Here is a 144,179-nt window from a genome sequence, read left to right as displayed (position 1 = left end):
TCAGTGTCCAAGTGGATACCCCAGTAATGGGAACAGAGACTGTCTCTGACAAGAATTCAGTGGCAAGCTCTTTGACCACCCCCTCCATTGGGGAGCAGCCTTGCCAGGTCACAGAGGAGGACAATGCAGCCAGTCCTGATGAGACCTGATAAGCTAAGATCAGATGGAAGGGGTGGAGAACCTACCCTATCAGTGGACTTGGAGAGAGGCATAGGGAAAAGATGAAGGAGGGAGGATGGGAATGGGAGGAAATGAGGAAGGGGGTACAGCTGGGATACAAAGTGAATAAATTGTAATTAATATAAAAAATAAAAATTTAATTAAAAATTATTTTAGGTCCAGTATGGTAGTGAATATCTTTAATCCCAGGACTGAGGGGAGCAGTCCGTAGTCATGGAAAAGAAATTTATGCCCCATTGCCTTGCTGCAAGCAGTTAACTCATACTTTTTGCTGTTTAACAAGTCCACAAATGTTATCTATTGTAGCCACTCATACAGGAATGTTATGTAGCTGCTAAAAAGATGTAGCTTTATATGCACTGACTTATCAGATGATGTATTGATTTGTTTTCTGCTGTTGTGATAAACACTATAACCAAAAGGACTTGAGAATGAAAGGGTTTACTTCACCTTACAACTTCTTATGAAGGAGAGTGGGGACAGGAACTCAAAGAAGGAACCTGGAGGCAGGAACTGAAACAGAAGCCATGGAGAAAAGCTGCTTTCTAGCTTGTTCATCAGAGCTTCCTCATCCTGCTTTCTTATATAGGGCCCTCTTCCCAGGGGTGCACTGCCCACAGTGGGTTGAACTCTGCCACATCTATCAATCATTAATCAAGAAATCTTAGTGAAGGTTTGTTCCTTCAAGGTAACTCTAGCTTGTGTCAGGCTGACAAAAAAACTACTACAGATGCCAGACAGACAGACATATATACATATGTGTGTATATGTATATATATACATGTATGTATATGTATATATGTATGTATATATATTTAGTCAAAGAAAACAACTATTAGAATGGTATGCTTGTTAAAAGTCCAATTTTGTAAACACATTTACAAATCTATGTGTGAATATATGCAGAAAGGAAGCCTAGACAAGTCTACAGCTAACTGTTCATTGGCACTTTTGGGGAGTAAAATTCTTTTTTGTTACACCCTCCCCCATTTTTAACAAAACGTTTGTTATTCTCAGGAGGAAAAAAAAAACATGCAGTATTAAGATGGACATGTGTAGGAAACAATGGGGAGTCTTCCTGCAGCTACAGACTCCCTGCCTCAGTCCAAGGTGAGATGGCCTGAGCACCTTCCTTCTCACAATGTGGCTTTTCTACTAGACAACATGATAATAAGAGAGGAGGCACACACTATGTATGTGTTCCTAAAATCATTTCCTGCACTAGAGCCAAAGCCAAGTTTCTACTTCAGATATACCCGACTTAAAAAAAGTCAGAGAAACTCCAACTGCCAAACTGGAAGAGACCTGTGAGATCATCTAAGCAACCCCTTAATAGGTAGGTGGGAACAAGGAAATGTGTTCCTAAGAAAAGACTTATCAAGCATTTTTTGAGAAATAAAATTTATCTCCCACTCAAAAGCCTAAAGATACATCCCCATGGGTGACAATTTAATTCTAAGAGCCAACACACTCAATAAAAATGTAATTTTTCTACACTACTAGTGAGAATGTAAGTTGGTAAGCCATTTTGGAGAAGGAATTGACAATGTCTCTTAAAGATGCTGCTGCTCATATTTTGTAAGAGGGTAATTCCACTACAGATAATCTTCCTGACAGAAGCATTCACCCAAACTCAACTATCCAAGAATGAACACAGAAGCCCTAATGGTCATAGCTGCAAGCTGGAGATGGTCTAAACACCCACTAGTAACAGAATAGATAGATAAATAGTTCTTATGCTCATAAACACATTATTAAAACTGAGTCAATTAGAGGCACATATTACAATATCGGTGTATTTCACAAGTATATTATCGACTATATAAACAAGTTTCAGAATAATACATACATCACTGAATACCATTGATATAAAACTTACAAACTTTTAAAATACATGAGGCATCTGATTATGTTCCTTAAATACACACACACACACACACACACACACACACACACACACACACATACATATATGGTAAGGATTAAAGTATGAAAAAATGAAAAAAAATAAACACAAATAATCAGGTCATTGTGGAATTTTAATTATGGAAAAATAGACTCTATTGGTAATGTCTTTTTTTAACCTGGACATCATATTATGTCCAGATTATGTCCATAACAATGTATATACTGTGTTCATTATGCTATTTTGAATGTACAAATATTTCATAACACAGTGCTTTTTAAAATGCAACAAATCCCATGCTAAATAGAAAGCTGATCACTGTCGAATATAACAAGACACTAAATGCAGTTTAGTAAATACAGATGTTGCATTCAAAACTTAGAAAGTTGTTCCTTAAATCTTCTTCATTTTCCCAGGACTAGTTCCACAGGAGGAAACTGCTAGAGACCTAGCAGTTGGGTGTAGTCAGCCAGGGGTCAGGAGACAATCTTTTAGCTATACGAAAGAGAACAATTTTATTAATTTCTTGGGTTTGCATATTTAAAAATTAAATAGTGGAGCAGATTGTCTTATAGATTTTTGTTTTCAGATGACTGCTTCCTTCAAGTTTTTTGTTTGTCCTGTTGATTAATTTGCTAGTTAGCAGCAACTGCTAAACCCATCCCTGTAAAATGCTCAAGTATTTCCCGTGTCAAAAAAATTTCAGATTTATTCACAGTAGTACTCATCAGAGCCTTTAATGTCCTTTATGTATACTGTTACTCTCTAAGAAGAAAATTCAGTGAAAAAGCATTTCCAAAACATTGTTCCCCCCCTCGACACACACACACTTTAAATCAGAATCTATTAACATTCTCCTAAAACTGTTGTCCTAGAAAGACTTCCTTACTATTTTAGCTGTCAGTGTTTGGAATCCTTTGGAAGGACTGGTGAGATGGCTCAGTGGGTAAAGGCACCTGCTGCCAAGCCTGAGGACCCAAGTTTGATCCCTGGAACCCACATGGTAGAAGGAGTAGAAGTGACTTTTGCAAGTTGTCCTCTGACCTCCATGTGAGAGTTATGTCACATGCTCCTCTCTCACACATGCACATGAAACAAATTAAAATGTAAGAAAAGGATAAAAAATACTAGACTCCTTTGCAAGGGAAGACTGTAGTTATATATTGTAACATCCACTGAGTAGGTTTCTCTCAGTGAATACCTTATCAGTATAGAAACCTATCTTCTCACCTTCAGGAATGAGATCTAACCTTTACCTCACAGGCATTGTGGCATATTGAACCAGAAGCTTATGAGCATATGGGATGGGAAAGCTGTGTCCTAAATGTGTTCTTTACATCTAAATGTTGGGCCTACCCTAAGTGTGCTGCTTCAGGCCAAGCTCCCCTCCTTTAAGTGACAGCAGAGCTGAAAGCTATTCCTGGTGGGAGCTCAGAGCCACACAGCTAGGGCCTAACCCAGAAGTTGCAAGTTTCTTTCTTCATGCCTTCACACCATACCAAGAGTTGGCAGGAGTAAGCTCTTGGAGGCAGAAAGACCTGATCATCCAGGGAAGGAGCAGCTCCATCCTCTTTCAGGAATAAGCCATTAACTTCAACTTCCAACACTGATATTTCTTAGAACCATCTCCCTACTCAAATCTCAGAAGAATCTGCTCAGGTTTGTGGCTTCCTCTAGACTTTCTTAGAAGCTGACATACTTGGGGGTCTTTCATTTATAAACAAAGATTACTTTGGAAAAGTCTATACATGAAGATTTTTAATGTCCTTGTTCTTTTGAACAATTGAAAGGAAAGCAGAAAAATATGTTATTTTCCTTACAGTATGTACCATGTTCTCAATAGAAGCTAACACTAGATCTCTTTACTTAAGATCTCTTTTCCCCATCCCAGCCATCTCACCTGCTTGGGACCCATGAGCTCTGTCCTATATCTATTAAAAGAAGGATACACCATATTGACTCATATAGTCCCAGGCCCCTATATCAGGCTTGGCACTTGGCCAGAGGCTGGGAGACAGAGAGTGTGTGAGGAAATGGGGTGTTGGAACCTAGAGAAGTAAGCTCTATTTCAAATCAGTCCAAACTACGCTCTGGAGAGGTAAAAGGTGCCTGTGAGGTTCAGGAGGGAGAGAGGGAATCAGAAAAGAGAACAGACAATGGAGAAACTGCACCAGGGAAAATGAGGGGGTTCAGGAAGTCAGTGCTGAGATGTCATGAGCCCTTCACCCAGGGCTCTGAGGCCTGAGCCCAGTTTACTTCAGGGAAGAACTCCTATGTCCTGTCACCTGGCCAGAATACTCATTAGCTCAGAAAATTGGAGGTCCAGTGTTGCTTCTCTTTTCTTTTCAGCAAATGCTGACCACACACACCCCTTCCCTCTCACCAGTAAATCTACTCTTGAACATAAATCTAAAATAAATAAATAAACAGCCCATTCTTATCAAAGAAACAATCACAATTGCTCCAATTGTCTTGAGTTACTATTCTTGGGTATCTTTTTTCTCCTTTATGAATCCAATCAGTGGCTATTTCATTAGAAGCATTTTTAATGCAAGTGTTCCCCCCAAAGGCACATGCAGGCAGATAAGAACAGACATACAGACACCCCCTTAGACAGTATCCTTGAGGCTTCCCTTATTTCAGCCAGCTGAACGAGGGCAGGGTTTGGAAATAATTTCTCCGTGGCCTACCTTCTGATTCCGTCAGGTCTGCGAAGCAAGCGGTAGCTGGGAGGCCCTGGCTAGGCCGCCTCTGTGAATCAGCAAAGAAGTCCCTCAGACAGGGATGCCGACAGCTGCTGTGTGCACACTCTCCCTCTGTCTCTCCCACCTCCCTATCCTCCTTCTCCTTCTCCTCCTCCTCCTCCTCCCCTCTCCGAGCAGCTCTGTGTTGCTATGCAATCATCGCCAGGACTAACAGCACCATTCCGACCTCAGGCAAAGACACCCTTGACCGGACAAATGCAGAAAGAGAAAGGACAGTGTTATAAAACTACCAGAGCTGTGGCGGCTCGCGGAGATTTCAGTTCATTAGAAGCAGAAGAGCAAAACGGAAGAGCCTGAAAAGCAGAGGGAGAGAGGGGGAGCAGGAGGAGAGGCTTCCACTGGAAGGAGGAGACAAAAGAGCCCTGGAGATCAATAGGAGCTGCTGAGCTGAGTGAACTGTCTGGCCCCCAACTTCCACATATCCCGCCCAGAGCCAAAACCAACTTTGGAGCCAGCAGCTGGCAGGGGCCCCTCAGTAGCCAGTCCAGGATTAAATTTTTGTGCCAGGAGCTGAAACACTATGCTCTAACAATTGTCATTGGTATTCAAGGTACAGTCTTGGGCACAGCTCAGTATGCCAGTGACCTCTGAGCTCCTGTAGTCACTCCCTCCTAGACCTTCAGTGTGTGAAACTCAACAAGTAAAAGAAAGAAAAGGGACTTTGAATGATTTGAGAAAATAAAGCTCCTTTCTGGCTCACTTCACTGACTACCCCACTCGCTGTCACAGATGTTGTCCACACCAGCTCTTAATCTTTTAACTTTTAAAGTTCCAAACATCCCCTAACAGATCTGGATGCAGAATATTATGCTCCTTTACTGAGAGCTCAGCACACACCAGGTCACTTAACACACACTGAGGGAATGAACAATGAATGGATGGCTGGGTAAAGGGAGTCAGAAAACCCTCACCACTCTCCTCCTACCCAAAAGAGACCAAGGCTTGAAGCCCTAGAAGCTCCAGGTCTTGGCAAAGAGACTCCTTTTTCCCTCCCTCTGCTTCTGAGAACTGGGTATGTCCGCCGAGGATCGAAACTGCATATGCTCTGATGGTACTGGAACATAAAACAGAAAATACTTCTGGATTTGGGAAGTTAGTATGTCTAAAGGACTGAGAATTATTGCAATGAGTACTATTATATTTTAGAGTTGCTCTTCCTTTAATTTGTAATTTGTTAAATGACAGAAAAGTTTTTTGTTTGTTTGCTTGTTTGAGACAGGATATTATGTATCCCAGGCTGACCTCAAATTTGGTATACAGCTAAGGGTGACCTTGAGTTCTTTTTTTTTTTTTTTCTTTTTAGTTACATTTTGTTAACTCTGTGTCCCAGCTGTATCCCGCTCCCTCATTCCCTCCCCAACCCCACACTCCCTCCCTGGTCTCCTCCCTGCCCCTTTCCAAGTCCACTGATAGGGGAGGACCTCCTCCCCTTTCATCTGACCCTGTTTTATCAGGTATCTTCAGGGCTGGCTGCAAAGTCCTCCTCTGTGGCCTAACAGACTGCTCCTCCCCTGGGGGGTTGTCAAACAGCCTGCCCTTGAGATCCTGTTAGAAATAGTCCCGTGTTCCCCTTACTTTGGAAAACTACTTGGTTACTGAGCTACCACGGGCCACATCCAAGCAGAAGTTCTAGGTTATATCCATAGATGGTCCTTGGTGTACCTTGAGTTCTTAATCCTTTGCCCTTTACCTCCTGGTGCTGACATGATATGCATGCAGCACTGTGCTGGTTTATGTTGTGCTAGGGGACAAATCCAGGGCCCTGTGTTTTCTAGACAAACATATCACCAATTAAACTCTTATCTCAAGCCCCAAGAAAAAGGTTTTTAAAAGAATTTTAATTGAAAAGTAGCAATTGCTCATATTCAGTGAGTTGTATACTTATGTTATAGAGCCATTCCAGCTAGCAAATATAGCACCACCTCACCAACTTACCATCTTTTCTTGGTGAAAATGCTATTGCCTTTTAGCAGTTTGGAAAGAAGCACATTATTATCTGTGCACATGATGCAATATTGCCATTATTAACGTTTTCAATATGACCAACATTCTAAAGCAGGCAGATCTCTCTGAGTCAAGGCCACCTTGATCTACATGGTGAGTTCCAGAACAGCCTGGGCTACACAGAAAAACCCTGTCGTGAAAAAACAACAAACAAATGAATCCTCCACCAAAAAAATAATAATAATAATAAAAGTTTCTAGCTTCAGCAAATAGCTAGAAATGAGGCCTGATTTCTTCAAAGCAAACAAAGCTTAACAACCTAAATTCAGTCTGGAGACCTTGTTGTATAACAGTTTCCTCTGAGAATGAAACATTCCAGTCTGCAGGAAAGTAAAACAGAAAGGTAAAAAAAAAAAAAAAAAAAAAAAAGCTTCAGGAAGTCCCTGAAACTAGAACCCTCACTACCAGAGTAAGCAGAGAGAAGCTGCAAAGAAGAATCTCAGACAATCCAAGCTGCCAAAAATAACAGACAAACTGAGCTGTGAAGACTCTGAGACCAGACCACTTGCCTGAAAGAAGCAGAAAAGAGCTGAGATGCCTGGAAGAGGTTTAGACCAAGTGAGACACCTGGAAAGGACACCCTCCAGCCTGTTGATCTGCCTGCAGGCCATGCAGTGTGCTCCAAGGTTCCCAGCTTTGTGAACTGTCACCCTTGCTGGGGTGGGCTTTGGTGATGCAGCTGTCTTTGAGTAATTTCTGCTCCCATAAGAGATCCCCTTACCCATACTGCTGTAAGAAACCCCAATAAAACTTTTTGGTTCACCAAGTTAGACTTTGGTGGTATCTGTAATTTGGTCTGTCACGGACTCCTTATCTGGAGTGAATAGATGTGTGTGTCGAATTTCCTTAGGAAAAAAAATTTTCACACAACAGACCCACAGGTGGAAAGGGAAAACTGACCTCCTCAAATTGTCCTCTAACCTCCACACATGTGTTGTACCCTGTGTGTACTCCCTTACACACAAAGCAAACAAATAAATATAACAAAGGAAGAGATTATTTTGTCTCACAGTTTAAGGATGCAGTCCATCATGGCAGAAGATACATGGCAGCAGTGCTGTGAAACGGTTGGTCCTCCTGTATGCATGATCAGGAAACAAAGCAATGAATACTACTCCTCAATTCATTTTCTCCTTTATATTCAGTCCTATATTCCAGTCTATGAAATAGTGCCATCTACATTTAAGATTGATTTTCCCACTTCAGTTAATCCCATTTAGAAAGTCTCTTACAGTCACGTGCAGAGGTTTATCTCTTAGGTGATTCTCAATCCTGTTGACAATAGTACAGTCACAGCTGGTAATTTCTTCAGATCTAATTATTGATTATTATGATTATTGAATATTCATATTGAATATGAGCTAATTGTTTTGAATTGTTTTGTTCGGTTTATACTCACAACAAATAAATTGTATTAATACTTTCATTTTACAGTACAAGTATTATGACACAGTGACATTAAGTAATAACCCAAGCAAGCCCAAGATCATATAACTAACAAATTATGAATATAAGGCTTAACTTAGACCTCATTAGCCAATGCCTATATGATTAACCATGAATCTTATATTGTTTTTATTTCCCTAGCCAAGGCCTAATCCAGATTGGCAAAGGGAGGAATCTTCCAGTGGGAGCTGAAGCTATGGAGCCACAAAGATAAGGCCGTAGAAGGAATGGAAGCCTATGTTAAAATACAAATTAAGAATTTTAACCAAGAAGGGGATGTAATCAGATTTTTTTTTTTTTTTAGTAATATCACTTCTAATGGCTTTTATTCACAAAACATTACTGGGGGCCTCCCTTACACTAAGATCTGTGTTTCTGTGTTGCAACACAGGGCCATACCAAAAAAAAAAAATCTGAAATGACTTTCAGGTTGTTCACAAAAATAAATAAATAAATAGATAACTGAGGTAGATAATGAGGCATAAATACAATAAAGTGAAGGGCATAATAAAGGTTGGAATGAAGAACAGAAGGGCCAGAAATTTGGAGTACAGTTGTAGTATCCATCTGTTGAGGGTATGAAGCAGGGCGGTGGGGATGAGGGTTTAAAGAAATGGGCACTTAGCACCATCACTGAAAAAATATCTTTTCCCTTGATGGGGAGCAGCCTTACCAGGCCACAGTGGAAGACAATGCAGCCAGTACTGATGAGACCTAATAGGCTAGGGTCAAATGGAAGAGGAGGACTTCCCCTATCAAGTCCCTATCAGTGAACTTGAAAAGGGGCATGGGAGGAGATGAGGGAGGCAGGGTGAGATTGGGAAGGAATGAGGGAGGGGCTACATCTGTGATAAATTGTAATTAATAAAATTAATTAAAAAAGAAAAAATATGTCTTGTCCCCACTAATGGATCTTCTTTATGTTTTTTTTTTCCTCTTACCATTTCTTCCTAGTCTGGTTATTTGCTAAGTATCTGAAGGGAACAAATAATAAAGTGTGAGTATAGTTTTTTTTTTCTCCTTTGGGCATGGGAGAGCTAGTATAAGTTGATTTCTACTGCCTTTTGCCATTCCACAGCCTTCTTTGTTGACTCCATGACCAACTTTACCAAAAGTACTACTTCAGATTATTTCTAGTCTTCCTAAACACCCAATGCCAGGCACTTGTGTCAGCAAATAACCTCTTCTCTTTACTGAAAAAGTAATGCCCCTTCTGAAAACTTTTTTTTTTCCTCATAATTTCTTACAATCTTCCTTTCCATCATCTCTAAACAACCCAAAATTTATTTTCCTTCTCTAGGTCAATGCCTTGATCGCACAGCATTCTTTCTGTATGGCCTCTCTCTAAATATCACTCTCCTACTTCTCTCATTCCCTCTACTTCTTCTTGTCTCTGTCTCCATTGCTTTTTTATTATCTTCAACACCTTTCCTGCTTCTACGTCTTTTCTTGTTGCCTGAAAACACAAGAAAGTCAGCAGTTTGTTAACTTCTGTGATCTGAGAAGTAGGAATCATATATGTTCACTAGAGAAAGTCCCCCAGGACATCCCATGCACATCACACAGACAGCCAGGTTAAGACTGTGTCACCAATGAGCTGTAAAATGGAGAGAAGAAGCAGCATCAGAGAAGAGAACTCCCAGGTTAAAGGTAAAGTGAAAAAAGTAGGGTTAAAAGTGGAACAGACAAAAATAATTGTAAATTGTCATTTATTATCTACAAATGTCTCCTGACATATTAGTTTATTCATATATTAGAAATTCCTTCCAAGAAATTGAAAGTACCTGCAGTAAAACATCAAAATGGTTTTAGCAGAGAAACAGACAGAAGGAAATTATCCTGGGGCAGTCAAGATTAATAGGGATCGAAATGGGACAAGGAGTGAGACCCACAGGAGGGAAAGAGTCTCATCAAGTGTGTATGACATCGATGAAGAAAGCAACAAGTTGGGAGATAGGTTGTACTTTTAAGAAGATAAGATCACAAGGCTAGGAAAGCTGGCTTTTGTCACTGGAGTTAAGAAATAATGCAAACCCATAATACACTGAAGTATTATTGTTCCAGTCAATACCCCAAGCACTCTGTTGAAATTTGCTGAACATTTCAAGATGCAGAACTCATTTTATACACTTGACTACCTCCCACCAGCTTCTCTTGTTCTTCAAGCTTCTGCTAAACCAGACCCAGCAGCTGGGGTGTTACATAACCAAATAGTATGTTCTATTTATGTTCTCAAATATATTCCATTTAGACCCAAACCTCTCAATCTGCGCAGTTAAAGTGGTAGAAAGAACACTGAATTAGAGTCCATGGACAAAGGTTCTAACCCCAATTTTATTACAAAATTACTGTTAATCTTTTGTGGCCTTTGATTTTTTTTTTTTGATTCTTCACCAAAATGTAGGTAATAGCTTCCCTGTTTACTTCACTTCATTAGGTGGACAATCCAATAGAACAGTAGCTGTGAATATACAACAGACATATTGACATTGTAAAGTGCTCTTCAAATGTAAGAGGTTATTATTTCCATTGCTTCGAGGTCCTGGTGCTTTCCCTCTCTTTAAAAGGACACAAAGACCTATAGTAGATTGCACTGGCCAAGAAATGTGTCTGGAATGTATTTATCTTCCTGTTTCTATCATGTACCAGATACTATAGTCCTTTAACTAAACGGCCTAACCATTCAGTTTCAGATCATCCTTCCTAGTATCCACCTCCCAGCCCAGACTGTAGACATGCGCACATTCCACAGCAACCCTTCCCATATGAGTTTCCAGGATAAGGTGTGCAACTCAATAAGCTACAGGCTCTCTGGGCTGGAAAAAAAAAACAGCTATTGATTTGTACTTTCATTGTGTTCAGGTTGATGAGGCAAGGCAGGAACACACACTGAGAGAGGAAGGGGATTAATATTTTAGAGGATTACATCTTGTGCCATACACAGCATAGAGCACTTGATATCTGTTACCTCTCATAATGCTTACAACTTTCCAGTGAGGCAAGGATTGTTATCCCCAGTTTTACACAAAAGGCACCTGTGATTCCAAGAGGTTAAGCAGCTTGTTCAAGTTCATAAAGCTAATATGAAATGCAAGCTTGGATTCCATCCTAAATCTACCTAACTCCAAAGTTGATGCTCTTTCCGCTTCTCCCCCATTTGCAGGCAAGCTCACAAAGTTAAAAAACAAGAGTGGGGGCATGTCACAAGGCTTACCACTTCATCACTTCTGGCACACTTAATTGCACACATTGCCATCACATCTGGCAAATACTTTGGCCACCAACTGGTAAAGGACCCTTTCCAGGATGCCTTTAATTCTTAACATTGCCTTGAAATATGAAACAAGCCTGGGTCTAAAAGACAAGAGTTATCTATTTTTTACATCTAGTAGTGAACTCTAGATATAGATACAATATGGTAGTTTCAATGTGAAAAGCTGTCAATAATAAAAAGTTGTCCCACTCATTCCTGCCTTGCCAATAACCAACCAACCAAATTCAGACCTACCACAGTGACCCCATCTTAAATTCGACCTTAGATTCCTGTTATAGGAGTGGGTTGTCAGTACCTACTTTCTTAATATAATTTGAGGAAGGCTGACTCATCAAAATTATTTCCCACTCTGGCCCTGCCACAGTTCCTTACAGTCCCCTATTTGTCACGTATGTCCAGTTAAAGAACCTGTCAAAATGTAAGCACTACCTTAAGTAGTTAGGCTCTACACACATTAGTTTGTCACCTTCCTTGTAGCCACCAGACTTGAGACACATAGCAAATGATTTCAAAAGGGGAGGATCCAATGTCATATACACTGCACAGGTACAGTCAAGCAGGTTCAGGTCAAGATATTTGGAAATCTAAGCAATGAGATAATAGTGCAAAGCCTACACACCCAAGTAGTGTTCAAGCTAAAATAATACTAACTTATAAAACACGCTAAAATAGTTAAACAAAACCTAATTATTTACACAATTAACACTGCAATACTTTCTTATTGCCATACAACTTGATGGTTTTCAGTGTGTTTAGGATTACGCAACCATTATGACACCCAAACTTTTTGTTTCATATCTTTAAATGAAACTGTAAGTCCATTGGACACACAGACCAAATTGTGTGGCTAAAAATATCTTTGTAAAATAATAACTGTCAGTAAGGAGAAAAGAGGTCCAGGTCACAGAAAAAGGAGGTCCATCAGTCTTTCATCTCTCTCCATCCCTCCTTTAGTTCTTCCCTCTTTCCCTCCATCCTTCCCTCAATTCCTCCCTCCTTCCCTTTCTCCTTCTCTCCCTCTCTCCTTCTTTCCCTCCCTCCCTTTTGCTTATTTTGCTCACATTTTTGAGACAAGATCTTACTCTGTAGTCTACAGCAGCCTGAAATGTAGACCAAGCTGACTTAAAACTTTAAGCAATCCCCCTGGATGAGCCTCCAGAGTGTACCTATCTGGCTGAACAGTCTTTCTGTGAGGGGTCATGTGACACATAACACAGGAGAAACTGGATCAAAGCTATAATGAAATATACTTTATACAATGAGTACTAGGTCTAAGTATAAAATAGGATTTTCTTTAAAAACACATTTGGTACATTTTTTAAAAGGATGTGTTGGAAAATTTTTATTTTAAATCAGTACTGTGTTTTTATATACTATACTAAATTCTGCATATCTCACTGAGAAAGAAATACCCCTTTTTCTCTAGTTTGTACAGTTTTTGAATATTTCATCCACAGCTGTCTCCAAAATTTCTAAACCTAGTATCTGTCATTTCTCATTTCCTCCACACCTCTTGGAACTCTGAGCAACTAATAATTCAATTTATGTCTCAATAGAGTATACTATAACAGACATTTTAAACCTATGGAATCATTCATATTGTGATAACTTGTGCCTGGATTTTTTCACTCAGCATAATGTTATAACATTCTTCCATGTTGTACCACGTATCAGCATTTCATTCCTTTAAAGGCTGAATAATATTTCTTTGTATGTGCATACCACATTTTTTCTTTATTTTTATTCTTTGACAGCCTCATATACATATGCAATGAACTTCAAAACTTTTCACTCCCTGTTACTTTGTCTTCCTTTCCTTATCCCATTGAAACTTTCTTCTTCCCCACTTTCCTCCTCTTATTTTCACATCTTTTATTCTGTGTGACCCACGCTGTTTAAATATGGTTGCCTTCCTGAGCATGAGTAGGAGGTTATTTACAGGAGCATGGGCAATTTACCAGTGGCTACACCACTTGAGAAAATGACATGCTTTAACTCTGCCACCATTAACTGCCAATAATTATAATGAGCTTTGCTCCTTCTTTGAGGAATGTTGACTAGCCCAATCTCGTTCATGTAACCACATCTGTAGTACTTTCTTGAGTTCACTGGCCATGTCATGTCCAGCAGACACTGTTTTGTATCAGTCTGCCCCATCCTCTGGTTCTTACATTCTTTCTGTCCCCTCTGCCTTGATGTTCTCCAAGCCTCAGGTGAAAGAAGGGTTTAAATATAAAGATAAGAATAGGAGGTTGCAAGATGACCCAGGAGGTAAAGGCACTTGCTGTCAAGCCTGATGACCTGAGTTTGAGCCTCAGAATCTAAATGGTGGAAGGAAAGAACTGCCTGCCCCAAGTTGTCCTCTGACCTTTACACTTATGTTGTGGCATGCTCCTTGTCCCCCATCTAATAAAAGTATTTTTTTAAGATACGTAATTAGAAGGCAGTTAGCACAACAATTGTAGTAAGTTCTCATCTAGGGCCTATGTTCTTTTCCACTATGAGTTCTTGGCCAGATTTATAGTATCAACCTCAAGTTCACTACTGTGGAACAAGCCTTAAATACAATCAGAAAGTTCTTGGTTAGCCCTGCACTTGTGCTACTATTACATTGGTATATTTTGCCAAGCTGGTTGTTCTTGTAGTTCACAGGGACTCCGACTTTTGGTTACTTTTCTCCCTCTGCATCCTAAATGTACCTTATAGTAATATGAAAACTAGCCATCGGGGAGGGAGCCTCCAGGTCAATACAGCTTGACCTATCCATGTCTTTTAACCAAACTGAACAGTATCTTCAGCAACATGATCTTATCATTCATTTCTGTGGGCAATCAACACCAATAGCAACAGCCTGAGTAAACAACATTTTATTCATCCACTCATCAATTTTAGACATTTGGGTTACTTCCATTTTTTCATTACTATGAATATGCAAACATCCATGTGTAGGTATTTGTGTGGACACAGTTTCACATTTTGTTAACGGGATTTTGCTTAGATTGGCCTTGAACTCACCATGTTCCTGCTTCGATCTCCTGACTGCTGAGAATATAGATTTGGACCACGAAACTCACCTTGTTTTCACTTCTTTCAAGTATATATATAAGAAAATTTGGTTAAAATTTCAAAATGATCAGTTAGCTTAGTATGATGGTATAAACCATTAGCCCCAGCAGAGCAGGCAGATAGATCTCAGTGATTTCAAGGCCAGACTGTTCTATGCAACCAGTTCCAGATCAGACAGAGCTACACAGTGAGACCCTGCCTTAGAAAAAAAGACTGTGGGTGGGTTAGAACCCACTGGGGGAGTTCTCTTTTCTGAGAAGGGGGAGGGAAACACAGAGGAGGGAGTATAAGGTCAGGACTGGGAGGAGAGGAGAGAAATGGCTGCAATCAGGCTGTAAAATGATTAAATAAATAAATAAGAAAAATAAAAATGAATTTTTAAAAGACTGGTTGAGGACTAGAGATGTAGCTCAGTGTTAGAACAATTGTCTATCGTGTTCCATCATCAGCCCTTAAAATAAAAAAATAAACTAAAACAAAATAAAATAAACCTAAGAAAGTGGGGAAGCAAGAAAAGAATTTTTGTGTTATATGGTAACTCTATGTTCAACATGTTGAGAACTACTAGGATATGTAGCAGTGTTTGTACCTTTTTATATTCTCACCAGCAAGTTAGAAGGATTCTAGTTTCCCTGCATTTAATACATGCTGTCTATCTTTTACAGTACAGCTAACCCTTCCTTTTTTAAGATATCAAATAGCAATCCTCTCTCCTTTTTTTAGGGGGTAATCTTTAGTTACAGTGTATAGATGGATTCCTGGACATGTGACTTGTGTGTCCATTACACCATCCAGGACATGGACCAGCTGAGTTGATTGTTTGTAGGGCTGAACAGCACATCAGAAAGGACATAGTTTGTGTAAAACACTGCCAACACTGAACCAATTTTTATTTCATTTTATTATTTTGTGGGCATAGGTGTTTTGCCTAAATATATACTTGTGTGCCATATGTGCACGTGATGCCAGTGGAGACCAGAAAAAGACATTGGATCCTTTGGAATTGAAATTGCAAAAAGTTTGTAGATCCTGGGAATCAAACCTGGGTTATCTATATAAGCCATCTGTACAGCTCCACAAAACCAAAATTCAGAGATGGGATAATACAGTTTCTGACTAATAGGGAAAAAAGAACCGTATTCTAACTACAGCACAAAGGAGAATGTGAAAAGTACTCTAGTAAGGTCATGGCAGAACTGAGGAGTGTTGGGGTAAACCCGGCACAACAGTGCCTTTCAGAACAGTCCCCCAAATGCCATAAAACAGTCCAGATTATCATGATTTCTGCTCAGATCTCCTAGGAAATCAAGATCTTCTGGAAAATAGATAGAAGAGCAAGAAATGAGGCACTTTGAAAAATACTGTACTGGGCTACAAGGTTTATTTGTCATTTTCTCATTTCAATGACTATCCATGCTTTCTACTCACTTTCCAGCCTGGCCTTATTACTTTCAGTCCATTCAATTTGTATAGCTGCACTGAAAAGTGGCTACAAAGTGCCTTGTAATTTTAAAGTACATTATAATTAATAAACATTCAATGCAACCTTTTTAGCAAAAAACAAGCAAATCTTACTTTAGCAGATCATCAATGGCTCTTTTCTAATCTAATTTACCTGAATCATTCCCATTACACCTCTTTGCATCAATATACCCTAACATCCAGAAGTAATGCTGACAATCACAGATGACTTCAGAGAACCTTTGCAATCTTATTTATAATCACTTTGTTTCAGTATTTTGCTTTAAAAATAAAAAGCAGATCAGGGGAGGTTGCTTCTGTGTTAATCAGCTTTACATTACTGTAACAAATTACTTGAGATAGTTAACTTATAAAGAGAAAAAAAGTTATTTGGACTTTGTCTTTTTAATGCTTATATTAGAATATGTTATTCATATATAATAACAGGTTTCATTATGACATTTTCATTTTTGTATAGGATGCATTTCAATCACAGTCACACACCTCTGTTATGGCTTGTTTCCTTTCCATCCTTGCCAATCCCTTTCCTCTTTCCAACTAGCTCCCCTTCTATTTTCATGTCTTTTTTGTATGTCTATGTGACCCAATGAGTATCATTAAAGTTGCTTACAGTAGCATGGGTGAGGGCATGTTCACAGAAACAGTGGAGCCTTACCTGTGGCAACATCACTGAAGAAATATTTTCTCTCCTCCCCATCAGCCACTGCATGCATATAAAGCCTCAGGGAGATGAGGCTTCGTGAGACCCACATTCCATGAGAGGATGATGACAGGCCTAATGTTGTGCAGATCTTGTGCAGGTAATCATAGCTGCTGTGAGTTCAATAATGCAAGTCATGTCAGTGGTCTTCAGTGATCCCACCAGCTTCCTCAGGTTCTTGTATTCTTTCTTCCAGCATGTATCCTGAGCCTTGGCAAGGGAGGAGAAGTTGATAATAGATGTCACAGTTGTGTTTGGGTAAGCAACAGTCAGTTACTCTAAGCACTTAGACCAGTTATAAGTCTTACCACTTCAAAAAGAACCCTCTAGCCAAAACTGAGACCACTACCATTGTATAAGGGAAAATGTAGTTATTTAGAAGGCAACTTGATGGGCACACCACTGGACTTGCAGTTTGGTGGTTTTAGGACACGATCAATTGGCCCTATTTCTTTGGTTTATGGTGAGGTAGCACAGAATGCTGGGAGCATATTGTGGAGTTAACCACTCACTTATGGACAGGAAGTTAAAAAGAGGGATTTCAAGGGCATATCTCCAATGAATACGGGTTTCCTAGTGGGACCTCCAACTCAAGCTTTCCATCATCTCCCAGTACACTACTCTACATGTTTCTAACGTGGGAACTTCTGAGGGAATGTCAAGACCCAAGCTATAAAAGATCCATTCTACAAACAGAAACACTGAGGAACATCCAGATTAATGATTCAATAATTTAAAGGAAATTACAGCTACCAGATTAAATTTCTATGTGTCCTTCCTGTCTTCCTCCTATCCAGGAACAAACTGAAGTTATTAAAGTTATATTTTTAAGCTGGGTGTGGTAGTACACACCTACAATTTAGCACTCAAGCGGCTGAGGGAGGAGAATCACAAATTTGAGGCTGTATAGTGAGAGTCTATCTCAACAAAACAAACATAAAGGCTGGGGGTGGTTAGTAGAGTGCTTGCCTAGAATATGGAAGACCCTCCCTAGGTCTGGCCCTCAGCACTGTAAAAAGAAAAGCAAAGAAAGTATGAATAAATATAAAACTACAGGTTTAAGGTACTTATTTCTCAGTCCTAAGCCTTTCTTCCAAGGCAGAGCACAGCTAAGTCATATTCAAAGGGCTGGAGAAGGTAATTTGATTTTTGAACTCTCTACTTTCCTGAAGGGGGCTCAATTGTTCTTAAAAAAAAATGTCAAGTGAGACCTAATTGGCCTCAACCACTTGTCCAAAGTCTCTTTAAACCAATGGGCCCCAAATGTGTGGCTGATAGAGCCTTGAGGAAGCCTTCGAAAATTAGAAACATTTTATTCAAAGATTTGTTGAGCTCTTGCTAACTTTAGTGCCTCAGTATGATACTAGTGTCGTAGTTCCCAGCATAGACTTTAAAAGTCTACTGCTTACTTATTGACTTTAGTTCTTTCTTGGTAAAATGAGAAGACTAAAGTTATTCAGAGAAGAGTGTAGGTGTAAGGATAAAATGACACCCACATGTGACATACCTGGCACGTGATAAACATTATCTACTAATGTAATTTGGGCTGAACTGGAGCAAATCTGTCATGGATTACTGGGCAATGGACAACAGTTGGTGGAATAAAATTTTAACAGCTCTTTACGGAGCTTCATGGATTCATTCACTACTCAGTGTCCCCTAGGACAGAAGCATGTGCTGAGAAGAGTTGTGGCACAGGCATCATGACTGTTGGCAGTTAAGTAGAAATACTATTTAAATGTCAGAGAATGACTTGCTGAACTACTTAAGTTTCAGAAAAACATCGGCACCACAGAGAACATTATTAAACACCTTCTCTAGGCTAAATGATTTCTGTCAACAGAGCATGGGTCCTAGAATCCCTACTTTCTATCACAGGACAAAGAGGACAATGCATTTTTTTCTTTTTTTGAAATTAAAATATAATGTCATTTTCTTTTTCCCTTTTCTCCCTCCAACCATTCTCACGTGCCCCCCTACCTTGTTTGCTCCTTCTCTTTCTTTGTTATTGTTTTACACACACACACACACACACACACACACACACACACACATAAATAAAACCTGCTCAATCCATTTCATGTTACTTCTATTTATATGATTCCAGGGCTGACTGTTTGGTGTTGATCATCTTTTGGGATCATGACTTTTTTCCTGCTCCAGAACTTCTAAGTTATCTTTGTTTAGAGGCAGGGCTCCACAAGAATTTACCCTTGCATGTTAGCTATCTATTGGTGTTGTCTTTGCTCAGGTTTTATTTAAGCAACCATATTGCTGAGTCTTCATGGATGAAGTAACCCTGTCATTTCTAGGAGACACTGTCTCATACTGACTTTCTGGTCCTCTGCCTTTTACAATCTTTCACCTTCTCTTTTGAGATGTTTGCTGATTGGACTGAAGACTCATTCAATAGGAAAGGAAACATGCCTGGTATTAAAAAAAAAAAAAAACCTACCAAACTTCCTGGGGCTAGCAAGGTCATGGATCTTTAAAAAACCTCTACCAAAACTTTACCAATATACAATACACAATAAAAATGTAACTATTATCTGCATTCTAAAAACATATCTAAAAACATATATGAGATACCCACATATCTCACTCATCATCAAAGAAAATTCTCTTTGTAATACACAAAGACCATTACAGAGAACTATAACTGTTCAAGAAGCAACAAACAATTGATCTTGGGGTAACCAGCCCCAATGGAGACATCTATAATACAGTGCATTTTAAAGACAGTTGTTCATAAATTCAAAGCCCCGAACGTAACACACGAGGTCAATTTTTCCAAGCAACATTTTGTGTAGAATAATAGTGACACCTAGAAAAGTTAAATGAGTGGCAGAGAGAAGAACCAGTTGGTGAGCTTACTGGGAAGACCAGCTTAGGACTGCCTCAAGAATATAGATCCACTTTATTGGGATATAAAGTTCAAAATAAAGATAGGTTGGAAAGTCAGAATTCTGTTTTGGTTCTACTAATGGCAGTCATGCCCCACTTCTGGCTTTTTTCCATATGAGTGTCTCCTCTGTGCACAGGACTGGCAAGTATTGAAAGAGTCACACAAAAAGGCAACAAATGAGCTTCCCGTCTCCCATCTGTAATTAAACTGAAGTGGGAAAAATATTCTGCATTTTGTGCCTGTAAACTTAATTCCAGAGTGGAGAATACAATGGCAACAGCTGCACTAATTGCTTTTATTTTACATACACTGCTTAGAGCTGGGGCCTCTTGAACTCAATTCACAAACTGACATTAAACCATGTGTGGGTACTTCTGTTTATTATATGACTGCAGCCAGAACTGAATAAAATTCTATGTTTATGCTCTCTACTGCACCAGTCCTTCATTGAGCTGGCATTCCAGCCTTTAAATAGTAACCAATGGGTTAGCATCACAGAGCACTACTGCTACAGCTCTGCTGCTCCCTTTAACTCATTTTGTCATTTGGAGAATCTGCTTCTGTTCTCTACTCCCTCCTATGGCTTACTCTTCAGAAACAGGAGGCCAGGGAGCAACCTTTTGTGAGCAATCTAACAGTGCAGGAGCCAAGACAACAGCAGACTTAGCAGAACCTTAAGCACCAGGGAGCTAGCAACCCACTCATCTCTACAGCCTCACTACATTCCTCCAGATTCCTTGGTCAGAGTTCCTAGTACCTCCCACTTAGGGTGAGAAGACTTGTGGTGACTGGGAGGTAGGCAGAGGCAAGCAATGTGCTAACACCCAAACTATTATTCATCACTAGTATGGGATGGGTTAGGTATAGTTCTGACTGAAAACAAAGAAACAGCCTCTTCCAGCCATGTGCATCTCTAGTTACATGTGCATCCGGATTCCGCCAGAAATGAGCCAGGTTTACACCTACGCTGTCTAGTCTTCAATCTGTTTCAAGCTAGCGGGGTCCAAACTTGACAGAAGATCTCTGATTGTTGAAAGCTTGGAGCTACCATTATAACTATTACATTTTAATACCGTCCTTTGCTTTGAAGCAGTTTCTGCCTGATGGCACATGGATAGAGAAATGTATTGTGACCTAAAAGAGAGAGCATCTGTGAGGCTTCTAAAAGGGGTTGATATTTAATTTGTCCCTGGCTGAGAAGGGCATTTCTGGGGAGTAAATAGCAAGCAAGGACACACAGGAGGTATCCAAGGACATTGTTCACAAATTTGAAAGTGGAGTACAGTTGAGGATGCCAGAGCAAGAAATAAAGGGAGGTGTGGCAGATGCTGAAGGGCACTGAATGCCATGTTGAGGTGGTAAAGGTGCTTCTCTAAGTCAAGGAGCCTTCTAAGCAGACGAAGACCAATCCAATGGACATTTACAAAGGCAAATCCAATGAACATTTACAAAGGCAACTCTAAACAGGAATATGAAGGTTTGATTGGCAGAAGTAAGGGAAACATTTAGGAGGTTCTAGCAAGTCTTTAGATAAAAAACCACCACCAACAACAAAATGAAGAGCTGGCCAGTAAGATAGCTTATCAGTTAAATGCACTTATTACCAGCCTGATGACCTGAGTCTGATCCCAGGATCTACATGGTGGATTGAGAGAATCGACTCCAGAAAGTTGTTCTCTGACCTCCACACATGCATCATTGGATATGTGCACCCCTACACACACACACGAGTTATTTTTTTTTTTTAATCGGAAGGGTTGGGATGTAGCTCAGTATGGAAGTATTTGTTTAGCACCCGTGCCGCCCCGAGTTTGATTCCCAGCACTTTTTAAAATACAGCTATGGTAGCACATTCCTCTAATCCCAACATGTGGAAAGTTAAGGCAGGAGAATCAGGAGTTAAAGACCAACCTTGGCTACACAGTGAGTTAAGGGACTAGCTTGGGATACAGAGATATTGTTGGAAGCAGGTAAGAAAGGAAGGAAAGGAGGGAGGGAGGAAAAAGGAAGAGAATAAGAGAAGAAGGAAGGAAGAAGAAAGAGGGAAAAGGAAGGAAGGAAGGAAGGAAGGAAGGAAGGAAGGAAGGAAGGAAGGAAGGAAGGAAGGAAGGAAGGAAGGAAGGAAGGAAGGGGAAGGAGGGAGGGAAGGAAGGAAAGAAGGGAGGGGGGACGGAGGGAACATGGTTGGATCACATCTATGGCCATAGTAGCAAGAACTGAAAGACAGCAGATTTAAACAAGAAAAAACAGTGGTGGGTTGATGAGCAACCGACTCCCTAGAGGAATAAAAAGACTCTAGAGAGTTGCTAATCTCTATGATGTCAAATACTTTTACCCATGGGAGATTCAAGCTACCAATTGGATACTGCTTGAGGTAGAGCTGAGAAGACAAGCTCAGTGAGCTTTCTCAATCCAGTCTGGGCAAGCTGCAGCATAGCACTACAAAATGACAAGTAGATGCAGAGAGAAATAATTTGGAAGAGTGCTTAGATACTAAGTTAGTGGTAAGACAGAACTCAGATGAGAGAACAGATTGGGTGAGGAAGGAATAAAAGATAGGAGGCCTAGACCTCCAAGAAGGAATCATGACCTTGATTTTGGACACACCAATTCAGAAGCGCTAGCTGTGGAATTTAACTTTCAGTGAGGCTATGACTTGTAACAACTAGTAACCTTAATGGAATGCTTATGTTGGACTAAGTGCATTTTGTATATTTAAATCTTGCAGGTTTGCAATCCTATGGGTGGAGCAGGTAACTGACATTAACAGGTTGTTCAACAAATATCTATTAAATTAATGAATGGGTTTAAAGGACATAATATAGATAGCAATTCTGTTGTATTCTTTACTTTATAAAAAAGGGAAATGGGGCAAAACCTGGACAAAGTCACAGGATTGTGGTTCAACCTGAAGCTAGTGTGACTCCAAAACCCCATGCTGTACTATAAATATGTACTGTGCAGACAAAACATGGCAGGGTTCTTCCCTTCTTTAATCATCTAACCCTACTGGATCATATTACCTAGTACAATGCTAGGCTGAAGGCCTACCATCCAAAGTGACTATATGTGAAGCAATGGCCTTTATAAAGCCGTTAGAGCTACATGAAGTTATAGAGGCAGTACCCTAATCTAATGAGATTAATATCTTTGTGAGAAGCAGCAATCAGAGTACTCTATCTCCAATTACAGAAAGAAAATATAACACCCACGAAATCACAGTGAAAGAGCTGTGAGCAAGGCAGGAAAAGAGACCTCACCAGGAACCAGGTGACAGACATCTGGATCTTGGAGGGTCTTCTCAGCCTCCAGAACTCTGATTAATTTTTTATTTGTTGCTTAAACCATTTAGCCTATGTTGTTCTGTGATGGGCCCCAAACATTAATATACATAGTATAGTATCATAAAACATTTGTTGAACGAATGAAAATAAGTCCTAATGTTTATACTGGAATTACTATTTTTTGGAGGTAAGACCTAGTAAGACATAAAGGATAAACAGGAATAAAAGGAGAGAACTCTGTTAGAGGACTTTTCTCCTGTGAGGTTTCCAGCTAGGGGTGAGAGCAATATCACTAGCCACTTTTCCTTTGGATAACATTCTCCTTTTTCCACTATTTATTTACCTATAAAATTACAAGTATGATAAGGGAGTTAGAAAACTATTTACTAATGCAATAAATATGTACTAGCTGATCTGCTACATAGCCAGTAGCTTATTTATTGTGTGTGTGGTGTATACATGTGTGCATGTTTGTGTGTGTACATGCATACGTCTGTAGGCTTGAGGCCTCTTTATCTTCCCACCACCCCCCTTATTTTCTAAAGGATCTCTCAGTGAACCTGGAGCTGCCTGATTTCTACTAGACTGATGAGCCAGAAACCCCCAGGATTCTCCTTGGGTGATGTGAACTTAGGTCCACATGTTTGCACACCAAGCATGTGTCAAAAGGAGCATCTCCCCAGCCCTATCTTTTTAAAAATATCACTACAATCCCGGATTTGTTGTTTATGTTATTTCAATTTTTCAAATAAAGTTGAGAATATATATATTTTCATTTGTGTGAGATAAGGTCTCCTGTATCCCAGACTGGCCTCAAACTAGGTAAACAAGGATAACTTAGAACTCTTTATCTTACCGCCTATACTACCTGGGTGCTAGGATTATATGTATTGCCAACCAAATCCATTATATGGAGTGCTGAGGATTGGTGCCAAACTGTCTACCAACTGAGCTACATCCCTAGCTCCAAGAGGCTATTTATCTTGTAGGTTATATTACAAGATTAAATGTCTACATTTTAAATAATACATGCAAAAATAAAATAAACATCCTCCTTGTACTTTTACCAAACAGTAGCATGCATTCTTTGCTCAGGAGATCATTTCTCTGTCTTCGTATTGGCTTATTTCTATATGAGAATATCAGTCTGACTATTTTTTAATTAATTATACTTTATTTACTTTGTATCCCCCCTGTAGTTCCCTCCCTCTTCCCCTCCCAATTCCTCCCTTCCTTCCCCTTCTCTGCACTTGCTCCTCCCCATGTCCACTGGTAAGGGAGGTCTTCTTTTTCTTCCTTCTGATTCTAGTCTGTTAGGTCTCATCAGGAGTGGCTGCATTGTCTTCCTCTGTGGCCTGGTAAGGCTGCTCCCCCCTCGGGCAGGGGGTGATGAAAGAGCAGGCCTAATCAGTTCATGTCAGAGGCAGTGTCTGTTCCCATTACTATGGAGCCTACTTGGAGACTGAACTTTCATGGGCTACATCTGTGCAGGGGTTCTAGGTTATCTCTATGCATGCTACTTTGTTGGAGTATCAGTCTCAGGGAAGACCCCTGTGCTCAGATTTTTTGGTTCTGTTGCTCTCCTTGTGGGGCTTCTGTCCTCTCCAGATCTTACTATTTCCCATAAGTCTCAGCATCTGCTTTGATAGTCTGAAGGGCAAAGACTTTCAGAGGCCCTCTGTGGCAGGCTCCTAACTTATTCCTTGTTTTCTCCTTCTTCTGATGTCCATCCTCTTTGCCTTTCTGGATGACGACTGAGCATTTTAGCATTTTAGAGTTCTCCCTATTGATTAGTTTCTTTAGGTGTACAGATATTAGTATGTTTATCCTATATGATATGTCTATATGAGTGAGTATATACCATGTGTCTTTCTGCTTCTGGAGTAGCTCACTCAGTATGATCTTTTCCAGTTCCCAACATTTACCTAAAAGTTTAATGATTTCCTTGTTTTTTTATTGCTGAGTACTGTTCCCTTGTGTAGATGTATCATACTTTCTGTATCCATTCCTCAGTTGAGGGGCATCTGGGTTGTTTCCAGCTTCTGGCTATTACAAATAAAGCTGCTACAAACATGGTTGAGCAAATATCCTTATTATGTACTTGAGCCTCTTTTGGATATATGCCTAGAAGTGGTATAGCTGGATCTTGAGGAAGATCCTAGTTGTCTGAGAAAGCGCCAGATTGATTTCCAGAGTGGTTGTACAAGTTTACATTCCCACCAGCAGTTGAGGAGGGTTCCCCTTTCTCCACAACCTCTCCAGCATGTGCTGTCACTTGAGTTTTTGATCTTAGCCATTCTGATGGGTGTAAGATGAAATCTCAGGGTTGTTTTGATTTGCATTTCCCTGATTACTAATGATGTAGAGCATTTAAGTGTTTCTCTGCCATTCGATATTCCTCTATCGAGAATTCTCTGTTTAGTTCTGTTTCCCATTTTTAAAAAAAAACAGACACACTAAACCTGTTAGAAGAAAAAACAGAGAAGAGCCTGGAACTCATTGGCACAGGAGACAACTTCCTGAACAGAACACCAACAGCACAGGCTCTAAGAGCAGCAATAAATAAATGGGACCTCATGAAACTGAAAAGCTTCTGTAAAGCAAAGGACACTGTCGGCAGAACAAAACAACAGCCTACAGATTGGGAAAGGATCATCACCAACCCTATATCTGACAGAGGGCTAATATCCAGAATATATAAAGAACTAAAGAAGTTAAAAAGCAACAAATCATGTTATCCAATTAAAAAATGGAAAACAGTTGGACTATTATATATATATATTTTCATTCTCATCACAGCCCAAGGCATCTAATGTATTGTCTGGAACATAGTATTCATTAACTATGTTTGAAAGAAGGACTATTATTTAGTAACTACTTATTACTCTTTAGTAACTATTATTTAGTAACTCATATAGTACTCAATCAGTCGACATCCATTCTAAATTCATTACATGTATTTAACTCATTTAATTTCTACAATACAATAAGACAGTGATACTTATACATATATTTTATTATACCTTTATTTTCAATGTTTGAGTTTTTGTTTTTTGGCTTTCATACATGGTATATATACAATAATATATGATCACAGCTACTCCTAATTTCCCCTCTCCAACTTTGCACATATGCCCTCCAATACAACTACTCCCAATTTTATATCTCGTTTTAAAGCTCACTAAGTCCAGTTAGTGCTGCCCATATATCTGTATGTGCATAAACGGCCAGTCACTGAATCATGGGAAACCTACCAATGGCCATAGCCTCAATAAAGAATTATTTCCCCCATTCTAGCAACTATTCACTATCCAGAGGTCCTCAGGCTATGGTGGAGCCTAGAGATGATCTACCCCATCTCTGCTGGAATTTTGGCTGTCTTGATCCTGTGTAGGTATCATACAGGTAAAAGGTTCTTCCTAGGGTTAAATCTGTGGATGTTTCACAAGCATCTCAAACTAAGCATGCTTAAAATTGGATTCCTGAAATCCTGCACATCCTTTTCCAGGATGTAGTCAGGTGATCTAGTCTTTCTGATCCTCTCTTACACACACTCTTCTCAACTCCCCAGATCTAGCATTGGTGTCACATGTAGTGTCACAGCCTCATCTGGCCACCCTTGCCTGAAGCACAATGAATCTCTAGGCTTCTGTCAGGACCTCTGATACCTGCCCCTGACCCACGGGTCCTTCCAAACCACATTCAGCCTCTTCACTCAGCCTGTATATCCTTTATCAAGGCCTAGCAATCTGAGTCTGTCTGATCTTCCTCTCCATATGCCTCTAGCCCCCATATCTAACCCCAATCTCCAAACCTGGACCAGGGCACACATACTGTATACTTGTTCAGTCCTGTGCCATCCAGACTTCATTCTACAAAAGCCAAATCCAACTTCTAGGCCCACCCTGATCCACACACCTTCTCTTCTGCCCCAACCTTCCCTGTCCATATTAGGCCCAAAATTAACAAAAGAAGTCCATATGGCCAGATATCATTGCTTGGTGCTGGGATTTTTGTTACATGATCTATGCCTCTTGGGGAAGCATTCTTATCCCAGATAGGAAATATCCGTTTAAACTGTACATGTTTATATATAAAGACTTATTTGTATTATAGGTATTTTAGGTAGTTAATGATTCCTTATTACTTCTTCAGACAGATCATTGTAAAAACAGAAACAATGTGAAAGATCAAGGCAGTGTCTTTTCTCCAAAATCCACCAATCCAGTAGAAATGTTTGCCAATGAAAATTACTTAGATGAACCCCAGGAAACTGAATTTTAAAATAACAACTCTTAACTTCATAAAAAATATTCAAGAAGTTAAAAGGAGGACAAAGAAACAGTTCAATGAAATCAAGGTGAAAGAGCTTATGGAAAAGAAACCCCTGAGTGAAGCCCAAGGAAACCCAACTATAAGGCTGATGGAAATGACCTCATTATTTCTTGTGAAATTATTTATCACAGTACCCTAGCTCTCTGCCTCAGTAGTAGGTATGTGCTCCAAGCAAGTCAGGTTTCTCTTTCCTAAGAAACCTGAATCTCAAGAGCATATGAAGATAGAGTTTGATTAGTTCTTGGTTATCTAATTACACCATCCTAAAGAGTTATCTTCATTTTCCTCCCTCAGAATATACCACTTACCACCCTGTTCCCGGCCTTTCTAAATTCTGGTAGCTCACTCTCATTTCAGGCATGACATATTTCATGTATTTCCAATAAATTTCATTTAGGTCAGGCTCATGTTGAGTCTTTTTAACTGCTTGCAACCAATGGACTCTAACTAATGAAATCAAACTCAGTGATGCTACCATTTTCTTTACCAGTAGCTTAGGTTAAACACTGAACCCATTATGCTTCTATGGATTCAGTCAGAAAGATCAACATGTGTTGAACTCCCTAAATCTTTCTACACTTTCTACCTATTCGTATTGTTGCTGTCTTGACTCAGGCCCTTATCTTGCCCTAATTATAGCAAATACCCCTAAATTGACCTCATTATCTCTAATATAATCCTTTTCAGTATGCACCATGCTGAATCTACACTCCACCATCCCTGAAAACACAATCCGACATTGTGATTCCTCTATGTAATCCCTTTCAGTGGCTCCACCTACCAATTAAGACGGTACTGAATCCTTCAATTTAGCACAAACAGGATTTATGATGAAATCACTACCTGCCATTCACTTCTTTGACATAAATGCAAAATAAAAGTCCAGTATGATGAAACATGACTGTAAAGCTAGTACTCAGGAGACTGAGGTAGGATGAATGGAGTTGAAAGCAGCCCTGGGAAAACTAATGAGTCCCTGTCTCAAGAAAGAGAGCAAAATAAAATAGAAGGCTAACTTTATTTCTCTCAAGTTTATAAGATTAAGAATAGTAGATTACAGGGCTTTACTAATTGTGGGTTGGTGATGAAGCATTTTGAAATACACCCCTAAGTAACAGCCTCATCCTTTTTCCATCCATTCTAAATGTCTTCCTGTCAAGCTTTGCTGAACAACCAAGAGCAGCAGCAGTAATTGGTGTTTTGAGGGGGACCATTGGGGTTCTTCATGATCCATCACTCAGGAAGATTATCATACCTGTCTCTGAGCATTTCATTTTATCATTCATGGCTTTTAGGATTGTCATTATCCAGCCCATGTAGAAGACTTTCATTCAAAATATTTTCTATCTTTTTTCTATTAATTAATTAATTTAATCACTTTACAGCCTGATCTTGGTCCTCTCCCTCCTCTTCTCCCAGTCCCAACCTTACACTCCCTCCCCCATTCTCTTCTCTTCTTCTCCTCAGAGAAGAGGAGGCCCACCATAGGTACCAATCCACCCTGACACATCAAGTCCCTTTGCATTTTCAAGACAGGGTTTCTCAGTGTAAGAGCCCTGCTTCCCTGGAACTCTTTTTGTAGAACATGCTGGCCTCTGCCTCCCAAGTGCTGGGACTAAAGGCATGTACTGCCACACTTGGATCAAAATGGTTTTTGGACATAGATATCAAACCACAAGTTCAATAATATAAAAAATAACCTTCTCTCATACAATACATGGTGACCACAATCACTCCTCCTTCCACTCTTCCCTGTCCCCTGACCCCACCTCCCCAAATGTGCCTCAACCAAAGAATGGATAAACAAAACGTGGTACATTACACAATGCGGTATTACTTGACTGTTAGAAAAAAATGTGACATCATGAAATTTTCAGGCAAATGGATAGAACCAAAACATTTTTTCTTAAAGATATTTTTTATTTTCATTTGTGTAGAGATAGGTGGGATGTGTGTGGGGATGGGTGCCCACAGAAATCAGAAGAGTGTTTCCGTTTCCTAGAGCTGGAGTTATGGTTTGTTGTGAGCAACTTAACATGAATGAAAGAAACCAAACTAGGGTTCTCTCGAAGACCAGCAAGACCTCTTAACTATTGAGTCATTTCTCCAGCCCTCAAACTCTCTCTTAAAAAGTATTTTCACCTAGCTTATATAATAGGTTTCCATATGTCTTCTTACATCTTTAGTTTGGCTTATTCTTTCCTCTTCTCCCCTATCTCCCATCCATTATCCTGGTCAAGCCTTATCACTCCAGTATTCCTCCCAATTACTCTTATTTTACATGAATTCTATGATCTGCTAACCCTTTAGACACCCCTGTTCACCATGGCTTCTTCCTAGCTTAGTGGTTTCTACAGACATTCCAAGTTAAATACAAAAATTAAATTTGAAGCTATGTAAGGCAGAAAATGAGCCATTTTTCTTTGTGGGGCTGTTATCTCACTTAGTATAACTTTTTCCAGTTCCTTTTATTTTCCTTCAGATTCCATAATTTTATTTTTCTTCAGTGCTAAATAGATTCCATTGTGTAAATGTCCTACACTTACACTATATCTTTTGGGTTTTAACTTTGAATTTGCTATGTACCCCAGACATGCCCTGCAGTTGCTATTCTCCTGTCTCAGTCTCACAAGTGCTAAGATTACAGGTGTGCAACACCAAACCAAAACTAAATGTTATATTCTAAGAGTAAAAGCTAGTACTTTACGCCTCATCCCTCATCTCTGCTTTCCACCTTCTACCCTTTGATGTGAAAATTTCCTAGGCTACCTTGCCAACTGCACTTCCTGTTAAGGTCTGTCTATAAGAAGCACTGGCAGGAGATCAGAAGGAAGGAGAAAAATGGTTTGTGCTTGCCTGACAGCATGTTGGTTCCCAGAAAGAGCTACAGTGGCAGAAATAGTTTCCCACCATTGTTGATGCAGAACTCCTTTGGCAAATACATATCTGACTGTGGTAATGTCTGTAACAGAGCAACAGCAAGTACAAGCTAGTCTGCTGTATCCCAGGAATATAAATTCCAAATCTGTATCATGTCTTCTTCCTTTTGCCTCCTTCTTTCTCCCTTCTGTTTTACTGTTCCTTCCAAACTACTGTTCCTTCTGTTCAATTTCCTAATTGAAACACAGAGAGTGGTTTCTCTTTCTTGGTGTCCTAGGTAGTTTTTAGGTCATTTGAGAGGAGAGAACCTCAATTGAGAAAATGCCTCCATAATATATGGCAGTAGTCAAGGCTGTAGGGCATCAATTAGTGACTGATATGCCATCCTAGTGGGTGGTGTTATGACTGGATTGACAGTCATAGGTTTTATAAGAAAGCAGGCTGAACAAGCCATGAGGCATAAGCTAGTGAGCAGCACCCCTCCATGGCCTCTGCATCAGTTTCTACCCCCACCTGGTGTGAATTCCTGCCTTGGTTTCTTTAAAGGTCTGTGATTCCGATTATGTAAGCCAAATGAACCCTTTGCACCCCAAGTTTGCTTTGTGATCATGATGTTTCATCATGGTAGTAATGACCCTAACAAAGACCCTCAGTAACCCTGGCTAGACCCTCACTAACACCATAGAAATTATAGATGAGATTACTAAATCCCCATGGATGATTTTTTAGAAGAAATGATAAAGCGATAGCATCAGAGACCTGAAAATATCAAAACATTGCACTTAAAAAAAAACAAAACAAACAAACAAACAAACAAACAAAAAAACTTGAGGTAGGTGTGGTGGTGTATGCTTTTAATCCCATCATTCCAGAGACAGAGAAAGGAGGATCTCTACATTTCAAGGCCAGTCTGACCTATATAACATGTTTCCAGCCACTCAAGGATGTATAGTGAGACCCTATCTAAAAAAACAAATGAACAAAAAACCAAAACTGCTTAAGGATGGGGATGCAACAGAGTTAAGAGAGTACTTTATAGCATGCTCAAAGTCCTGGGCTTGACTCCCAGCACCTAATAAACTGAGCATGATGGCACACACCTACCAACCTAAGCATGTATCCCTGTATGTTACTGACTTACTTTTCATGTTGTTTGCATTTTTCATACACACATAACCAAACAAGATCTATTCTTTTGTTTATGGCTTCTTTCGTCAAAATTCTATTGTGAAATTGATCCATAGTCATACAAGGAAGTGCAATTCACAATTTTGTCCCTGTGTAATCAATATTCAGTCATATAAACAAATATGGCTAGCCAGTCAAGCTGTATTAATAAAGTAGGTAAGATTAGGTAAAACACTGGTGAACTGGATGGCATACTTAAAATGACCAAAAGAGTAAAAGTGTAGCTATATGCACTGCAAATAGAAAGGCTTGAAGAAGAGAAAAACAGTCACAGCTTCTTTAATTAAAAAAAAAACACAAAAAAAACACAAAAAAAACTACCAGGGACTAAAAAGATTGTTGAATGGTTAAGGGCACTCACTGCTCTTCTAGAGGACCCAGGTTCGATTCCCAGCATCCACATGGCAACTAATGACTGGCTATTAACTCTAGTTCCGAGAGATTGAATGCATTCTACTGGCCTCCATAGGATTCACGAGAGATTCAAGGCAGTCTACTAGCCTCTGTGGGCACCAAGCACACACATGGTACACAGACATCCATGCAGGGAAAATATATACACAAAATAAAAATCAATAAAAATAAAACTAACTACTGTGTAGAAGAGAAATCAAACTTATTCTCTGACCTTTCAAAGGCAAAATTTTGGGCCTATGGATAGATGGCACCAATAAGATACCTCTGCCCTCTTGTCACTATACTATTATCTGTATCATTTCATAAATTTCTTTCAGATGATCTGAACACATGCCCAAGCTACTGGAGCACTACACACATATAAACTAAAATCACCTTCATGGATACTTGCCTGAACCAAAAGTTCCCAAACTCAATAAATAGCAATAGAAATAATTCTTAGAATCCTCTGCAAGCGTGCACATGCACACACATGTGCATGCACATATGCAAGTCAACAAAATAGGCTAAGTACTTAGCAGACACTGGATCACTATATAGGAATCAGAAGAACCATACAATGTTGAGGTCTCTGAATTAGAAAACTTAGGATGCCGGATAAATTTTACACTAATTTGAAAACTAATTTCCTCTGCTAGAGCATGTTGTAAATCTTTCTTTAAAAATGTGATCCTGAGTGTATGAAATTAACAGATAAAGCAGCCAAATTTTCTAAGAGCCTGGGGATGGTTATGCAGATATGAGGAGAGTTTATACACACATGTTGTTGTCTGATCAATTATAAAGTTCAAACAAGCCAAGGAAAGTTTAGACACTTCATAAATCCTAAGGTACATTACACTAGAAGATGAATGGAGGTATGTACAGGGATTCAAAAAACTGCTAGAATAATCACACTCAAATTTCAAACCTGTGACTACTTAAGTGGCTTGATTTGTATTAAGTTAATTTTTTTAAATTTTATGTGTATGGGAGTTTTACCTGCATGTATGCTTATGCACCACATACATGCAGTGCTCATGAAGACCAGAAGAGGGCATCAGAGCCACAATGCTGGGAATTGAACCCAGGTCCTCTGCAAAAGCATCAAGTGTTCTTTTTTTTATGTTTTTTTTTTCTTATCAGTTACATTTTATTAACTCTGTATCCCAGCCGTGTCCCGATCCCTCATTCCCTCCCAGTCCCTCCCTCCCTCATCTCCACCGTGCCCCTTGCCAAGTCCACTGATAGGGGGGACCTCCTCCCCATTCATCCGATCCTGTTTTATCAGGTATCTTCAGGACTGGCTACAAAGCTCTCCTCTGTGGCCTAACAGGACTGCTCCTCCCTTGGGGGGTGGGGAGGCCAAAGAGCCAGTCATTGAGTTCCTGTTAGAAATAGTCCTTGTTCCCCTCACTATGGGAAACCAATTGGTTACTGAGTTACCACAGGCTACATCTGAGCAGAGGTTCTAGGTTACATTCATACATGGTCCTTGGTTGCATGTCAGTCTCAGAAAAGACCTTGTGCCCAGATATGTTTGGTCCTTGTGGAGCTCCTATCCTTTCCTCACCAGACTAACTCCCCTTCTTTCTTATGATTCCCTGTACTCTGCCAAAGGTTTGGTCATGAGTCTTTGCTTTGAAAACACTGCTAGTTAGAGTTTTTCAAATGCGCTCAGTAGACTCTTGTCAATGTTTAATGTGCATCCCATCTGTCTTTCAAAACGAGGATTGATAATCTTACCCCATGTCTGCTCTCTTAATTATCTTTTTTAGGTGTATAGATTTCATTATGTTTATCATATCTTATAGGTGCATCAAGTGTTCTTAACTGCTCAGCCAATCCCTCTAGTCACTAGCAAATTTTTTCTCAATTTATTTGTTTGTTTGTCTATCACAATTTATTCACTTTGTATCCTGGCTATATCCTCCCTTGTCTCCTCCCAGTCCCATCCACCCTCCCTTTTCTCCCGCTATGCCCCTTCCTTACTTCCCTGATAGGGGAGGACCTCCTCCCTTTCTATCTGACCCTATCTTATCAGGTCTCATCAGTGCTGGCTCCATCATCTTCCTCTGTGAACTGGCAAGGTTGCAACACCTAGGGGTAGGTGATCAAAGAGCCTGCCACTGTGTACATGCTAGAGACAGCCCCTGTGCCCCTTACTAGGGAACCTACTTGGAAACTGAGCAGCCTGTGGGCTTCCTCTGAGCAGGGGTCTAGGTCCTCTCCATGCATGGTCCTTGGTTGGAGTATCAGTCTCTGCAGGGACCCCTGGGCCCAGGTTTTTTGGCTCTGCTGGTCTCCTTGTGGAGTTCCCTGTCCCCTCCAGGACTTTGTATCGTCCTCTTCTTCCATAAGGTTCCCTGCACTCTTGGCAGCACAATTTTTAAGAAAAAAGTTCTGAAAATTTTACTGATGAAATTCTTGAGCAGAATTAAAGACAAAAGAAGAGAGAATGGGAAAGAAGGACAAGGTCTGCTAGAGCCATGTTTGCCATGCTCAGGCTGGCCAGAGTGCCTTCAATAACTAATAGGTAGGAAAAGCAATAATGTGCACAAAGGAACCAATGTTCTTAATGATGAACAAAAATATCTTTATAGGTAATAAAATTATAACCCTGGTTTGGCATGATAGCAAATACCCTAGTCCTACTGCAGGCAGATCTCTCTGAGTTGCAGGCCAGGCTGGTCAACATAGCAAGAATCTTTCTCAAAACCCCCAAAAGCAATAACAATCTTAATAGCCTTCCTTTATTCACTACCAATATTTGGCTTTTATGGTTCTCCTAGATTAGAGGTGAGGGAAGAATACAGTGTCTAAAGCATCAGTAACAAAAGTAGTCATTATTTTCTGCTTCAGTAAGAGTGCTGTATATCCTTAGTCATTTGTTGTGGGTTATTAATATTTACTATTGATTTATCTTTTTGTTAAACTGCAGTTATTCCTAAACCAGCTGTATACACAAAATCACCATATGGGGACTAGGATGTATTTAGTTAACCTAGAGCACAATGCTGGGTAATGATTACTCCATCCTAAACCTTTAAACCCGCATAGTTTGTTACCATTTAGCTTTTACATATTATACTTGCTCTTAGTCATATTTTAGGCCAGGTTCATCCCTCCAAGTGGTTTGAAGACCTCTCCTGCCAACCTCTCCTCCTACTCTCTTGTTTCCTTCTCCTCCCCTCTGGACCAGGATGTCCCACCCTATTCACCCCATTGTACAGCACTGGCTGGTTGTTTCATTGACAGCACAGAGAACAAATGGTAGCATGTTTACATCAATTTGAGACAGGTGATGCTTAGAATAAACATCACAATGCAGTGTCTGGATTATAATCAGATAGTAGGTAGAGAAATCAGGATTTGAATGAACAAGGGTAAATTGTATACATTCCAAAAGAATATTATACCAACAGTCGTTAAGAGAAGAATCAGTGAAGAGAGAGAGAGAGAGAATGTATGTGTGTGTGTGTGTGTGTGTGTGTGTGTGTGTGTGTGTGTGTGTGTGACTGTCGGGGGAAAAGGAAAAAGGGCAACCCCAGGTGTCATCCTCAGGAACACCATCCATGTCATTTGAGATAGAGCTTACCAATTGGTTGACCAGCAAGCAAGCTAGGGATCTTCCTGTCCCCTCCTCCCCAGGCCTGAGATTACAACTGTCAATTACCACACCTGGCATTTTTACATAGATCCTCATTCTTTGAGGTAAGTGTTTTTTTTTATCAACTAAGCGATGTCCTTTAGCCTAGGAATCATATTTTCTTTTGTGCACAGCTGGGGCAGGGTGCGGTGGAGGAGGGGATGTTCCTACAGGCTTTAGAGTAAGCAGGAAAATGATCTAGGTGCCCTCTACATTCTTTACCCAAAATTTTCAAACATTTTTCTTTGAAGGAAGCTTTGGTGTGTTTTGCCTGCTTTCCACCAGAGTTTAGCACAGGGCTATAATTCAAAATGTCTGAATTATGTAAAGTGCTTGGTTTTAATTTTCCAGATGAGGAAGTGGTAACTAGATATAACATTAACTTAGTAATGTTTAAGTATTAAATAGAGAAGAAATTCAATTTTCTCTACATTTGTATGATTTCTTATGGCATGGCTCATACTTACAATATGTATTTCCTCTATTACAGGACTAGTTTTTTATGATACTACTAGTCTTTGAAAAGAGGTATTTTTCTGAAGAAAATGCATAGTTTGCAATGTCATGTGATTTTATTCTGAATAAGGTATAATACAAAGTAGAGAATTTTGTCAGCAGATGTGAAAAGGCTAGACTTCATTATGAATGGTTGTGAGAATTATTTAATTTTTCAAAGCTTACCATTTTTTACCTGTGAAATTAGATGATTAGCATAATGGCTGAAGAAATGAAATCAGTCATATAATATCTCAAACTACCAAATGGATATGGCACTATTCTTTAAATTACAGTAAAATTAAAGATTACAAAGATTTAGATTCTGGTTTCAAAAAATACTGCAGTCAAAGCTCATTATAAAAACTTCCATAATGGGAGTGGGCTACAGCTGGGATACAAAGTGAATAAACTGTAATTAATAAAAAATAAATAAATAATTTTTAAAAAAACAAGAAAAAATTCCATAATGATGGTAATAAAATGTATATTTTAATGGGGAAAGGGTACTTTCGAGTTCCATGGAATAAAATACTTTATTACTGGGAAGATGAATATAAATTAGTTTTGGAAGAAAGTAATTCATAGAAATGAGAGATTATCATTACGTCTTTATGCTCTAAGCCGTTTGTAAAAGCTGAAGACAAGAACCAAATGATACTCTTAAACTACAAAGAAAATGAAACATAAACACCATCATACATGAAATACTCTTGCCAAAAAATTCAATTTCCTTTAATTAACTTTGAAAGGGGGGATCAGAACATGCTAAATAATAATAATACCATGAAGACTGAATCAGAAAATCTAGACTGTGGGAAATTCAAGCAAAGAAACAGTCAGTTTCTTCAACAAGTGAAAAAAAATCGAGAAAAGGAAGGCTGTGGATGTTACTCAATTGATGGGTGCTTGCCTCAAATGCAATACTACCTAAACCAGTGTGCTATCGCATGACTATAAGCCCAATATTTGGGAAATAGAGGTAGGATGATCAGAAATTCAAGGTCATATTTAGATACATAACTAAAAAAACAGTGTATATGTGTACAAAAATGTCAAAAGAAAAATAAAACTTCAATGTCAGTTTAGCCTATTTGACTTCTATTCTCCAATCTCCAGTTCTGAGAAAGCCTTCAATTTTTTTACATGCCACATTTGTAAAGGAAAGCATTAGTGTGGCAGATACATGAGGAGGAAGAACAGAGCTGGAGCGCTTTCAAGCATCAATCCCAGACAACTGTCACTGCTGCATATGTCTAGATGGCTCCCTTGAAGATACTACTTAAAAGCCTGGGTGTACCAGACCTGATTCGGGCCTAAATGCAGTGCAAAGTACATCCTCTAGGCGGAGCATTTGTCAAAACCAAATACAGGCAACTGTTGGAGCTTTTTAGCTGAGACAAAGGAAACATTAAGATACACAACAGTCTCATAAAAGACCCCTGTGCCCAGATATATTTGGTCCTTGTGGAACTCCTGTCCTCTCCAGGTCATATTAACCCCCCCCCCCCCTTTTTGATTCCCTGCACTCTGCCGAAGGTTTGGTTATGAGTCTTAATATCTTCTCCAAACAAGGACCATGTATGGATGCAACCTAGAGACTCTGCTCAGATATAGCCCTTGGTAGCTCAGTATCCAAGTGGGCACCCTAATAAGGGGAACAGGGACTGTTTCTGACATGAACTCAATGGAGGGCTCTTTGACCTCCCCACCCCCACCCCCCAGGGAGGAGCAGCCCTGCTAGGCCACAGAGGAGGACTTTGCAGCCAGTCCTGAAGACACCTGATAAACCAGTATCAAATGGAAGGGGAGGAGGTTCTCCCCTATCAGTGAACTTGGAAACGGGCAGGGAGGAGATGAGGGTGGGAGGGTGGGATTGGGAGGGAAAGAGGGAGCAGGATACAATAGGGATACAAGGTTAACAAACTGTAACTAATATTAAAAAAATAAAAATTTAAAAAAAGATACACAACAGACCTTGAAAGGGGGAGAAGGAAAGAAAAAAATTGAAGTGATATATAAGCTTTTTAAAAAGGTCCTGAATTTGGGCATGGTGGTACACACCTTTAATCCCAGCACTTGGGAGAGGCAAAGCAGATATCTGAGTGTTCCAAGTTCTGCATGGTCAGGCTAGCCAGAGCTCAAAAATAACAAAACCAAAAAAGTCTCACATTTTCCAAGGAATCTGGAAGAACATATGCATGCAGATGACTTTTGGTCTACCCAAGAAATACCTGAGAAAGTTCCTCTATTCTTAGCCTGTCTAAGCTTGAGCTTCTACACAAGAAATTTAGGCTAAGGCAGCATTGCCAGTGGCAGGACTAGATGCTGAAAATAACCCCCAAAACTTCTCCAACCACAGTATAGTTATTGGTTCCAGGAATTTAAGAAACATTGTCCAATGATGAGCTGACAACCAAACTAACCTACTAGACCACACATGACAAAAAAATACAATTGTTAAAGAATAGTTGACAAAAGTCACTAATCAAACAACTATCGTCAAAATAAGCAAAAAGAACACACTCTAATAGTGGGGAAGGATATGATCTCTAGAGCTGCTGAATCAGTTATTCAAATTTCTATGCACTGCTGTAGTTCAGTGATAGAGTCCTGCCTACTATGTGCAAGGCCCTGGGTTCCACCCTGGCACTATAAAACAAGACAAAACAAAACAAAATGTGTGATATGCCTATAATCACACCCTCAGGAATATCATGATTTCCAAGGCAGCCTGGGCTACAGAGCAAGTTGCAAACCAGCCTGGGCTACAAAGTAAGACCTTATTTCAAAAACAAAAATTGGAACTACATCGAATTTTGATGAGTGAGGCAAATGAACAAGAACGTATGATCTATACATGGGACAATAAATAAATAAATAAGAACTGTCCTTGGAATTAACTCAGAATCCTCTTCCCCAAGAACTAGTTCTCAAGGTACAAGAAGGTACTATGTAGGCTTCCAAAGGAGGAAAGCAAAGCAACAGTCCTACACAGCTATGATGCCTATGAACCATATCAGCTAACAGCATGGTACAATTACCATAACACATACCTTAGTGGTAAGCAGCTGCTTCTCTGACTGGACTTTAAAACCTCTCAATCAATATTTAAAGCCCACTCTATAAGATGGAACCCATCCCCAGGGACCTAGGGTAAAACCAAGTACTACTGGTCTACTAAAGAAACATACCAATAAAATGAGCCCTAATGACATTCTGTTATACTCATTGACTAGTGTCTTGTTCAACCATTATCAGAGAAGCTTCCTCCTGCAGCAGATAGGAACAAAAATAAAAGACCAACAAGCAGACACTACCAACGGGGAGACATTGGAACACTCATCCCTAAATGAGATCTCTCCATCAAATCCTTCCCCTCATGGTTCAGGGAACCCTGCAGAAGAGGTAGAAAGACTGTAAGAGCCAGAGTGGACAGAGGACACCCATGAAACAAAACCCTTTGAATCAGCAGAATCAATGTATATATGAATTAACAGAGACTCAGGCAGCACAGGTCTAAGCCAGATGGGGTCCCAATGCTAAGAGGTGAGGTGGGCACAACCCCCTATCACTAACCCAGAAGCTATCTCTAATTAATACCAATTCAAAAATGAATAATTAGGTTTCTCCAGCAGTCTCACTGGAACTACAAATCACTCTGAAGGTCAGGCTCCATGCCCAGCAGTAAATGGTTAACACAAAATAAACTCAGTGGCACTTTTGGAAGTTTTTTGTCTCATAATGCTTTGTCAGGGATTTTAATTTTTCCCTTACAAGTTCTCTGTGTATGTACTATGGCTTCCAGTTTTATGGTTTTATGGGATTCTGTGTGTGGGAAGCTATCTCTGCATCTATATGTGTTTCTTTGGCCTTCTGTTCTTTTTCTTTTGATTGGTTGGCTGGTTCTACTCTCTTTTGTTTATATTTTATGTAATTTTACTATTATTTTAGATGCCTGTTGGTTATCCTAATGATAGACAAAAAAGACGTGGATTTGAGTACGTGGGGGAGTGAAGGATATGGGAGAGTTGGGGGAAAGGAAATCATAATCAGAATATATTATATGAAAAAGTTATTTTCAATAAAAAGGCAAATAAAATTAATATAAGACTCTACTTGCAATGAAGCTATTATTTTTCTATTAGAACATGAAAGCAATTAAAAATAAATGAAATGTAGACTTCTCTTTATTAATATAAAACTTTGAAAAAAATAAAAGTCAGTAAACATCAATCTACTTTAACTCTGAAAATATTATTCTGTAAAATAATGGTATCTATAATAATTGCCCACTTAGCATTTTCATTTTTATTCAATACAAGTGAAATATCTAAACTTAAATTCAAGCAGTACTAAAAGTTCTTTAATTTATCATCCTATACTTATAAAATATAATTATTCCAAATTATTTGCACAAATTTTTGGATTTCAGGAATCATAAGCTTAAATGCAAAGAGTAGTGACTTTCCTTGTGCTTACATAAAAATTCATATCCCTGGAGTATTCCTTTTCATCAAACACCCTAACTTAGGCAGAATCTCACTCTCATTTATTTTTCTCTATTTAGCATCACAAATAGCCAGAAAGACATGAGGAAATGCTTGACATCGTTTGTCAATAAATAAACAAAAATCAGCCTGGTGTAGTGGCCCATGCCTGTAATCCCAGCATTTGAGAAGGCAGAAGCAGGTGGATCTCTGCGACTTCAAGCCCAGCCTGGACTACAAAGCGAGTCCATTACAGCCAAGGTTACAGAGAGTAACAATCTCAAAAAAAAAAAAACCCAAAATAATAGTAATAACAATAATTAAATAAATAAATAAAAATCAAGACCACAATGAAATGCCACTTCACGCCCACTAACTTTTCAATTTTTATCTACTATGTAGAAGCTAAGGAGGTACAGAAAGAGGTCTCCAATGTCCCTCAAAGACCAAAATAATCCCCTCGATGTGCTCAGAACTACTCCTCAAGGCCAAATCCACAAAATCCTTGGAGCCTTTGTGGAAGACTTGGCAGAAGTGCTGGAAGAACAATAAAACAGTCCAACTGTGAAAATCTGCCACACATCATTAAAATGCTAAAATACAAGAAGCTTTCTGCTCACTATCAGTCTGAGGAAAAATTTGGGGACAAAGAGGATTCCACTAACATTTTCCCCAGAAAATCAGGGAGAGGACAAGAAGGCAGCCAGAAGACTTTAAACTGATTATCTGCCAAAAACTCAAAGCAACTCAATGTTCGTGGATGACATGGAAAAGAGCTCCCTTTGTAGGCAAGGGGTTGCATGGAGCTCACTGGGTAAGCAGCTGGACAACATGCCAAGCCAGGCTTCTCTCCCCAGTACCACAGAAACTGCACAGTGGTGCACATCTGTAATCCCACGGTGTTGTAGGTCAGGGCAGGAGGACCAGAAGTTTAGGGCCATCCTCAGCTACATAGTGAGTTTGAGACCAATGTGGGATCCTGTCAAAAAAACAAGATACCATAGTTACTATGCAGTATGGCTTCTCTTATATAGAATGGGCTCACAAAATCAATCAGTGTGAGAACAATGGGGTCTTAGGCTCAGCTACTGCCTGGGGTAACTTTGTCATTACTGTGATAAAATACAGTAGGAAAGATCCCAAATGGAGAGCTTGAGTACAATTCTAATTTCTTGCTCTTTCAAAATTCAGACTAACTTCATGTTTGGAAATTAATTCAGCTTTTAGGGCTTAAGATCCATGGCCTGTATCTTAGGTTAAGGGTCAGACGGGACTATGAATTGAATATGAAACATCTGACCCCCTCCAGGTTATGCACTGAACATTTGGTGCTCAGTGGGTACTGCTTTCCTTGAGATAGTGGAAACTTTTGGAGGTGGGGCCAAGTGGAGGGCGCAGGTCACTGTGATCCCACCATTGACAGTTACACCCTGTTGCCTTCTCTTTCTCTGCTTCCCACACACCATGAGGTGAACAGCCCTTGCTTCTGTGTTGCCACCTGAAAGTTCTGCTTCAGCCCGTGCCCAGAATCAGAGGAGCCTGGGACTATGGACTGAAACCTTGCAACCCTGAGTCCAAATCAACCCTTTCAAACTCTTGCTCTATACTCACACCTTTCTTGGAAATGGCTTTTCAGGTTCTCATTCCACTTTGCATTTTGTTTAAAATTACCAAGCTCTGAAAGTTCTTACGTATCTTCTGAATACAAGATTATCGGGTCATTTCCAGTTATTTTCAATTTTGTTTTCATTTCACTGTAGGTTTTTGTTTTGTTTTTAGACAGGGTCTTGCTATTAAGTCCAGGCCTAGGTTAATTTTACTTTCATAATGGTGTTATTAGAAGCATTGAAATGTTTTGTTGTTGTTTTCAAGACAGGGTTTCTCTACATAGCCCTGTGTATCCTGGAACCAGGCTGGCCTCAAACTCAGAGATCTGCCTGCCTCTGCCTCCTGAATTAAAGTTAAATCCAGTTAATCTCCTGGGATTAAAGGCATGCACCACTACACCCATCCTAAAGCATGAAAATTCTTAATTTTTTCATTTTTCTTTTTTAAAAACTTTTTTTTTGTGAATTTCACAGCACACACCCCAGTGCCACTCATCTCCTCATCCCTCCACATCTGCCCTCTATCCTTGCAACCTCCCCCATAAAAACAAAAACTCTCGCCATGGAAACTTCAGTATGTCACAGTGTCACACAGTACAGCCTTTTGCCCAAACAGCTTTACTTGCAAATGTTCATTGCAATGAGCTATTGGTCTGGTTTGAGGCCTCTGGCTTCTGCTACACTATTAATACTGGTTCCTCACTGGGACTCCTTTCAGATATCCAACTGCTCCCTGTGTCAGGGAGATTCTGTAGTTTTGGTTGTTCAAGACCAGCCCCTTCGCATGCTCCAGCAGTTTATACATGGGGTAGTTGTTGGGGTGGACCAGCTCAAAACCCAAGATCTCAGCTTGGGTGGTAGAGTTGATCAGCCAACCAGCTCTCGATGCCTGTGACACCAGATCCAGCTCTCCTGCTTTGCCGAGGAGAAGGGTGGGCCAGCCTGCCACAGGCAGCAAAGAAGGGAAGGAGGGACACATCTCTCCCATACCATGGCCAATGAAGGGTGGAGCCAGCTCTGCAAAGCCCTCAGACATTAATATGGCCTCAGGCAGCAGCTCACACCAGGGATGTCTGCATGGCTTTGGTAGTGACATGGGCCACTGACATCAACACAGACCCCTACTGCTGGAGAGACATGGATCCGGACAGGACCCTCGGTGGCATCACCAACTGGCTGGGACTTCATCATGACTTCAGGTGGCAGTGCAGGATACTCTCACATCAGGCTGATCTTCAACACCCTCGCTTCTCCAGTTCTGCCTCTCTTCATAGTGGACAAACCATTCAGCTTCACAATCTCTCAACCACATCCTTGCTCATCATACTGTTGTTTGCTCGACCATACAGTGGGAGGGGGCACTTAATTTTGACAATCATTTTTCATTTATTCTGTGTGCCTGGTTCTGTAGCCAAGAAATCACTACCGAATAATGTAAGATCATTAAGATTTACTCTGTATTTTGTCTAGGAATCTAATAGTTTAAGTTCTTACATTCAGGTTTATTTGCTGCAAATTCTTTCTCTTTAATTTATTCTTTATATACTGATTTCAGCCCCTTCCCTCTTCCCCTCCCCTTCTTCTTAGAAGAGGGAGCCCCCCTTCTCACCCCCACCCCTGTGCCATGCCACCCCACTTCATGTCGCATCAGGACTAAAACAGTCTTCTTCCACTGAGGACAGACAAGGCTGCCCAGCTACAGAAAAGTGATCCAACAGCAGGCAACTGCGTCCATATCACTGACAGCCCCAGCTCCAGTTGCTAAGGGACCCACATGAAGACAGCTGTCCATTAGTTCCATAAATGTAGAGGGCTTAGGTACGGTCCATGCATAGTTCTTGGTTGGTGTTTCAGTTTCCACACACCCACCTGGGCCCTGGCTAGCTGTCTCTGTTGGTCTTCTTGTGGAGTTCTTATCCCTTCAGGTCCCTCTATCCTTCTCCTGACTCTCCCACAAGATTCCCAGATCTCCCTCTAATATCTATTGGTGGGTCTCAGCATGTTTTGATATGCTGCTGGGTGGGGCTTCTCAGAGGACAGTTAGCTTGGCTCATGACATGTGTGTCTTTCTGGGTCTGGGTTACCTCACTCAGGATAATCTTTCCTAGTTCCATCCATTTGCCTGCAAATTTCATGATTTCCTTGCTTTAAATATCCAAGTAGTATCCCATTGTGTATATGTACATTTTCTTTATCCATTCTTTGATTGAGGGACATCTAAAAAGTTAAAGTGACAGCACACAGTAATGAGGATGTGGAGAAAGGAGTACAGTCCTCCATTGTTGGTGGCAGTGCAAACTTGTACAACCTCAGAAAATTGGGAATAGTTTCTACTTTAAGATCCAGCTATACTGTTCCTGGGCATATACCCAAAAGATGCTCCATCACACTACAGGGACACTTGCTCACTTATGTTCATGGCAGCTTTATTCATAATAGCTGGAAAATGGAAACAAAATTTTTATATGGCATGACATTGAAATCAAACCAGAATCTTTTGCATTTGGATATTCAGTTACTCCAGCATCATTTATTGAAAAGACTGTAACTTAACTGCACTGAGTTTTCTTGGCAACCACTTTTCAAGTAAAATTATCTCAAAGATTTATACTCATTTCTGAATTCTCAGTTCTAATTCATTGTTCTATATATATTCTTTTGTGTGTGCTTATGTGTGTATGCACATGTTCATTCAAATGTCTGCAGAAGTCAGAAACTGGTGTCAGATTCTCTGGAGCTGGAGGTACAGGCAGTTGTGAGACACTTGATTGCAGGTGCTGGGAACTAAACCAAGTCCTCTGCAAAAGCAGCAAGTGCTCTTACTTACTGAGCCATCTCTCTATCCTTAATCTATAATCTGTCCTCACACCACACTGTGATTTCAATAGGCCCCAAACCTTAGCACAACTGACTCCATAATGGAAGTACCATTCAGGTCTTAAAACTCAGCAGATAGACAGCACCACCTGCCAAAACAAAATCAGAGACCTAATCCATGAAAGTCCATAGTTCTGGGAAAATCTCTATATGTATTAACTTTGCTTTTTGGCTTCAGTAGTTCTGCTTCTGGAAAACAGTTCTTGCTAACAGATATCAACTTAGGATATGCTTAAAAGCTCACCCTGAGAAAAGCACAGGGCTACACTGTCATCCCAAATACCCAGTGTAGTTGCCAGCTGACTAATATTACCTTAAACCAGTGTGAGTATTCTTTTCCAGTGGATACCCCACAACATTTGTAGTAAACTTTGAATTCAAGAAATGTGAATCTTCTAATGGTATCTAGTTGTGTTTGTTTAGCATGTCTATTTTTGGGGGGGGACCTTTATTAACTTACAAATATATAGGTTTCATTAGTGCTTCTTTATTTTTTTTTTAAAACAAATTTTTGCTTCTCTCCCTGTCTTTTTCCCTTGGCCCCTTATGTCTTCCTATCTGCTCTGACTTCTTTTTACGCTCATTTTACATGTGACCTCTTAGTCCCCTCCTTCAACTCTTCATGTTCCCCTTAAATGATCTCCTATTTGAATTTTAAAATCAATATGTTGGTTTCTGTAAGTGCCAGCTGGGATTTAAAATAAACAAAAACAAAAAACAAACAAACAAAAAAAAAAAAAACAAGAATTGGATTAAGCTGTAGAAGAGCATGGTAAATACTGCCTCTAGTCAATATACTAGTTAAATATGGAATGTCTCTGCATTATTAGACTGTCTTTACTTTCTAAAAGAACATTTTGACAAGGCATATTAATTGATTTTTCAATATTAAATGACCCTGGCATCCTGGCGTGAATCCCAGTTTGTCTTACAGTATATTACTAGATTTGATTTGCTAGTATTTCCTTGGGCTTCTTGTAGATTTGCATCAAGCTTAGGGCACTACTAGCCATAATTTAAAATATTTTTTTCTTTCCTTTTCTGTCCTCTTTGAAAAATTATTTATTTTTCTGTGGATGGATGTTTGACTGCATGTACAACATGTGCATACTTGGTGACCAAAGAGGACAGAAGAGGGCATTGGTTCTCCTGTAACTGGTGTTACAGATGATTGTGATCCTGTGTGGGTGCTGAGAACTGAACTTGATGTATGTGGTGGCTATCCTTACTTTTCACATAAACTACTTCTGGAATTAACTAAAAACCCAAGCCATTGAACACACCTGGTTGTAGTGAGAGTTTTGATATCTTTAGAAACCCAGTTATCTAAATCTCTTTATGTTTTAATCCCAGGTGTGGGATATGGGGTTGCTTCAAATTGTACACAGCTAACTATGATTTGCCTCGTGCATTAACAAGGGTATGATTTTTGCCAGATGAAGATAGTTTACATTTGGAAATCTGGGGACTCTTGAGAAGGCATACATGCCAGAGTTCAGAGAGGAGCAAGGGTGCTCCAAAGAAAAACACAGCTGCTGCTCTCCCTGCTGCTGGTGGTTCATCCTGTTGCATTTGCTACTGCTGCTTTTCTGGACTGCTAGATAATCTGATGATGAAGACTGGACTTGCCCCCAAGGGACTATGTCCCTGTTCAGCAAGAAGCAGCCTTTAGAGTTCTACGACACCTTTTCCCTCTAACTTTTCTCTCCTACGTAGTGTTGGGAGATTGAAAGGAATTAGGGTGGATAAGGGTTGGAAGGGAGGCAGAGGTATAAGAACCCAATAAAGTATTGTAAAAAAGAAAAAAAATACACCTACACTAATTTGATCATTTGATGTAGGAAGACTCACTTAAATACCAGCTACACCTGGTGGAAGCCTTTATAAAGGACAAGGAAGAAAAATTTTGTTCTTTACCTGCTGCTTGCCCTCACTCACTGAGAAGTTCATTCCTTCACCAGTACTAGAGCCCACTTCTTCAGGATTCTGGTGTATACTAAAGACCAGTTGTGAACTGAAGTAGTGGATTCTTGGACTTTCCATTAGGAGACAGCCACTGTTGGACTAGTCAGGCCATAATCTGTAAGATACTCTAATAAACCCCAAATACTGCCATTCTATCAATTCTATTTCTCTAGAGAACCCTAATACAGTACATCAAATTTTTAGAACTATAATACCTTCTTGATGGATTTTTTTTTCTTTAACGAGTAGCTAGTGTCCTTCACAATCTGATTATTTTAGTTTGATGTCTGTTATGTCAGTCATTAAAACAGCTATACCTGTTTGCATCTGGATCCATTTGCTTGAAATACTTTTTAATATAATTTTTATTTATTACATTTTTCACTTTGTATAAAAAGCTGTAGCCCCACCCTTGTCCCCTCCCAATCCTGCCCTCCCTCTCTCCCTCCATCTCCTCCTGAGCCCCTTCCCCAGTCCACTGATATGGAAGGACCTACTCCCCTTCCATCTGACCATAGCCTATCAGGTCTCAATCAGGACTATCTTTCAAAGTCTTCCTCTGTGGCCTGTTAAGGCTGCTCGCCCCTCAGGGGGAGGTGATCAAAGAGCCAGCCACTGAGTTCATGTCAGAGACAGTCCCTGTTCCCCTTACTAGGAAGCCCATTTAGAGACTGAGCTGCCACGGGCTTTTTCCATTCTTTTACCCTAACGTGATATCTGTACTTGATGGTACAGATCTGTACTTGAGGTATGTACTTGAGGTATGTTTCTTGGATTCACCAAAAGACGAATCCTATTTTCCAATACAGTCTGTCTATGCCATGTTATTAGAGAATTCAAACCATTAATATTGAATTATTAATGAGCAATGCTTATAGTAATTCACTTTATTTTCGTTGTTACAGAGTGAGGAACACCATCCCCCCCATTTTGACCAACTGCTCTGGGATTATTTATTCTTTTGTGTCCTCTTATTCTTCTCTTCAGGGTAAAATATTGCTTCTAGTGCCTTCTGTAGAGCTGGATTGGTGAACAGAAATTGCTTCAATTTGTTTTATTGTAGAATGTTTTCCTTTCTTTGGAGATTAGGATCAATAGTTTTGCTGTGTATAGTAGTCTGTGCTGGTATCTGTGGTCTCTTGGATCTTATAGAACATATATTCAGTCCTTGCTGGCTTTCAGAGTCTCCATTAAAAATCAGGTGTTAGTTATTCTTTTTTGTTTTGTTTTGTTTTTTGAGACAGGGTTTTTCTGTGTAGCATTGGCTGTCTTGGACTCATTTTGTAGACCAGGCTGGCCTCAAACTCACAGATATCTGCTTGCCTCTGCCTCTGCCAGAGTGTTGCAACTATAGGCGTGTGCCACCGTGCCTGGCTAGGTGTTATTTTTAATGTGAATGTATTAAATAGATGTTGTTCAGGAGTCTTGAAACAAAATTTTACAATTAATTTCCAGCAAAAATAATCTTCATTATTTCTTTAAAATCAGAATTACTCCTGAAGGTAAAGCTTAAGTTTATTTAGGCCTGGAAATTTTAAATCTATATACATAAATTCATACATATGCATATACATTAAAACAAAATAGTGGTTTCAATCAGAAGTGTCTTCATTGTCTCCCCTTCCTTCACTCATATAATTACTACCAATGCAGGCCCAGGAAGTCATCAGCTGTTTTAGTAACTTAAAAAAATAAAACAAACGATAAAATATCCCCAAGATTTCAGAGACTGCAGAGTACTCTGCATAAGTATGTCTTGTTCTCTTTTACTAACATAGCAGACAAAAATGCAAAACAAATTTCCCACCAGAAAGCAGATGTATCTCTTCATTCATAAGTCAGTGAAGGCAGAACTGGATGATGAAGAGGTTATTTTTCATTAGTAAGCTAAAAATCTGAATGCTATAACTAAGTTAGTCTACAACAAAGCTATCCTGAGCTGTAGACAGAAGGCCAGCCTGTATACTCCTTAAAGACAGCAGTCAGCTTGTGAAACGTATATGGAAACTCACACTCAGCTATTTGGCCTGTCCAGCAATGAGGAATTTAGTCCAGCATTGCCAGTGTGTTTGTCAACATTCTTCTAAGAACGACGGATAATACTGTTTATGAAAAGTTTTATGCCTTGAAAACCCTCTGAAAATAAATAATCCAAATACCAGTTCCATTTCTTCCCCTGCAGGTACAAAAAAGGGAAAATTACTTATTGAACATGTACACTTGTTCCCTATCTCCTTTCCCCAGAAAAGTTTACAACATCCTAAATGCAAATTGAAAGCAACTGATTAGAAGGACTAGGTTCATGATTAGAGAGCTAAGTCACTAAATTAATCTAAGGGCTACATATTGCTTTAATTATATCAGCAAAGCAGTCATCAGAGCAAAGTACTGTGAAATAGAAAAGCACCACCATTCTCATACTCTGGAAATTTAGTATCTAAAATAGATGACACAAAAGATATTCTGTCACTCACTGTCTATGCTGTGTACCAGGAGGATTTCTAGGATAGTGAAAACACTGTACATGTTGTTCTTACATCAGATTCATTTTAGATACATACACCTGTACTACTACATGAGACAATGAATAATCAGAATAGCAAGAATCAAACTATGAAGAGTTATATCCTAGCAACAATGAGGGTGTATGCCAATAAGTCTGGATGAAAATTATTCAACTGTGTTATGAAGGCCAATATTTCATTTTCACTTTTTGGAAGCAGTCGAACCAAGACTAAAAAAAAGTAAAGGCATATAAAATCTGTTGATTAAGCTGCATGAAATCCCTCTGTGATGAAAGTAAAGTTATTTACCCGAATAGAGCTCAGGTCTACCGTCCTTTCTTCTGGGTTCTCCTTAAAAAAAAAAAAAAGGAAGTGAGGAATCATAGAGATGAACACACCAGGTTAGCATAAGTCATCAGATAATAACCATGGCTCTCCATACTCTGATTCATCTTGCTAGGTTCTATTTCAAGCATCACCCTGGGTTTCCTTTTCAATAAGCACTCACTAACCCCCTGTATTTCCTTCTCCCTAAAAGCACAAATAGGGGAGCAATAAAGGTATAATGGATAACTGAGCACCTAAGTTAAGCTAACCTATGACTTCTTTTTAGCTTGTACTTAATTATTAAAGTAGTGATTGAGGGTAGACATTTACCCAAAAAAAAAAAAAAAAAAAAAAAGAATGTGTCTGAATTTCACCTTCAAGGACAGATATGCATTTTCAGCTTTCCATATTGATCGGTCCTCTCTGGATTTTACTGGAGTCCACTGTAATAAAACATGGCTCATCTCTGATTTTATTTATTTATTTTTAGTTATTTTGGTGGGGGCCTTACCAATCTTGTTTATCAATTCAGAGAATCAGCTTTTTGTCTCACTGAGGCTTTATTTGCTCTTTTAGTCTCTACTTTATTTATTTCTGCCCTATTCTTCATTATTTCTTGCCATTTACTACCTTTCTAGAAACTTGTGGTGCATCATTATTTTATTTAAAATCCGTAGTTTATTTGTTTTTTAAAAGTTGTGAGTTTTTTTATGTATATGGGTATTGTGTTTTGTTTGTTTATTTTTTGCCTGAATGTATATAAGTGCATCACATGCGTGCCTGATGTTCACAAAAGCCAGAAGAGGGCATTGGATCCCCTGGAATGTAACCAGAGTGACAGATGGTGGTGAGCCACCATGTGGCTATTGGGAACAGAAGCTGGGTCTTCTGCAAAGATCAGTAAGTGCTCTTAAGCACTGAATCATCTCTCCAGACCTTAGGATTTTTTTAAGTAAACACAGCTTCCCTGCCCCAGAAATATTTAGCTGTCTCCCAGAAGTTCTGGTAGGTTGTGATATGATTTCATTTGATTATAGGAATTTTAAAATTTCCTCAATACATTAAAAAATGTATTCTTCAGTCTCCAGGTATCTGTGTAGTTTCTCTTACTGTTGGTTTATAGTCTAGTTTCAATATTCTGAAAAGGATTTTTGGTTTTCACTACAGCTGCTTTGAAAACTGCATTTACACATGCAGAAGAATAAAAAATTAGATCCGTACCTCTCACCTACCTTGAAAATAAATCCAAAATGAACCAAAGACCTCACTGTAAGACCTGAAATTCCTCAATTGCTAGAGAAAAAAAAACACTTCAAGATACAAGTATAGGCAAACACTTTCTGGAAAGGAGTCCAACAAAGCAGAAAATAATCCCAAGAATTGACAAGTGGGGTTACATGAACTTAAAGAACATTTGCACAGCAATGGAAACTATGAACATATAATCCGCAGAATCAGAGAAAAACTCTGCCAGCTAAATTTCAGACAGGGAGCTAATATCTAAAGGACTGCAAAAATTAAAACATCGCAAAAACAATTTATCCAATCAATCAATCAATAAGGTAACAAACCGAATAGAACATTCTCAAAAGAAAAAATACAAATGGCTAATAAACATTTTACATTTGACATCCTTAGCCACCAGGAAAATGAAAACTAAAACTACTTTGATATTCTATCTCAGCTAAGTCAGAATGGCTATTAAGAAAACATGAGACTAGAGATTGCTCAACACTATAATTACAGTTGCAGCAAATCAGACATTTTATGGCCCCTGGAGCATCAGACATACCTGCGGTACACATACAAACATGCAGGGAAAACCTCCATATACATAAAATAAAAATAAATCACAATCATATAAAAAGGCGATGACAACAAACACTGGAGAGGATCCCTTATTAACTGCTTGTTGGAGAATAAATGGCTGTAGCCACTATGGTAATCAGTATGTTTATTACTGCATTACTCATTAAAATCAGGAAATAGAAAATACCCTTTATATCCATCCACAGTTTAATGGATTAAAAAAAACGTGGTACAGTCACACAGCTGAATTCATTCACCAATTAAAAAACAATGAAATCAGACAGCGGGGCAAGATGGTGGCGCCGGGAGGACTCTCATTCTAAGGAGCAGCACAGCAGGATTGGCACAGTGACCAGCAATCAGAACTCGAGGCCATAAAACACAAGTGATTGTGTTTCACAGGTGAGAGGATACCCCACGGTGGGGGATTCAATCAGCTTTAACTCACCCGGCTAAACCGCGGAAGAGATCCCAGTTCCGCCAGTTCCACCAGGCGCTTGGTCGCCAGCCCAGAGCTACATGCCAGCGCGATCTGGTCACAGTCCCAGACTGAACTGTGGGCCCAAAACACCATAGACTGGATTTCCCAGTTGAGAGATAACCCCACGGAGCAGGAAACAATTGGGACCGACCTCAGGTTACCCAGACATCCCCTGGAAAAAACTCGGGTTCCGCGGGTGCCCCAAGAGCCAGGCCGGACCCAGAGCAGGGACCCAGGCGCTTGCACGGAGCCCTGCCTGCACGCCTGATTCGCCACCTCAGATAGAACTGTGGACACCAGAAAACCAGGGCACCAGGCACCAGAGACTGCATTTCACTGGCAGGTGCAAACCCACAGGGAGGGAAACGGCTGGTCTGATCTCAGAGCACTCAGCCGACACCCCCACCCCGAAACGGTCTAGAGAAAATTACCCAGTTTAGGGAGCCGCCAAGGCTCCAAACGGCCAGAAAGGCAGAGCCACAAGCGGGCATCTGTGCCTGTGGGTTCTACTCGCCACCCCAAACAGAACAGCGGTCCCCAAAGCAAAGACTGCGTGTCTCTGGCAGGAGAAAACCCCCAGCGGAGGGGGTCAGCAGCTCTAACACTTAGGAAACCCAGCACCAAAACACTTCCTGGACTCACGCAGACTCTAGTGCAGGCAGGAGCGCTGTGCTCTGCCGCCATTATGAGTTCCCCTAGGGAACTGGGACACACAGCTGCATCCTCAGACCTACAAAAGCCAGAGAGCCATTACAGCAGCCCTCAGATACTGTGCCAAGGATCAACCAGTTATCCCTAGCTAGACTATCAAAACTGTGGGAATCCCTGGTCCTTCAAGAGGGCTGCACCCACAGCGTCTGGACCAGAGCAGTGCCTGCAGCCGCCATCCCAGACAGGAACACACAGCTTCTGGTCCAGAGTGAGGCACCCAGGCTCCAGACCAGAGCAGTGCCCCCAGGCGCCAACTCAACCTAGGTGCATATTCTCCAGGTCCAGAGCGGAGCAAGTCCAGAGACTTGCTGAGTGCACCTCTCAATTTGCCGGACAGAACTGTGCGCCACAGGATAACAGACTGAGTTTCTCTGTTGGGAGAAAACCCCACAGCTAGGGAATCAGCAGTTTCTTCAAGAGGACTATACATGGAAATTTAGTGAGCAGCAGCACACTAAATTTATAACAAGAAACCCAGCAGTGGGGCAGCTGTCTTGAGAAATTCTATGGGTAAGAGGAGATCCCCCCCCCCCTGCCTAACATAGACCACAGCTACTACTCAGGGCTATAAACCTGAGGTGAGCAGTGGCAACTCCGGAGAAACACTGGCCATACAGTGACCATACCCAAAAAGCAGAGAAGGATTCCTTCAGGAAAAATCATCTTCCGGCCAAGGGAATACTCCCTACCTCAGGACTCCAGGAAGCACAGAAACTAACAGCCAACACCTAAATCAGCCCAATGAGTAGAGATCAGCGTAAAAGCTCAACCAACAAAAGACAGAGCATTATGGCATCTCCAGAACCCAGCCATCCAGGGGCGAACAGCCCTGGACAATGCAGCATAATAAAAAATCAAGAAGATGACCTTACATCTATGTTGATGAAGAAGATAATAGAGGAAACAAATAAAATACGTAAAGAATTAGAGGAAGATAAAACCAAACAGATCATGGCTATCCGTAAAGAAATGGAGGAAGATAAAGACAAGCAGATTAGGGCCATCCGTGAAGAAATACAGGAAGATGCAGCCAAACAGCTTGTGGCCTTCAGAGAAGAAATAATTAAATCACTTAAAGAAATAAAAGAGACAGAGTTGAAGGAACTAAAAGAAAAAGAGGAAAATACAAGCAGACAGGTGAAGGAAGTAAACAAAACAACTCAAAACCTGAAGATAGAACTAGAAAAATTAAAGAAAACACAAATGGAGGAAATAATGGAGAGGAAGATTTTAGGGAAGAAAACAGGAACTACAGAGGTAAGCATAACCAACAGAATACAAGAAATGGAAGAAAGAATCTCAGGTGTAGAAGATACAATGGAAGAAATCGACGTATCTGTCAAAGAAAATGTTAAATCCAAAAAATTCCTGACACAGACCGTCCAAGAAATCCAAGACAATATCAAAAGACAAAACCTAAGAATAATAGGAATAGAGGAAAAAGAAGACTCCCTTCTCCAAGGCCCAGAAAATATTTTCAACAAAATCATTGAAGAAAATTTCCCTAAGATAAAGGAGAAGCCAATAAGGATACATGAGGCCTACAGAACACCCAACAAATTTGACCAGAAAAGAAAATCCTCCTGCCACATAATAATCAAAACAGTAAGTATACAGAACAAAGAAAAAATACTAAAGGCTGCAAGGGAAAAAGGCCAAGTAACATATAATGGCAAACCCATTAGAATCACACCTGACTTTTCAACAGAAACTATGAAAGCCAGAAGGGCCTGGACAGATATCATGCAGACCCTAAGAAAACACAGATGTCAGCCCAGGATACTATACCCTGCAAAACTCTCAGTCCTCGTAGACGGAGAAAACAAGATATTCAATGACAAAAACAAATTTCAACAATACCTACACACAAATCCAGCATTATAGAAGACACTGGAAGTGAAAATACAACCCAAGAAAATTAGCTTCTGTCAAGAAAACACAGGAAATAATTAACCTTACTACAGTAAAACAAAAAGCAACCAAGCACACAACCTTATGAACACAGCCAACATCAAAATCAAAGGATCTACCAGCCACTGGTCATTAATCTCTCTCAACATCAATGGACTCAACTCTCCAGTAAAAAGACACAGATTAACAGAATGGATATGTAAACAAAACCCAGCAATCTGTTGAATACAAGAAACACACCTAAGGCACAAAGATAGACATTACCTGAGGGTAAAAGGTTGGAAGACCACTTTCCAAGCAAATGGACCCAAGAAACAAGCAGGAGTAGCCATTCTAATATCTGATAACAGAGACTTTCAACCAAAATTAATAAAAAGATGGGGAAGGACACTTCATACTCATCAAGGGAAAATTCCACCAGGAAGACATCATAATCCTGAACATCTATGCCCCAAATACAAGGGCACCCACACTTGTAAGAGAAACATTGATAAAATTTAAACCACATATATATCCCCACACATTAATCGTGGGAGACTTCAACACCCCACTCTCAACAAAGGACAGGTCAACTAAAAAGAAATTAAACAAAGAAACAATATCTCTGACAGAGGTCATGAATCAAATGGACCTCACAGACAATTACAGAACTTTACACACAAACACAAAAGAATTTACCTTCTTCTCAGCACCTCATGGAACCTTCTCCAAAATAGACCATATAGTTGGTCACAAAGCAAGCCTCAACAGATACAAGAAGATTGAAATAATCCCTTGTATCCTGTCTGATCACCATGGAATAAAGCTGGACTTCAACAACAACAGAAATAGCAAAAAGCCTACACAGACATGGAAACTGAACAACTTGTTACTAAATGACAGCTGGGTCAGGGAAGAAATAAAGAAAGAAATTAAAGTCTTCCTAGAACTCAATGAAAATGAAGACACAACAGATGCAAACTTGTGGGAGTGCTAAGAGGAAAGTTCATAGCACTAAGTGCCTTCAAGAAGAAATTCGATACAGCTCATTCAAGCAACTTAATGGCCCACTTAAAAACCCTAGAAAAAGAAGAAGCAGACACACCAAAAAGGAGTAGACGGCTGGAAATAATCAAACTCAGGGCTGAAATCAATCAATTGGAAACAAATAAAACAATTCAAAGAATCAATGAAACCAAGAGCTGGTTCTTTGAGAAAATCAACAAGATAGACAAACCCTTAGCCAAGCTAACTAAAAGGCAGAGAGACACCACCCAAATCAACAAAATCAGAAATGAAAAGGGGGACATAACTACAGATACTGAGGAAATCCAAACAATCATTAGGACTTACTTCAAAAGTCTATACTCAACAAAATTTGAAAATCTAAATGAAATGGACAATTTTCTTGATCGATTTGACTTACCAAAGCTGAATCAGGACCAGGTAAATCAATTAAATAGTCCCATATCCCCCAAGGAAATAGAAGCGGTCATTGAAACTCTCCCATCCAAAAAAAGCCCAGGACCAGATGGTTTCAGTGCAGAATTTTACCAGACCTTCAAAGAAGAGCTAACTCCAATTCTCTTCAAACTATTCCACAAAATAGAAACAGAAGGAACATTACCAAACTCATTCTATGAAGCCACAATCACCTTGGTACCTAAACCTCACAAAGACTCAACAAAGAAAGAGAATTTCAGGCCAATCTCCCTTATGAACATTGATGCAAAAATACTTAACAAAATACTTGCAAACCGAATCCAAGAACACATCAAAGATATTATCCACTATGACCAAGTAGGCTTCATCCCAGGTATGCAGGGGTGGTTCAATATACGGAAATCCATCAATGTGATCCACCATATTAACAAACTGAAAGAAAAAAACCACATGATAATCTCCCTAGATGCTGAAAAAGCATTTGACAAAATCCAACATCCATTCATGTTTAAAGTACTGGAGAGATCAGGGATACAAGGCACATATCTAAGCAGAGTAAAGGCGATATACAGCAAGCCTACAGTCAACATCAAACTGAACAGAGAGAAACTTAAAGCAATCCCATTGAAATCAGGGACAAGACAAGGCTGCCCACTCTCTCCATATCTCTTCAACCTAGTGCTGGAAGTCCTTGCTAGAGCAATAAGACAGTTGAAGGAGATCAAGGGGATACAGATGGGAAAGGAAGAAGTCAAATTATCACTATTTGCAGATGATATGATAGTATACATGAGTGACCCCAAAAACTCTACCAGGGAACTCCTACAGCTGATAAACACCTTCAGCAAAGTGGCTGGATACAAAATTAACTCAAAAAAATCAGTAGCACTCCTGTACACAAAAGACAAAAGGGCTGAGAAAGAAATTAGAGAAACAACACCATTCACAATAGCCACAAATGACATAAAGTACCTTGGTGTAACCCTAACCAAGCAAGTCAAAGACTTGTATGAAAAAAATTTCAAGTCTCTGAAGAAAGAATTAGAGGAAGATATGAGAAGATGGAAAGATCTCCCATGCTCATGGCTTGGCAGGATTAACATAGTAAAAATGGCCGTCTTACCAAAAACAATCTACAGATTTAATGCAATTCCCATCAAATTGCCAACACAATTCTTTACAGACCTGGAAAGAAAAATTCTCAACTTCGTATGGAATAACAAGAAACCGAGAATTGCTAAAACAATCCTCTACAATAAAAGATCTTCTGGAGGTATCTCCATCCCTGATCTCAAGCTGTACTATAGAGCAACAGTTATAAAAACTGCATGGTACTGGCATAGAAACAGAATGGTGGATCAATGGAATCGAACAGAAGACCCAGAAATAAACCCACACACTTACGGACACCTGATTTTTGACAAAGACGTCAAAACCATACAATGGAAAAAAGATAGCATCTTCAACAAATGGTGCTGGTCCAACTGGATGTCTACATGTAGAAAAATGAAAATAGATCCATACTTATCACCCTGCACAAAACTGAAGTCCAAAAGGATCAAAGACCTCAACATAAAACCAGACACATTAAATCAGCTAGAAAAAAAAGTGGGGAATACCCTAGAACTCTTTGGTACAGGAGAAAACTTCCTGAACAGAACACCAACAGCACAGGCTCTAAGAGCAACAATCAATAAATGGGACCTCATGAAATTGAAAAGCTTCTGTAAAGCAAAGGACACCGTCATCAAAACAAAGCGACTGCCTACAGATTGGGAAAGAATCATCACCAACCCTTTATCTGACAGAGGACTCATATCCAATATATATAAAGAACTAAACAAGCTGAAAAGCAATAAACCAAGTAATCCACTTAAAAAATGGGGAACAGAGCTAAAGAGAGAATTCTCTGTAGAGGAATATCGAATGGCAGAGAAGCACTTAAAGAAATGCTCAACCTCATTAGCCATTAGGGAAATGCAAATCAAAACAACCCTGAGATTTCACCTTACACCCATGAGAATGGCCAAGATGAAAAACTCAAGGGACAACACATGCTGGAGAGGTTGTGGAGAAAGGGGAACCCTACTCCACTGCTGGTGGGAATGTAAACTGGTACAACCACTCTGGAAATCAATCTGGCGCTTTCTCAGATAACTAGGAATAGCGCTTCCTCAAGATCCAGCCATACCACTCCTAGGCATATACCCAAAAGAGGCACAAGTACACAAAAAGGACATTTGCTCAACCATGTTTGTAGCAGCTTTATTTGTAATAGCCAGAAGCTGGAAACAACCCAGATGCCCCTCAACTGAAGAATGGATGCAGAAACTGTGGTACATCTATACAGTGGAGTATTACTCAGCAAGGAAAATTAAGGAAATCATGAAATTTGCAGGTAAATGGTGGGACTTGGAAAGGATCATCCTGAGTGAGTTGTCCCAGAAGCAAAAAGACACGCATGGTATATACTCACTCATATAAACATACAACATAGAATAAAACCACTAAAATCTGTACATCTAAACAAACTAAGCAAAAGAGAGGACCCGAACTAAAATGTTCAATCCCCATCCTGAAAGGCAAAGAGGATGGACATCAGAAGAAAAAGAAAATAGGAAACAACCTCGGAACGTGCTACAGAGGGCCTCTGAAAGACAGAAGAAAACAGGAAACAACCTTGAGACCTGCCACATTGGGCCTCTGAAAACTTCTGCAGTATAGACTGTCAAAGCAGATGCTGAGCCTGATGGACAACTGATGGGCAGAGTGAATGGAATTTTATGTAAGAAGTGGGAAATAGTAAGAGCTGGAGGGGATGGGAACTCCACAAGCAGAGCAACAGAACAAGATAATTTGAACACAGAGAACTTCCCAGAGACTCATACTCCAACCAAGGACCATTCGTGGAGATAACCTACAACTCCTGCACAGATGTAGCCCATGGCAGTTCAGTGTCCAAGTGGGTGACATAGTAATGGGAAGAGGGACTGCCTCTGACATAATCTGATTGGCCTGCTCGTTGATCACTTCCCCCTGAGGGGGGAGCAGCCTTACCAGGCCACAGTAAAGGACAATGCAGCCAATTTTGATGAGAACTGATAGACTAAGATCAGAAAGGAGAGGAGAACCTCCGCTATCAGTGGACTTGGGGAATGGCATGCATGCAGAAAGGGGAGGGAGGGTGGGATCGGGAGGGGAGGAGGGAGGGGCTTATGGGGGGGATACAAAATTAATAAAGTGTAATTAATAAAAAATTTAAAAAAATGAAATCATGACACGTACAGGAAAATGGGTGGGAATATAAATTAGCATCTAAAGCAAAATAATTTTGTCTATATTTGTATGCATATGTTCATGTGCATATATGTAAAGACCAGAAGAGAACCTATGGTATGGTTTCTCAGGCAACTTGTTTTTGAGACAGCATCTCTTCAGTGACCTGGGGCTTGTTGGTTAGGGTAGGCTGGCCAGCCATCCAGCCCCAGTGACCCACCTGCCTCTCCAGCACTGGGATTACAAAGGCACACCTAGATTTTTTTATTATTATTATCATCATTTATTAAAATTTATTCAATTTGTATCCCAGCTATGGTCTCCTCCCTCATCTCCCCCCAATCCCACCCTCTTCCCACTATTACTCTCCCCTAGTTCACTGATAGTGGAGATCCTCCTCCACTTCAATTTGACCCTAGCCTATCAGGTCTTATCAGGACTGGTTGCACTGTTCTCCTCTGTGGCCTGATAAGGCTGCACCCCCAAGGGGCCAGTGATGAGAGAACCTGCATTGAGTTCATGCCACACCTTGCTTTTCTTAAATGCAGCTTCTGAGGATCAAACTCAGGTTCTTCTGTTGCCTTGCAAGCACTTTACTGACTGAGCCATCTCCCTAACCCTAAAATCCTAGATTTTAATTTCTGCATGTACATATATGTGTGTAGCATGTATAAAAATAAAAGGGAAGCACAAGGAAATGGGGATGTTACAGTAGGAGGGAAGAAAGGAAGAGAAAGTATAAAATAATAAAAAAAGAATACATGTGACATGAAGTGGATGGGAGATATTGGGGGAGGATACAAGAGAAAAAGCAGGGTAGTTGGAAAGGGGGAAGCAAGATCAACAAAAAAAATAAAAAATGCAATAACAAAGCATAATACTTTGAATGATAAACTAAAAAGTTTTAAAAAGCACTAAAAAGAAATAAAGAATCTGGTGAGGTAAGCAGTATTACAGTAGATGCTATGAAACTCTAAATCTTTACTTGGCTTTAACTATCACTATATTCTCAGACATGATTGCTCTTTAATATTACTAACAGAAAATTCTGCATATTAAACTCTTACAATGCAGTACCTTTGCTATATAATTTTTGCTTTGTTTTTCAAGTGTTAGGGATCAACAGGGCCCTGCACATGCTAGCCAGGCACTCTGCCTCAGAGCTATATCTTCACCTCAACAACACTTTTTCATCATACTTAGCATTTTTATTTTGTAATCCTGAACAAGTTGTATCAAGTATAAGTGTATTTTTGTTATACAACATATTTTTTATTAATTACTTTATTCACTTTGTATCCCCCCATAAACCCTTCCCTCCTCCCCTTCCAGTCTCATCCTTCCTCCCCTTTCTCCATGCATGCCCCTCCCCAAGTCCACTAATAGGTGAGGGCTTCCTCCATTTCCTTCTGATCCTTGTCTATCAGGTATCATCAGGAGTGGCTGCATTGTCTTCCTCTGTGGCCTGGTAAGGCTGCTCCCCCCTTAGGGGGAGGTGATCAAAGAGCAAGCCAATCAGTTCATGTCCAGGACACTCCCTGTTCCCAGTACTATGGAACCCACTTGGACACTGAACTGTCATGGGCTACGCCTGTGCAGGGGTTCTAGGTTATCTCCATCAATGGTCCTTGGTTGGAATATCAGTCTCAGAAAAGACCCCTATGCCCAGTCCTGGGGAGGACAGGAGTTCCACAAAGAGAGCAACATAACCAAAAATACAACATTTTTATAAACATATGCTAGCAAGTATTCGCCAACTGGCAAAAGCATTGTTTGGGAGGGGCAGGGTAACGAAGCATTTCTTAAAGATCTAAATGTTACTGATGACAGCATCCTAGTTATATAAAGGTAAAGGTTGCTGTCCACATCTATGGATAATCAAACCTAGAATCAAAACTATTTGGGGAATATACAGAAAATTTCAGAACTCAAAACTTGAATCTGCTCTGTGTTGAGAGGTATGCTGAGTGCATGTAAGTGGAATGTTATCCTGGCATGCCCTGCTATAATTCCTCATGGCACTCTGTTTCAGCATTGTTCATGTAGCATTTATGCACTGTTAGTGTAACAACACTACACAAAATTTACTCTCTACTGGATACTTAATAAATAATTAAGAAATGGTTTATTAAGGACCATTCATGGAGATAACCTGGACCCCCTGCACAGAGGTAGCCTGTGGCAGCTCAGTCTCCAAATGGGCTCCCTGATAAGGGGAGTAGGAGCTGTCTCTGTCGTGAACTCTGTTGCTGGCTCTCTGATCACCTCCCCCTGAGGGGGAGCAGCCTTAACAGGCCACAGAGGAAGACTTTGAAAGACAGTCCTGATGAGACCTGATAGGCTAGGGTCAGATGGAAGGGGAGGAGGTCATTCCATATCAGTGGACTGGGAAAGGGACATGGGAGATGAGGGAGGGAAGGCGGGATTGGGAGGGAATGAAGGAGGGGCTACAGCTGGGATACAAAGTGAATAAATTGTAATAAATAAAAAATTACATTAAGCTTCCCCTCCCCCCGAGGGAGGAACAGCCTTGCTAGGCCACAGATAAGGACATTGCAACCATCTTGAAGATACCTGATAAGCTAGGGCCAGATGGAAGGAGAGGAGGACACCCCCTCTCAGTGGACTCGGAAGGGGGCAGGGAGGAGATGAGGGAAGGAGGGAGTATTGGGAGGGAAAGAGGGAGAGGGCTACAGCTGGGATACAAGTAAATGTATAAAATTATTTAAAAATAAAAAATATTTTTAAAAATTACATTAAAAAAGAAATGGTTAGTTAAGTAATTACAATAAACATACAACATTTAAGTACACTGTACTGCATAAGCAATTCAGAAATAACTTAAAGACAGCTTCCAACTTAATGATGGTTCAACTTAAGACACTTCAACTTTATCATGGACCCAGTGGGACAAAATATCAACCTATGTCAAGTAGCATCTCTATACAAGAGGAAATGAATAGGTTATACAAAAATAGTACATCACTTGATGAGACTTCAGCATCTATGGACGCTGTCACCTGTAGGAGTTTCCTAGAGCCTAACAATATTAAGGGTCAAACAGATTGTTGGCTCCTGCTTCAGGCAAGTTTGGAATGTGTATGTTTTTCTGTTTCTTATCTTCACCATTTTGTTTTTGGAGGATTAACACAGTGGCTCAAGGAGCTACTACAACTCATCAAGTCTGATGGCAAGCTGCCTGTGCACACTCAAACAGCAAAGAGCAAGTACTTCGTGGTTGATACCTAGCTGCAAATGTTCACAAACCCCATCCTGATTTATGATATTACATGGGAGTGACCAAACGTGATTTGGGAAATGATGAAATACAGAGCATGCTCATCAACTCCATATTTTATTTCTCTAACTTCCAACCTTTCTCCTTGTGTTCCAAGCCCTACTTCAAATTATCTTCCTAACATTTTGGTCTTGAGTATCTATAGTCACCTGAAACTTAAATAGGTTAAGACACAGTTTCAACTTGCCTTCACCCATAAACAAGACAATACCTCCAGTTCTTTCACTAGGATTCCTCTTACCAATAATTTGAATCACGTTAACCCAAACAAAAGTTCTTTCCTTATTCCTACCATCAATCAAACTATCATCAGCAGTCCTGCCTGCACTGAACACATGTTAGAGCAGTCCAGTCCATTTCTATTAGTCTCCATTGGAACCATCTGTACAAAAGTCAGTATCAGGATCTCATCTAGACTCCAGCAATGTCCTGGTTGCTGTTCCCTGTTTCCACTCATCCACTTATAAAAAAAATCCAATCCTCCACAAAGAAATCAGTCATCATTACTAAATATTTGCTCATTGTATTACAACTATGCTGGAAAAATCTTCCCACTGTTTTATTTTATTCTTGAACAGATAGGTGTTAACCATGTCTTTTCAAACTTTGCTAAGCCCTTGTCTCAAAAACAACTAAAAAAGAACTTAAAAAGTCTTTTATGTAGGCTCTATACATATTCAAATATATATCCAAGAGGAACTAACAAGATGGCTTAGTGGGTAACAGTGTTTCCTACTAAGCCTGATGCCCTCCGTTCAATTCCTGGAAGCCATGGGATCAAAGGAGAGGACTAACTACTACATTTTTTACTCTGACTGCCATACAAGTGCCACAAGCTTATAAGAACTGCCCCAAATCAATAAATGGGACCTCATGAAAATGAAAAGCTTCTGTAAAGCAAAGGACACTGTCCTCAGAACAAAACGACAGCCTACAGATTGGGAAAGGATCTTCCCCAACCCTATATCTGACAGAGGGCTAATATCCAGTATATACAAAGAACTAAAGAAGTTAAACAGCAAAAATCAAGTAATCCAATTAAAAAATGGGGTACAGAGCTAAACAGAGAATTCTCTGCAGAGGAATATCGAATAGCAGAGAAACACTTAAAGAAATGTTCAACCTCATTAGCCATCAGGGAAATGCAAATCAAAACAACCCTAAGATTTCACCTTACACCCATCAGAATGGCTAAGATAAAACACTCAAGAGACAACACATGCTGGAGAGGTTGTGGAGAAAGGGGAACCCTCCTCCACTGCTGGTGGGAATGTAAACTTGTACAACCACTCTGGAAATCAATCTGGCACTTTCTCAGGCAACTAGGAATAGTGCTTCCTCAAGATCCAGCTATAACACTCCTAGGCATATATCCAAAAGATTCTCAAGTACACAATAAGGACATTTGCTCAACCATGTTTGCAGCAGCCTTATTTGTATTAGCCAGAAGCTGGAAACAGCCCAGATGCCCCTCAACTGAAGAATGGATGCACAAATTGTGGTATATCTACACAATGGAATATTACTCAGCAATAAAAAAACAAGGAAATCATGAAATTTGCAGGTAAATGGTGGGATCTGGAAAAGATCATCTTGAGTGAGCTGTCCCAGAAGCAGAAAGATGCACACGGTATATACTCACTCATATAGACATATAATATAGGATAAAACCTACTAAAATCTGTACACCTAAAGAAACTAATCAAGAGGGAGGACTCTTGTTAAAATGCTCAATTCCTATCCAGAAAGGCAAAGAGGCTGGACATCAGAAGAAGGAGAAAAGAGGGAACAAGTCAGGAGCCTGACAGAGAGGACCTCCGAAAAGCTCTGCCCTGCAGACTATTAATGCAGATGGTGAGACTTATGGACAACCTTTGAGCAGAGTGCAGGGAATCTTATGAAAGAAGTGGTAAAAAGTAAGATATGGAGAGGATAGGAACTCCACAAGGAGCGCAACAGAACCAAAAAATCTGAGCACAGGGGTCTTTCCTGAGACTGATACTCCAACCAAGGACTATGCATGGAGATAACCTAAGACCCCTGCACAGATGTAGCCCATGGCAGTTCAGTATCCAAGTGGGTTCCATTGTAATAGGAACAGGGACTGTGTCTGACATGAACTGATTGGCCTGCTCTATAATTACCTCCCCCTGAGGGGGAAGCAGCATTACCAGGCCACAGAAGAAGACAATGCAGCCACTCCTGATGAGACCTAATTGACTAGGATCAGAAGGAAGGAAAAGAAGACCTCCCCTATCAGTGGACTTGGGGAGGGGCATGCATGCAGAGGGTAGAGGAAGGGAAGGATTGGGATGGGAGGAGGGAGGGAACCACAGGGGGGATACAAAGGGAATAAAGTGTAATTAATAAAGAAAGAAAAATGTAAAAATAAAAAAGAACTCCCCCAACACAAATAAATAAATAAATAAATAGATAGATAGATAGATAAATAAATGTCATTTTTTTTTTTAAAATTAAAGTACTTCCAGTGCTAAGGCATTTAATACAGAGAATCTCACTGATTTGAAATTTTTACAACTGAATATACCAGTAAGGTAAAATTTTAGAATTAAATCAGAGGTTATAACCAACACCAGAACAGTACAGTATTTAGATAGTTGCCCAGCTTACCATATTACTTTTAAACCGTGTTTGCTGAACTCTATAGGAACAGTATCAAGAAAAAACAAAAATAGCAGCTTCACTTTTTGCCAGATATACTCTGTATGCTGCTAAATTTTCACCTTAGAATGAACCTTCATTAGATATTTTGAAAATCACTTTCTGACTTAAAACAGTATATAAGTTACCAACCTTCTAATATTCACTACTCAGAACATTGAGTAGTCTAAGTGTCTCTCATTCATGCTCTGTCTCTCAAGAAAAAAAAAATCTATTTTACCTCTTATTCAGTACATAATTTTCCAACTAAGAGTTATAGAAGCTGCAATTGTATTGAGAGAATATAGAGAAATAAGCATCCATTCATTGTTGGTGGATATATAAGACTATATAACTTCTACTTAAAAGCAAACTAACAATACCCCCAAATCTCTTAGAAAATGTACCTTTGAAAGCAGCCCCACTTTTAATGACTTTATCCAATAGAATACTTGCATATATGTGAAGCGTTGTATAAAATAGTAGATCTTAATACAATTAAAAGCAAATCATCAAAAGTAAGGAATTGCTTTTATTTATATTAAATTTTACAACGGCAATCACAAAAAGATTAAACCAGCCTTTTATATACTAACGGTAAACAAAAACCATGTTGGATATAGGATATCAAAACACTTTCAAAATAGACTACTAATAATGACCACAAAGTTGTCTTCAGAGAATATCCTGGGCACCAAGATGTTTAACAGCACCTCTGCTCCCAGCCACTAGATGTCAGCATGTCCACTCTCCAACTGGTAAAAACCAAAATTGCCCCCAGACACTGTAAACCTGTTGAGGAGGGGCATTGTCCTTGGTCTTGAAGTATAGCTTTCAAGTAGTGAGAAACAATGACTAACGATAAAAAACAATTTTCAAAATGTTCTTGAACTGTGATGCAAATTAATCAATACATAGTAACTACTACTATCCAAGCAATTACTATATGCCAAGCATACTGAGATTCACATAGATCATGAAATGTACTATTTACAACATAATCAAGTATATATTATCATTCCTATTTAGCAGGTAAGGGTAGCTGGGTATGGCAGTACTTATCTTTAATTCCAGAACTCAGGAGACTGATGTAGAAGGGTTAAGAGTTTGAGACTGGTTTTGAATCCCAAAATCTTAAAACAAAAACAAAAACAAAAACAAAAACCTTGTCCCAGATCAAAGTTATTACGCAAAAGCATATTTGAGCCATGTAATGGTGTCCAATGTTTTTATATGTTAGTCTGTTTTGAGACATTAATTCAGGAACATTTGTTATATGGACACAGTGGTGACACCTGTAATCTCAGTACCTGAGAGGCAGAGACAAGAAAATTCTAAGTTATAAGCCCATTTAGACTACATAGGAAGTATGTCTCAAAAAAAAAGATAAAAACTGATAAAAAATTAACAGAAGAATTTCTATTAAACCTCAATTAGAACAGCAAATGTCTGAGACACTGGATCTATGACCTGCTGCTTCCTGGAGAGTACAGCTAAGTGCTCAAGGCTCCCTTTCTCCACCAAAACCTCAAACTTAGGAGAAAGGCTACATTCCAGCTGCAAACATCCAAGAAAAGCAGAATGTTCATCTTTGTCTCAGCATGTTCACTAGGCAGAGAGTCCAGTGCTGGCTGGGGTATACCAAAGACTAGAAGCTTCTACTTTGCCCCATGCTTAAAACAGTGGCTCAGAGATTTCTATAGGGAAGTAAACAGTAAAAAGAGAGCTATATGTGCACTAGAGTTTTACTCATCCATGAAAAATGAAATTATATCATTTGCAAGAAAATGAATGAAATTAGAGATCATCATGTTAAATATATTATACATTTCCTGTCATATGAAGAATCGATATTTTGAAACTTTCATATAGTCAGTGCGGTAGCCTATAACCCTTGCACCTGGAAGTTGGGAGCATGAGGATAAGGATTTCAAGATCATCATCCTCAGTCAGATAGCAAGTGTGAGGCCGGCCAGAGTTACTTCTCACACTCACCACACACAAAGGAACAAAAGGTCGGAATATTTTTTATAATTTTTATTTTTTATATTAATTACAGGTTATTTACTTTGTATTCCAGCTGTAGCCCCTCCTTTATCCTCTCCCAATCCCACCCTCCCTCCTCCATCTCTTCCCTGACCTTCTCTAAGCCCACTGATAGGGAAGGTCCTCCTCCCCTTCTATCTGACCCTAGTTTATCAGGTCTCATCAGGACTGGCTGCAATGTCCTCCTCTGTGGCCTGGCAAGGCTGCTCCTCCCTCAGATGGGGGTGGGAGGTGGTAGTCAAAGAGCCAGCCACTGAGTTCATGTCAGAGATGGTCCCTGTTCCCCTTATTAGAGAAACCCACTCAGATGCTGAACTGCCATGGGCTATGTCTGAGCAGAGGTTCTAAGTTATATGCATGCATGGTCCTTGGTTGGAGAATCAGTCTCAGAAAAGACTCCTGTGCCCAGATATATTTGGTCCTTGTGGCGCTCCTATCCTCTCCAGTCTTACTAACTCCCCCTTCTTTCATATGATTCCCTGCACTCTGTCCAAGGTTTGGTTATGCGTCTCAGCATCTGCTTTTATACACTGCTAGGTAGACTATTTCAAAGGCCCTCTATGGTAGGCTCTTGTTCTTTTTTTGTTGTTTTCTCCTACTTCCAATGTCCATCCCATTTGTCTTTCTAAGTGAGGATTGATACTACTCAGCAATTAAAAACAAGGAAATCATGAAATTTCCAGGCAAATGGTGGGATCTAGAAAAGATCATCCTGAGTGTGGTATCCCAGAAGCAGAAAGACACACAAGATATATACTCACATATAAGTGGACAGTAGACCTATAAGATAGGACAAACATACTAAATTCTGTAACCTAAAGAAGCTAAACAAGAAGAGGTTCTGGGATAAGATGATCAATCCTCACTTACAAATTACAAATCCTCACTTACAAATGGGATGAATAATTTTTATAAAGAAAATATAGAAATGGAGAATAAGTGTTAAAAGTGCTAACTATCCAGTTATCATGGCAATGTAAGTCAATATCACAATTAATATTAGCTCATGCCCTTTAGTATAGCCAAATATATATATGTATTGATAATAAGCATTGGAAAAGAATATAGAGAAAATGGAATCCTCACATTGTCCTTTGGCTGTTCCTTTTCCTTCCTTCCTTTCCTTTCCTTCCTTCCTTCATTTCTGAGACAATATCATACTATGTGTCCCAGGCTAGTCTCAAATTTACAACTTTCCTCACCTCTAACCTCAGCTTCCCATGTGCACTACAAACCTGTTTTGGTGTTTGCTTTTGTTTGAGGTTTTGATTTTGAGTCATACCAGCTTGGAACTCTTGATCTTCCTGCCTCAGCCATAAACAAAAGCTGTTTATTGACAGTCTCCCCAACTACACACTGTACTCTAAGAGTAACCTCCAGATGGCTCTTGCTCATTACATGTATATTTGAGACATCTAGTCAATGACTATTTCCATAACTCTGTGTTGTTTTCATTGTTAAAATTCTCAATGCTCTAACTGGTTACGAGATTTATGACTCTAAGTTCTTGCAGCATATTTGTAATCCTAACATTGTATTATCGAGCATTTGATACACATACCAATGAATAGTGCCCAAGTCACTAATAAGGTTGAAAATTATAATCTTGCCAATCATCTAGGAAGACACACACCCACCCTGCCACACCCACTTATCTTCAATACAGTAAATCAGCAAGCTTCGAGGAAGAGTTGAAAAACATTGCCTAACTTCCACTTTCAATCTTAAGAGGGATATACAGGAGCTTCTTTCTATGAAGCCTTTCCTTACCTGGTGGCACCACCACACTCAAGTAGAACTAAGTATCTTTCATATACTGCAACTGGCCTCTCTTCACCACACAATATTATAGTAATTTGTTGACAAATCTGTCTGTAACAAGCCCAAGCTCTCTCAGAGAATAGAGATTTCTTTAGCGCCCTTAAAGCCTAGCACCATGACCAAAATTCTGTTAGCACTAAAAAATCTGAATGTGCCCTGTAATTCAAATATAACATTTCCTATTTTCCCAGTCAGTATTACCATAGGACATCTAAAAACACTTTAAATACACTTACCTGTAGCAGAAAAGAAGCTGCATAGCTCAATAGAGAAGGATGGTGGATAAAATTTAAGCTGTTTTTGTACTCTGTTCTTCCTGTGTCTTCTAAGATTTGCAGATCAATGAATAGTCCTTTTGCAAATGGTTTGGATGTCCATAGGCAACAAACCATAGCTGTCAGATAGTAATTAAATTCCCGACAGACCTTGCTGTTGAAATTGAACTCTGATTTTGCCTAATGAGAAAGAAATAAAATAGTCATTAACATCTATTATCCCTTTCCTTATTTTTAACACATCCTATATATCTATACTTAATTATTTATAAAAATGGTGACTTAACACAGAGGTTTATCCTTCATACCTTGTGCAAAAAGTCCTTTTTCTTTGCAGCTATCAAATTACTGTGATACCTAATAACAAAAGCAAACATAAAAACATGTTTAAAATGTCATAGGATGTAATGCTTCTGAATGTAAAATACATTTTTTAAAATGTATATTTGAGGGATGGTTAGTTCCACTGGTATAATACCTGTCATAGAAGCACAAGTACCTGAGTTTGTATCTCTAACACCCACATAAAAACAGGGTCGGTTGCTCATGTCCCTAACCCTAGCACTGTAACCGTGGGGAAGACAACAGAGACACGTAGGTCTCTGGAGCTCACCAGCTAGGCAGAATAGGGAGTTAGTGAGTTCCTGGTTCAGTTAGACCCTGTCTATATGTGCAAAGCAATAGTGGAAGACACCAGACATTTACCTCTGACCTCCACGTGAATATGCATTAAATTGCACACACACAATCATACGTACACACAGAAGTGCATTTTTAACTAAACAATTGCAAATGTGCACAAACACAAATATCTGATTGTCTAGTTAAGGATTTTACACTTTTGTGGTACATTTTCCATAAAGAATTTTTCTTTTTAGTTTTTTGAGACAGGGTTTCTCTGTGTAACTCTGGCTGACCTGGATGGAACTCACTCTGTAGACCAGGTTGGCCTCAAACTCAGATTATCAGCCTGCCTCTGTCTCCCCAAGTGCTGGAATTAAAGGCATGTGCCACCCCTGCCCAGTTGCATAAAGAATTTTTAAAGTTAGGGTTTACAGGTGGAATTCATTATCAGACTACTTGTCTAGCATGCATGAGGCCCTGAGTTAAATCCTGAGTACTACTAAACATAAAAATAAAGAAAGATAAACAAAAAGAGGCTCAAAATTGAGCTGGAGGATGATAGGATGCTGACTATGTAAAGTGCTCACCATGAGATCTGACCACCTGGGCTTGATCTTCAGAACCCACATACAAGTAGAAGGAAAGAACTGACCAAAGAAAGTTGTGCTCTAATCCCCAGATACACACTCACACATACATACACAGAAATGATAATTTTTTAAAAACTGAATCAGACATTTCAGATGTGCTTTTACTGTAAATATAACTCAATAGAAAACAATGAAAGACCTTCTTTTAGTGTTTCATTATTAGAGAAAGTAGTGACTCACTAGTATAGAACACTCTTTATGTAAAACAAGGTACAGAAGGCCAGGGAGATAACTGAACAGGCAAAGACTCCTGACACGGAGCCTTGATCCCTGACCTCATATACTGGGACAGGCTCCTTTGACCTCCACATGTATGTTACACACACACACACACACACATAAATGTAAAAAAAAAGTTAGTTTAAAGATAGAGCAGAACAATGAAATTCAGAAATGTAATTTGTTCTTATCTGAGAACTGCTATCTAATTCATTTCTACATGTTTTAACACTGACAGAGCTGTACAAATTATCACAGAAGGAAGTATACTCAGGGATTAAAAATAAACTCAATCCACAAATAAAAGAGCAAAAGGCATGGGAGGAGATGAGGGAGGGAGGGAGAGATTACTAAGGGATGAAGGAGGGGGCTACAGCTGGGATAAAATGTAATTAATAAAAAATTAATAAGTTAAAAAAGAGCAAAAGGCCTGAAATAAAGCTGAGGAACTCACAAAACTGGCAATAAATAGTTCCTCTTGCCTCCCAGAAAATGATCCTTTTACCAGAGAAACTACATATACTTCAACAGTTATCAACAAATGAGTAATTTTTCTTAAACATGCAGAAATTTTAACAAAGCTGAGTAAAATAGTGCCTTTACATAAAAATAAAATAAAAACAATCCATAACAGACTTTTAATTCCATACGCCCTATCTAGGTTGGGGAGATATAAAAATAGCACAGCTCCATTTTTTGTGTTTGGAGGTACCTCCATAATGAAGCTTGAAATCACTTATAAAGTAAAATATGGTAGACTCAGAAAAAAATATCATGTTTTCTCTCATTTGTGGATCCAATATTTCACAGACAGAAAGCATCATTTATATATACATATTATAACAAAGCAGAAGCAAGACTAGAGAAAGGAAGTGGACTAGCAGAAAGGAGATGAAGGAAAAAGCATGTGGGAGCCTATTTCTATTTCTATTTCTATAAACCATGGCAGAAAATTTATAGGAATTTTAATTTTTAAAACCAAGTGATGAAGAGAGAACTATGATGTAGTAATTCCTAAAGTAATTTAAAGAGAGATACGGGCTTGTACCTGTACATAATGTAACAGAGTTGGTTCAAGATACTGGCATCCAGGCTTAGGAGTGCAGAATGGAAGATCACAGGAGGAAACAACACCACTAATGGAAGGTCATAATTTATATATATGTCACAGACCTTTTGGAAAGAATGTTAATATCAATATATAGATTATTTTCCATAAATCAATGAAGTTTACTCAAAGAATCATCAATCTAAGATAAACAACAGTGTATCATTACATTTGAACCTATCTGACTCCTAATACAAAGGGTAGCTTCAAGTCTGTTCAAAATATAACTCATCAAATATCAACCTTAACTGAGAAAATTATTTCTATAAAACTATTATTAAAATATTTCATTTAGGTTGGCCAGGTGGTACATGCCTTTAATTCCAGCACTCAGGAGGCAGAGGCAAGTCATTCTCTATGAGTTTAAGGCCAGCCAAGGCTACACAGTGAGATCCTGCATTAAGAGCACTGTCTGTTTTTCACCCAGCACCCATATAGTGGCTTATAACCATCTGTAACTCCAGTTCCAGAGGGATCTGATGCCCTCTTCTGTCCTCTATCCCAACAATTTTTTGTATAATGCACAAAACACTAAGTACATGCAAAACACCCATACAAATTAAATAAAAATAAATAAATCTTTAAATTCATCTTAGACCTGGAAAAAATCATGTTACAGTATGGGAGCATTTCTTTTCCCTAAGTCTCCCAAATATTTATTTACCATAATTAGTTAACTAGCAACCTGCAAAACAAAGGAACACAGTCTTCTAAGCAAATATGTAACATAGGCTGGAGATATGCTTCAATTCACAATAGTGTTTTGGATGTGTTGATGCAAGTCTTTAATCCCAACCTCCAGGAGAGAGGATCAGATGATTCTCAATGTGCTGGCTAGTTTTACATCAACATGATATAAACCAGTCATTTGGAAATAGGGAACCTCAATTGATAAAAGGGCCCCACCAGACTGGACTATGGGCAATACTGTAAAGCATGTTCTTTGATGTAAGAGGGCCCAGCTCACTGTGGGTGGTGCCTCATCTTGGCTTGTGGTCCTGGATATTATAAAAAATCAGGCTGAGAAAGTCTTGAGGAGCAAGCCAGTGAATAGTGATCCTCCATGGCCTCTGTTTCAGTTCCTGCCCTAAATTCCATTCATAATGGACTGGGACATGTAAACTAAAATAAACCCTTTGTTCCCTAAGTTGTTTTTGGTCATGGTGTTTTATCAGAGCAATAGAAATGCTAAGACACTTGGCTACACAACAAATTTGTGACCACCCTGGGCTATATGAGCCCTACCTAAAAACAAAACAAAACAAAATCCAACTAGATATTAGTGAATTAAGAAAGATAACTGAGGAAAGGAAGATTATAATGGGTACTTTGTGATGATAATAGTTTTGTCCACGTTAAATATTATAAAACTATAAAATGAGTAGAATTATAAAGGAGCTAGGTACCAGAAAAAATATCAAGCAGTTGAAAGTCAGAAGTATAAATCTGAAGAAGCAATTTAACATTTTCTTTTGTCCTGCCATGGGATGGGGATGAACACAGATGAACAGCAACAACAATAAAATGATGCTAGGAAGACTTCTGCCTAGAACCAGCTTATTTATAAGTCAATATATATTAAAAAGCATTTGAACTAAAACCAACCAGATGTTCAGATGAAACTACACTTGTTCTATTAAAGTCAGTTATTCCGGTGAAAATAAACCATTAATTTCAAAACATGGTTATTTTAACTACAAAGTAAGATTGTAACTTACCTTAATGATTATACATGACATCTACATTATAGGCCAAAAAAGTGACTAGCTATCATAAATTTGTGGTTTGTGTACTACCTTCTCATAGAAGTCCAAAATAAAGTGCAACAACAATGTACTGTTGCTCTCCAAGCGCACTGCAATCATGGACAGCCAGCCAATGTACTCAATCAACTGAGACACAGAGTTCATGGATCCACCCAAAGTTGTCTCTCTACAATAAAAAAAATCATAATAATCAGATTCACACCAGCAAGTGCTCAGTTTCCAAGTTAAAGGTAGGCAATATAAAGTAATAAAAGGACACAGCATTAAAAAACTATCAGTTCTCCAACACACAATTTACTTTCTTTTTAAAATAAAAGCATAGTGATTAACCACAGTATTATTCTTGCTCATCATCTCTCTCCCCACTCCTTTTTTTTTTTTTTTTGAGACAGAGCCTCCGTGGCTGTCCTGGAACTCACTACTACATAAACTAGACTAGCCTAAACTCTAAGATCTGCCTGCCTCTGCCTCCCAAAAGCTGGGATTAAAAGCATGTGCCACTACCACCCAACAGTCTTGTCATCTAAGGAACCATTAAGATCAACTCATAAAATATTCTCAGTAGCCAGATTCTATAAGTAAATCTGAGAAGAAAAGAAAAAAAAATGATTACACTTTAAACAAATTCTGGATGTTACAAAACTTAAAAATGATTACAGTCAATATATTTGCCTCCAGTAATTCATTGTCACTGAATTCTAATACTCCTCAATTATGGAAATCCCTTAGGGAAAATAATGAAAAATCACTGAGAATGGGTACCCGGTAACAATTCAGAGAAAAGTTCATGATAAACTAACATAAAACATTCACAAAAGCTGAAAATAAGTAGAAAAAAATGTCTTTAATCCCACACAGCCCAAATGTCTCAAAACTTTAAACATTCACTAGGAACCTTTTCCTATGCACCAGTAACACAGCAGCACACTAAATGAAACCTGTGTTTTAGGAATCAATATCCAGTTCTGCCTAAATTCCTCAGGAAATATATTCTCACCAGAATTCAAACTAGTCTAAAATTGAATAAGGAGAAAATTGGCAGATTTCAATCTTCTAGTTAAAACATATCCAGGTTTGGAGAGATTCCCCAGCAGTTAAAATTACTTGTTGCTCTTGCAGAGGACCCAGAGTTCAGTTCTCAGCAGCAGCATGGCAGCTCACAACTGTCTATAACTCCAATTCCAAAGGATCCAATGCCCTCTTCTGGTCACCATGTGCCACACAGACATACATGCAAGTAAAATGCCTATAACCATATAACTTCACATCTGGATATATTGTATTCATTCCTAAATCAATAAATATAATCTCTTAAATTACGATATATAAAGTGAGTAGTTCAATCCACCCATGTCTCATATGTGCCTTTCAATCCAGTTAAAAAGATTTACAAAAAGACCTACAACTGTGAACTCATACTTTTACCCTTCTATCTACATAGATCATTGATAACAGTGATGCACTGATGAAAGGGTGATGTACAATAATGCAGAGTGTGTGATAATATACAGTGTCAGAGCTTTGGAGATGATGATTCTCCCATTACTCACTACCATGATGGTTCAATAACAGAAGAAGCAAGAAAAGATTAGAGAATATTTAACAAAGCATACGATAATCTGTTTACTTGGCAAACTGATATAGGTTACTTGAGTTTTGGCAGGACTTCACAAACGTGTCTCATATAACTGCAAACAATGATGACTGTTCCCAGCAACCTTTTCTTTTTTAATGTGGTACTGGATATACAGCCCAGGTTCTAATCCTAATTCTAACTCTAACCCTTCTTGGTGAGTGCTTCTTTACAAATCACTGGCATTCTATATAAAACAATTCATGTTTCAATGACTGCCTCTTATTCTTACCCCCATCCCTTGCATTGTGTTCAATATTCCTAGCTGCCGCCTGCTAAATGATAATAGCACACTCTTTCCAATCATTGCTACACCCAGAAATGTCCCTGGAAAATGATACTGAGATTGATATTCTACCCTTCTCTTCCTTAGGATCTATCACTACAATTTATTCCTTTCTGGTCACTTATGTGGAAAACGGTCATATAATAGAAATATAATATTCAACTAATTTTTCCAAAATGAATTACTAAAAACTTATGAGCTATATTGAATTTATTTGTTTATTAGTTAATTATTGTGTGTGCACTCATGCACAGGTCACAGTGCCTGTGTGGAGGACAGGAGACAACTCTTGGAAGTCTGTTTTCTCCTGCTATCTGGTGGAATCTTAGATTTGAACTCAGGTTGTGAGGCTGACACTGAAGCATCTGCTAAGCCATCTCACTTGCCAGGTAGTATTATTTAATTCTATTTAATTAATCTATTACTATTTAATAAATATTATTTAATTTAATATTATTTGATAGGCAATATTCTAAATATTATGACAAAGTTATCTGGACACATGCCCATTTATGTACTTAAAGGGGTTTAAAAAAGCACTGTTCCTCTTTAGATGTTCCCCATAAATTTATGACACAATTATGAAAAATCTTGGCTAAGACTTTAGCTCAGTGGTAGATCATTTGCTTTGAATGTATGAGGCCTGAGTTCTGCTCTCAGCAACACACACACAAAAGGAGTATTTGTGAAAAGACACTGCAGAAACTGTAAGGTACTTATTTCAGGGTTATCTAATATTCTCTGCAAGTTGGCCAAAAGTTATACAAGCAAACACACTTTTCTAGTAGTATTTCTTTGTAAGAGGGTTCTTCAAACTCCAGCGTGCACTAAAATTGGGGGAATGGTAAAACAAATTACTGTGGTATCTGTAAGGTTTTACTCAGTAGATTAATAGCAGGGCCTAACAGTTTTAGTATCTGAAAAGTTCCCATGTGGTATTGATACTACCATATTCTTTTTGATAACTAGAGCGTCATAAGACTTCTTCATTGCTGAGCATGGTAGTATTCATCTTTAATCTCAGCACTCCGGAGGAAGAAGCAGGAAGACCTCTGTGAGTTTGAGGCCAGCCTGATCCATAAAGCATGTACCAGGCCAGCCAAGGGTACACAGTAAGACACTATCTTAAAAAGGGATGTTTTCACTACCCTCTAATGCTCCATTTCCTTCTAAAAGTGGTCATAACCATATAGAAAAGTGTTAAAATAATGAATTGGAAGAATTTAAAACATTTTCTGCGTTATCCTACCTCTAACTCTACATTCTCCTACTTAAACTGCACTCTAAAGATAAAAAGGAAAACAAATCTGAGCTAAATGTTCGTGAACATTTGGTTCAGTTTGCAATTAACAGTTATTTGTAAGGACCAGGTATGTTGGTACCCATAGCTCAGTTGGTACAATGCTATCCCAGCATAAATAAAACACTAGAATTGATTCCTAGCACCACACGAACTGAATATAGTGGTCTACGCCTACAGTCCTAGCACTTAAAAGGAACTTAAGGGAAGATCTGAAGTTCAAAGCCAGCTTTAACTACACAGTAGGTTTGAGGGCCAACAGGAATACATGTGACCCTGTTTCAAAAAATAAAATAAAATAAATGATACATGTTGGACTGGGGAGATGGCTAAGAGGGTAAAGCATTTGTCATGTAAGCCTGACACATGAATCCATTCCCCAGAACCCATGTGTAGTGGAAGGAGAAAATCAACTCCACAACATTGTCCTCTGACCCTCTCATACAGCATGGCATGCAGGTGTACACACATAAACACACTGACAGACGAATAATAAGTATTAGAAAGTTTTAAACACTGTTCATGTTAGGTATAATAATAGTACCATTTTAACAGCTGAGATGGTGTCTGAGTTTCACTAAACAATTCAAGGAGAAAAGTAAACAGTGAAAGGCAATGTGGGGCTAGCGAGATTCAGCAGTTAAGAGAATGCACTGCTCTTCCAGGGATGCTAAGTTAGGTTCCAGTGGCTGGCTCACAATCGTAAGTAAACTTTACCTCCAAGGGATCCAACACCTTTGGCCTCCAAGGGCACCTGCACTCACATGTACACATCCACTTGCGTACATCTATTTAAAACTATTAAAAATAAAACATCTTAACAGAAAAGCCACTAACTTGAGTTGATAACTGTTGGAAATAGATGATAGATGTGTAAGTGTAGTGGTTAATCTTGATTCTTAACTTGACAGGATCTACAGCACAGAAACCAACCTCTAGACATGTCTGTAGAGATTATCTAAATTAGGTTAAATGAGGTACAAGGAGGCTGAGCCTAAATGTGGGTTGGGGTCCTGAGCACAAGCATTCCTTGTTCTCTGCTTCCTGAATGTGGATAGAATGTGGCCAGCTGCCTCATGCTCCTACAACCATGCTGTCCCCACCATGATGGATCACACTCTCAACTGTGAGCCAAAATCAAGCCTTCCTTCCTTACACTGCGTTTGTCTGGAACTTTGTTGTTGCAACAACAAAAAAGTAATATACTAGAGGTTGGTAATGTTGTACTCTTTGTATTTGTGTGAGTGTATGCATGTGTTTCTATATTTGAAATTTATTTTAGTATCTATTTATATAGATTTAAAATATTTATCCATTCCTTTGGAATTTCCCACAACGTATTTTGATCATTTCACCCAACTCCCCCCTCTTAACTTCTCCTACCTCCCAATGACCCCTCAACTTTATATCCTCTTTCTCTTTAATTTAATAAGCCATCAACTCCAAATTTGTCCTATCCATATATTTCTGAGGGTTATTCACTGGGACATGCTCAACCTACCAGGAGCCATACCCTTAAGGAAACTTGAGTTTATCCCAGAAGCTATAAACTGTCCTTAGCTAATCAAGGATGGAGTCTTTTAGACTGCTAGCATATTGACTGGCTGGCTCTTGTGCAGGACATAATGCAGTCAACCACGGCTACTGTGAATCCATGAATGCAGTGGTCCTGTAACGTACGGAAGATGCTGCTTCATTCCAGCCCATCCAGACCTCTAGCTCTTATAATCTTTCTAACCCTCTTCCATGATAATCCCTCTTAACTCTACTTTTGATTATGTTTACAATTTTCTATAATATAAACTTTCTAAAGTACTAAAGAATAATGTGGCTGACAGAATATAAGAGAATCCAAATAAGCAAAAAAAAATAAAAATAAAAATAAAAAACTCAAAATAGCCTTATTACACATTTCCTTGAAATTCAGTCTTTCACTTTGAGGGTAAAGCATACCCTTAATGGAAATTCAAATTCATTTTTAACTCCAACGCCAAGACAAATGAATACATGTAACCAAAATATACCTCAGGAAAAAAGACTATCATTAAAATTGGCTAAACATATAAAAATGCATTACATAAAGTGAATTAAAAGTAAATAGAAGTCAAAGCTGCACTGTAATTTCAGCTTTCCTTTTTTGCTATATTACCTAGTGCCAAGTGACTCAAAGGGGTTGCTTTCTCATTTACCTAAATAGTAACTTGGAAAATTGACATTTCTTTCAGGATTGTGAGACTGAAATGTGACGAATAACTAAAACATTTCCAGAAAAGTTCTCCTAAGTATTTACATGAAATAATTTAAGCCTCATGCCTTAGTATTAGACTCCATATGCAAACATTTTTATGTTGAACATCTCTGTGGACAGCCACATAATTAACTTACAGAGGACTGTCTGTCATGGATTGCATGTGGTCATCCATAGAAAGCCACAACAGCCAATTCTGCAATAGTTCTTTCAGACTTTGAAGAACAGTACACTGAGAAGAGAAAACAAAACAAAATCATCCAAAGCAAATAATAGACTACTAACAGAGGCTAGAAATACAAGGACCTTAGAACTCAAATTGTTGCTATTCCAAAAAAACATGTTCAGTCTCCAAAGCACAGATGAATGCAAGCAGATTTATGTCACCCTTTTTTTTCAAGCACACAAGACTTCCAGAGTAGCTTAGAAACACATCTTTCTCTAAATCACACTCCTTTATGACACATTACATCATCAAATAAACCTTCACTCTTGGCCATGCATGGTGGTACAAATCTGTAATACCAACACTCAGCAGGCAGAGTTAGGGAGATAAGAAATTCAAACAGAGACTTAGCTATGTATCAAGTTTGATGCCAGCCTGGGCTGCATAAGACTTTTTCTCAGAAACAAAATCATCCTTATTGTCCCCCCAGAGATCATTTGAAGTTGCTACCAATAAGAGTTCTCCACCCTGTTCACTTTGTGACCTCTCAGTAGAAGCTATCTCCTCTTGCTGGTTATAAAGGTTAATCTTCTGGAACTCTAGAAAACAAACACTTTGAATCTCTGTGTTCTCAGACTTTTTACCCTGCCTTCCCAGGGCCTCATTCACAATTCCTTAACTATCTTCCCTGAGCCTCATTTGGGGCCTGAAATTTAAATACTCTTCCCTAATCTTAATTCATTTTCTGTTCCTTTTCCTCCTTATCCCTACCCCAACTCTCAGACATAGGCAGATATATGGACAAATGAATGTGTACATGCACAGTAGATTGAATCATAAACAACTGCTAACTATCAATCACACTGATGTATAAAAATGACAATTGCCTAAGGTTCATAGCTAATAAGCGCCTTAGATTGCTGAGATGAGTGAAAAAATTGAAAAGAACTCAACTGGAAGATTAGGAGAAAATTGCAAAGAATCTTATTTTAAAATATTATCTTTGAAATTTATTAGCGGGGATAGCTGTTATTTTCATTTGAATGACAGTATTCATATAATAGTAAATTACAGGTTAATAGAAATATTAGCAAATTCAAGTTAATGTGATAAGCAATAAAATGACATTCAACAAATTATGAGAAATACTAACCAGAACAACCTATTTTTCCATAAATGTGGCCAACAGTGAATCATTTAAGGAGTAAAATGTTTATAAAAGAAATATTGTATATTGTCAATGGTTTCAGAAAAAAATCAAGCACTCAATAGGAAAGTACCTCAAGGGGTTTTGTTGGCTTTGGTCAATACTGTGCTCCCATAGTTGTGAAAAACAGAGCAGAACATCGTAGCTCATGCCCCTAATCCTAGTGCCTAGAAAGCCGAGTCAAGAAGACAGATATAAGTTCAAGGTTATTCTGACTTGCAGGGAAACCTGAGATACACAGTTAGACCCTATTTCAACCTCAAATCCCCACATACCAAAAACCTTCAAAAAAGAAAGAGTAATTACTATATTTATGAAATATGCTAACATGAGTATTATGTTCAAAAGGCTGGCAATGCATTATAATAAAACCATCTTTACATTCTAAGAGACTGAAACTTTGGCTGGATCTCATAGCCAGGGTTAATAATACACCTTGAGGTTACTTAAGCCCTAAACTGCTAGCCTACTGTGTACCTGGCCTGTTTGTTTAAACTGCCCTTATGAGAACCATGTAACCATCAAATCCCACCCTTGGTTTCCCATGTAATCAGCTTTTGCAGCTAGTGCATAGCTGTAACCTTAAGTTATGTACTTTTCCATGCCCCTGACCCAGAAGAATGTATGTGTATCATTTATTGAAAGCAGCAAATATAAAAGTTGAAAGCAACATTGTAAAATGAGTATCACCATAAATGTTGAACATAACATTTATGGATATTGGTTAATAAACAATAATATTTTTAGTTCTGTTCTGTGGTCTGGGTCAATTGTGCTCACTTGGAAACCGTGGCTTAATCACTTTAAACTCTGTTAAAGTTTCCAGAAAAGTATTACAATCTTGCTTTTGGTTAAATGGCTGTTACTTCTTTCTTTAATGTGATACTTATGCATTGTTGATCTGGACACACAAAAGTAGAAATACAAAACTCTAAGTTTTGTTGAGGATTTCCCAGTTGGTTTGTTTTTACATTCATGTTAATAGGCATTTCACATGTTTTTCATGATCTTGTTTGGTGCTTACTAGCATAAAAAGTTATAGAAAAATGTGTGCCAAAGCTTTCAAACCAAAAACTTCTATACATTTTAACTTTAAATTCCATAATACAGTATAGTTACAAAATGAACTCAGGGGCTAGGTGGGGTGAGCCATATCTGCACTATCAACACTGGGAAAACAAGGGACAGGAAGGCTGCTGGTAGTCCAGTTTTGTCTATTTAACAAATTTCAGACAAGCCTAGGCTTCCAGCCTAGGCTACAATCCCTAGCAAACCCTTGTATCAAGAAGGAAGAAAGGGAGGGAAAGTGGAAGGAAGAAGGAAGGAAGGAAGGAAGGAAGGAAGGAAGGAAGGAAGGAAGGAAGGAAGGAAGGAAGGAAGGAACGAACTACTGCTAGAGGAATGGAAGTACATTTCTGTTCATAAAGTGCTTGCCTAGCATGCATGAAAGCCTGGGTTTGATAAACATCACCACTGAAACTGGGCATGGTGGTGCATGACTGAAATCCCAACACTCAGGTTGTAGGAACAAGAGGATCAGAAGTTCAATGTCATCTACACCTACTCAGAGAGTTTATTGAGTTTGACCCAGACTAGGCTACAAGAGACCCTGTCTCAAAAAAAAAAAAAAAAAAAAAAGCCAGAAAAGAAAAGGAATGAAAAGAAAAAAAAAGGACAGGTAAAATGACCCAGTGGGTAAAGGAGCTTGCTGCCAAACCTGATGACCTTAGTTCAAGCCTCAGGACCCACAATGTGGACAGAACCAATTACAACAAGATATCCTCCCCAAATTCTGTATCATGAAACATGCATTGTGGTGAATACACACACGCACACGCGCACACAGAAATATCGCAAAATTTCACAAAAGAAAATAGATAATCACTGTCAGAATTTGAGTTTGGAATTATATAACACTAGTTAATAGAAATATGTTTTTTCCTAAGTATAAGTAAGATGTGTTTAGTTTGCTTTAGTTTTTTTACCTTGAAATAAATGGTTGATGTAAAGAAGAGAGGCGCTAGATGATCAATAAGAAGTGGCTTCACCTCTAGGAAACAGAAAATAATATTCAATTTTTAATTTATATTACATTGAATTAAATAAGTTCATGTTGTGGTACTTTAAATGAGAATGTCCTGTTGGGTGGTTTTTCCTCCTAGCCTCAAGCTCCTGGAATATGACTCATGAGACCCAAAATAATTTTACAAATACCTAGGCTATATAGGTAGGCTCTTCTCTGAATAGCTCATAACTTAAAATAACCCATTCCTACTAATCTACATTTGCCACATGGCTGGTTACCTCTGCTCAGGTACTACGCATCTGTCCTCATCACATCTTGCAGGGGCAAATACCTCATGTGCCTAGCTCTATTCCAGAATCCTTTTTGCCTGCTGGATGTATCACCTCTTATTTCATGCCTCAACTCTAGGCCATTAGTTTTTGTTTCTTTGTTTGTTTTTGTTTTGTTTATTTTTGGTCAGGTGATGCTTCCATACAGACACAAGAGATTCCTTCTACAATGGCCCCTATAAGCTCAGACGTTTGAATATTTGGTCCCCAATTGATGGCACTATACAAGCAGGTTTAAGAATATTGCACTTGTTGAAGGAAGTATATGACTGAAGGAGGGCTTTAACGTTTCAAAGCCTAGTCCTATTCTTAATACACTCTCTGCTTCATGCTTGTGGTTTAAGATGCAAGCCCTTAGATTCCCAGCCCTATTTTTATGCCTTTGCTCAACTGTCATGATTCTAACCCTCTGGAACCATAAGCCAAAAATAAACACCTAAGTTGCCTTGGTCATGGTATTAAAACAGAACAACAAAATGTAACTAATAATACGTTTTCATAATACATACCAGAGAAGCTACTGAATGGAATCCAGGCCAGAAGCTGAAGGAACTGTGACCGACAAGAGAAGCCATCCCAGAGAGGCAGGCTTTTATACAAGAAAGCTTCACCAGAGTAAAACCCTTCCTAAAACACATGGTGATCATAAAACCTTGTACAGAATCACAGGTAGTCTCTAACAACCGCTTTATTTTGTGCTATAGTTGTTTCAGATGCATGGAATCATCTAGACAGTGCCAATAAATGAGTTCCAGCTTCAAATGCAACTGCGAGATAACCAGAACAAATAATCCAGCTGCCAGGACATATGTCACACTACAAAACATTTGTAGTTATTAAGAACATAAATCAGCCAAGTGCAATGGTGCATGACTTTAATCCCAGCACTCAGGAAGGCAGAGGCAGGTGGATCTCTATGAGTTCAAGGCCAGCCTGGTGAGTCCAGGGCAGTCAAAGCCACACAAAGAAACCCTGTCTGAAAAAGCAAAAAACAAAAACAAAAAGACATAAGTCATGTGCTGGAGCTGTAACTAAGAGTGCTTGCCTAATGCCCAGAACCGCGTAAACTGGGTGTCATCCTACACACCCGTAATGCCAGCATTCAAGGCCTTGGAGGTAGGATGATCTGATAAAGAGTTCATAGCCATTCTCAGCTATGTAACATATTCAACGCCAGTCTAAGCGAATAAGGCCCCATAAAAGAATTAATTAAGTAGTTAATTAATTAAAAAAGAAGACAAGTCATGAGCTGAAGATATGGCTCAGTGGTAGAATAAGTACTTGCCTACAATGCATAAGGTCCTGGGTTTGATTGCCAGCACTTTCCCAGCCTCCCCCCCAAAAGAACACAAGGAGTAACCCTAAAAGACTCATATTCCTGGCTAATTCAATTAACTGAATGCATTAAACCATTTGTTGTCTTAAAATTATAGAACTTTCTATTCTGTTTAAAAATTTAAACTTATTCTTTCTTCAAACATAATAGTACAAAAATAAACATCAATCTAACTTGGTTCTATAAAGTTCAAAGTGAGCAAATATTTTTAAAAGATGTCAAGAATAAGGAAAATTAGTAAATAAAAATAAAAATCAATGAAATCAGGTACTAGGGATGAGAGTATGGCACAGTTGGTAGACTGCTTTCCTATTACACACAAGGCCTTGGTTTCATCCCCAATATTGTAAAAAAAAAAAAAAATCAGGTGTGGTGTTACATGTCTGTGGTACATAAAACCCTAGCTCCAACAAAGAAGGATATCAGGGACTAAAGAAAATATTGTAATGGACATCCAAATAAATCTTAAGAATCATAGAATCTATAGGAAACAAATGGTATCTTACTTGTAGGAAACACTGCGTCCTGATGACAATGTCAAGGAAGTTTATAAATTCTTTTTCTCTTTCATAATTATTTATATTATACCATATACATTCTAGAACAGAAATAGTAAATAAAAGCATATGGTTATGCAATAATGAAATGACAAAAGTACATTTGTCACAGCCAGACATTGTGGTGTGCACCTTCAATCCCAGCACTTGGGAGGAAGAAGCAGATGAATCTCTATGAGTTTGAAGCTAGCCTGATCTTCAAAGTGAGTTCCAAGACAGCCAGGGATACACACAGAGAAACCCTGTCTCAAAAAAAAAAAACCCAAAATACACACACACACACACACACAAACACACACACACACACACACTTGAATCTTACAACTTTTTAAAGATATTCTGTCTTGCAAATTGATTGTCTCACAAAGAAATGATGAATTAAGAAAGTTGTAAGATTCAAATATCCTGGCTAAGTGACAGTGTAAATTATAACAGGGATTTAGAACTGACAGTCAGCAAACATAGTAACACAGGGGAAAGCTTATAGTAAAAATACTGAAAAAGTTCACTCACAGTGAACAGTATTAGCTTCATGTCTCCCAGTAACTATAATTGCACAGATGAAAATAGATAGGGTTAGTTGAATACAAGCTACAAGTGGTGAGAACTTACAAAGTAAAAGTCTAAGTAATTGTATCACATCTCCTGTAGAAAAAAGACTAAGTCAAAGGAACAATAGCCTATAGTGACTAAAACTGACTTCAAAGACTTGACAAGTCAGGAAATGCTTATCCAAGAAATAAGTACTCTTGATAGTCAACAAAATTACTAGAGAAAAACGTCACTGTAATTTAATGAAGTGGTCAGGCTTTACTATGGCTTGCGTGAAACACTGTCCACTGACACTTTAATTCTCTAGTAAGAAAATTTCTAATGACTAATGTTATTAGAGGAAGTACATGTGTACTTGGTACACATGAGCATTTTGTCAAAAGAAAAAATCACTCCTATTATAAAATAAACAGGTGACATTCTGTACTGTAAATTGATTTTCTCTGTGTGTACTAACAATAATCCAATGATTCTTACATTTTCCCTAGAATACAAAGCAGAACTCTGAGATTAAGAACAGCAGTCTGGTAAGTTCTGAATACCTTTTAGCAGTGTTTGCTTAACACCACTCTTTCTTAATTATCTTAAAATGATAACACTACAAATATTCAAGTTCAGGATATATGATTGTCAGAAAAATGATCATAGCCTATGAAACTCCAGCCTAGAATTTTTAATCTAGAATAAGAAATCTATTTACTAACTATCTTCTTCCATTCTTATTTACCCAGGGCTTTACACCACCAATTCTTACCTTCTTGGAATGCTTGACTCAACCAATAATAGAGCCTCAATAAGATTGACTCATCTTTGACACAGTTAATATAATGAAGTAGCAGAGAGTTGTTTAGCACTGAGCTCATCTGAGAAGGCAGCTGTAAAGATGGAACAATCTGTCACCAGTTAGTATATGAAACGTAAGCCACAGCAACAGGTTAAACATTATATAGGTAACATACAACAAAAACAGATGATTTGGGGCCTGGGATGAGATTCAGTATAGATACTTCCCTAGCATACATGAGGCTGAATTCAACCCCAAATTCTAAAAACAAAGAGGCTATGCATATCAAACAGAAAATTCAAATTAGTATCTGTTCCAGCCACGTACCTCTAAGCAATGAATGTTCTGTAAAAGTTGAGGGAAACTTTGAAGCTGTTCTAGTGGAAGTGATCTATCACTGCTAAGATAATCAGAAAGACTCATCTTCTTATTCCCACATTCTTTGTTAGCAGAATTTAGCGCTGGTATAACTGAGTGAGAATTCCATTTCTGAAAAAGAAAGATAATACAAATATTTACCAATGCACTGGAAGACAATAAGAAAGAAAGAAAAAGAAAGAAAGAAAGAAAGAAAGAAAGAAAGAAAGAAAGAAAGAAAGAAAGAAAGAAAGAAAGAAAGAAAGAAAGACAGACACAGGTTGGGTATGTTAGTACACTCTTTTAATCTCAACTCTCGAGAGGCAAAATCCAAGCCTAGTCAACGTAACAAGTTTCAGGTCACCAGGGCTACATTTTTAGTAAGATATACTCTCAAAAATAAATAGATAAAAAAATAAAGAAAGAAAACCAGCTATTAAGAAGTTTCACTTAATGGGAGTCTTAATACAAACCACTTAGTGGTTTGTATAAAATACATTATCAAAGTCTAAATATCTATGATCACCAATACCTGAGTGGTTAGTCTTTTTAAAGCTGCAAGTCCTTTGGTACTTCAGATTACTTACTCTTTTTAGGCAACGGCCCTTAGTCGGACTTAATGTCAGCTTTGTAGGTTCTGGAAAAGCTCCTTGGTTTCTTAGCTTCATAGCAAGCATAGCTGAAGTCCACAGGTTTTTTGAAGTATTAAAATAGATCTATAAATTTAGGTGTAAAGTACGAAAGATTTAAGTACTCATGAGTCAGAGCAACATAATGAGTCCAGAACCATTAACTGAATGCATATTAAGAAATACTTACACCCTTAAAAAATCCACTTAATGCTGCTTTTCTCATAATCAGGAATCAATTATACTACATCAGAGAGATCAACACAAAGAGCCAATCTCTGATACAACTTCTCTCAAAAAAGTGGGGGAAGATTTTAGCACAAATCTTCAAATTAACTTTATGAAAAATGATGCAGTTTGCCATGGTTGTGGTACACAACTGTGATTTCAGCATTTGGGAAGCCAAGGAAGGAAGATGAGTATGAGGTCAGCCCGAATTATCTTACCACAACTCTTTCCAAACAAAACTAAATAAAAAAAAATATATTCAATCTCAGTAGGACTTATCTCTCAGCAATCGCTTACCTTCTTCCTTACAGGCAAAGTTACGGAAATCAAACTAGGAACAAAGAACTTATACAGCGACAACAAAGCCTGGAGATGAGGTTGCATTCCCTGAAATAAAATAAGCATTTTTCATTTTTCAATTCAGTGGCCAAATACAAACTAAGAGCTAATATTAAACACAAGGTAATAATAAACTAAGTCTAAACCTTTAGACTATAATTTTCCAATGTGATAGAACTATAAAAAGAAGCTATAGAAACTATAGAAATTAGTAACTATCCAGGCATGGTGGCAAACATTTTCAATCCCAACAATCAGGAAGCAGAAGTAGAGACAAATAGAAATCTCTGAGTTAATAACCAGCCTGGTCTACGTAGACAGCACCAGGCCAGCCAGTGCTAAATAGAGAGAAACTGTCTTTTATGTCAGCATGACATAAAGGAGAGGCATTTGGGAAGAAAAAAAAAAACTTTATTGAGAAAATGCCTCAAGAGGAATGTCCTGTAGCCCAATCTGAAGGGCATTTTCTTGATTGATATTTAAAGGGCCTAGGCCACTGTGAGTGGAGCCACTCCTGGCTAGGTGGTCCTGTGCTGTATAAGAAAATAGGCTGAGCTAGACATGAGGAACAAGCTAGGAAGCAATGATCCTCCATGGCTTCTGCATCAACTCCTGACTTCCCTGACTACAAGTTGTAAGATGAAATATACTCTTTCTTCCCCATCATGTTTTTAGTCCCAGCAACAGAAACTGTAAGACAATGTCTCAAAAAGAGAAAGGAAAGAAAGAAGAAGCCTATGGCAGCTCAGTATCCAAGTGGGTTCCCTAGTAAGGGGAACTGGGACTGTCTCTGACATGAACTCAATGGCTGGCTCTTTGACCACCCTCTGCCTGATGGGGGAGCAACCTTACCAGGCCACAGAGAACATTGCAGCCAATCCTGATGAGACCTGACAAGCTAGGGTCAGATGGAAGGGGAGGAAGACTTCTCAGTGGACTTGGAAAGGGGCATGGGAGATGAGGTAGGGAAGGTGTGACTGGGAAGGAATGAAGGAGGGGGCTACAGCTGGGATACAATGTGAATAAACTGTAATTAATATAAAAAATAAAAATTTAATTTAAAAAAAGAAAGAAGAAAATGAGTAACCAGAAAATCTGTATCACCAAACTTAAAATGAAATTCTCCAATGGATAATCTTCTTTTCTGAGTGTTTCCTTTTTTACTTCTTCTATGTGTTTTCTCGATTCTTCTGCTTGAATTTTAGTCTTACAACTCCTACTTGATAGCACAGCATGACTTATTCAGAATGGTAACTTACTCAAGCTTCAGTGTTTATTAATCTTTAGAGCTAGAGAGATAGCTTAGCTGCTAAAACCACCTGATGCTCTTGCAAAAGACCCAGGTTCCATTCCCAGCCATTCCCACATGGCAGCTCACAGTGTCTGTAACTCTACTTCTATGAGTCCTGTCACCTTCTTCTGGCCTACTTGGACACTGTACACATGTGATGCACATACATACATGCAGGCAAAATATCTATATGTACAGAATAAATAAAATTTTTAGAATAAAAATAGCAAGGATGTGGTGGCACATGCCTTTAATACTAGCACTCAGGAAGGTGAAGAAGAGGCAGAAAGAGTTCTAGGAGTTTGAGGCCAGCATGCTCCACACAGCAAGTTATATGACAGCCAGGGCTATGTAATGAGACACTGTCTCAAAAATCAATTCTTGATTGATTAATTAATTAATTAATTATGATCATCTTTGATTTAGCTATCAAGGAGGTAGGACCAAGAGTGAAAGTCAGGAAAACAGCAGCGGAGATGTTAATTTAACAAGAATACTTGATTATCCTAAATCCTGGAAAATTCATTAGTAAGGCCAATGAAGCTTGTGATATACACTGTAACCCATTTTTCACGTACTTGCTGTTGACTAACTGTTCCATCTTTATAGCTGCCCTCTCTATTTGGATGCAATAGTCAAACAGCTTGATAGGAAAATAAGTCTTCAAAATATTAACATCAGAACTGAGCAAATACTTGTCAATAAATTACATGCCTGGCAAGCATGAAGACTTGAGTCTTCTATCCCCAGAACCTGAGTATTAAGAAGTCATGTGTGGTGGCCTGCACTTGTAATTCCAGTGTTAGAGGGGCAGAGACAGGTAGATCCTGAGGTTCACTTGCTAGCCAACCTTGTCTACTTGGCAAGATTCAGACTAGTGAGAGGCCCTGTCTCAAAAAAGGTAGATAGGACTGATAAGATAGCTTAGTAGGCAAAGTCAACTGTAGCTAAGCTTGATGATATGAGTTCACTCCCTGGGACTTGAATATTAGGAAAAAGAAAATCAACTTCAGCAAGTTGTCTTCTGACCTTTATAAGCATGCTAATGCAAATGCACACCCATACATCTATACAACACAGAGAGAAAGAGAGAATTGGATTGATTGATTTCACAGTGAGAAAAGTCATTGCTTTTGGATACCTGTGTTTAATACAGCAGGTTACTGAGAAAAAGCATATCACTCAAAATCCAAATAAACAACCAAGTCTTTTTACTACATTAAAATTTTGCTGAATTGAATGATACAAAACAAGACAGCAAATGAGATAATAGAGTCATAATATTCATGGGGATATATTATGAGAAATGCATTGAGTTCATTATTGTCTGAAAAATCATCGATCTGGTTAGTTCTTTATCAGTCTAACACAAGCTAGAGTTAACACAAGGAAGAGAAAACCTCAGTTGAGAAAATGCCTCCAGGGCTAAACAGCACAGATTGCTCTTCCAGAGGACCCAAGTTTGATTTCTAGTACCTACATGACAGATCATATGTAACTCCACTTTGGGAAATCTGACAGCTTTTGGGCATCCACAGGCACCCAATGAGCACCTCACAGGCAGAACACCTATATACATAAACTATTTAAATAAATTTGTTTTTAAAAAAAATATCTGTCAGATTGCCTGTAGGCAAGTCTGCAGGGCATTTTCTTGATTAATGATTAATGGTGAAAAGCCCACTGTACTATGAGCAGTGCCATTGCTGCCTTGTATAAAAAAGCAAGCTGAGCAAGCCATGAAGACAAGCTACTAGGCAAAGTTCCTCTATTGCCTCTGCTTCAGTTCCTGCCCTGACTTCTCCCCCAGTATGGACTATACACTGTAAGCTAATAAACCCTTCCTCTAAAAGTTACTTTTGGTCATGGGGTTTTATCACAGGAATAGAAGGCAAAGTAGGACAATCATAAGATCTAATTAAACAACTTAAATGGTATGGCCTATTAAATAATTAGGTTATATGGTACACACCATTGTATATGTAGTCAATTGTTAACCAAAACATTACATGGAACATGACTGTATCCTTTCACAGCTGCCCATGTAACCAAGGATGACCTCAAACTTGCTATGTAGCTGAAAATAACCTTAAACTTCTGATCCTCCTGCCACCACTTTCCAAATGCTAGGATTACAGGTATATGCCATAATGCCCAATTTTAAGTGGTTCTAGGATCTGAACTTTGTGCCTACTAAGTAAGCACTCTATCTACTAAGTTATACACCTTGCCCAAAACATCTCAAATTTTTAACATTATATATTATCATGTATGTTATGATATACATTAATTGGGTTCAATGTCATGGTTCAGTGCAAGTTTAATATAGTTGCACTGATGCATTGTACTTTTGGACTATTACATTATTCCTACCTCCCTATATTCCCAAAATATATTCTCTCAGTTCTTATTAATATTCCATATTAATACTGACACTTTTTCTTTTTTATTTTTTTATATTAATTACAGGTTATTTACTTTGTATCCCAGCCATAGCTCCCTCCCTAATTCCCTCCCAATCCCACCCTCCCTCCCTCATCTCCTCCCTGCCCCTCTCGAAGTCCACTAATAGGGGAAGACCTCCTCCCCCTCCATCTGACCCTAGCTTATCAAGTCTCTTCAGGACTGGCTGCAATGTTCTCTTCTGTGGCCTAGCAAGGCTGCTTCTCCCTCATAGGGGTGTGTGTGCGGAAGAGCTCACCGTTGAGTTCATGTCAGAAATAGTCCCTGTTCCCCTTACTGGAGAACACATTTGGACACTGAGCTACCATGGGTTATATCTGAGCAGGGGTTCTAGATTATATCCATACATGGTCCTTGACACTTTTTAACACCTACATGTTATATTAAGCTTTGTGTCTGGCTCCTTTTATTTATCATTAATGTCTTCCAGTTCCATCTAATTTATTACAATGGGAAGCCTTCATTCTTTTTTATGGCTGAACATATTCCACTTTACATATTTAAAATATCCTTTTTATTCAGTCATTTATAAACAGGCACCTCAGCTGATTCTATCTTACCTAATGCAAACATTGCCATAATAAGTAAGGGCATCCAAGTAGCACTTTGCTACGTTGACTTCATTTGCTTTCATGCGAACCCAGAACACTACATCGTATGGTAGCCCAATTATGGGTGTGCCTTGGGAGGGTTGGAGGGGGGTAAGATTCTATATGCTCTTCATAATGGCTGAATTAATTTAAATTCTCACTATTGTAAATGAGTCCCTTCTTTTTCAACTAAAAATAGAACTGACTTCAGATCAGCTATTCAACTTCTAAGTATATGTCTGAAGGAAGTTAAGTCACAACCAAAGACACACTTATGCATACATGTTTATTTCTGCACTATTCACAATAGCAAAAATATGGAACCCAGAGGCTAGAAATACCGTGGGGCTAACAGCACTGGTTGCTCTTTCAGAGGACTGGATTTTTATTCCCAGTACCCACATGAAAGTTAACAGCTGCTTGTAACTCCAGTTCTAGGGATCTGCTGCTGTCTTCTGGCCTCTGTGGGTACTGCATGCACCTGACATATACATGCATGCAGGAAAACATCCATACATGTAAAATAAATAAATTTTAACTTTTTAAAAATATGGATAAGCTAGGGTCAGATGAAAGGGAAGGAGGTCCTCCCCTATCAGTGGACTTGGAAAGGGGCAGGGAGAAGACGAAGGAGGGAGGGTGGGATTGAGAGGGAATGAGGGAGTGGGATACAGCTGGGATACAAAGTTAATAAACTGTAAGTAATACTAAAAAAATAAAAAATTTAATTAAAAATTTAAAAAATATATATGGAACCAAGATGTCAGCCAAGGTGAACTGTTAAAGAAAACATGACAAACACACACAATGGAGTTTAATTCACCCATAAATAAGAAAGACTATATACTTTGAAAATGAATGAACTAGAGATTATTATAGATTAAATAAGCCAGACTCAGGCAAATGTCATGTTTTTGCTTCTATGAAGAATCTATATTTAAATATAAATATATAGGTCAGGCACAATGGCATATGCCTGTAATCCCAGCACTAGAGAGGCAGAGGCAAGAAAAGTGACAAAAGTAGACAAGGCCAGCCAGGTCTACATAGCAAGTTTCAAGAGAACTAGAGCTACATGGAGAGACCCAGTCTCCAAAAGATATATACATGTTTGTGTGTGTGTGTGTGTATACATACATATACATACATATTAAATGTCATATATATGTATAACATGAAAGAAAAATGAAGCCTATGAAGGGGACAATGGCAAAAGTTAAGAAGAGTTAATTTGAGGGAGAAGACAAAATATTTCATGTTTTCTCTAATATGTATAATCTAGATAGAACTCTCTATACATGAACATATGTGTATATGTGTATATATGTGACATGAAAACAAAAAGGAGACTACCAGGGGAAAAAAGGATAAAGAAAATAACAGAAGAGTGTGGTGGTACAATGATATATTAAAACTCCTTAATGAAACTCATTATTTTATATAATAACTTAAAAGGTAATTTAAAATTTTTCAAAAGGGCTGATAAAATGGCAGATAAAGGTGTTTCCTGTAAAGCCTGAAAACCTGAGTTTGAACCTCAGGACCTACAAGATAGAAGGAGAGAACTGATTCCTGCTAACTGTCCTCTGACCATGACATGTGAGCTATGGCATGTAGTGGCCACAGGTAGACACCCACACACACACAAAATAAGTAAACAAATAAATAAACAAGTGTGATTGTTTTAAAGATTTTCAAACAAAGGACCGAAACCAGTCCCTTTTAGCCACACTAGCATTTGATTTCCAGGTGGGGAAGGTTGATAATAGCCATTCCAACTTCGATGAGACAGGACCTTGTGGATATGCATTTCCCTATGGCTAATTATACTGAACATTTTTCATATATTTGTTGATTAATTGTAACTAAAATTAAACTGGTTAAAGAGCAAAATGGCCCACTTTAGTCAATGCTGACATTTTTTGATACCTGTAAACTCAATAGTGTTTCAGCTGAACTAGGCCAGGTAATCCTTCTGCCTCTGCTTCCTAAGTGTTGGGATAATGGGTATAGAATGTTTTGCCAGAAAATATATTTTGGGGGTTAAGAAGATAGTTAAAAACAGGGATTGCTTTATAAGCATAAAAGACCTGAGTTCAATCCCAGAACTCACATTAAAAAGCTGAGGATGGGGGCGGGGGCATGTGCTTGAAATCACCATGCTGGGGAGGCAGAGACAAACAGAGGCAAGTGGATCCCTGTGGCTCACTGGCCAACCAGCCTTGCCTATGTGGCGAATTCCAAGCCAATGAGACCCTGTCTCAAAAAATACAGACAGCACTTGAAGAGTGACACATTAGCTTGTCTTCTGCCCTGTACATGCACCTCCAACCTCAACACACACAGTAATATGTACATAGATTGATTTTTTTTTAAAGAACACATACTGCAAACACCTTTAGGACTTATTGTATAACTAACTGAACTTATTTGTAAAATTTAACATACTGTACTAGAGATTGAACCCCAGCCTCATGCATGCTAGCCAAGAACACTAAGAACTGATCTATATTCTCAGCTTTGATTGTGATTTTCCACTTTGTTGACAGAGTTCTCCAGGAAGTAAGTTCCTTCAAGGTGATGACTCACTTGACATTGTGTCTCCTAAGCCTAGCCCCATGCCTATTTCAAAGTGCAACTAGTTACTCTAAAGGCTTCTCTGCACTCACCATTTTGGCCTGAAGATCAAGCAATTTTCTCACACGAAATGGTTTGACTAGAAAACAGAGAAAAAAAGAGCATCTAAGCATTTGCTTCAGCAAAAGAAGAATTCATTTATACTTAAACACCATGCATTTCAATAATTTCTTACAACACCACTATGCAGATGTTCTTAGACAAAAGTACTAAAAAATCAATTTTCAGAAAATGAGTATTGTCATATAACCAATGCTAGTTATCTATATAATAGCTAGTTGTTGATATAATAGTTATATACAACTAATTTAGTTATTTAAATTTATAAAATCAAACAAATGCTGATTTTATAGAGCAAAGGTAATATAACTGGAATGAAAATACTTACCATTCTCTTTTTTGGTCAGTAAATATAACAGATGGCAAATATGGGGGCACTGTTAAAATATTAAAAAAATAAGAAAAATGACAATGTTGTTTTGAACAAAACAACACCATATCCTCTTCAAATGTCAATGATATGCTATGTAAAACACTTTTAGGGCTTCACTGAATAATAATTTCCTGAAGCAGTTCCTTATTACATGATAGACTGAGCACTCCTTATCAAAAATGCTGGATGCTAGAAGTGATTGCAAGACCCGAGATATTTCCATGCACTTAATGAAAAAGCTAAAGAATGACACCTAAGTCTAAACACAGAACTCATTGGTGATTTATATCTACTGTATACAGATAACCTGAAGGTAAATTTATACACTATTTTAGTGAGTCTGTGTCTTGACTATGGCTTGAGGAATGAAGCAAGGAATTTTCTACTTTTTGTCTTTATGAGATACATGCCCTCATACATGTACAAGTGCATGCACCTTTGCATGTACACACTTGGGGACCAGATCTGAATTGTTGAATGCTTTCGAGTTCAGATTTTCAGAATAGGTATGCTTAAACCTGTAGGTAACAGTGTTTTGTGGGTTTTTTTTTTATTAGAAAACAGCTTCAATTGGCAGTAAGATACATGAAGATTTTTGTCTAGCCTTTTATTTAAATTTCTGAATACCTATTTTAATACGTATGACTGCTTGCCTGCATATATGTACGTGCACCACATGCCGACCTGGTGCCCATGGAGGCCAGAGGGGGCATTGGATCCTCTGCAACTGGAGTTCCAGACAGCTGTAAGCCACCATATGGGTGTACAAAACTAAACCCAGGTCCTCTACAAGAGCAACAAATGCTCTTAACTGTTGAGTCATCCCTCCTGCCTAATATTTTTGTTTTAAAATATAAAAAAAGTAGATAACTTTGAATAAAATTTTAACAAAAAATTACCTGGAAAAATGTGGAATTTTTCAGTCATAAATAGGAATGGCATGTTATTTGCCAGAAAAATAGGTGTAACAGGAGATAATCATATTGAGAGAATTAAGCCAGTCTCAGAAAGGCAACTATTATGTTTTATCTAGTCTGTGGCTCATAGATTTTAACGTAGATATATGGTGTGAAAGCAGAAGAAAAACAGTGTGGAGGAACAAAGAGAACTGACTGAGAGGGAGGGTGAGAAAAAGGCGAGGTAGAAAAGTATAGGGAAATATGCTCAATATTGTAACATATACTTATATGAAAATATCCTTATGTAATACAGAACCATGTATAATGAACATATACAATAAAAACTTCAAAAAACAATTTTTAAAAATTAGACATTCCTTTCATATTTACTAAGATACAAAATTAAAACTTTTATCCTTGGGGCTGGAGGTGATAGTTCAGTGGCTATGCTCACTTGTTCTTCCACAGGACCCCAATTTGATTTCCAGCAAACAATTATAAGTGGCTTACAAAATCAGTTCCAGGGGATCTAAATGGTCACTCTGCCTTTCCTGGGCTCCCGTCTATACAAGGTGCAAATATATACACTCAGGTACACACAAATACACATAGATAAACATTTTTAAAACATCATTTTCAGTGATGCCTCATTTTCCACTGGGTAGATAGAATTTCTTATGTGCACAGGGCCATGCACATGTTAAGTAGATTCTCTGTCTCTGAGTTACCATAATTTGAATAACGACTTGCTCTGTGGTCTGGCAAATAGGACCCACTTGATACATTTTTTTTTTTATTAAATAACTGGATGGCTGATTTTCTTCTTCATTTTAAGTATCCATCTGCTGAAGGCACAGTTCATTTGGTAGAGGTTTTGCCTAGCATGCACAAAGCTCAGACTAAATATAGGTATGGTGATCTAGACCTGTAATCCCAGCACTCTAGTGGAATAAATACGAAGATCAGAAGTTTAAGATTTTCCACAGCTACATAGCAAGTAGGAGGAAAGCCTGAGCTACATGAGACCCTGTGTTGGATAGATACGTACTGACAATAGCTAGTTTGCAATTACAGCTGTTGTGACTAAGACTGTATGGCCCTCACATGTAAAACATTTACTTCTAGGTCTTTATGGAAAGTTTGTCAACATTTGTTCTCAATGACTGAAAGCGGGAAAAGTCAATTATAAGCGGGCATAGTGGCTCATGACTTTAATCCTAGCACTTGGGAGACAGAAGCAGACAGATTTTTGTTAGTTCAAGGCCAGCCTGGTCTACATAGTGAGTTCCAGGATACTCAGAGCCTATCTCAGAAATGAAAAGAAAATACGAAATAGAAACAGCAACAGAGCTCGCAAGAAAGCACAGTGGATAAAACTCATGCTGTGCAAACCTGATCCCTGAACCGAACACTGGAAGGAAATAAGAGATTTGCAGAAGTTGTCCCTTGGTCTTCACATGCTTGCAGTGCTAAGCGGATATGTACATTTATACACATACATCATACTTACCATATGCATGTAAACATGTGCATACATGCAATAAATATGCTAAATTTTTAAGGCATAATTTTAAGAAGAAAAAAAATTTAGATTTCACTACAAATCCTCATACCCCTAGGATATGAACCATTAGGAACACTATTCATCACTTTGAATACAAAATGAGTGCCACACAATTGTTGGCCGGAGGCTCCAGCCAGTATTATGGAGAATCTGACATTATCCTTTAATCACATGTAGAAAGGAAAAATCGATATGCATCTCATACATTGTAGTTGACTTGATGGCAAATATTTAACCGCCACATCTGAGTCACTACACAGTCAGAATCCAATCAAATTCTATGCAAATAATACTTTTAAAATCTAAACTCTGGTAGTAATCCCAGCGATTGGAAAGGCAGAGGCAGGTGGATCTCTGTGAGTTTGAGGCCAGCCTGGTCTACAAAACGAGTCCAGGACAGCCAAAGCTGTGAGAAACCCTGTCTCAAAAAACAAAAACCAAAAAAGAAAAAATCCTAAACCCTGCTGCCTGCCATGGTGTCTAACTCACAACTACAGCCCCAGTACTCTGAGAAGGCAGAAAGATAGTAAACTGAAGGCTATCCTAGACTATACAGGACACTCTGTCTCAAACAATCACTCACTCAATCAAACTGTCAAACAAACAAACAAACAAAAAAAAAAAAAACAATCAATGGGGCCATTGAAATGGCTCAGCAGTTAAAAAAACAATTTCTTCACAAGCCTGAGGACCTAAGTTTGATCCCAAGAACCCATAATGGAAGGAGAATTCAAGTCCTGAAAGTTGTTCTGACATTCACATGTCCTCTATGATAGGTACACAGCCACACTCATGCATTATAAACATATTATTTTTCATTTTCTTCCCCCCACCTTCTCTTTCAAGACAGGGTTTCTCTGTGTAGCTTTGGCTGTCCTGGACTCATTTGTAGACCAGGGTGATCTCGAAATCTTGAGATTTGCCTGCCTCTGCCTCCCTGAGTGCAAGGATTACAGGCATGCACCACCACACCTGGCATTTTTTTCATTTTCTAAACCTTAGAGCCTTTTTCCCTATTTGTTGATATAGGTGATTTTTACTTAAATATAGTCACTTAGAAAAAAAAATACTTAAAATTCTTAAGAGTTGGTTCACTGGTTAAGAATATGTGTTCTTCTTGCAGAGGAACTGGGTTCAATTCCTACCATCTGCATAGCAGCTCAAAACTGTCTGTAACGCCAGTACCAGGGGACCTAATAACCCTCTTCTAACCTCCAAGGGCACCAGACACACATACGATACATAGACATATGTGCAGACAAAACACTCATACACATAAAACAGACTGGACTGGCCTAAATCTACCTCCGCCTCCCTGAGTTCTGGGATTACCAGTATGCACCACCATGCCAGGCTAAAGTTCAACATATAATCATATAATCTCTACAATCTGTTCTCAACCCATGTTTCTCAGTCTTACCACTATCACCTAATACTAACTTCAACTAACTCAGACTAGTCTATATGTAAAGTCTCCTAAAACATAATTTACACATCTCACAGCTACGCCTAAAACGTTCCCCTCATGACAAACATTATTTACTATTGACAAATCCCTAAATCACAGAGCATGGTGGAACACCAGTATTAGGCAGACAGAAACAGGCAAATTTCTAAACTCAAGCCCAGCCCTGATCTACATAGCAAATTCCAAGCCAGCCAGAGCTTGATAGTGAGACTTCTTGTCTTTAAAAAAAGAAAAAAAAAAAACCCAAATTCAATTCATCCTTCCAAGGCTCAGCTCAATGCTTACATCTTTTATAATGCTTTTATTAATCACTCTGATTTGCAGTTTCATTTTCAAATAGAGTATACTAATTACTATCTTTGTGTCATTATTTTACTCTTTCACAATTCAACTTTTTAAAAAATGTGCAGGGTTTCCTTCTGCACTGTATTACCACATGTATACAGTGTCTTCAGAGGCCAGAAGAGGGCACCCGATCCCCTGAAACTCTACTTACAGTACATGAAAGGGAACTGAACCCAGGCACTCTGCAAGAGCAGCCACTGCTGTTAGCCAACAAGTCATCTCTATAACCTCATAATTCAACCTAAGCTGTTTCCTTCATATATACGATTTCATTCCCTTGCTACATTTTTACATTACTGGACAACAAATTTTTTAAATCTAGGGACTGGAAAGATAGCTCAGTGTTATGAGCACTTATTGCTCTTACAGAGGACACAAGATCAATTCCCAGTACCAACATGGAAGTTCATAACTGTCTATAACTCTAGTTCTAGGGGATTCGATATAGTCTTCTGAACTCCATGGGCACCAAGCCTTGTAGTACAGGCAGTACACAGACATACATGTGAGCAAAACACTCACAGACATAAAATAAGTAAATCTTTAATGAAAAATAAATTTATGCCTACCTAGCATAAGGCAAGAAACAGGATGGTAACATGAATTTTCCGAAATAAGATCAAGGTATGAATTCTATTCTCAAAGCCAAGAGGAATTCAGTTAGGCCTTACATAGTCTATGAACTACTGATTGTTCTTGAAAATCTTCTAGGTATACAGTAGGCTGATTTCTTGACATTATTAATGTTTTTAATAGAAATAATTATGCTATTTAATTTAAAAAGCTTCATTTGCAACTTGTGAAATACAATATTCTCCTGATTGATTCCGATATAATTTTTGTAGTGTCCAGAGAATTCAGAATAAGTCACCCAAAGGATTTTGATGATGTGGTTTAAAAGACAGCAATCACTGAGCTATATCAACTAATGTTTCTCTATCTGTAACATTATTTCCTTAAAAGATATACAGCAAATACCACAGATTTGTTACTCTGTGAGACAGGGCAGCAAAGATGTCTGCTGTGTAATTCTTTCTACTTCCTGTATTCGTAATGTATCTTAAAATAAAAGGAAACACACATTAAGAGGCATGCCAAAATATACAAATATAGTATTTGACTGAAGCTCAATGCTGGTCAATGTTTACTTACCAGAGCATCATCTTGCAATGAAGCAAAAAAGAAGCCATAAAGCAAATTAATCTGCTTCTTTTGATCAATAAAGTCAAACATCGCAACCAACCAACGATAAAAAAGTACCTGTTGAACGAGAAAATACTGTCCTTAGAGAAACGGAGCTAATTGTTGCAGAAGAGCTTTAATCCATCCATCCTTAGTGCTATTTTAAAAGCTTCTAGCACCAAGTAGGATAATAGATTTTTTTATTTCTTAGTAAAAATTTCTGTTTGAGCAGGGTCCTTTTATCAAGCTATATTGTTCTGAAACCACAGGTTATATACAAAGGCCACTACCATTACTCTGTAAGTGGCTCTTCTTTACTAGCCCTTAAGTGGGTTCTGAAGGACTTATCATCAAAGCATCTAAAAAGATTACCTTGGTATTACCAGAACACTTGCCAACACAGAGCCATGACACCGCCTTAACCACAGAGTCTTCTGCTATATGAGTTTCAGGAATCATGCACTTTAATATCCGTGTGTTTATAGCATTCCCTGGAAAACAGACCAACTCTAAATTAAAGTGGAATTCAGTGTCTCAATTATTCCTTTACTATTATTCACTATGGGTCATAACACTCTAAAGCCTCTAAAACAAACTAAAAAGCAAATTATTTTGTGTTTCTACATGTCCATGAACGTGCAGATATGTGTGCATGTACGTATGAATCTCTGTGGAGGGCAAAGTTTGATGTTAGGTATCTTCCTTAACTGTTCTCCACCTTGCTTTTTAAAAATTATTTTATTGTATTATTTTATATGTATGGGTAATTTTGCCTACATGTACATTTGTGTACCATGTGCATGCAGGGTCCACTGAGGTCAGAAGAGGGCACTGGACTCCCAAGAACTGGAGTTAGAGACAGTTATAAGCTGTCACTGGGTGCTAGGAATCAAACCTGGGTCCTCTGGAAAAGTAACAAGTGGTTGTAATCACTGAGCTATCTCTCTAGCCCCATCCACCTTACATTTTGAGAGAGGGTCTGTCAATGATCCTAGAGTTCAGATTCAGCTAGATTGGCTCGTCAACAAATCCTATGTATCCTCTGGTCTCCACCTCCTCAGTGCTGGGATTACAGGGACATGCCTTTACCCCCACGCTTTCTTTCCTTCTATGTATGGGTATTTTGTTTGTATACATGTATACACATCACATGTGTATCTGAGGCCAGAAAAGTGTGTCAAAACTCTGAGACCAGAGTTACAGAAGTTTATGAGGTGGCATGTAGGTGCTAGGAATCACATCCATGTCCTCTGGAAATGCAGCTAGTATTCTTAATCACTGAGCCATCTGCCTAAGCCCCTTGTTGTTGGCTTTTAAGTAACTTCTGGAAATTTAAACTCAGGTTCTCATTCTTGTATGGCAAGTACTTTGCCAACAGCTCCATCTCCCCAGATCCTAAATCAAATTATTTGACCCATACATATCTATTATAAAAAGTAAGTTAAGGCCATTGCGGCTCATGCCTTTAATCCCAGAACTCAGGAGGAAGTAGGTGGATCTTTGAGTTTGAGGCCAGCATGGTAAACAGAGTGAATTCCAGGGCTATTACACAGAGAAATCCTGTATCAAAAGTAGGAGGCTTAGAGCTGATTATATAGGTATAGGCCTGTAATACTAGCACTCAAGAGCTTGAGGCAAGAGGAGGCCAGCCTAAGACAAGTAACAAGAACTTTTCTCAAAAAAAATAATGAAAAAAGACTTTTCCTTTTAAGATGATTAAAATATGTAGCAATTAGATCATTTTGATGACTGCAGGACTCAGTGAATATGCAAAACATACCATGTGGATTTTTTATTTCATCATGAATTTTAATATAATATGAACTATACCTCTACATCAAAAGACCTTTTTCTTTTGTTTCCTTTTTTTTTTAAGACAGGTTTCTCTGTGTAGTCCTGGTTGTCCTGAACTCACTTTATAGACCAGGCAGACCTCCTCAAATGCTGGGATTACAGGAGTGCACCACTGAACCCAGTTCAAAAAGACTTTTAATCACAAGGAAATGTCAAAGTGTTTTTCACTTTATTTTTATAAAGATACCATAGATCCTTATTAATGGGTTAAACCTACTAACAAGTATCTTCATGAGTTTTTGCATTTAAGAATTTTATTTAAAGGGCCGGGTGTGGTAACTCATACCACTATCCCTAGATCTTCAAAGGCAGAGGCAGGTGGATCTCTAAGTTTGAGGCCAGCCTGGTTAAGAGAACAAGCTCCAGGACAGAGAGAGCTACAGAGAAACCCTGCCCTTTTTTTTTAATATGCATTGCTGCTTTGCCTGCAGTACATCTGTGTGACAGTGTTATATCTTGGAGTTACAAACAGTCGTGAGCTGATAGATCGGTGTTGGGATTTGAACCTGAGTTCTCTAGAACAGTCAGTGTTCTCAACTACTGCTGAGCTATGTCTCCAGGAAGAAAGAAAAGAAGGAAGGAAGGAAGGAAGGAAGGAAGGAAGGAAGGAAGGAAGGGAGAGAGAAAGAGAGAGAAAGAAAGAAAGAAAGAAAGAAAGAAAGAAAGAAAGAAAGAAAGAAAGAAAGAAAGAAAGAAGAAAAAGAAAATAGGGGCTGGAGAGATGGCTCAGCAGTGAGTGAGCCTAGAGTTCAAGACTCAGGGCCCACATGGCACATCATGACCACATATGGTGGTCCAATGGTTATGATGTCTCTGGCCTCTGCAGGCACCAGCACCCATATACACATACCTACAAACAGACACGAACCCATACACATAACTAAAAATAAATCATAATAAAAAAGAATTTAAAGACCTGAAGGGGACAAGAGCTCTACAAGGAGAGCAACAGAACCAAAAAATCTGGGCACAGGAGTCTTTTGTGAGACTGTTACTCTAAACAAGGACCATGCATGGAGATAACCCCTAGAACTCCTGCACAGATGTAGACCATGGCAGATCAGTGTCCAAGAGGGTTCCCCAGTAATTCCCAAGAGGGAATAGGGACTGTCTCTGACATGAACTCATGGGCTGGCTATTTGATCACCTCCCCCTGAGTGGGGAGCAGCCTTACCAGGCCACAGAAGAAGACAATGCAGCCAGTCTTGATGAGACCTGATAAGCCAGAGTCAGATAGGAGAGGAAGACCTCCCCTATCATTGGACTGGGGGAGGGGCATAGGAGAAGGAGGATGGAGGGTAGGATTGGGAGGAGATGGAGAAGGGGCTACAGATGGGATACAAAGTGAATAAACTGCAAGTAATAAAAATAAAATTTAAATTAAAAAAAGAATTTAAAAATAGGTTTATATCATGTAATTTCTCTAAAAGCTAGAAAAGTTGCAGAATGAAACACGTTCCCTTGGGACTAGCTGGAATGATTTTGTGCTAGTCTAATCATTCCATCTTGCTCCCCATCCTACACAGTGCTTTCTATACACCTTTTTATCAAGTTCTATTCATTAAGGGGTCACAAATTAAAGAATTTCTCATCAATTTCTACACCATCATTCTGTAGAGAAGAAACAAAATAATGATGACATTAAAACAAAAACAAACTTAATAAAAAGAAAACCATAATAAAAAGTTTCTTGCGGCTTCAGGGTTCATTTTTTATTATCTGTCATTAATAGCCACTAAACCCTTTAAATTTTAAAACAGCATCACCACTACATCCTTGCCATATAACAAACTCAAAATGGAAAATTCCTACACTTATTTTTCCCAGTAATTTTTCTTAATTTTAATTTTTTATATTAATTACATTTTATTCACTTTGTATCCCACCTATAGCCCTTTCCCTCATCTCCTCCCAATCCCACACTCCCTCCCTCGTCTCCTCCTATGCCCCTCTCCGACTCCACTGATCAGGGAGGTCCTTCTCCCCTTCCACTGACCCCAGCTTATCAGGTCTCATCAGGACTGGCTGCAATGTCCTCTTCTGTGCCCTGGTAAGGCTGCACTCCACTCAAGGGTAGGTGGCCAAAGAGCCCGCCGCTGAGTTCATGCCAGAGATAGTCCCTGTTCCCCTTACTACAGAACCCACTTGGAGACTGAGATGCCATGGGTTACATCTGTGCAGGGGTTCTAGTTATCTCCATGAATGGTCCTTGGTTGGAGTATCAGTCTTACAAAAGACTCCTAAGATGAGGTTTTTGTGGTTCTGTTGCTCTCCTTGTGGACCTCCTGTCCCCTCCAGGTCTTTCTATCTCCTTCTTCTTTCATAAGATTCCCTGCACTCTGCCCAAAGTTTAGTTATGAGTCTCAGCATCTGCTTTGATACACTGCTAGGTAGAGTCTTTCAGAGGCCCTCTGTAGTAGGCTCCTGTCCTGTTGCCTGTTTTCTCCTACATCCATTGTCCATCCCATTTGTCTTTCTGAGTGAGAAACCCTGATTGATCCTCTTACCCAGCGTCCTCCTTCTTGCTTAGCTTCTTTAGGTGTACAGATTTTAGTATGGTTATCCTATATTTTATGTCTAATATCCACTTATAAGTGAGTATATACCACATGTGTCTTTCTGCTTTCCCCAGTAACTTCTAAAATTACTTTACAGTCTAGAGCAGTAGTTCTCAACCTGTAGCAAAATTACAGTTATGAAGTAGCAATTAAATAATTTTATGATTGGGATCAGCACAACATGAGGAACTGTGTTAAAGGGTTGCAGCATTCGGAAGGTTGAAAACCACAGATCTAGAACCTCTATGCATCTCTGATATCATTTCTAGGAAATCTACTCCCTAAATACATATTTCAACTTTCCCAGTTATATGTAATGATCTAATATGGAGAACAACACAGAAGTACCGAAGAGAGAAAAAGGAATTCTGATGGTAACGTTTGACCTTAGCAAATTTCAATTTAACATAAAAATAAAACAGTAACAGCCAGATAGAGTAGAGCACACCTTTAATGCCAGCAGTCAAGAGGCAGACACAAGCAGATTTCTCTGATTCAAGGCCAGTCTGATCTATCCAGCAAGTTTTAGGCCAGCCAGGGCTACATCATGAGACCCTGTCTCAAAAAAATAAATAAATAAATGTGGTCTAGCTGGATCTTAAAGTCACAATAATCCTCTGCCTCACTTCCTTTAGCATGGAGATTTACCTATGTGTACTACCATGTTGACTTAGCTCAGAAATTACTTTTTCTTCAATTATTAGAAACAAATTTTCAGAGCCCGAGACATTTTTAAATGCCTCAGTATCTGGCATACATCAAGAAAAGTTTCTGACCTTTAATTTCTGATACATCAAAAGGCAAAAGAAATTTCAAAATTTAAAAAAAAAATAACCTGCCTATTCTACATATGTTGTTAAAGAAAGACACAGATATAAAATTGATCTCAACAGAAACCAATGAAACACAAATTACTGAAAAGGTATGAGAACCAAAGCATCTGAAACCACCACCATAAGAACAGAAATCCATTGAAGTCTAGCTTAACTTTCTAGAAACATATAGAACTTATCATGTAAAAGAACAGAAATAAAATACTTGAGACTGATATGCTGAATTCAGTTAGTCGTGTGTTACTTTTAAAGTATACATACAACCACACTCCTATTCACTCCTGTAAACAGAATGGAACATTACACATTAATGTGCAAAGACGAGAAAACAGTTTTTAGTTAAAGCATAGGTTTAGTAGCTATACCATTCAAACAGAAAACAGTGGCAATGTAGGCCATAAACACTAGAATGAGAGTTAGATTTGATTCTCCTGGCTCTAGCTTTGACATTAAGTCTCTAACCAGTCTGGGCCTGTTTTAACATCTTTGTTTTAACATCTTCTTCTATATTCATTCGTGTGTGTTTGTGTATTTATGTATGTGTGCCCCTATACAATGTCACATGTGTGGAGGCCAGAGGACAACTAGTGGAAGAGTAGGAATTGGTTCTCTCCTTTCAATATGTGAGTCCCAGGGACTGAACTCAAGTCTTCAGCATGTTGGCCTATACATAGTAAAATGAAGATAAGCTATCCTGAATGCTTGAATATGGGCGAGAGAAAGCTAGGAGTAAAAAGGACATTGTCAGGAACTATTTCTCAGCCTCCCTCCTATCTCACACCCTAATCAGGAAACACAAAAGAAAAGCATCTTGACTGTCCGGGTCTGAGATACTGGAATGAAGATAGTATAAATAGAAACTTGTGAGATAAACATAAAGCAATGAAAGAGACTAAGTGGTCTTTCAAAGTCCCTCTTTGGGAACATTATTTAATTATCTGTTTCTCAAAACTTGCTAAAAATGGTTCCCTGCATCTGGTGACAATAGTCCCACAAACATTTTCTTAAGATGTGGTAACTATGCCAGGCACAGTGGCACACTTCTGTAATCGCAGCACTCAGGAAGGCAGAGGCAGGTAGCTCTCTGTGAGTTCGAGTCCAGTCTAGTCTACAAAGTGAGTCCAGAACAGCTAAACACAAAAACGTTGTCTTAGAAAAACAAAACAAAACAAAAAGATGTGGTAACTAGTCACTTTCAGCAATATACACAGATCCTCTTGGTTCATGAAGTAATCTAAACATAGAAAACCCCCCCTTTATCATTTTACTACATTACTCATGGAGAGAAAAGGGCAACTGATTTCAGTGTATAACTTAATTCAAAAAGGCTTGGGGCTTGGAAGTTAAGAGAAGTTGTTGCTGTAGAAGAGGACATGGGTTTGGTTCTCAGTACCCACATGGTGGCTCATACCCACCAGTGCCAGGATATTACATACACTTTATGACCTCCAAATACACCAGGCTCACACAAGGTTCACATACATACACGTCAGCAAAAACACTTGTATACTTAAAACAAAATAAATCAATCTTAAAAAAAAAAATCCTGGGTATATCAGTGCACATCTGTATTCCCAGTTCTTGGGAGGCAGAAGCAGGAGGATCAAAGCAAATTCAAGACTAGCCTAATCTACTTTCCAAATTCTAAGTCAACTTCAGCTATCTTATTGTGTCTCTCTGTGTGTATGCGCTTCTGTGCTTTTTCTTTGCTTGTTTGATTTGTTCTATTGTGCTCTGTTTATTTGTGCATTTTTTTTCCTAAAGAAAAAAAGAAGGCATAGAGTGGGATGGCTGGGGAGATGGAGATGATCTGGGAGGAGATAAAAAAGGGGAACCATGATCAGAATATATTGTATAAACAACTATTTTCAATAAAAAACAAAAACAAAAACAACACTACAATTTCTTCCAAAAGGGAAAAAAAATAAAAATAAAACCCAAAAACTGAAAGGCAAAACTAGCAGGACACTGATGATAAATGTATCTGCTCAACATACCAAACTTGCCATTGAGTGCCACATTTAATAAAATATCAATTGCTTCTGGAGCTAAGCCATTTTTCCAAGCCATATTTTCCACAGTTTTCATGTGTTTTTCCAAGATTGTATCTTTACTCAGTGAAGCTTTCTTGGGACCTGGAAAAAGAAACAATATTAAACACTGAGACCATGAAAATTCTGTCAGTGCTCATCCTCAACAATTACAACCTTGTTATAGGACTTGTTAAAGGAAGACATTTATGCAATAAATTTTATGCACTATGGCGTAAATGTCTTCCTTTATAAAAACAAACTTGAGAGCCTTTATTAATCAATACTTAGCAACAATAGACTCTTCACTGAAGAAAACTTCCATCATGCCCTGACTGAAAAAGGCCAAATTTAATTAAAACCTCTTTTAATATTAGGACAATTCCCAAATTCAGCAGTACAATGAGTTTCCTAGAAACCTTTATTTGTGTATTTATGTGAGTATGTGTGTGTGTTGTATGTGTGTATGTGCCTATTTCCTGTGCATGTGTGAAGTGTCTGTGGAGGACAATGGTGATGGAATCTTCCTCTATCACCCACCACCTTATTTTTTTTTTTTTCTTTTGAGACACAGCTTCTCACTGAACTTGGAGTTCACCAACTGGGATACACTATTTGGCCAATAAGCTACAGGGAATCTCCTATCTCTGCTGCCCCACTGCTGCCATTAGAAGCCTATATTCCATGCCAAGAGTTTTACATGCATACTGGAAACTTGGACTCAGGGCCTTATGCTTACAAAGCAAGCACTTCATCAACTGGGCCATCTCCCCAAACTACTAGAAGCCTTTAAAAAGTCACAGCACCAGGTTACATCCCACACCAACAAAATCAGATGTCTTAGATCATAAACATTAGCATGTTTTAAAGATTCTCAGGTGATCACAGTGTCTGTCAACCACTATACTGGGAAAATGTCTTATTTTGTCTATAAAATATAGTGTTAGATAGTAAATTCTTTATAAATAACTAGTACATAAAATTTTGTATAAACAAAAACATGTTTCCTTTAAAACTGTCTTAAAGCCTGGGTATGATGGTGCATGCCTTTAATCCCAGTGCTTAGGAGACAGAGGCAGGGGCATCTCTGTGAGTCTGAGGCCAGCCTAGTCTACATAGCAAGTTCCAGACCAGCCAAGGCTATACAGTAAGACCCTGTTTATAAAAAAAGTCTTAAGAAAAAGTCAAGAATTATTTTTGGACAGGTTCCCACCATATACTGCAAGTTAAACTTGAATTTATGTTCCACTTACCTAAGCCTTACACCCAGTGCTGGAATTACAGGTGTGTCTGCCACTACATCCAGCAATTAGAACTGAAACAGTTTTAGAGGGAAATAGGGTTTGGGGGGCTGGGGCTGTAGCTCAGTTACTAGAGTGCTGGGTTCTATCCCCAGCTCCACATAAACCATTTGTAGCAATGTACTCCTGCAATCTCAGCAACCAGGAGTTAGAAGCAGGCAGATTGGGAGCTGAATTCCACCTTCAACTACAAAGCTGAGTTCAAGGCCAGACATGGAGTCTCAATAAAAAAAAGAAAAAAAAAGTAAATGAAAATGAAACAAAGCAAACCCCTGCACTTTCATAAGAAAAACAATCTGCTGTTACCTTTCTGAAAGTATCCTACTGCTATCTGCAGAGCATCTTCAGTTTGATCATCAGCATGTTTAAACTCTTCCATTGAATTTCTTTCCTTCAAGACTCTCTCCGAGTTGCCGGATTTCTCTTTTACTTTCCAGCCTAAGAGACTGGTCTGACAACTATTACTGCCTTGAGAACTTCTATTTCGTAGCCGGGAGTTTCTAGTGGCCATTGCTGCATACATGTTCTAGACAAAAACAAGCACCAAGTTACTATTAATCAGCTAGAGACAATGCCCATATTTGCCTGAATTTCCATATGCAATGGGTATTTAATGGCTAAGAATCCAGGAGACATAACCCATAGGCTACCTTTTTTAGAAAGCCCTTGACCTGAACAGAAACAGATTAATAACTTGTCAACGTTAACAGAATCAGGTAAACTCTGACAGCATATGTTCCCTTTTAAAATGGCTACATCATATAAGCAAAAAAAACCATCCCAACTCATGAATGCAATCTTTTTTCATTCCTATTTTCTCTAAGTCTCCTTGATTTTTCTTTCAATCTTTATACTCCCTTTTTATCAGTACTATGTTAAAACTGCATAGTTTAAAAAGGTAACTAAGTCAAGTGTGGTAGCACATGCCTTTAAACCCAGCACTCTGGGAAGCAGAGGCAGAAGCAGGCTTATCAATGTGAGCTCCAGGCCAGCCTGGTCTACAAAGTCCAGGACAGCCAAGACTATATGGAGAAATCCTGTCTTAAAAGGAAAAAAAAAAAAGCTAACTAGGCCCAAAGTAGTAATATTATCTATTTATTAATTCAGACATTCAATAAATAATTACTGTGTATCATCTTTATGCCAAACACAAGTGTAGTCACCAAAGCTGTAAAAAATAAAATATCATGGTACCTGACTTCATAAACCCTACAATGGGGCACAAGAGTTATAAGGCAATAAATCAATACATGATCAGTGCAGTGCAGTGACAGAAACAGGGTACAGTAGAAATCTAATTTCAAGTAGGTATTTAGAAAAAGCCTCTTGTGGTGGTTTGAATGAGAATGCCCCCCATGACCCCCTATATTTGAATACTTTGTCCCCAGTTGGTGGAACTGTTAGGAAGTGCAGCTGTGTTGGAAGAGGTGTGTAAAGCTTACTGGCCGTAAGCTTTGAGGTTTCAAAACTCCATGCCATTCCCACTTAGCTGTCTGCCTTGTGTTTGTGACATAAGCTTTGCTACTGCTCCAGTGCCATGCCTGCCTGCCCCCCATCTCGGTCAGATTCTACTACTCTCTGAAATAGCAAGCCTCAAATTAAATATTTTCTTTTATAAGTTGCCTTAGTCATGGTGTTTCTTCACAGAGATATAAAAGTAATTATGTCACCTCTCTAAAGTAACCTTTAAGGTGAAATCTGAAGGCCATAAAGGAGTGTGCAATGTGAATGGGGTAGAGGAGTATTTTACGAGGAGGAAAAAACATAAGATCTTTCAAGCAAGAAAAAAAAATTGTGTATTAAAAGAAAGCACATCAAAACCAGTGTGAACACAGTGGAGTGAAAGAGGTGAAGTCAGATAGGTAACCAGAGAGATCATATTCAGTCTTGTAAACAAAGAGCACCATTCTGACTTTTCAGTGTTGTGGGAAACCTCAGGAGAAAGAAGACTTAAGACCATTTTTTTCTACAGTATGGAGAAGACTAGAGTCCATCAGTGTGGACAAAACTTACCAGGCTTTGCCAAAGGAAGAAGATAACTGGCCTGCAGTAGCCCTGAGTTGTGTAAAAGTGTAAAAAGATAGATTCATTTAGAGGCAGCCTGCATGCTTAATTCAGAAGCATATGCACTTGGGTTAACTGTTAAAAAGAAAAACAACAACAAAAAAATTAGACACAGAATTGAGGGAAACCAAAAAAAAATGACTAATAAGGAACCAAAACTGACTTCTAACTAAGGCTTTAGCTTCAAGTGGGAAAATCTAGGGGAACAGTGTAATGACATTCAGTCTCTTCACCCTAGAACAGATGAGACCAGAGCAAGAGAGTAAATTCAAATCAGAGGGAAGAGAGGTCCTGTGACAGAAGCGTTCTACAAAAGAAGGACCAGGGAGCAGATTATGACTCCACTGGGTAAACAGTTCCAGCGCCTCCTGTGGTTCAATTCAGTCCTCCCCTCCCCACCCAAGAGAGAAACTGGCAAACAACTCCCGACTAGGCTAAACCTGGGGCCACAGAGTAAAATGCGATCCCAGCACTCCTTTTCAGAATTAATCTTACCCTCGCGGGTCACGGTATTCCAGAAGATCTCTGAGCCTCCACTCCAGCCTTGGTCGCAAGGTATCTCACCACGAGAACTTCTTCGAACACACAGCCAAACCCAAAAGCCGCCAATGAGATTCAAAGGCGCCGGCCCCGCCCCGCGCATGCGCTTCTCAGGAGACCGCCGCTGCAGTAGCGTTCAACCAAAAACTAATTGGTTTGAGTGCTGCTCTAAGGCGGGAGTTGGCGCGCGCGCTTGCGCGGGCGGAAAGTAACGCGACTCACAGATGCAGAGCGCTGGCCCCACCCACGGAGGCTTGGGGAGTGCCCCGGCCCGCACTTGCTCTGGAAGCTAGTTGGTTGGTTGGTGTTTTCGGTGTCCTGAAAAGGCTTGTATCAGGCATTCTAAGTGAAACAATGCTAAGCGGCTTGATGTTGAGTTTAAAGCAGTGAAGTGTGGTATTCATTTTGCCCACATTGACCCCAAAATGCCCCTGCTTTGAATTTGCAGAAAAATGTGAGACTGAAAACTTAACAATAAAGGCGGCTTTCTCCCTTTGCTGTGACTTAAAAGGATCTGCCGCTTCTCTGTGGAGTTGGATGGTGTAGGGGCCAGAGCAAACCACCAGATCTGCCTGCTTTTACAAATGATAAGTACAAGTCACTTAAATCTACTAAAATCTCGGTCAGATGTTAATCAAACTTTAAGGTAGCCAGCTTTCAACTTATAAAAAAAGAATTCCTAACCTTGAAGAACTAACAGACTTATAAAGTAGCTGACCCAACAAGAATTTAGTCCAAGGTGTAACGTTAGCCCATAATTTACTAGGAATAAAACCCAAAATGATGGCTCAAGCCTGTAATCTCAGCACAAGAGGGACTGAGGGAAAAGGATCACCAAAAGTTCGAGGACCCCTTGGGCTACAGTGTGACTTGTCTTAAAAAATAAAAAAGAAGAAAAAAAAATCTAGAAATAAATGAATTTCGCTGGGCACGGTGGCGCATGCCTTTAATCCCAGAGCTCGGGGAGGCAGAGGTAGGCAGACCTCTGAGTTCAAGGCCAGCCTGGTCTACAAATGGAGTCCAGGACAGCCAAGCTTACAAAAAGAAACCCTGTCTCAAAAGAAAAAAAATGAGAGAGAGAAAAAATGTAATGCCTCTCAGGGAGTTGAGGCCATGATTATGAACTTTATGCAAAATTATAAAGGCAAAATTTGCCATCTCAGATAGGCACAAATAATGGGGATTAGGTTGAAGAATTTGAGATATACTACAGCAAAAATGACTACCATGTCTAACATGGTTTTCAGAGTAGTATGACAAACTCAAGGACTCATGCATAAAAATTGAAACTGCCCATTTTTTTCTGATAGCTGCTCTTTAGTAAAACTGAAATTTTTATTGAGCCATTTTTCATGCTTTTAATGATTTAATAGACTCCAAGAACTGTAAACCAGACAGGACTGAAGGCTTCACCTTTCTTTTCACAGATGAAATAACTTGCTTAACATGACAAATCTGTGGCAGTGCAACTTGTCACTTTGTGGACACACTGTAGTGAAAGACACTGCCTCATATTTATTTAATGAGCCTTTTTTTCTGAAATAATTTTTCATCTTTTCCTTTGAGTCACTCAGTAAACACCTTCCTAAACATGGAGATAGTATTAGGATCCTGACTGTTAGGCTTTCCCTCTTACATGGTAGCATCAAAAAAGCAGGAAAATGACTTGAAAGGATGAGCAAGTTAACTGACTCCTTTGTATACTGAGACTATTATAACTTTCTCTTCTCTTTCTTCATCTAGACTTTTATTTGCTTGCTAGCTTGCTTGCTTGCTTTCTTCTTTGCTTAAATGCCAGAAGCTGGACATGGTGGCACATACATTTAACTGAGCACTCAGAAGGCAGAGGCAGGTGAGTCTCTCTAAGTTACAGACTAACCAGTGCTATATAGTGAGACCTTGTTTTGGAGAGAGAGAGAGAGAAAGCATGTACCTGGGCAAGGTGTAGTGGTACAGCCTGGGTGCCCAATATTTGTGATCTAAAGCAAATGAATGTCTGTGAAGACAGTTTAGGCTACACAGTGAGACCTTGTCTTAAAACAAATAAACACACACACACACACACACACACACACACTCAAAAATTTCACACAGACAGAAAAATCTAAGTCCCTTGATTATAGGAACTTTTCTTTCCAGATTTTCAGTCCACATCCACACCATGTCCTCCAAATTTCAAAAATCTTTATTTTGAAAGAATGAGTGAAAGAAGACAGGTATCAATTACCAAGAACAGTAACACCGAAGAAAATACAGTAAGCACTCTCCCCACACACAACCCCCAACCCCTTTCCCATCCCTGGCACAATATTAAAACCACCAAAGCACAATTAAGAAAGAGAAACAACAGTATGTAACCATGAAAGCAAATTTTCATACTGCTCATTCTAACTAACCCATGTCAAATGTCCTTCCCCCAGGTAAACTCCCCCCACTGGAATGCTGAAGAGGTGCAAAATAGACAATTCTCAGGTATTTTGGACTTTGTTAATATTAGCAAAGGGATTGGTAGGAGTAGAGAACTTTTCCCACAGATCAACACTGGTGATTTCCTCTCTATTCAGTTGCAGGATTCAGAAAAACACCAGGGCTGGAAAGGGGAACTTAACAGGATCAATCCCTGGTCTCTTGGTGGAAACAGTAGGGAAACTGTCAAATCCTGGTTGACTACTGAGAATGGTGAAAGTGAAGCAGCTCTGGGTTTAAAACCAAATTTGAAGGTGTCTAATAAAAGGTTACTAAACTGAATTTCAAACTGCTAGCCAAAGAGCTCAGTAGTTTGGGCTCAGACAAAGGTAAAGAGGAACCCCCTCTGCAAGGCTTGAAGAATCAGACTGTCTATTGGCTGCATATATCCCTTGCTTTAATTAAACTTGATGTTGAGTGTTTAAAACTTAAAAGTTGAGCTAGAGGCTAATTAAATTGAAGAAATTCTTCTCCTAATATTATGAGTTTAAGTTTACAGCTTAACCCAGAGAAGGTTTCCCACCCCACAAAGGAATAGGTTACTTGCTTTCTACCAGAAAAGAATTCTCTTTACGGGAGGATTCTTTTATTCTACCTTTGCAGGAATCGATTTTTAGAGGGAAGGATAGCTGTGCAGGATTAGTTGAAGATCAGAGCCTCCTCTCCACATGCATGTATTCTCATACACATAGGACTTAAACACATTTTTCCACACATACTCTCAGAGTCACATGCTTGCTGGAGTCCATCTCACAAATACACCTCAATAGTAGCCATATACATGTACATGCAGCAAGATGTGAACGTTGTTCCAGAGTGATTAAAGGTGGTGAATGAATGTCAATGTGGGGTGTTAATTTTAGGGTATAGATGTACACAAGCCAATTTAACTTGCAGATTATATTTTTCTCTTTCCACCCAAGATAAATACATCAAATGAAAACCTGCACTGATATCTTCTTGGGTTTAGTTAAGGAGGAACTGCCTAGAAGGTCCACTTTTGCACTTCCAATTTTCTATGACACCTTCACTTTGCCCTGTGGGGCCTTCTCATATAAGGAGAGTTGCTCCTTTGCACTCTCAGGCAAAGCCTTCTTCTCAGAAGACCGATCTTCAGGCTTGCGGGCAATCAACAGGCGGCAAGTGAGCAGGATTCCAAACACCAGCGCATGTGCATAACGTTTGAGAGGATCACCAACCAGCTGGTGGAAGAAAAGCACAGCCAACACCAGCAAGAGCAGGAAGAAGTTGGCCACATCTTTGGGACGCCCAGGTACCAGGGTCATGACAATGCCACAGGCCACTTCGAGAGCACCAATACTTTTCCGCAGGAGAATGGAATTGATGCCCATTTTCTTCAGCAGAGGAAGGGCTCGAACATAGCTCTTGTAAGCACGTTTCTAGAGGGGGAATATCATAAGGAAATCAATGCATTAGCCATAATTTTAAAATTAGAATGCAGAACAAACCTGCAAGGGTTGTTTTCCCTACTATCACCTTTTCACACCAACCAAAGTTATACCATTGTTCACCTTGCCCCCTAAATAAAACATTGTGAATAGGATAAAAACAGACAAAGCACCGGCTTGGTGGCACATGCCTTTAATCCTAGCACTCGGGAGGCCTTGAGGCAAGGCAGATCACTGTGAGTTCGAGGCCAGCCTGACCTACAAAGCAAGTCCAGGACAGCCAAGGCTACACAGAGAACCCTGTCTAGAAAAACAAACAAAAATAAAACAACAACAACAACAAAGGCAATATTTTTGGGATCTCTATGACTCTGTGATTAAAAACCATGAAAAATAGAGGGCTGGAGAGGTGACTCAGTGTTTAAAAGCACTGGCTTGTTAGGCACATTATTTTAATCTCAGCACTTGGGGTGGGAAGAGTGCAAGAGCAGGCTGATTTCTGTGAGTTCAAGAGCAACCTGGTCCATATCCATAAAGCTAGTTCCAGGTCAGTCAAGACTGCATAATTTAGAGACCCTGTCTGAAAGTAACCACAATAACTAAAAGAGCCCTGAGTAAGCTTGCAGGGAACCTGGGTTGGATTCCCAGCACCCACATGGCTCATAACCATTCCTAACTCCAGTTCCAGGGGACCTGTGTCTTCTGGCTTCTGTGGGCACTGTACAGATGAGGTGCATAGACACACATGCAGACAAAACACTCATACATATAAAAAAGTTAGGATGACACATCAAACCACAAAGAAGGCCCTCAGCTCCAAACCTGCTAGCACCTTGACCTTGGATTTAGCCTCCTGAACTATGAAAAATAAACATGTGTTGTTCGCAGACTACCAGCTGTTACATTTTATTACGGCAATCTGAATGGACTAAGACAGGAACCAAAAGTAATAAATCTGGTTTCATAGCACTTTGAAAAGATGTTGCCTTTAAATCACTAAGAAATTAAAAGAAATTAACTGAACCCATAAAACTGCTTCGTGTAATCCATATCCACACTTTCTAGTATCTGTTTTGTCCAAACCCAGGTATAAGGCAAAGTATGAGAAAGCCTCACTAATTTAGACTTCTTTTTTAAATTTATTTATTTATTATGTGTGAAATGTCTTATCTGCATGTTTTCCTACACTCCAGAAGAGAGTACCAGATTACATTATAGATGGTTGGAAGACACCATGTGGTTGCTGGAAATTGAACTCAGGACCTCTGGAAGAGCAGACAATGCTCTTTACCTCTGAGCCATCTCTCCAGCCCTAATTTAGACTTCTTTATTGGAATGTATGGTAGTTTTGTTTTGTTTTGTTTTTTAAGCAGAGTTGGAGTATATATTTGCAGACTCTACCAATTTTTTTTTAAATGGGGGTACAGTTGACAGAGTACTTGCCTAGCATGCATGAGGCCCTGGGTTCAGTCCTCAGACTGCATGAATCATGTAGGCACTTGCCTATAAGCCCAGTACTCTGGTGGTAAAGGCAAGAAAATCAGAAGTTGAAGGTCATCCTTGGCTACATAGAGAGATAGAGGACAGCCTGCTATACATGAAACTCCAGTCTCAAAGGAAAAACAAACTTTGGCTTTATTCCCTGGCTCAGTGTTTATTCTTTCCATATGCTAGACATTGTACTAAGTATTCTGAATGCGAATATTAAAGTTTCAAAAGGCCTTACCTTCTTGAAGCTTGAAGTTGAAAAGGGAAAGGGAGATACTGAAATGTGTAAGTGTGATAAAATGTTGAGTGCTGCATACAATAATGTAATGGCTATATTGGAGGCATATTGTTAGATCTCCTCAGATGGTGACAGTGAGAGTGGAATCTTAAAAGAAAAGCTGGTGTTTACAAGAACAATAAAAGAAGAAGCTGGATGGGGAGGGGGAGTCCTAAAGCATAAAGCAGATAAATATAAATGTATTGCAAACACTACCTCACTTTATCATGGACTGACTGGATAGGAGACATGAAATAAAAAGAAAAACATATGAACTGCATCGTGGAAAACTTTATTGTGCTATGGAGCTTTGGACTTCATCCTATAAGCCAGTGGAAGTAACATAATTTGGCTTCAGGACTGTCTTATTGGAAACAATGAAGACGTATGGAACAGATATACTACTTTCCAACAAGGAGATCGGGAGGAGATACCTCAACTAGCAATATCACACATGCGCACACGCACGCACCAAACAAATAAAAAATAAATAAAAACAATTCTAGGTCTAGAAATACAGCTCAGTTGATAGAGTGCTTTCCTAGTATGTAGGAGGCTGAATGAATTGGCACATACCTGGTAATCCTAGCTTGGGAGGAAGAGGGAGGAGGATGTGAAGGTCAAAGTCATCCTCAACTACATAGTGAGTTTGAGACCAGACTGGGATTGTGAAACCCTCTCTAAAAAACACAAGATAGAAAAAGTGCTGTAGAACCCACAAATAGGAGAAAAATACATGAATTTACCTTTATGTACCTGATTTATTTAACTTAATGATTTCCAGTTGCATCCATTTTCCATCAAATGACATAATCTCATTTTCCTTTATGGCTCAATAGTACTCCATACTATAAGAATTGACTAGTGGGACCCGGTGTGGTGACACACAGCTTTAATCCCAGTACTCTGAAAGCAGAGGCAAGCGGATCTCTGTGAGTTTGAGGCCAGCCTGGTCTACAAAGGGAGTCCAGAAGAGCCAGAGCTCTGTTATACAGACAAACCCTGTCTTTAAAAACTGAGAAAGAGATAAAGAGACTAGTGGGAAGTGGAGAAAAAGCTCGACAGTTAAGAGCATGGAGAGTTATCAAAGGCAACAATTACTAAAGTCAGGTCTCAGTTTCTACAGATGAGGCATCAACTAGCAGCAGACTGAAGAAAAGTTGAATCTATATCTCTATTAGACTTTTTTACTATTCCTTACTATGGCATTTGTGTTTATTGTGTATTGTAAGTAATCTAGATGCGAATATGTACATAAATAATGTAAATATTAGATCATTTTAAGTGAGATTTGATCATTCAAGGATTTGGGTATCCTCTGGAAAAGGGGAATTATATGTCCTGAAGCCATCCCCCTATGAATACTGAGGGACACAGTATAACAGTCAGGCAGAAAGCCAATGTGACCTCTTAGAAGCATCTGGCCCTTGGAGTAGTGTTCATACTTTTTAAGTTTGGGGGGAAATATTGAGACATCTCTCCCATTACTGTGCAAGTGAAGGCACCTATATTTCATGGATTATTTACTATGAGTAGTTCAAGATGATTCTTTATGGACACAGTTAAAAGACCGATAGGTTTATCTTTTTAAATGCATAAGTTTAGAGTCAAATCAGCTTGGCTTCAAATCCCAGCTCTTCCAGCTTTCTAATCTGATATCCATGAAAAAAATATTTGACCTCTCTGATTCTTGTTTTTCAAAAACAGGCTGAGGAATAACTAAGCCAAAGAAAGTAAAGCTACTTACCTTATGTTCAAAGTATAAGAGGATACTGAAAACACTATCCACAATGAGCAAAATATCAAAGTTTAAAATACAGACGGGCTTTGACTTTGCACAACCTGGCCACACTTAACTCTTTCTAGTCCTATGCTTATATTTAAAATTTCCCTACACTCCTGTCCATATCCTACTCCTGAGAATTCAGAAAAATATGTTAGTGATAGTTCTTCCTCTCTCTTTTCACCTTCAGTTAAAGCAGGGGTTTGTTTGTTCGTTCATTTGTTTGTTTTGAGAACTCAGTTCAAGGGTTACAGATGCTGCTGAGAAGCCTCTCACTTAACCTGCATGCATACTACTTGCCTCTTTATGCTGGTGATAGTAGCAAGGGGATATTAGGGAAAGAATTCTAGAGGCAAGAGGCTTCTTTAACATTTATGAGGACCATTTTTTCCTCCATTTCTTTTCCAAACAGTTTCATGTAGCCCAGGGTGGTCTTAATATGTAGTTAAGAATGGTCTTGTACTCCTGATCCTTCTGTCTTCACATATGGAGTGTTGAGAAAACAGGCTTGTGCTTATCTGGCTACAAGATCTCTCTCTCTCTCTGTCTCTCTCTCTTTCTCTCTCCATAGCCCCCCCCCCTGTAACCCAGGCTGGCCTCAGTAAGTAGCTGAGGATGCTTTTGAACGCCTCCTCATGGTTGTACCTTCTTAATGGTAGCATTACTGGAGTGAGTCACGAAGCCCACCATGTTCATTTTCAAAAGGACCATTTCTAATTAATAGCACTATGTTTTTCAAGGAGGAATTCCTAAATCCTAATGTTTGAGCTTCTAAGGAATGCACAAAGGGGACAAATTAAGTTTCTTAAAGATACTACAGACTCTTCAGGTCCCAGAACTTCCAGATAAGCCCTGAGTAACTTCTAGAGATTCCCCACCCCACCCCCCAGCACCAACCACTTAATATTCAGAAACAGATTCTTATCTATAGTATTGTGGAATCTGTCAGCAGCCATCCCCTTGTCCCTGTAACCATACCCAGAAGAAACTTTATTTTCAGCACTGGGAATCAAACCCAGGGCCTCATACCTGCAGCTATGTAAAGGCCCCATCACTGAACTCTTGTTGCTTTCTTTCTTTCCTCTTCTTTCTCAAGAGAAAACTGAATGTGGACAAGATATTTCATCTGATCCTTAGTTCATAGGACTCCATACATACATGACTCCAAATGGAGATTGTATGATTTATTAGAGATGGGATGGATATTGGCCTTGTATTCTTATGGTTGTGGATTAGAAGGCAGACATCAAAAGACTCTTACTATTGCCAGCTCCTTTCTTGATGCTTGGTGCAGGGTACCTCATTTCTAACAACAGAATGGTCGCATGTCTTGAATCTGTTGTAAGTAGATCTCTAAAGGCATTAATGGTATTGTTGAGAAGTATAAAGAGAGCTGACAGGCTCACTTTCCCAAAAATCTCTCACAATTTACTTTTTTGTGTCTGGTTTTATTTTTCCATCCAAATGAAACAGACCCTGAAGTCATAGTTTCCTTGAAGGAGCAAAGAATGTGAAACAGAAGTGTTTAGTCAAATGTTTCAAAATTCTTCAAAGGCAGTCAGTCAGCAGTATCCTTTGACCTGTGTTTGTTTTGTTGTTTGGATAAAATTACAGGTATCATATTGCCTCAGTTTTCACATTTATAAATTAGATGAGTATTTTGGAAATTTAATCAAAGATTCAAAGTACCATAGCTTCAACTGAGAGTAACACACACACACACACACACACACACACACACACACACTTCTTTATGTGAACCACACAATTAGAACTCCTTGCTTTTGTAAGTCACAGTAGTCATTTTAATAATATTGATAAATCAAGTAAGTCCATCCTTGTGGTATGAGAACATATGATTCAGAAAAGAGTCAAAAGCACTTGGAGCTTTTCTTTATTCATCCTTTTTTTCTCTTTTTTTATTTATTCTTCATAATACCCCAGGGCCATGATCTTATATTACTGACATTAAACTTCAATAGCTAGTTCAAAGAAGTCCAATAATATCCATCTTTGATCACAATAATAATCAACCTAAGTCAGCTAACAAGACAAAACAGGAACAGAGGGTAAATGGTTTGATCCTCTTTAGTGCACTTATGTCAATTAGCTAAAAGAGAAAAAACTGGGCTAATACACTTGTATAATAGATTTATTTAAAGTCAAAAAAATAGATAAAACTATCTTACATTGTTAGAAATCAGGACAGAAAAATAACCCTTGGGAGAGCAGTAACTGAAATGGACTTTCTAGAGTGCTTGCTGGTCATCTGCTTCTAATGGACACATACTTACATGGGAATATTCTGAAATTTTCTGAAACTGTACAAATTATGCGTTGTGTGTGTATTATACTCCAATATAATTAGAAGGGGAATTATATGAAAGTGGAAGAGTGCACTGACAAAAATATATTTTGCCTGAAAGTCTCAGCCTAGTTACTATCTTAGACCACATAAAACCTACAGAAGTGTTCCAAAATTTGCTGACTCACATATGATTTTCATGAATTTTTGTAGAAAAAAAGCCACCTGTGAGTCATAGAACATTATTTGAATGCAATAGAAAGCTCATCATATTTAATTGCTAACTATTCATATTAATGATAGGCACCTTTTCAGTGACACCACTTTCCATTGTCACTAATACCTACTAAAAGGGCTCTAACAAACCTGATCCTATTAAGCAAAGGGAATCCTGTCTACATTGCTTCTTAGAACAGGTGAATCTGTTCCCTACTGAATAGTCAAAAGCACTCTGAAAGGAAGTCAGATGTTGGCCACATTGAGAGTCTACAAGATCCCAGTCACAGCTTTGATGTGATGTGTAGAGTTCAGCATGTGTAGGTAACTGGGTGAACTAAGCAAGTCACATCACATCTCAGGGTCTATATTCTCTCTAAGGGACTAGATATACTGCACCACCTCCAAGAAATCTAAGCATCAGTGAATTACCACCCTATTACCTAGTAGGAAAGCAATTAATGGCACTGATTGGAAGCATAAAAGATTGCTTATGGACATTAAATATACTGCACAAATATGTTGGGAATGTCTCACTAAGAGACATTCAAAACAGGAGAGCATTTAACTAACTACAGATAACCAAATTAATAAAATCAACAAATCTTTTCTATGCGGGGATGCAAAGAATCAGGGACTTGCCTCATGATCCCCAGAGTTTAAATCCTCTGGCTTCTTTTTGACAGGGTTTTGGTGTTTTCTTACTAATACATATGTGGTCTCCTGGATAGAACTACGGCTACAAAAAAAAAAAAAAAAAAAAAAAAAAGCTGAATACAAATAGATTGCTAGTTAGCCATCAATATACCCCTAGTCACTGCACAGGAAACTGCTTAGCAGCCTCTGTTAGCATTGTCTCCCAATTCAAGTGAACTAATGAGGCATTCAGTCAAGGGAGTCTCCTATCATGAAGGACTCACTTGGGAAATGGAAGAGTGTATAATAACACTTCCTTAATCTGGGGGAGGTATGAGACAACACATACCAAATGGATTATTCAGAAATACATATGCTAATTCTGTAGGAGAGTCACTGCATTACACAGCAGCAAGTATATTCTTCAATATTATCTGATTGCATAAAGGTCTGCTCACAAGGACACAGGAAAGTACATTTTGTTCTGTGCACTTGATTCTAGTCCCTTAAATGACCATTCAAATTAGTTCAAAAACCACTGCATAAAATAGAATCAATTAGCATGATCACTTCACCCAAAGATTTCCCTGAATATCTACTGTAGCAAGCATTGTACCAGACACTATAAAACTGCTATCTCAGTTAATGTTTACAACCCGTTGAGATAGGAATTCTCTTTTTTTAATTTTTTTATTTTAATTTTTATTAATTTCACTTTATTCACTTTGTATTCCCCCATAAACCCCACCCTCATCCCCTCCCAATCCCACCTTACCTTCCCCTTCTTCACGAATGCCCCTCCCCAATCCACTGATAGGGGAGGTCTTCCTCTCCTTCCTTCTGATCCTAGTCTATCAGATCTCATTAGGAGTGGCTGCATTGTCTTCCTCTGTGGCCTGGAAAGGCTGCTCCCCCATCAGGGTGAGGTGATCAAAGAGCAGGCCAATCAGTTCACGTCAGAGGCAGTCTCTGTTCCCATTACTATGGAACCCACTTGGACACTGAACTGCCATGGGCTACATCTGTGCAGGGGTTCTAGGTTATCTCCATGCATGGTACTTGGTTGGAGTATCAGTCTCAGAAAAGACCCCTGTGCTCAGATTTTTTGGTTCTGTTGCTCTCCTTGTGGAGCTCCTGTCCTCTACAGGTCACTCATAAGTGATATTAGATATGTAATATAGGATAAACATACTAAAATCTGTACAGCTAAAGAAAATAATCAAGAGGGAGGACACTGGCTAAAATGCTCAATCCCCATCCCGAAAGGCAAAGAGGCTGGACATCAGAAGAAGGAGAAAACAGGGAACAAGTTAGAAGCCTGCCACAGAGGGCCTCTGAAAGGCTCTGTCCTGCAGACTATCAAAGCAAATGCTGAGACTTATGGCCAACTGTTGGGCAGAGTGCATGGAATCTTATGAAAGAAGTGAGAAATAGTTAGATCTGGAGGTAGGAAATTCTTATTCCCATGTTACAAATAGGGAAACTGAGATGCCGAGAGTGCCAGAATTCTAATGCTAGCTTGTATGAATCCAAACCCTGCACTCTTCCTGTATTCTCCAATAGAGCCAAGAGAAAAGTTCATGGTCTTTTGTTTGGTTTTTAGCACTTTCTCCAGTTATTCTTCATAGAGAGGAATATTATCTAAGATAACATAGTAGTTCTGTCTGTCTGTCTGTTTATTGAAATGGAGTCTCTCTATGTAGCCCTAGCTGTCCTGGAATTTGCTAAGTAATCCAGGCTGGCTTCAAACACAGAGATTCGTCTGCCTCCGTCTCTGCCTCTTAAATCCTGGGATTAAAGTGTGTACCACATGACTATCATATAATAGCTTTAGGATAGAGATAAAAAATAGACAAAAAATGAAATAATATAAATTTGAAAAGTTGGCTCAGAAATAAACTCCTAAAATATAGATTGGGGATTTAAACTCATACAAAAGAAAAGGAAGATGCCCATCCCATTTGTCTTTCTTTCTAAGTGAGGATTGATTGTCTTTCTTTCTAAGTGAGGAAAGACAACCCCGAGTCTTCTTTCTTGTTTATCTTCTTTAGGTGTATAGATTTTATTATGTTTATCACATCTTGTAGGTCTATATAAGTGAGTATATACCATGTGTGTCTTTCTCCTTCTGGGGTACCTCACTCAGAATGATCCTTTCTAGATCCCACCATTTGCCTGCAAATTTCATGATTTCCTCATTTTTGATTGCTAAGTAGTATTCCATTGTGTAAAAATACCACAATTTCTGTATCCATTCCTCAGTTGATGGACATCTGGGATGTTTCCAGGTTCTGGCTATTGCAAATAAAGCTGCTACAAACATGGTTGAGCAAATGTCTTTGTTGCGTACTTGATGAATATATGCCTAGGAGTGGTATAGCTGGGTTTTCAGGACATAGGAAAAAACAAGTAACAGGACAGGAGCCTACCACAGAAGGCCTCTGAAAGACTCTACCTAGCAGTGTATCAAAGCAGATACTAAGACTCATAACCAAACCTTCGGCAGAATGCAGGGAATCATATGAAAGAAGGGAGAGTTAGTATGACATGGAGAGGATATGAGCTCCACAAGGACCAAATATATCTGGGCACAGGGGTATTCTCTGAGACTGATACTCCAACCAAGGTCCATGTATGGATATAACCGAGAACCTCTGCTCAGATGTAGCCCGTGGTAGCTCAGTAACCAATTGGTTTCCCGTAGTAAGGGGAACAGGGACTATTTCTGACATGAACGCAATGGCAGGCTCTTTGACATCCCCACCCCGCAAGGGAGGAGCAGCCTTGCTAGGCCACAGAGGAGGACTTTGCAGCCAGTCCTGAAGATACCTGATAAAACAGGGTCCTCCCCTATCATTGGACTTGGAAAGGGGCAGGGAAGAGATGAGGGAGGGAGGGTGGGATTGAGAGGGAATGAAGGAGCAGGATACAGCTGGGATACAGAGTTAATAGAATGTAACTAATAATAAAAATAAAAAATAAAATAATAATAAAAAGAAAAGGAAGATGATATGTCAGATATTTTAAAGAGTCAGTTGTAGGTTCTATCAATCAAAAAAATCAGTGACTCCTCATGCACAGGGTTTCCAATCTCTTCTCTAACAATAGCTTTCCTTATGATACTAGACAAATTGTTAAACCTGTGGAAAGGTCTAATAAGATGAATCAACTCCATAGATATGTCCTAAATAAATATTATTACAAGTATACCACCTTCACCACTTTGAAGTCTTATGAGAAATACCTCTACAGTCAATATATGACTAACTCCACTGATGCAGAGAAATCACTTCAAAAATGAGAAATAAAAAAGCCTAGATAATCATTCCATCTGTCCTAAGTTTAGTTCTGAAGAACTCTTGGCCACCTCTCAGAAACAAGAAATGGCTTATGAACCGCATAATCAAGAATAAGACAGAGAAGACTGAAGGATGGTGATGAGGCAATCCTACAAATGACTCATTTGACTCATTCATTCACCCATCCATTCCATGAATATAATATATATACATGTATTCTTATATATTTTTTCCTTTTTGGAATCTACATGTTGCATGTGTGTGTGTGCTTTTAGAGACAGGGTCTTGCTATATACCCCAGGATAACCTGGAACTTCTAAGTCTCCTGCTTTAGCATGCTGAGTGCTGTCTACAATAAATATTGATCACATTTTGTTCAAGAACTGAATACTGCCTCCTTTTCATGTGGGCTCTAGATTAAAGCTGGGACAAGTGTGGACACTATGCAGTGAGCCCTATGTCAGAAAGCCATCACCAGCCACAGGCTGACACTCAGTGCAAGAGGAGACCCTGGGAAAGAGCAGTTTGGAAATTCTCTGTAGGTTCATACCACTGCGAAATCTACCTTCCAGTTAGATAGTATTTCCACCTCTCCAAGAGCCCCATAGTATAGAAACACAGAACTGATCCAACACACACACACATACACACACTTGAGCTCTCTTAGAGTATACCAATTTAAATCTTTTTCTGTATATGCCAGGAGATCTTTAGGCTTGTTTTCTCTTGCTTTCGTTAGACTGCAAGAGACAGCTCCACTCCCTAGGAAGATGCTCACTCTAAACCCATTTGTGGCTAGTACTCCTCACGAGCTCCTGCCAAGCTGGTAGGAAGCTTCCCAGTGGTGACTCCATCTTAGTTGAATTGCCCACATAGCCTAACACTGTACTTAGGGTGCAGCCTGGGATCCTTTTAAAGCAACTGGGCAAGGTTTAGAGTGCAGGAAGCATACTGCAGGAAAGACAGTAGAGAAAGCTATGTTCTAAAGAAAGGGAAAGCTTAAAATACCTGTGGTACACGCGCACAAATGTATAAATAAACATACATATGAAGAGTAAAGCAAGAGCACATTCATGTATTTAAAATCAAACACTAAACTAGTTCAGCCAAGACAAAAGTATAAAAGCATTTCCCTTCCACACCTTCCCTGTACTCCAACCTCTTTAAGCCATTTGGTGGCTTCTCCTACCTCACACTACCTCCTTCCCCAATGCAGGCAGCCTTGGCTACTTTTTTTGACCTGCTTTCAATTCCATCTGGTCTAATATACTGGGAGGAGGGGAGATGAGAAGCATGTTAGGATTTGCTACTGGGGCTAGACCTAAGCTACCCTCCCCCACCCCAGAGTAATCCTGTGGTAAGGAAGACACAGAAAACACAAGCCAGAGCTGTGTGCAAGTATTTTCTGAACCTCTACAATTTCCCAGACTTCATCCATTTGCAGCTCAGGTTGAGGGGCCCTGAAAAGCTCTGCAGTGGGCTCAAGGAGAGCAGTTAATCCCTCTCAGTGTGTGAGGCTATTCCTTCCAGTCTCGGCCTTAAAGGGAAGATCCCCTTGCCTCATTTCTCTCTTTCTTCTGTTCCTCCCCTAAGCTCATTTTCTTCTTGACCTTGAGAGCCCAGTTATGTTCTTGTTCCCATTACTGGCACTCTGGCAAAGGCTTCTTGAAGCAGGTTCCCTACAACCGGGGCGGGGGGGGGGGGGGGGGGGGGGGGGGGGGGGGGGGGGGGAGTGACAGGGGTGGAGGGAGGTGAGAGACTGAAAGTGCTGGAAACATCTAGTACTCCACTACATAAGTCCTCACTGCACTCAACTGGGAAAGGCAGCCCAGCCCCCAGTTTGCAGAGCTGTTTTGGCCAGTCACCTTCGGGCATTTCAACTCTGCAGAGAGGAAACCTGCAGAGGGCCTGGCTCTGGGCAGCCACCAGAGGCATGGTGGGAATTACAGAAGGTTTTTGCCAGAGAGTAGGAACAGACTTGATAGATTTTATAGATTAGTTTACACATAAAATAAAATAAAACAAAACATCCAGCTCTTTCTCCAGGGATAGGCAGAAGCAAAAGATGCTCAGTGACCTTTATTTGGGGCAAGACTGCTTTGTCTCCAAAATCCAGATCATACCCGGGTGCCTAAAGGAATACTGTCAGCTCTGCACATGGGATGATGAAGAATACCTAGCCAGCCCATACAAACTGCAAGCTTTGGAACGCATCTCCCCACCCCACCCCCAGCTCTTCCTCTCTTTCCCCTTTGTTCCTCCCTAAAATAAATAAACTCTGGCTTGCTAAACTCTTAGCTTAGAGGGAAGGACTCAGACTTGCAGACTGGTTGTGGCTGGGACTTTGGGTGTGTGCTGGGAAGATGGAAGGGCTCACCGGAGACAGGTTCTAAGCAGGTCTCAGCCTCCTGCTTGACTTGAAATTGGGGGTCCTCGCTGGGCAGCCCCTCCCCCAACTGGCATGCAAGGGCACCAAAACAGTTGCTCCCGGCATAACCCACAACGAAATTGCTCTCGTCCAGCTATTCCTTCCACGCTGCAAAGTTGTTAGGGAGAAGGGAGGTCCTGGGTTGGGGGAGAGGTTAAGGAAAGGCACCAGAGTGGGGAAAGAAAGGAGGAGAGGCAGTCACAATCCCAAGGAGGTGCGCTCCTCATTGCTTGTTTATATCACTTACCATCTCACTGTAGGCATCCTTGCTGAGCCTGGGGGTCAACTTGATAGTCCCCATGAAAACAAAGAAGAGTCCCAAGGCTACTGAGAGTGCCACGATAGTTACGGTTCGTGGGGATGCCATGGAGTCGCCAAAGCAGGTCCCAACTAACCCTTTTGCTTTGCGCAGCTTGACTGTCAAGGCGCAGGCAGTTAACACTGGGAGAGCTAGAGGCACGCTGCGGAGGCAGCAGGCAGAGAGAATGACAAAGGGAGGGGAGGGAGCTGGGGAGAAAAATTGAGAGATCGAGATTCAACCACTCTCACTACAACAATCGCTGGGTCCTAATGCCCTACGCTTGCACCTTCTTTGCATAAAGGACCATGAAGAACTTAAAAGAAGCCCTGAACTGAGACGGGAACTTCTAATTCCTGTACAGTGAAAGCAGATTATGCCTCAAGCTCAGCCTCAGGTATGAAGAGTTTAGAAATACTTCCTTCTACTATTTCACCAGGTGCACTTTTAATCTTCCTCACACCTTCAGTTATTCACCCCCTTTCAAACTTCATCTTTTCCTTCTATCAAACCATCAGTCTTCAGGAAGACTTTGCTGCCTGAAGGTGCTAACATTCAGGACAAAACTGCAAGCCCCACGTGGTGGCTCAAGCCTGGAATCCTATTATTTTGGTGATTGGGGCAGAAGTATGGTGAGTTCTCGATGAGCCTGAGCTACATAGATAGTTCAAGGCCACCCTGAGCTACTTACCAAGAGCCCTCTAAAAAAAAAAAAAAAAAAAAAAAAATCACCCTCAAAAAAAGTAAAAGAGAAAAAAATTGCAAAACCATAAAGTTCTCAGGATTGACAATAACCAAAGAAGGCTTGATCTTCTACTTCCTCAAAAACCATGTTATGGTTTCCATTGCTCAGTAAAGAACCCCTAGGTTTTAAATTTAGTATTTAAACATTTCACATGGGGCTGGAGATCTAGCTCAGTTTGTAGAGTGCCTGCTACATTATTCTTCCCTCTTTGCCCCATTTTCATTTTGATGCTATCTCTCAAAGATTTAACTTTCAATAGGTCTCACAGCAAAGTGCCACCCCTTACCTAGCCACTCACTGCCCCATCCTTCTTACCACCTATATTTATCTATTTATTTATTTATTTATTTATTACAGTTTGTTCACTTTGTATCCCAACTGTAGCCCCTTCTCTTCCCAATCCCCTCCCAATTCCACCATCCCTCCCTCTTCTCCACCCATGCCCCTCCCCCAGTACACTGATAGGGGAGGTCCTCCTCCCCCTCTATTTAACCCTAGTCTATCAGGTGTCATCAGGACTGGCTGCATTGTGTTCCTTTTTAGTCTGGTAAGGTTGTCCCCCCATCGATCAAAGAGCCAGCCACTGAGTTCATGTCAGAGACAGTTTCCTTTCCCCTTACTACGGAACCTACTTGGACACTGAACTGCCATGGGTTACATCTGTGCAGGGGTTCTAGCTTATCTCCATGAGCGTTCTTTGGTTGAAGTATCAGTCTCAGGAAAGATCCCTGTGCCCAGATTTTTTTTTCTCTCTTTGTGGAGCTCCTGTTTCCTCCAGGTCTTTCTCTTTTTCCCTTCTTTCATAAGTTTGTCTATGAGTCTCAGCCTCTACTTTGATACCCTTATTTTAATCACTCCTTTTCCTTCTCTGTACTCTTCATTAGCATTCAACCTTGACTCAATGTTGCCTCCTCCATAAAGCCTTTCCTGATACATGCCCAGCAGGATAAGACTTTTTTCTTCCTTTGATATTCTATTACAAAAATCAATGTTTATCGACTGTTTAGTAGGGGCAAGAAACTGCTCTTGGATTAATTCACTTAACATATACAGCAACACTGTGAGCTAGGTATGAATCCCCATTTATGAATGGGAAAATTGATGCCAGGATTCAGATGACTAGACAATTATATGTAGAGGCCAGGCTCATTTTGTCTTGTTAAACACATGAAGTCTTTGTTTATTCTGGGAAGGCGTAAAGTGAGCATCAGAGCTTCTATTAAGTTTTGCTTTTCTGTTGCCAAAAAGTGTGTCCAGAGGTCTCAGACATGTAATACATGGCCAGTGTAGAAGTCACACTGAAAAATGAATGGGGAGGTGACACACCAAGATCATGAAAAGTCTTATAGGACTACACAAGAATAGTCAGCAGTCAGAGGGTGGTGTATCTTTTTGTTAGAGCATATGGAAATCGGGAAAGCTGGGTAGTAACCACCCCAGGTCAGACTGGGGCTTACCCCAGAGAGACAAGCAGGACTCCAGTAGCACTGAGTCTTATAGATTGCTTTCTGTTGTTGTGGAAAACATTGTGATCAAAAGTGACTTGTGGAAAATGGGCTTTATTTCAGCTTATACATTAAGGCCTATCATTGAGGGAATCTAGGGCAGGAACTACAGCAGAAGCCTACAGGTAGGAACTGAAGCAGAGACTGTGGAGGAATGCTGCTTACTAACTGGCTGCCCTGGTATGCTCAGCTACCTTCCTTATACAACCCAGGACCAACTGCTCAGGGGTGACCCTGCCAACAGTGGCCATCACCTCTCTAATAACTGACAATCAAAAAATGCTTTACAGATGTACCCACAGGACAACCTGCCTGGAGCAATAGTTTAACCAAGGTTTCCTCTTCCCAGATGAATCAAGTTGACATTCAAGATAAGCCTCCACAAGTCTATACCCTCACTATGACTCAGAGGTCTCTTTTCATCTTAGTCACCAATCCTAAATACTCCTCCCACTTAAACAATCCAAGTTGGGCTTAGTGGTTCCTGACTGTAACCCCGGCACACACCTGGAAGCTGAGGTAAGAGGATGCCTGGTCTATAAGACTTGACCTCAAAGACAAACAAATGCCTTTTGAAAAAGAAGAATAAGAGGAAGAGGAGGAAGAGGAGAAAGCAAAAGAGAGATAGAGAGAGAGAGAGAGAGAGAGAGAGAGTAGACACTACAAAATCAGTACAAATGTCCTTCAAGACACTTTTCCTATTCCCAATGTCATCTCAGATGTTCTTTCTTTTCATTCACAGGTGTAATGATGCGCTTACTCATTACTGTGACAAAATACCTGAGAAAAGCAACTTAAGAGTTCATTTTGCAAGATGGCCTGGAAGTAGTGGTACATGCTTTCAATCACAGTATTTGGGAGGCAGAGGTAGGTGGATCTCTGTGAGTTCAAGGCCAGCCTGATCTTCAGAGTGAGTTTCAGGACAACCAGAGCTTTACAGAAACCTTGATTCTAAAAACAAACAAAATCAAAGAAATTAAGGTACTTTGGGGTTCTGGAGAGATGGCTCAGCAGTTAGCACTAGCTGCTCTTCCAGAAGAACCAGGTTCAATTTCCAGCTCACAATGATCTGGACCTCCAGTTCCCGGGATCTGTCACCCTCACTCAGACACACATGAAGGCAAAAACAGCAGCAGCAACAACAACAACAACAAACACCAATGCACATAAAAATAAATCATTTTTAAAAAGTCTGTTTTGCTTACAGTAGTTACATAGCAGACAGTAGAATTTGTTTATTTTCATACACATAATAAATGACTGGAAAGGAACGCACAAAGTATGAAACGTAAATCTTTGTAATTTATTTTTCAAACACCCTATACTGAATATGGCAGTAAAATGAGCACTCATGGAAGACTGTGTTTCATACTTATGCTACTGATTATATAAAATAAGATTTCCATTTCAAAGGACATGATAATGAAAATAATACATACTCATAAAATATTTAAAATGCAAAAGGAAATAAGGGAAAATAACTCATAGTTCCACTATGAAGAGATATTATTGTTGGTGTCTTTATTGGTCAGTATTTGAACTGACATTTTCCTTAACTGCCTCTTTATGAAAAAGACATATATGCATTTTCAGAATTGACCACTTTAGTATAGTTTATATCCGGATTTTATTATCTTATTAGCATTCTTTGGCACTATATTCCTGAGTTAAGACAAAAGTTCTAACTTCAGGGAATCTCAGTGGGATCCAGCTACTGTTACCTCCTCAGAAAGCCAATCAAAGGACTGAATAGTAAGTGACACAGGTAGGCAAGGATATTTATCAACAGTATGATTGTACCAGTAATAATAGATGTCTGATAATCTAAAATCTCTCTTCTATGTTTTTGTTTTGCAGATAAGATCTTGCTATATAACCCAGGCTGGCATTGAACTTGTGAAACTCTTGCTTGTAAATGCTATGATTGCATCTTCAAAGTGCTTATAAGTGTGTTAGTGTTAACAAAGGCAAGAGAAACAAAGGCAAGAATTGGGGATTGCCATGTGTCTCAGTTACTTTTATTTTTCGATTACTTTTCTATTGCTGTGATAAAACACCCTTAACACGACAACTTATAAAAAAAATGTTTAATTGGACTTTCGGTTTCAGGGGGTTAGAGTCCTTGATGACCAAGCAAAGGCATGACAGCAGGAACAATTGAGAGCTATTATATTGAGCAAGTAAGAGGAAGAGGGAGGCACACAAGGAGTAATGCAAGTCTTTTGATACACCTAACAAAACTATGCCTCCTAATCTTTCCCAAATAGTTCCACCAACTAGGGACAAATATTCAGATATATGAGCCTATTGAGACCATTCTCCCTCAAACCACCACACCATGAGTAGTCCATATCATCTTGGCCTGTCTGTTGTCTGATTAATCATTATCTTGGGTTATTTACTCAAGATCAGTCATGCAGTTTTAGATTAGGCACAGTGTTCTCTTTTGCTTAGGGAGAAGTTTGGCGTTGATGGGATCCTAGTCAGCTGTAGCAGAAAAAGACTCAGGAGAACTCATAAAAATGATGAAAATCTAATAAAGATAGAGTTCCCAAGAAAATAGGGCTCACTAGGTTAATGGCTGGACCCTCTAATAACTCCACTTCTGTGGGAGTGAGACCTGAGGTATTTCTCTAAACAATTAGTATGTAAGATAATCATTCTGTACTGGATAGTTTTTTTTCAACTTGCCACAAACTTGGGTTACCCAGGAAAGGGGAACCTCAAATGAGAAATTGCCCCATCATATTGGTTCCATATGATTTTTAGGATTTTCCCTACTTATGTGAAGAATCTATAAATCATTTTAAATGCTCTCTCTCTCTCTCTCTCTCTCTCTCTCTCTCTCTCTCTTGAGACAGGGTCTCCTGTAGCACAGGCTGCCTTCAGACTTGCTATGTAAAGCTGATGATGACTTGGAACTTCTGATCTTCCCAAATCTACCTCTTCAGTGTTGGGATAATAGGTGTGTGTCCCCACACCTGGTTTATGTAGTGCTGTTCCTCAAATGCAGGGTTTTTCCCATGCTGGGTCAACATTCTACCAACTGAGCTACATGCCCAGATCCCTTGTTTTCTTTATATAGTACTGTTGTTGTTGCTTCATATGAAAAGTCCCTCATAAGCTAATGTGTTAAAAGCTTGGTTTGCAGCTGATGACCTTATTTCAGGAGCTGATGGAAGGTTTAAGAAGTGGAGCCCAATTAGAGAAAGCAGGTCACCTAAGAAATGTCCTTGTGGAGTGCAGATTTTTGTTGTGGTTCCTTCCAGTTTGTCTGAGTTTCCTTTCCACCTTAGGGGGTAGAGGGGAACTACATGTTACACTCTATGCACTCACCATAATATTTAGCTTTTCATCAGACTTACAACAATGGAAACAACTGAACATGGACTGAAACTGTGAGCCAAAGTAAGTCCCTCCACCTGTCAGTTGTTTCTTGCCAAGAATTTTATCAGAGATGATAAAAGGCTGACACAGAACCCATTCATCTGCTAAGATGAGATCTCACTGTATCACCCAGGGTAGCAGGGAACCATCAGGCTCAAATGATCTTTCTGTGTCATCCTTCCAACTAGCTGTACATAAAAGTTCACAATACCACATCTAGCTGAGATCAGAAAGCATAGTATTAGATTTTATCCTTGTGTCACCATCATGAATATATTCCACCCATTTTATCCTCTAACTGGCCGTGGAAATCTGTTGACTGTTTTCAGCCACTTGGCTGAACTCTCTTCTGAATGTTCTTAAATCTATTCATACTTCAATTGATTCCCTCTGGGCATTATCTGGAGAGACAACCAAATCAACTGCAAATAATGATTTTTGTCTCCCAATGTGTATACCTCATTTCTTCTCTCATATCTTAGTCTATTTGTTAAAAACCCACTTTTTAACATTTGCAACCAATGGAATCACACTTGCCACTTGTCAAAGGAACCATGAAATGGAGAACCAGCAGAAGCAAGGAAGCCATGCTTATTACTATTTGGAAGTAATCATTGTTATGGACTCTGTTGCTATCAGGAGGGGAAGGATATGACAAGTTAATTGGCCTTTTCCTAGGCACTTCTGCTACCCAAATTCTTCCTGCACTTTCAACCAATGTCTGACAGCAGCAGCATAACTCACAGACGGATAGATCTTTCTGCCATCTAGATCTGTATGCCTTTTGTTTCAAGTAAGGAGGGCACAAACTGGTAAGGGTTGTCTTGAATCTTGAATTGTGTTGATTTAGAGAAGACATTTAAGGTTATGTCTGAGCCAGCACCCTCCACCTCCAAGTGAATCCCATGTGACACAAGTTTACATGCTTTCCTTTCTGCCTCTCTGTGTAGTTTTTCCAGTCTTTTGCCTTACAACAGATCTTAATAGAAAAACCATGAGATCCATAGCAGAATGGGTGCAATTCCATGTCTCACAAGCACCACTCCCTCATGGCTTGCCCTACCAGCTAAAGGGGCTAATTCTATCACTCTTTGCAGGGAGTGATCCTTCTGTGTAACTGTGTAACTACAGTGTATTAATCCTAACAGTCTAGGCCCAGGAAGCTCAGTTGTATAGCATTTGTCTAGCCTGATGAAGGCCTTGAGTTTCATTTCCAGCCCTGGCAAAAGAGGCTCTGAAACAAGTGCATTGAGTTCTATCATTGTTCTCTCTCTCTCTCTCTCTCATTGTTTTGTTTTGTGGGTAAGTGTTTTGCCTACATGTATGGATGTGAAGCATATTTGTGCAGTTCTTATGGAGGTCAGAGAGAGTGTCATATCTCTTGGAGCTGGTTACACACTGTTGTGGGTTGCTGTGTGGGAGTGGTTAACTAGGAAACCATCTCTCTAGCCCTTGTACTGACTTTTAAAAATAGAAAAACTGGTCCTCAAAGAGTTTAGATCAATTGTCTAAGGTCATATTCCCATAAATAAAAGAGCTCCAAGCTTATCTTGCATGATTGGTATTTTTTCTTTTTTTGAGACAGCCCTCAAATTTGCTATCTCCTGGCTGGCCTCTTAAATACTGGGATTACAGGTATATACTGCCATACCTAGTTGTAGAAACTATTTTCTTTCTCAGTGTTAGCTCTTAACCACCTTGGTTTGCATTGTGTGTGTATGTGTGTGTGTGTGTGTGTGCCACCATACGTATGCCACATATGCCATCTCTGTTTCTCACATACATACAGACACACACACACACACACACACACACACACACGCCATCCACAGAGATATGGCTGTAATCGAGTATTTGTAGTTTTCAAGAACTTACCAAGTATCTTAATGTGCAGCCACACTAATGAACACTGTGCTATGCTTTGTTGTCTGAAAATTCAGGGACCTCAGTTGTGTCTCAGTGAAATATTTAACTCATGCTTCTGCTGTCTACTGCAGGCAATGTATATTCTTTACAAGGTAGGTGTGAACAACACTCCAAGGAGAGCTTGCACAGTAATGGTTCTTTCCTCAGCTTCCCAAGGTAGTGCTAATCGAGACCCTCCACAGGATCAGGCTGGATATGTCAACTGTATTTAAATCCTGAGCTGACCGGTAGCTATGCGTGGCAAATACAGCTCTTCAGTGTTAACTTTTTGAGTTACTTCAAACAGAGCATAAATATTATACTGCATAGATAGCAGCATATAGTAGCAATAAAGACCAGGTATGTGAAGACCTCAACATTATGTCCAGCTCTTTCCTGAAAGGTTGTATTGTGTGAGCATACCCTATAAACTATGTTTCCTTTCAGAGTAGAACAGCTAGCCAATTTCTAGTTGTTTGGAAGAGAGAGAGGAAATTCAGTTCTCATGACCTCTGAGCACTGAGCTTAGAGCACAGAGGAGAGTGTGAGCCCACTCCTTCAGACAAGTGACTTAGGGTCATACAATTCACTTGCCATTTGTGGGAGAAGGTGGAATACGAAACTGAGGTTTTCCAAATGTGCCAAGAACAGCTACCTCAACATAGCCTGGACACTTGCTTAAAATGCAAATTCTTATACCGACTCAATCAGAAATGGTGAAGATGGGACTTTACTATTTAAGTAGCAGTATTTTGTTTGTTTTTTTTTGTATGTGTGTTCATGTTCATGTATACATTGGTACATGCATGTGTGCATGTGTGTGAGGGCCAGAAGTCAACCTCAAATGCTGTTTCTCAGGTACAATCCACAGTTTATTTTATTTTATTTATTTATATTCTTTAGACAGGGTCTGTCATTGGTCTGGAAATTGACAAGTGACCTATTCAAGCAGGGCAGTACCTGAGATTCACCTACACAGAATGGGATCACAAATAGGCATCACTGTTGTGGGTTGTAAATATTTATTATTGATTTATCTTTCAGTCAACCAGTGGTTATTCCCAAACCAGATGTATACCCAAATCACCACACAGAGACTAGGATTCATTTAATTAACCTAGAGCACAATGCTGGGCAATAGTTACTCCATCTTAAACCTCCAAGCCCATAGTTTCCTACCATCCAGATTTCACCCATTATACTTGCTTTTAGTCATATCTTAGGTCCAGCTCATTTCTCCTCATGATCTCTGCTCTCTATTTTCCACTTGCTTCCTTCTCTTCCCCTCCGGACCAGGATGTCCCACCCTAATCTCTCCATTGCACAGCATTGGCTGGTCGTTTAATTGAAAATACAGAGAACGTTTACACAACCTTGAGACAGAAGATGCTTAGAATAAACATCACAATGCAATGTCCGGATTGAAACCAGATAGTGGAGCAGAGAAATCAGCATTTGAATGAACAAGGGTAAATTGTATACATTCCACAGGAGCATTATATCAGCAAATCACCATGTTTTGAGACAAGGTCTCAATGTGTGGTTGGCTTGGAACTTGCTAGGTAGACCAGGTTGGTCTTAAACTCACAGACATCTACCCGCCTCTGCTTCATGAATGTTGAGAGATTGAAGATGTGAACCACTAACCTTACCATTATGCCTGCCTTTTTTTTTTTTTTTAAAGTGTGTTCAGAGTATCAAACTTGGGTCTTCATGCTTGTAAGGTAAGCACTTCTCTGATATAGCTATCAGTCTAGTCCTGGATATATGTATATGATATACATATGTATATATATGATGTAAGGGCTACAATAACATTAAACTGCATATTTTTGTTTTCATCCTGCTTTATAAGTACTAGGATTACAGCCAAGAACTAGTAGTCTGAATCTTAGAAAACCCTCCAGAGAATGTGGATGCAAACCAAAGTTTGAGAGTCATTGGTTAAAAATTCAGAAATTGAAGTGGGAAAATGGGTATCTGACAACTGATTTTAATTTTACTTCTATCATTTACTGTGTGATCTTTAATATTATTTATTCCTCTGTATGTCTCAGTTATTTTGTACATAACGTACAGCTATTGGTGTTCTCCCCTGTAAATTGGACAGCTTCTCATGGGACTGTGTGGCACAAAGTAAGTATCCAATAAATGCTGGGTATCTCTTATTACAACAGGCTCTATTCTGGATGATCATTTTCATTTTCAACAGGATTAGGTTCTTACAGGTAGAAGTGTCCAAATTAGAAATTTAGGAAACAAACAAACAAGCTTAAAAGCTGGGTGTGGTGAGACATAGTGCCACACTCAGGAAGCAGAGACAGGGAGATCTCTGTGAGTTCGAGGCCAGCCTAGTCTATAAAGTGAGTCCAGGACAGCCAGAGCTACACAGAGAAACTCTGTCTCAAAATTAATTAATGAATGAATTAATTAATTCATTCATTAATTAATTAATTAAAAAACAGAACAAACAAACAAAAAACCTAGGAAGCAGCTAGATGTGGCCATGCACACCTATAACCCTGGTACTGGGAAAATGCAAAAGGAAATATCGGGAGGCCATGACCATCCTCAACTAGATGAGGTTAGTCTGGGCTATGTGAGACCCTAGCAACTTTCCCCAGTCCTCTCCAGAAATTTCGAGCTACATGGCATACTTTAACAAATCAGCCGGGAGAGTGTGAACAAACATTTTTCACCTACCAAAATCTTCACAGAACAGTGGGACACACAAGCAGTGAGACACTAAAGCAATCTAATCCTATCATCCCTTGCAACCTAACTATGACACTTGAAAGAAATCGAGGAGCACATCATCAGGAAAGAGAAGGTAACCTAGTGTCTTTATTACAGGTTTTCTGAGGATGGCGATTTGGAGAGAACAAAAATTACAGCCTCTAGGTAGCTGGAGGATTTGTGCTTTTGGTCTAAGCCCCTGGCATAAAGCTGAGATACTTGTACTGATAGTGTTCTGGTGTGGGGCAGGATGGGGGAATTGATGTTCCTGGGTTATTTCTCTCCATTATGCTGTGAGGGATGAGCTGTCAGTGCTGGAATGCTGGGAACATTGAATTGCAAATTTTAGCAGTATAAAAAAAGCAAAAGGTTGAGACCCTAGGAAGTGAGGAATATTAACAGCAGCCATGTAAATGTGATATAGTAAATATCTGTGTTACCCTAGAAACTAGAAGTATAAAGGAGCTAGTTAGTTAGGCGACAGTTCCCAGGGTAATTCCTCCTACTGAAAATGCAAGAGCTTTTGCATTATATTAACTCTTTATGTACATGTCCACTAGGCCCTATCTCCATATTCCATTATCCGTTCTCTTACTTAAAAGATTCCCTTTCTGAATTCTTTATTTTGCTAAGGGGTACTACCATTCTCCCAAGTGGTCTCATCAAAACACCTTGACACTTATGAGAGAGCCATAGGGACCCCAATTTAATGTGTATGTATAAACCCAAGAAATATACTTTTGACAAAAAGAAAAAGATCAGATATAAAAATCAGGAAATGATAGACTCCTCAACTTAACAAAAAAAAAAACAACAACAACAACAAATTAAGGTAGCTTACAGTGGAGGAAACTAGCCATCTGTGACTCTTCCCAGAAGCAACTTCTGGTAAATATAATTTGTAGATATACTGGAGATGAGATTAAGATGCTTCCCAATATCTCACCTGGGAGCTACTAGCCTAAAATGTAATTCATGTAAGAGAGCTGTTACCTTGGAAACAGTGATGCATAATGACGATAGAGGCAGGTAATATTGTAATGACAGAAGATTTTAGTAACTAGTTAGAGGTGGTTGAAAATGGAACATTGGAGAGTTAGTGTTTATGAGGAACTTTTGAAGTCACAGGAACACCAGGCTGGTCGACTTGTCACGAATTAGCCAGTGCAAGAGCTCCTTCAACACCATGGAGCTCCATCTGTTCAAATGATTGGTGACTATGTGATGACAAGTGTGGTTTCTCTGCTGTATTAATAGTCATAGGGATTACCCCTGTTAATAGGTAAATATATATCTGTCACTAGAAGTGATATTCCTCACTGGAATTTGGCTTGCTTAACAAGTTAGTTCCCAGAGTCTACTCTTTTCTGTATTTGCTGATTAAAATCTTGTTCTCCATTTCAGAACCTGGACTACAGGGATTTCATCAAGATTCAACAACTGCATTTTTCTTTATTATCATTGTAATACATGTCCACTCTAGAAAAACTGGAATGTGCAGAAATGAAAATGTGATAAACAAATGAATGGTACCCATGTTAGTTCCTTTTCTAGAGCTAAGATAAAACACCATGGCCAAGGCAAATTATAAGAGGAAGATTTTAAGTGAGATATCCACCATGGTCTCAAGCATTTGACTCCTTCATTCCAGTTGTAGCACTGTTTGGGTAAGTTTAGGAGATATGTCCTTGATGGTATGCCACTGGGGCAAATTTTGAAGTTCAAAAGACACATGCCATTCTCAGTTTACTATCTCTGCTTCTTGCTTGTGGTTTGAGATGTGAGCTCTCTGTTCTAGCTGCCATGACTCCACCTGCTGCCATGATGTTCCTGCCATTAAAAACCTTAATCCTATGGAATCAGATGCCAAAATAAAAGCTTTCTTTTAAAGTTGCCTTAGTCATGATGTTTCTTCATAGCAATAGTAACAAACCCCATGTTAGTCACAGTTCTATTGCTGTGAAGAGATACCATGAGCAAGACAACTATTCTAAGAGAAAGCATTTAACTGGAGACTTGCTTACGTTTTCAGAGGTTTAGTCACTAATACCATGGTGGTATTCAGCTGTCAGGCAGGTGCTGGAGCAGTAGCTGAGAGTTACATGAGAGAAAGACTGGGTTTGGCATGGGTTTTTGAAACCTTGAAGTCCACCCCCAGGGACACGCTTCCTCCAACAAAGCCACACCTCCTAAGCCTTCACAAATAGTGCCACTCCCTGATGCCTAAGTATTCAAATATAGGAGCCTTTGGAGACCATTCTTATTCAGACAACCACAACCATTTCATACACTTCTTTTCGGTCTTTGTTCTAGTACATTTTAAAACACTTATTCTAATTTTTAAATTTATATATATGAATATGATCTATGTGAATGCCAGGTGAATGTGGATGTCAACAGAGGCCAGCAAAGGGTATCAGATCCCTAGGAGCTGGAATATAGATTGTTGTGAACCTCCCAGTATGAGTGCTGAGAACTAAATTCATTTCATCTACAGCAAATGCTCTTAACCACAGGGCCATCTCTTTAGCTCCTCTTCCAGTACATTATTTTTGGATTTTTATTTTATGTGTATGAATGTTTTGCCTGCATTTATGTATGTGAACCAAGTGCATGCAGTGCCTGAGGAAGTCATAATATGGGATAAGATCCCCAAAACTGGAGTTATGAATAGCTGTGAGCCACAATGTAGGTGCTGGGGATTGAGTTCAAGTTCTCTGCTAAATCACTAAATATCTGATAAATCAGTAAATATCTGATTAAATTAATTAATCAAAAAATAAAAAAAATAATAAATCAGTCCCTTGATTTATATTTTTATTACATTTACTTACATTGTGCCTGTGTTTGTGTGTTCCACAGCACATATGTATGGAGGTCAGAAGATAACTTACAGAAGTGAGTTCTGTTTTTTTTCACTGTGTGGGTCCTAGAGCTTGAACTAAGGTTGTCAGTCTTGATGATTAGTACTTTCACCCACCAAGCCATCCTCCTAGTACCTGGGGATGATTATATATAAAATTATAAATGACCTCATGTAGCCGAGGCTGGTCCCCAACTCTCTATGTAGCCAAGAATGACCTTAAAGTTTCAATCCTTCTGTCTCTGCCTCCAAGTATTGGGATTGTAGGCTACCATCCCTGGCTGGTTTATTTTATTTTATTTTTTTTAGTTCAATAAGTTCATATGAAATTTCATTTGGTATATGTTGGGGCTCTATTTTTTTAAACTCTTTTCCCACTGTGTAGATGCATGTGATATGGGCAATATGTATATGCAGTTTTGTACGTGTGTGGGCTCACATGTGTGTGCAGGCTAGATTAGTCTACTCTGTTAGGGTTTCTTGCCAACTCTGCTAGCATAGCTAGCCAGCTTGCCTTGGGGATCGCCTGTCTCTGTCTTGCAAATGCTGCTATTACAGGTGGGCTACCACACTCACCTAATTTTTCACATGAGTTCTGGGTATCCAAACTTTAGTTTTCATACTTGCATGGCAAACCAGTTATCCACTGATCCCTCTCCCCTGATCACTGGGATCATATTTTAGTATGTGCATAATATTACAAACCCAGGAATTCCTGATACCTCCCCTCCTTGAGATTTCACTTGGTAGGTATGAAGACAGGGATCAGAAATTCACATTTGCATCAATCACTCCAGGTAATTTTGGTGTACAATGGCCCTGATAATATTTTCAGAAACTATTATGGTATGTAATATAGTCTGCTTAGTGACTGTGGCAGTCTCCTTCAGCTTCTAGGTTATTACATACTACAAGTTATCTATAGATTGCTACTGGAGTTCTCCTATGGAAACATCTAAAGAAAACTCTTTCTGTTAGCTTCCTGTTGTTAAAAGAATCATCTCAAACTCCTTAAGCCAGCATTCCAGGCCCTCACCTATCTTTTGGGATCAATCTAATCATCCAGAAGGACTGTGTCAGCATTTTGCTCTCTAGCCAGGCCTGCATACTGATGAGCCAGCCTTGAATTTTTCATTCCCATTGTTGTGGTTGTCATGCTGAAGCCGTACACATTCCCAGAAGACACACAGTCTAGGCACTCAATCCAGTTCTCAAATCCTTTTCCTTTCCTGACTTCTAAAGTGATGGGCTGCCTTCCTAGAATTACCAATGCTCTGACTGCTGAGTATTTTCACCCAGTGAATCTTGTCTTCTCTGCAGATTCAATCTTCAAGGGCATGGTATGTATATCTTATCCTACACAACCTCTATTATAGCTCTAGGCATGAGGAAGTGCTGTTGAATAAAAATAAGCCAGCCCCACCAAATAATTTTAATATATGCTCTTTAAAAAATGATTTTTAAAAGTGATGTGCATATATTTGTATCTGAGTGAATTTATGGGCACCATGTGCACACAGGCACCCATGGAGGCCAGACGGCATCAGATCCTCTGAAACTGGAGTTACAGGCAGTTGTGAGCTGCTAGATATGAGTGCCAGGACACAAACCCAGATCTTCTGCAAGAGCAGTAAGTATTGTTAACCATTGAGACATGTCTCCAGCCAATAGATGGCAGTTCTAAGAAGTATTTCTCTAGACTCATAAATCTTTTCTTGGACAAAACTAAGAAGGTTTTAAACAATGTTTAGATATTTTGCTTTGTTGTGATTTTGTTTGCTGATAACAAAGTTAAGCAAAAGGTTATTTTAGACTGCCTCTGACATAATCTGATTGGCCTGCTCTTTGATCACCTCTCCCTGAGGGGGAGCAGCCTTACCAGGCCACAGAGGAAAACAATGCAGCCACTCCTGATGAGAATAACAGACTAGGATCAGAAGGAAGGGGAGGTGGACCTCCCCTATCAGTAGACTGGGGGAGGGGCATGGGAGGAGAACAGGGAGGGAGGGTGTAAGTGGGAGGGACAAGGGAGTGGGCTACTTCTAGGATACAAAGTAAATAAACTGTAATTAATAAAAAAAATTAAAAAAAGAAAAAAAAAGAAAATGAGTATGTAAACTGAGATAATCACATCTTTTACAAGAAAGGTATTTTGAAGTTTAGCCAAAAACACAGAGTACTTAGGGTAACAATGAGATGATGGCACATACAGAGGTCATTCTGAAATTCCTAGGCTATCCAACTTTGTGAACATTACTGTTGTTGAGATCTCTAGCATGGAAGTTAGAGGTGTCATTTTCTGAAGTAAGGAATAAACTGCTGTTTTGATTCAACCAAAGCCAAGAAAAACATGCAGAGTCATCTGTGTCCTAGCATGTATCTGTTAGTCTTAAAAAGAATTGCAAGATGCCAAGATAAACAGTAAAAGAAAATAACTTATATTGCAGTTGCTTAATTTTTTTAAACATAGAAGTCAGTGGATACAGTTTCCCTTTAGAAAGACTTAAGTGCAGTTCTATTTAAAAACAAAATTACTAGCAATCCTTCTTTAAAAAAATATTTAGTATTTATACAACATTCTGCCTGCACACCAGATATTAC

General features: G+C 39.3%; 3 protein-coding genes across 4 annotated transcripts in view; all 3 read right to left on the bottom strand.

Moving 5' to 3' along the window:
* Positions 1 to 5,037, bottom strand: part of Drp2 (dystrophin related protein 2) — a 50,925-nt gene extending 45,888 nt beyond the window's left edge. For both annotated transcript variants that reach the window (XM_055608315.1, XM_055608316.1), the window contains exon 1: positions 4,777 to 5,037. The gene's annotated coding sequence lies outside the window, so the exon portion shown is untranslated. The remainder of the gene's footprint in view (positions 1 to 4,776) is intronic.
* A 42,758-nt stretch (positions 5,038 to 47,795) lies between these two features.
* Cenpi (centromere protein I) lies at positions 47,796 to 111,820 on the bottom strand. Its single transcript, XM_055608311.1, has 23 exons — positions 111,788 to 111,820; positions 111,242 to 111,367; positions 109,535 to 109,754; positions 107,895 to 108,032; positions 101,025 to 101,143; positions 100,623 to 100,730; positions 95,150 to 95,198; positions 94,794 to 94,840; positions 87,739 to 87,828; positions 87,172 to 87,300; positions 86,555 to 86,716; positions 86,198 to 86,318; positions 84,841 to 84,932; positions 83,508 to 83,625; positions 82,629 to 82,693; positions 79,408 to 79,502; positions 73,834 to 73,969; positions 71,978 to 72,102; positions 69,745 to 69,793; positions 69,398 to 69,616; positions 49,708 to 49,749; positions 49,054 to 49,070; positions 47,796 to 47,914 (listed from the first exon to the last, which is right to left on the bottom strand). Exons 3-23 carry the CDS (start codon positions 109,749 to 109,751, stop codon positions 47,878 to 47,880), a joined length of 2,175 nt encoding a protein of 724 aa, XP_055464286.1. The 5' UTR covers positions 109,752 to 109,754; positions 111,242 to 111,367; positions 111,788 to 111,820; the 3' UTR covers positions 47,796 to 47,877.
* A 2,179-nt stretch (positions 111,821 to 113,999) lies between these two features.
* Positions 114,000 to 128,620, bottom strand: Tmem35a (transmembrane protein 35A). The gene is made up of 2 exons (XM_055608291.1): positions 128,387 to 128,620; positions 114,000 to 115,698 (listed from the first exon to the last, which is right to left on the bottom strand). The coding sequence occupies exons 1-2, from the start codon at positions 128,504 to 128,506 to the stop codon at positions 115,315 to 115,317; spliced, it is 504 nt and encodes a 167-aa protein (XP_055464266.1). The 5' UTR covers positions 128,507 to 128,620; the 3' UTR covers positions 114,000 to 115,314.
* Positions 128,621 to 144,179: the final 15,559 nt, after the last annotated feature.

This window comes from Psammomys obesus, unplaced genomic scaffold, assembly GCF_907164565.1.
Source record: "Psammomys obesus unplaced genomic scaffold, mPsaObe1.curated_primary_1811, whole genome shotgun sequence".
NCBI lineage: Eukaryota > Metazoa > Chordata > Mammalia > Rodentia > Muridae > Psammomys > Psammomys obesus.
Note: the sequence above shows the minus strand (reverse complement) of the source record. Positions and strands in the feature narration are given on the sequence as shown.

What these genes read in the sequence shown, in the direction of transcription:
- Cenpi (XM_055608311.1), bottom strand. Translation starts at nt 109,751, where the DNA reads ATGTATGCAGCAATGGCCACTAGAAACTCCCGGCTACGAAATAGAAGT. An exon ending in GGACGCAGTGTTTCCTACAA is followed by an intron (nt 83,626 to 84,840) that starts GTAAGATACCAT and finishes CATGTGTTTTAG; the next exon opens with GAAGGGTTTTACTCTGGTGA. An exon ending in TCCATGACAGACAGTCCTCT is followed by an intron (nt 73,970 to 79,407) that starts GTAAGTTAATTA and finishes TTTTTATTGTAG; the next exon opens with AGAGACAACTTTGGGTGGAT.
- Tmem35a (XM_055608291.1), bottom strand. Translation starts at nt 128,506, where the DNA reads ATGGCATCCCCACGAACCGTAACTATCGTGGCACTCTCAGTAGCCTTG. An exon ending in AGGATGCCTACAGTGAGATG is followed by an intron (nt 115,699 to 128,386) that starts GTAAGTGATATA and finishes TTCCCCCTCTAG; the next exon opens with AAACGTGCTTACAAGAGCTA.